The following is a 144179-nucleotide window of genomic DNA, read 5'->3' on the forward strand; positions in this document are numbered from 1 at the left end:
CATGTTCTTGGATTGGAAGAATCAACATTGTGAAAATGACTATACTACCCAAAGCAATTTACAGACTCAATGCAATCCCTATCAAATTACCAATGGCATTTTTCACAGAACTAGAACAAGAAATTTTACGATTTGTATGGAAATGCAAAAGACCCCGAATAGCCAAAGCAATCTTGAGAAGGAAAGATGGAGTTGGTGGAATCAGGCTTCCTGACTTCAGGCTATACTACAAGGCTACAGTGATCAAGACAGTATGGTACTGGCACAAAAACAGAAATATAGATCAATGGAACAGTATAGAAAGCCCAGAGATAAACTATGGTCAACTAATCTATGACAAAGGAGGCAAGGATGTATAATGGAGAAAAGGCAGCCTAGGATATACAATGGAGAAAAGGCAGCCTCTTCACTAAGTGGTTCTGGGAAAACTGGACAGCTACATGTAAAAGAATGAAATTAGAATACTTCCTAACACCATACACAAAAATAAACTCAAAATGGATTAAGGACCTAAATGTAAGGCCAGACACTATAAGACTCCTAGAGGAAAACATAGGAAGACCACTCTTCGACATAAATCACTGCAAGATCTTTTTTGATCTACCCCCTAGAGAAATGGAAATAGAAACAATAATAAATAAGTGGGACCTAATGAAATTTAAAAGCTTCTGCACAGCAAAGGAAGCTATAAGCAAGATGAAAAGACAACCCTCAGAATGGGAGAAGATATGTGCAAATGAATCAACAGACAAAGGATTAATCTCCAAAATATATAAACAGTTCATCCAGTTCAATATCAAGAAAACAAGCAACCCAATCCAAAAAATGGGCAGAAGACCTAAATAGGCCTTTCTCCAAAGAAGACATACGGATGGCCAAGAGACACATGAAAAGCTGCTCAACATCACTAATTATCAGAAAAATGCAAATCAAAACTACAATGGGTTATCACCTCACACCAGTTAGAAAGGGCATCATCAGAAAATCTACAAACAGTACATGCTGGAGAGGGTGTGGAGAAAAGGGAACCCTCTTGCACTGTTGGTGGGAATGTAAATTGATACAGCCACTAGGGAGAACAGCATGGAGGTTCCTTGCAAAACTAAATACAGAGTTACCATATGACTCAGCAATCCCGTTGCTGGACATATACCCAGAGAACACCATAATTCAAAAAGACACACTCACTCCAGTGTTCATTGCAGCACTATTTACAATAGCCACGACATGGAAGCAACCTAAATGTCCATCAACAGATGAATGGATAAAACAGTTGTGGTACATATATACAATGGGATATTACTCAGCTGTAAAAAGCAATGAAACTGGGACATTTGTAGAGACCTGGATGGACCTAGAGACTGTCATACCGAGTGAACTGAGTCAGAAAGAGAAAAACAAATATCGTATATTAACACCTATATGCGGAATATAGAAAAATAGAACAAATCAACCAGTTTGCAAGGCAGAAAAAGAGACACAGACGTCGAGAGCAAACATATGGATACCAAGTGGGGAAAGTGGGGAGGACTGGGGGGGAATGAGCTGGGAGATTGGGTTACCAGATTGTACACTCTAAATATAGGAGTTTAATGTATGCTAACTGTATCTCAATAAAAGTTCTTAAAAAAAATAAAAATAAAAAAGAGCTAGGAGAGACACCCCTTCTGAGGACCAGGCATGTGGAGCCTGATGAAGTCTGGGGCAAGGCGAGGGTACAGAAAGAAACCCTATAGTAACTCTAGACTTCATCCTAAGTTCAGGGTAGTGGCCTACAGTTTCTAGGCAGGTCTGGAAAGCTGATACAGAACCCTCCCTGGAGGCAGTTTTATGGGATCTTTTAAAGGCCAAGAGCAGGGCACAAAAGAACTGAGATAAACCCTCCAGGCACTCAGATCCCAATCTCTGCTAATAGGAGGGCTCTGATCCAACCCTCAAATAATTTGAATCCTGTGGTGAATAGAGTCTAATGAAAACAACAGCGAAACTTAGGCTCAGTCCAAATCCACCTTAGCAGCCTGAGAAAGAAGAGGTCTCCTTTTCTAGGAATAAATCTTGTTTACTCAGTCTCTACTGTTAATTTACTCACAGTGTCCAGTATTCGATTAAAAAAAAAATTGAGACATGAAAAGAAGCAGGAATTAATGACCAATTATCAAGAAGTAATAGTCACTAGAACTAGGACCAGAGATGACCCAAATGTCAGAGTTATCAGATGGGGGCATTAAAACATAAGTGCAAAATATTTTAAGAAATTTAGTGGAAAGGGATGGCTAACCTGTGGTGGACTGATGGTGTATTGGTTTCCTATTGTTGCTGTAACAAATTACTACCAATTTAATGGTTTAAGAAACATAAATTTATTATCTTCAAGTTCTGGAGGTCAGAACATTGAATTGGGGTTTGTGGGCTAAAATCAGGTACAGCAGGGCTCCCTTCTATCTAGGGGAGAATAAGTTTTCTTGCTTTTTCCAGCTTCCAAAGGCTACTTGCATTCCTTGTCTCATGGCCCCTTCCTGCATCTTCAAAGCCAGCATCATAGCATCCTCAAATGTTCTCTCTAACTCTGACACTAACTCCCAGCCTCCCTCTTTCACATTTTATAAACTTGTGATTACATTGGGACCACCTGGATAACCCAGGATAATCTCATCATCTCAAAATCAGATGTTTAGCAATCATAATCCTATATGAAATCTTAATTCCCCTTTGTCATGTGGCATACCATTCACAGGTACTAGGAATTAGGACATGGGCATCTTTTTTTTTTTTTTTTTTTTTGAGGTACACCAAGTTCAATCATCTGTATTTATACACATATTCCTGTATTCCCTCCCTCCCTCGACTCCCCTCCACCCTCCCTGTCCCATTCCTCTAAGGCATCATCCATCCTCGAGTTAAACTCCCTTTGTTATACAGCAACTTCCCACTGGCTATCTATTTTACAGTTGGTGGTATATATATGTCTATGCTACAAGGGGGCTGTTTGGTCTGCCACTTAAAAAGCTGCAGGTGGAAGATTAAAAACAGACCTCTTCAGAGACACCAACTACAGAAATAAAATTATGGTTAATGATGACACTGTCTGAGTCACACATGTAGATGCCCATGGTAAGGGCCTGTTTTCTGATGAGACTGCATGAAATGAAGCTACTAATGGGTACTTCCACCAGATGCTACCATTGCTGCTGGGTTCACCAGATGCCACCATTGCTGCTGGATTCACCATTGTACCAGACATAGCAACATATTTGCCATCAGAGACATGGCACAAAGCAAAGGACTCTTGGTTTTTGATTCAGAGGTTACTACTACCAGACTTGTGTCTCCTACCAAAAATTGACCCATTTGTCTTGCAGTGGAGAAGACCACATCACACAGGGCATTTCCCCTGCTTTTCCCAGAAGATTAACTATATTAAATTTTTGAACCCTTTCAGGGCTATTGATAGTGGCTCACTGCTGTTGACACTTTTTTAGACTACAGTGTTATTCTTCCAGTTTAATCAGTCAATTCTAGCCACATCATTATGTCCCTTGAAACTAACTTATGTCATGTTATTTTTATTTCTGGATCATTTGCCTTTGGTAGATGACATACCTTTTATCACAAAGGCCACTCAACAATGGGTGATGGTCAAGATATTTAATGGACTTTCCACACTTCCACCATCCAGAGATATCTAGTATTTTTGAGTGTTGGAATGGCCTCAAAAATATTTCTGACTCTACCTCTCGCATTTCTTCCTTGTCCACAAACCTTAGTGGGTAGTTTGGTCCCCAGAAAGAGATAGTCCTCTCTCAGTCACCTCTTGAGTAATGATCAGGGTAAAAGAGGTGGGAGTTTATGGAGACTTATTTTGAATATTTGGAATTCTGCTCTGAACATTCCTGGATATGATGCTTCTTTTTTTTCCTTATACTAAATCACACACACATATACATACATATAGTATATCATCTTGGCAGTAAACCAACCAAAAGAGAATCTAAGGGATTCAAACCTGATTCTGCTTCAGGTACCTGGATTCACTTGTTGAACTGAGAGTGTTTTAGATCCTAAAGATGATAACCACTTGGCTGAGTGTACTACTCGCTGAGTCTTCCTACAGTGGCCCTTGCAGTTCACATGGGACACATGATGGGTTTCTATAAGTTTTATTAAGATGCCCTTGTTCCTCTAGCACTTGTCCTTTCTCTATGGAAAATATGGGCAATAGTAAGAGATGATTAAGGAGAAAAATGTGAAATTATAGCTACCAAAATGGGACATACAAATTTTATAATGATTGAGGGAGAGTAACAATCCCAGCATCTGGGGAAAGAACACCCTAGATGCAGGGTGGTTTGAAGGAGGGCAGGATATTAATGATATTCCTCTTTCAGAACTACTCTGGGAACTTTCTTTGTGAAGGTAAATGCCCTGCTCCAGCTCTACAAACCTGTTGCAAATGCTTTGAATTTACCTTGCAGCAGAATCTTCCAACTCTTATCAGATGGTTCTGACCATAATTTGATTGTCATTTCCCTTAATTTTATTATAAAGTCTATCAGAAATAGCAGGAAATGATCCCAGGTCCTCCAGCTGCAATGCAGAACACTTGTCATCACATCTGGTTATCTTTCCCAGTAAGTTTCTCATTCTGTGGAGAAGACAAATGTTGCCCAGCTGGTGGTGTGGACAAACAGCACAGATTGATCTATCTGTCCTCAGAGAGTCCCTCCATTAGGAAAAAAAAAAAAAAAAAAAAGGAAGACAGTTAACTATTTGAGCTGAACTGAGAACCCTAAGACCTACCAGTCAACTGGAAGACCGCACTGGAGGCACTGTCAACCTCCTTGACTCATGTAGGTCCCACTTGGAGGGCCCTCAAATTTGAAAGCAACATTTTTTTTCTAGGTAGCATGCGTCCCTGAAATGATACTTTGTGTGTGGAAGCCAGGCATTAACTAGCCTCCCTCTTGAAAACTTGTACCTTCAGGATGCTTATATTCATGTATTTAAGGAAACACAACAGGTAGACCATGTATCTCTCAGATGGCTGCACGGACCTCTCCAAAATGAGCCTATCCTTGGTTATCTGGGAGAGTTTCACCAAGGGAAATCTGTCTTGTTATTTATCCCTATGATGAGAATCATATGATTCCAACTTATATGATATTTGTCCTTGATTTTAGCTGAAGTAATCAATGGTACTACTTCAGATCTGGAAGGGATTCAAGTGTGCCTCAGCTCACTGGCCAGGGTTATTTTGGATGATAGAATTGCCCTACACCTCCTCCTTGCAGGAGAAGACAGAGTCTGTGTAACCACTAGTACTTCAAGCCATACCTGGGCCAAGTAGAAGGGTCAATACAGAAATGTAAAAAGCCCCTGGATTTTCAAGGAATAGCCTGATGGTTTATGGCATTTGTTCACCTGGCTTGGCTGAAATCATGGGAGGGATTGCATAGTGGAGGTCAGTGCTATAGGGTGACCTTATCATGGTGTTTGGAACCCTGTTAACAGTAACCGTATTAAATGTTGTACAAGACAAGTATATATATTATGTTCTAACCTCTGTTGGATTAATCAGAGTAACAAAGTGTGTCATGCTCATAGGAAAATTTACCAGAAGTCAATACGGCGTAAAAAGCAGGAGGCCATGTTATTGGTGATAATTCCCTATAGGTTGGGTATTTCTATGTGCTATGTGACCAAAGACACTGACAGCCTTAGTTCCAGACTATCTTTTTAAGTCATTTATTTATTTGTTCTGCTTTATTTTTAAAATTTATTTTATTGAAGTATAGTTGATTTGCAGTGTTGCTAATTTCTGCTGTACAGCAAAGTGATTGTTATGTATACAGTATATGTATACACACATTCTTTTCCATTTAGTTTTAGTTTTTTAAGGAATTTCCATACTGTTCTCCATAGTGGTTACACCAATTTACATTCCCACCAACAGTGTAGGGGGATTCTCTTTTCTCCACACACTCTCCAGCATTTATTTGCACACTTTTTAATGATGGTCATTCTGATTGGTGTGAGGTGGTACCTCATTGTAGTTTGATTTGCGTTTCTCTAATAATTAGTGATGATGAGCATCTTTTCATGTGCCTATTGGCCATCTGTATATCTTTTTGGAGAAATGTCTATTTAGGTCTTCTGCCCATTTTTCAGTTGGGTTGTTTGTTTTTTTGTTATTGAGTTGTATGAGCTGTTTGTATATTTTGGAAATTAAGCCCTTGTCGGTCACATCATTTGCAGATATTTTCTCCCAGTCCATAGGTTGTCTTTTTGTTTTGTTTTTGGTTTCCTTTGCTGTGCAAAAGCTTATAAGTTTGATTAGGTCCCATTTTTAAACTTTTGTTTTTATTTCTATTGCCTTGGGAGACTGACCTAAGAAAACACTGGTACAATTTATGTTAGAGATTTTTTTGCCTATGTTCTCTTCTAAGAGTTTTATGGTGTCATGTCTTATATATGTCTTTAAGCTATTTTGAGTTTATTTCTGTGTATGGTGTGAGAGTGTGTTCTAACTTCATTGATTTACATGTGGCTGTCCAGCTTTCCCAGCACCACTTGCTGAAGAGACTGTCTTTTCTGCATTTTATATTCTTGCCTCATTTGTTGAAGATTCATTGACTGTAGGTGTGTGTGTTTTGTTTTGTTTTGCTTTGCTTTGTTTTAAATAGACTTTATTTTTTTAAAGTTTTAGAGTTATGGAAAAATTGCACAGCAAATATAGAGAGTTCCATATACTGCCTACCACCCCCACCCTCTACTGCTGTCCCACCGCATACAATTTCCCCTTTTATTAACATTTTGTATTAGTGTAGTGTATTTGTTACAATTGATAAACCAATATTGATACTTTCCTATTAACTAATTAAAGTCCTTAGTTTACATTATGGTTCATTTTTTATACTGTACAACTCTATGAGTTTAGACAAGTGTCTGATGTCACATACCCACCATTTCAGTATCATAGAGAATGATTTTGCTGCCTTAAAAATGCCCTGTGCTCCACCTATTCATCCCTCTCCCCTTCCCACTGAACCTCTGGCAACCCCTTTTCCTTTCGTTTTCTCTAGAGTTTTGCCTTTTCCAGAATGCCATATATTTGGAATCATACAACACGTACTCTTTTCAGAGTGATTTCTTTAGCAATACACATTTGATGTTCCACCATGTCTTATCAAATCTTGAGAGCACATTTCTTTTTGTCATTGAATGATATTCCACTGTATGAATGTACTATGATTTGTTTAATCATTCACCTATTGAAGGACATCTTGATTGCTTTGCAAATGGCAATTATGAATACGATTGTTATAAACATTCATGTGTAGGTTTTGTGTGGACATATGTTTTCAATTCATTTGGATAAATACCTAGGAGGTGACTGCTGGATCATATGGTAAGAGGATGTTTAATTTTGTAAGAAAGAGTTAAGCTGTCTTCCAAAGTGGCTGGACCATTCAGCTTCCCCAACAGCAATGGGTGAGAACACATCTTGCTCCACATCCTTGTCAGCCTTTGGTGTTGTCAGCATTTGGTATTGTCACAAACCCGCTGCATGTGTAACACCTACCCCACCATATCATCTCATGAGACTCGGAGGCAAGGGGAACTGATGCAAATATATTGATACTCAAGCTGCTTACTGTGCCTTAAGGGACAAAGTCTTTTGTCTTTGACTCAGTAATCTCTTGTCTTATGCCAGAATCCATGAAACTGTGCCAAGCAAATTTTTAGCTTACAAAAGGGTAAAATCCCAGACTCTTTATAGTTCCTGGCATGTACATCCACCAAGAAAGACTTATACAAGAATGTTTATTGTAGTTTAATTCATAATAGCACACATTTGGAAACGAACAAAATATCCAACAACAGGTGAGTGGATAAACGAATTCTGGTATTTTGTACAATAGAATACTACTTAGCGAAATAAAAGAATGAATTGCTGATATACACAATAATTTGGATAAAAATTTCCCACATATGCTGACTAAAATAAAGCAGACATGAAATAGCACATGCTGTATACTTCCATTTATATGAAATTCTGGAATTAGCATAACTAGGTTATGGTTATAAAAATGAGAACAGTGTTTGTTTCTGAGTGGCAGAGATTGACTGGGATAATATAAGAGGAAAATGTCTTAGGTGAGGGACACCTTAATAGGACTGCATCTTCAACAGTCAAGGTTTGTATCATCCATACGTTTCCTTGTCCTGAATTTGCCTTTTTTAATGTCATTTTTAAGGAAGGGACAAATTGGCATTCAAAAAAAAGTGTATTTTCAAAGATGATCAAATTGTAAATGCAAGGTCTTTGTATTTCACTTATATGTAAAAGATATCTTAATAAACAACAAATAATTAAATATAGCCACTAGACTATATGAATGAAGATGCTATATAGGTGATCATTATAATATTGGAAAGCTGGAAACAATATAAAAGAATCACAATTAGGAGAGTGGCTAAATTATGGTAAGTCTATACCATGAAAAACTCTGAATGCATTGAAGGGGTGTGTGTGTGTGTGTGTGTGTGTATAAATTCATCACCTGACATAGTTACAAATGTTTGTGACTATGTGAGGTGATGAATAACAATGTATTGTGGTGATTATTTCATGATGTATACCTATACCAAATACTTATGTTGTACATCTTAAGTTAATACAATGTTTATGTCAATTACATCTCAATAGCACTTGGCGAAATAAGTTATACATGTATTGATATATATACATTAAATGCCTCAGAATTTATAAATGAGCAGAAATAAGCAAGTGACGGTAGAATTATATATATTATAATATGATCCCACCACTCTGTGTGTATTTAAATGCCTAGAAAAATGGAAAGATACACCCCGCAATGTAGACAAAGGTAACTGAGGAAGAAAATGGGATTTAGATGTTAAAAGGTGAGGAAGTTTACTAAATGGGACTTATACATTTTACTCAATATTTATCTACAGTTTGAGTATTTTTATAACCTAATATTCACTTATTAAATATTCAACAAAATATAATTCTAATTTAACCTGTAAACTACCAGTTATCTAATTGTTAAAGACATCTTAACCCATGAGTTAAGTAAAGGAAAATAAAATTTTATTTCTTAATTCACTTAAAATGTGTTTTTATTTTAAAGAACAACATTCAATATGATTATCATCCATGCTTAACAAAAAGTCCATCATTATGGAACACAACAATCCCTTAATATAATGCTCCTCTGGTATGCGCTCAAGAAAAATTTCTGAATGAATTAAGAAGCTCTTAGTATTTAGAGACTACATGCACAATGACAACAACAATATATACTGTTAACTTGCACACAAAAGGAAATTTACAATATATTTTTTCTTATTTTAAAAAATATTTATTTATTTATTTATTTATTTATTTATTTATTTATTTATATTTTTGGCTGCATTGGGTCTTAGCTGTGGCATGCCGGATCTGCGTTTGTGGCATGTGGGATCCTCCACTGGGGCATGCAGGCTCCTCATTGCAGTGCACAGGCTCCAGAGCACTGTAGGCTCTGTAGTTGCGGCACATGGGTTCTTTAGTTGTGGCCCATGTGCTCAGTAGTTGCAGTACATAGGCTTACTTGTCCAATGGCATGTGGAATCTTAGTTCCCCTACCAGGGACTGAACCCGTGTCCCCTGAATTGGAAAGCAGATTCTTAACCACTGGACCACCAAGGAAATCCCTACAATATTTTTTATATGTATTTCCCATCTCCATGGATTTCCCAAAACTTTTTGTTACAGACTTTGAAACCAAATAGGAGATCAAAACAAATAGGAGATTTTTCTTGATGTGAACAGAAGAGTAAAATGGCATGGTCCTGAGTTGAGCAAATACAGGCAGGGTAAATTTAAGTAGCCATGAAGTCTTTGATATGTTCCATGCTTGATAATTTTTAATCAAAATCATGATTTGGGAGTAGTATAGTCACTACATCATTTTCATTTTTATATGTTTTAGTCTATTTCTGTCTTTGTTATAGATCTATCTCATCTATAATCTCTGAATATGTTGAGAGAGTCTGTCTCAGGCACTGTATGGAATATTGGACTAGGTCAGAGGTTCCCCAATTTTTCCAGTCATGGTATTCATAGTGTCTCAGTAGTTTTTCCATGTCACCCCTGGACCAAAAGAAGTAATTTATAGATCATTTTGTAAGTCACTAGGTCCAAAAAATTTAATAAATATTTATACCCTCACAACTTAATATCCATTTTTAAAAAACCATAAAAATCATTAGGAAAATGTTAAAATTTTTAATCTTAAATAAGTATGATTAGTTATTACTAGGATATGTTGAGCACTGTACTTCTCAAACCTTGAAAGCAGGCTGGACACTGCCACCCTTTTCTTCTGTTTCACATAGGTTATACTGCAGTACTTTTTATTTCAACCGAGGAAATTCAACGGTTTCAAAAGGTATCATGTTGCTCAAAGGAATGTAACATTATCTAACGTTAAAACCAAAATGCCTTGAGCTAGTATTTCAAACTGCATCTGATAGATACTTGGAAGACAATGTCTTTACAAGGAAAATTGTGAAGGTCCTCCCTACTAAGCTTGTGAGTTTGAGAGTTTGCTACAATAGACCAGGGCACATTGACTCCCAATATAGGAACCACAGGACCTCATCGTTTGCAGGGCTCTTCCAATGCTAAAATGCTGTAATTCTATGTGGAGAGAAGATTCTTACATAAGACATTCTATCTATAGAGCAAGCAGATTTAAAGACACCATAATGAAAAATATTGCAACGCAGCACATAGAAGAGTGAGTGATTTGAAGCCCGGCACCTATAGATCTGTATCCTGCATCCACTACTTACTATGTGTGGACCAGCCAGTCACTTGAATTCTCTAAGCCTCAGTTTCTTCAAGTGTAAAATTAGGATAATAATCTACATACCTCATTGCAGCATTGTGATGATTAAATGAGATAATGCATGTAAAGCTCTCAACCAAGTGCCTTGTGCCTTGTAAATGCTCGATAAATGTCAGTAAGTGTTAAAATGAGACTTTTTACCACTATTTGAGTCTGAAGCAATTTTTTTAAGATGATGAGTTTTTCATAAACAAATCAAGTAGCCTATAATGTCAAGTATATCACTAAAGGAAACTAGGAGATTAAGAGTGAAAAATAAAGCTTTATGAACTAGCTTAATAAATATTAATCATTTTTCTGAGTACATTCTATCTTGTCTAAGAGCTTACCAACTTCTAAAAATTAAGTATGTTAATCTCTACTTATTTTATGAAAGTATAACCCCAAAACTATATTTATTCTGTTTTTCAGATTGTCCAAAGAATTGAAAGATGGCAAAGTCCTAAGAAATTATAAACAGCATTAGTGACTCATTTTTGATAATTTTTAAAACCCACATTATCAAATTAATTGCATGATTTAATAATAAAATTTATTTAATTATAAAAATTCATATGTAATACAGCATTTAGTTCATCAATATAAAGAATAAGAGAATCTCCAGAATCTTTCTTTTTATCTCCAGTTAAACTTATTGCCAGTTTCTGAAGCTTTCCACCTTGTGTCTGTCAAACAACTTTTTTCTCAGTATGAGCAAAATATCAATAGATCTTGAAAACTAAGGCAGAGTATTTCTATTCTTGCTTGCAGAAACAAGCAAGACTGGGGCTGGGAGAAGAAGGCAGACAGAACTAAAATGAAGGACCTGGTCAAACAGTAAGAGGTAGAAAGGACAGTATCATCAGATAGAGACTCAACACTGAGCAGTCAATCAGTGCAGACCCTCCCTGTAATCTATTGTCTGTGTTCCACTCACTTTGCAGCAGTCCTAGACTTTTGTTGACCCACTTGGGTACAGAAATGTCTTATTTGGGGATGAGGGCATGAAAAACTCTGCTCCTGACCAAGGTGGAACTAAACAGAGCCAGCTGGGCATTTCTTTCAGCCTGAGCAATGGTGAACACACTGCAAATGTTAAGATCTTCCTATGAGGTCATTGGTTTCAAGCAACGCTACAAGTTCTAGGAAATTCTGAAAAATTATTGAAAACTAAAGCACTTTTTATTTTCCTTTCCGAAAGCAGAATAGAACTTGGAGAGGCAAGGAATGAAGGAAGGAGAGTATGAGAGAGAGAAACAGAGAGAGAGAGAGAGAGAGAGAGAGAGAGAGAGAGAGAATCAACCTACACTAATATTACAGATACATATTTAGGAGTAAAAAAGAAAACTTGTTATACTGGATTTTCTCATTTTTATCAGTTTGCAAATCATTTGTGATAGTTGTGCTCTGGTTGAAGAGTGGAGAGTTTAAGTCTTTATAGTAACTTAAAAAAATCTTTCAGTCAAATTATAACTACTAGGTAAGTTTCAGATCTGATTGAAGGAGTAGAATTGTTAATCATGTTTGACTATCTTTGCAGCTGTGAGAAATACATTTACCACATGACTCAAGCACATGCTATTCATTGAGCAGAACTGTTCCTATAAACTCTGACTTCATAGAATCTAAAGGCAGACAACGAAGTGCTGGACCAGAGCCAGTCAGCAGCCCAGTAGCAGCTTCTGTTGATCCTGCAGGGCAGGGACTGTGCAATTGTAGTGAAGGGATCACCTCAAAGAAAGGAGACAGAAGACGCTTGTAGGATTGAATGAAAGCAATCGGCACACTTAAGCACAGGAAACTGGAAAATAACAGTAATGGACCAGAATAAACGAATACTCTTGGCACGAGATCATTGAAATGAGAGCCCAGAAAAAGAAAACTACACACCCAAAGGAAAAACAACAGTATCCCAAGAGGAATCGAAGACTCTTTCTAAAATCTTGAAGAATTTATCTACGTATTTTGCACACATTTTCCTTTCCCACTGCTTTCTCAAGGGTCCCCTAAAGGGAGATTTTTGCCTCCCTTTCTCTCCACTTCTACCATGGGACAACACAGAAGCAAAAATAATGGCACGACTCTGCATCTATCAAAGACGAGCAGGCATACCTGAAGAAAAAGCAAAATTGAACTTCTAGAAATGAAAAATGTAGTCAGTGAAATTAAAGCTAAATTTACAGAATAACACTTTGAGAGGATTAATGAAACGATGAGATATAAATTAAGAAATCATATAATTGGTACTTATAGAGACAAAGTGATGGAAAAGTACAAAAGAGAGATTAAGAAACATGGAAGACAGAATGAAGTAATCCAACATATATCTAATCAAAGTACTGGAAAAAATAATAGATTAAACAGAAGCAATATTTAAATGGATAATGCTGAGAGTTTCATGAGTACTAATGAACTCATTCTGAGGAATACCAACAAATCCCAAATACAATAAATTATCACATGTAGGTACTACATTAGAAAAACTACAGAGCACCAAATAAAATAGCAGATCTTTAGAAAAGCAGAGAGAAGAGATGAATTATGAACAAAGGAATGGCGACTAGATTAACATTTGACTTCTCATCAGGAATCAGAAGGCACTAGAATAACATCTTCAAAATGCTGGAAGTTTCTTTCAACCTAGAATCATACCCAGCAAAGATATCTTTCAAAGAAAGCCAAATTAAAGATATTTTCATGTAAGAAGTGCTCTACCAAAACAGATTCTCCGTGAAATAACCTCTGAAGGATAGACTTCAAGAAGAAGGGAAAAGACGCTAGAAAAAAGTTCTGAGATATATTAAAAAATGAGGCACGGAATAGAATAGAGAACTCAGAAGTAAGCCCAAACACATATGGGCACCTTATCTTTGACAAAGGAGGCATGAGTATACAATGGAAAAAAGACAGCCTCTTCAATAAGTGGTGCTGGGAAAATTGGACAGCAACATGGAAAAGAATGAAATTAGAACACTTCCTAACACCATACACAAAAATAAACTCCAAATGGATTAAAGACCTCCATGTAAGGACAGACACTATAAAACTCCTAGAGGAAAACATAGGCAGAACACTCTTTGACATACATCAAAGCAACATCCTTTTGGACCCACCTCCTAGAATCATGGAAATAAAATCAAGAATAAACGAATGGGACCTCATGAAACTTAAAAGCTTTTGCACAGCAAAAGAAACCATAAACAAGACTAAAAGGCAACCCTCAAAGTGGGAAAAAATAATTGCCTATGAAACAACGGACAAAGGATTAACCTCCAAAATATACAAGCAGCTCATGAAGCTTCATACCAAAAAAGCAAATAACCCAATCCACAAATGGGCAGAAGACCTAAATAGACATTTCTCCAAAGAAGACATACAGATGGCCAACAAACACATGAAAAGATGCTCAACATCACTACTCATCAGAGAAATGCAAGTCAAAGCCACAATGAGGTATCACCTCACACCAATCAGAATGGCCATCATCACAAAGTCTGGAAACAACAAATGTTGGAGAGGGTGTGGAGAAAAGGGAACTCCCCTGCACTGTTGGTGGGACTGTAAGTTGGTACAGCCACTATGGAAAACAATTTGGAGGTTCCTTAAAAAACTACAACTAGAACTACCATATGATCCAGTCATCCCACTCCTGGGCATATACCCAAAGAAAACCATAATCCCAAAAGAAACTTGTACCATCATGCTTATTGCAGCACTCTTTACAATAGCCAGGACATGGAAGCAACCTAAATGCCCATCAACAAATGAATGGATACAGAAGATGTGGCATATATATACAATGGAATATTACTCAGCTATAAAAAGGGATGAGATGGAGCTATATGTAATGAGGTGGATAGAACTACAATCTCTCATACATAGTGAAGTAAGTCAGAAAGAGAAAGACAAATATTGTATGCTAACTCACATATACGGAATCTAAAAATGGTACTGATGAACTCAGTGACAAGAACAAGGAAGCAGATACAGAGAAAGGACTGGAGAACTCGAGGTATGGGAGGGGGCAGGGGGTGAAGGGGAAACTGAGAAGAAGCGAGAGAGTAGTACAGACATATATATATACTACCAACTGTAAAATAGTCAGTGGGAAGTTGTTGTATAACAAAGGGAGTCCAACTCGAGGATGGAAGATGCCTTAGAGGACTGGGGCAGGGAGGGTGGGGGGGACTCGAGGGGGGGGTGTCAAGGAAGGGAGGGAATACGGGGATATGTGTATAAAAACAGTTGATTGAACCTGGTGTACCCCCAAAAAAATAAAAAAATAAAAAAATAAAAAAAAAAAAAAATTGAGGCACAAAGGGAGGTAATTGGAGAGGGTTTCCAGGAAGCTTCAACAGTCCGGGTAACATCCTATTTCATCATGTTGTTACTTACTCTAGGTTACATACGTTCTTTTATGTACCAAGTGTCTCACAGTGTTAAAAATTGATAAAAAAAAAAATCAGGTGGTCCCTCTAGGAAAAAAAATACAGTAGACTAAGAGAAAGAGAAACATATTATCTTGAAAATCCAGGGAAATCAAATCTCTGGAAAAACAATTTACGAGAGGAAGCAAAAGAAACTTTTAGACAACTGTTTGGCTTCTGCAAAAGGATTCAAGTAGTTGTCATTCCTAAGAAATATGAGTGTCAGGCGTATGTAAGGAACAAGCTGAGGAGATAACTGAATGCTCTGAGAAAATATGAAGCTGGGAATAAAAGGGAAGTGGACAGAAGGAGGGCAAGTACAGTAGCAATAACAGAACGGGCCTTGCTAAAACACTGCTGCAGAAAATTGCATCTGTGTTCTGAAGGAAAATCTCAAAGTTCTCTTAGGAGAAGGAATAAAATAAGGTGAAGGAGGCGATGAAAGGCCAATAAACATGAAAAACAGAACAAGGACACAACTGAAAAAGTATAGATGGTGCTGAGGAGGAAAGCAGACAGTAGGAACATTCACACCAGGCTTGTTGGGCACCTCCTGTCCTAGGCTCTGGGCTAACAGGCACATGTCAGATTCCTTCCTGGATGCTAACTTCTGCGCTTATCCTAATCTCCCCGATCACAGCAGAGGAGACTGGGCTTCACAGAAGCTGCATGCTAAAAATCACAGACTTGGAATTTGAACTCACATTTTTCTCATTCAAATATTTGAACCATTTATTTTTTCCAATAATACCAAGAAACTTAAAATTCAAGTTAACTTACTCTGAGAAAAGTCATTTTGTATTCATAACATAAAATATCAGTGAGACTAAAACAGTATTAAAACTTTATATTTGAAATAATATAGCACAGAAAAATTAAATATACATATATACAAATATATCCTATAGATCAAAGGAAAAAATGACTAAGGACACCAATATAATCTATGACTGTGGATGTATATCTCTAAAATCAAATCAACAACCATTGACTTCATCAGAATTGCAAAAGAATGAAAGCCACATGCATAGTTTAATCTTAGAATATATATAACGTTGTTTAAATGCCAGAGGAGAAAATGTATTGTAATGTATCATTGACATAAACCAAAGAAGTTCAATTACAAGGTAATCTCAGTTGTACCCTAAAGGCATTTAACAACCTTAAAATGTCTCTATAAAAAAATGACTCCTTAAATGAGATTGTACTTACGTCTTTTATAAAATAAAGAATATTTTTTCTAACCAACCAACAGCCTAATTACATTTAAGGTTTAAATACTAAAATCATTCCAATAAAACCAAGAAGCAAGGCACCCAGATCTATTTTAAGTCATTCTGGAATTGTAGCCAATTCAATAAGTATTAAGGGTTAAGAAATAATTTTGGAAAGCACACAGATTTATGATTCTATGAAGATGATAGGATTACCAATTGTAAAAAAAAAAACAAAGCACCTCTAATTCAACTAATTAGAATGTTTCATATTTCTTAATATTTGCATAGTGCAGGAAAATGGGTGCTGTCATAGGCCATGTGTGCTCATGGGGTTGAAAATTTCTGAAAAGAAAATTAGTAATTTAAATTAAGAGACTTGTGATTATTAACTACTAGAATTCTATCCTAAAAATAGCCAGATATGTAAAAATATGTATGTTTAAAGATGATTACTATGATGTTAACTATATAATATTGCAAAATTATAATATTTCTAATTGTTCAACTAAATAGTGTTTAATTAAAGTATGGCACTACATAATCATTAAAGTTGGATTTTGAAAGATGTCAAATGATATGGAATGTTAACATGTTAGGTGCAAAGGTATATATTATTTCTATACTCTGAAAAATATAATTTGAAAATAAAAGTTTAAAAGACCCTCTACATACAGTATGATCACTGCAAAGGAAAAGACTAATGCTACACTTAACATTTCTTAGCTTATTAAAAGCTAAGATTACTGGTGATTTTTATATCTTTCTCTATGTATTTCTGTATTCAGCTCAAATAGAAGATAGGATAGGGGTAGAGAGAGAAAAAGAGAGAGAGAGAGAGACATAGACAGAGATAGGGAAGGGAAGTGAGGGGAGGAGAAGGGAGGAGAGGAGAGAAAAATGAATCACTTCCCAGACTAGAGCTATATTTGATTACAATCATACCATCAAAAATGAATAAAGTGTGAATGAGGGAAAGTTGCTGGGTGGTGGCAGCAGAGAGAAGGGAGGACCTATTGGTGCTGTCGGTTCATGCACTCTCCAGGGAAAAGTGTCTTGATATAATAGCATGGTTATTCGATTGGGCTATTGAGAAGCAGGGCATGTGTATTATATGATCCAAAGATCCAAAGGCTATTAAACATTAAATTATATACCAAAAGCCAGGGCCATATTAAATTTGCTGAATTTAGTATGGTGAGGCTCCTGACAACCAAATAGCTGGCCTTTCCTAGGGACAGCCTGACCTCAACTTGTTGATGCCAGTGAAAACTTTATCATGTAAATTATCTGAAGTTAATTCTCACAGCACTTGGAAAGTATGATATGCTTGTCATCATTTCGTAAATGTGGAAACTGCAGATAAAAATGGACCTGTCCAGGATCATACAGAAATGGAATGGTGAATCTGATATTTGTACCCAGGTCTGTCTGTCTGTCTGTCTGTCTCTCTCTCTCATGCTCTCTCTCTCTGACGCGTGCTCTCTCTCCAAAATCCCATGTTCGCTAGTGTATACTTACAGCCTGGCACATGGTAGACACTTATCTGTGATCCTAAAACTAGCACCACAAGGTAGCGATTATTAAACAAACAAACAACACCCTGTGTCCTCTTCAGTCTGTCCCAGCTCTAAGACATTTATTTATCTGATTTTTTAGAGACTAATCATTGCAAAGCTGACACCGCCATTTAAGTGAGAAAACAATTTGAAAACAAACACATGCAATCCACAAACAAGTGTGCTCAAGTGCAAAGGAATTCTTTAATGTGAATTGACGTGAATATGGAAAGCTCCTTGAAGGGGAATTCTCTTGAGACAGCCTTTGAGAGAGGGTTTGGCTTAGTGTCAAATATTAACCAGGAAAGGAGCTAGAGAAGCACACCTGAAGTGACAGGAGTAGGAGGCAGCAAAACAATGTGTTCTTTAGGGTAAATGTAATTATACAAGATTATAAAGGGAGATGAAACTCAGTAGATCAGCTAATGGCAGGCTTTTTAAAATAATGGCCTAAGGAATTAGTATCTGATTTTATAGGCAATTACCTTAAGGTTCAGCTCTGATTGCTGTCCTGTATGTAAAATTGGTGTTCGATCTTTTCTTTTTCTTTGCATGTCAAAATACCACTTTTCATCTACTTCTCTCTATGTTAATTCAACAAGCTACCCCACAAAAATCCATGTTTTATTGCTCATTTTGAGACTTTTTCATTGAAACTTTAGGTGCAGGTGACTTTTTTCCTCCACATATTAAAGACAATTGAATTCAGACTACAGAAAATTCAGACGGCTCAGTGACAAAGCTGAAAACTCCATAGGTTTCCACAAAAAATGTTCATTTCACAATTACTTTGAAGTAGTTCACAAGGTCATTTTAATTGGCTAGGTTCCCCCCACCCCCTTCCCCGTGGTTGCTTTAGATTCAGTTTCCAAGTAAGTATATGTAAACTGTATGTATTTTATTGAAACATAAGTGCAATTAAGGAAATGGCACTTTATGTATTTCTCCAGCTATATGTCCTTTGGCATATTACTTAATCTCTTTGAACCCCAGTTTTACTATATGTAAATTGGAGATAATAATCCCTATCTTGTTGAGTTTAGTTTTAGGATTAAGAATGATGCATATTAAGCTGCTATATTACCTACAATAGGGTAGGTGGTAAGTAATACAGCAACTGTTAAACATTTATGGGCCAATACTCAACTAGCTTGCAATGTGTTAGAGAAGGTGAGGCTTTGCTGATAGAGATGGGTTCAACTATTGGATTCACCACTTAATTTCTGTGTGATCCCAGATAACCTTATCTCGGATTTTCAGTTTCTAAATGAATAAAGTGCCCATTTTGACCAGACAGACTTAAAACCAGGCTCACATTAGAGGACTTAACAATTTAATATTTTCCACATTATATCATGCTGACATCACAACAATATCTAATTTCAGTGAATGTAAATATGTGAGATAAATTTGTATGACTAATGGTACTTGCTTAACTTTAAGCTTTTAATTCCAGGCTTCCTTTTCTCTCATTTTTTGAGTGCATAAGAATTAGCACACGTCTGGCATGAAAACTGCCACTAAACAATCATAGGTAAAAGAAGCTAGTCAATTAAAATGACATTGTGATGTTACTTCAAAGTAATTGTAATAGAAAACTTGAACAGATAGGGTTATCTGCAAGCCACTATTTGCAGTTATATTAATCTGCAAAAATCAGCCACAACACATTGTAAACTTCTCAATGGTAGCAATTATGTCATATATTTTCCCTTTGGAAAGGAGGAACTATACCTTATACTACTTCTGTATAATCTGTGGCATGTAGTAGATTTTGAGTGTAGAGTTGGCAGTAAACAAATGCTAGTGAAAGAATGATTTGATAACATTATTTTTAGGTCTGTCAAAGCCGAATTTGAATCCTCAGATCTTAGATTTCCCAAACTAAGCCTTGGTATACATGGAAACAAATGTAGATTTTAAAGGGAAAATTTGTATAAGTGGGGTGAGACAAGCAAATGAAGTAGCAAAACTTCTAACACAATTTAATACCATAATTATTTATTCATGTAGAGATGAAAGTACCTTCAAATACCATGTGTAACTATTTCCAATACTTCTATTTGCACTGTGTTTGAGCATAAAAGTCGATTTTGCAAACATAAGATTTTCCTTTTCCTGCACCTCATTTCTTATTCATGTTCCAAAAAGAACAAAAGCACTAACCCTCCCTTTTTGAAAGCCATTTTTCAAGGAAATGCCCATTCAGTGTTTTTGTGAGTTTCTGCAATCAATAGTAAACTTTGACATACTTACTTGGAATACAGCACATTTTCTGTGTACTATATTGGACAGGAATCCAAATACGTACTATGTTACACCTACCTAAATTTTACTTTGCTGTTTCAACTCCATGAGAGGGTTTACTTCTGTGATATGTTTGATTAATACAGTGTTTATTGACAGTTCTTACGCTGGATGATGGCCAGTTTTTAATGAGTGCTTACTGGGGATATTTTGGAATGTAATCATTATTGTCTCTTTTAATTTAAGATCTATAGGTGAGGAATTTTAGTGATAGCCTTATCACTTCTTAAGGCATGTAGGGGAGGAAAAATAATTTTCCCTCTACCCTTCTAGGTTCTTGGCTGAGACCCACCTGTAATAAAAGACAGATAAACAGGAAAAAACAAACAGAAATTTAAAAATATGTATACCTCCTGTATACATGGGAGATGCCCAAGAAAACTGAGTAACTCTCTGAAATTGCCGAGCCATCACCTTAAATATCATTTTCAGCTACAGACAAAAGAATGATGTGCTGGGTGCTGTGCTGGGAGGCCATTTATGGGTGGTTACCCATACCCAGGAAAAGCACAATAAACAAGGGTATGATGGTTATACAAATTTAAGTCCCTGCTTTCTCCAATGATAATAGTTTCTGGAGAATTGGTCCTCCTCCACTTTTTGGTAGAGAGAGGGAGACAGCCTTAAAACTGAGTTTCCCTTATAAACATATATTTCTCTTATAAAAGGATAACTACTTGGTTTTCAGAGCTTTCTCTGTGCCTGTTGTTTTTACATATAACTAGTCCCAGATAATCCTTATGCCAAAGAGCCATTTGTGGGGGTGGCAAATTTCAATTCCCTTCAGATATCTGTTTTGAGCTCTGCCATTACTTGCATATATCACAAGGTATAAATCACCTAGTTTCTCTCTGCCCAAGTTTGTTTTTGTTGTTGTTGGTTTTTTTTTTTTTAAGAACTTTTATTGAGATACAGTTGACATACAATAAACTGCATAATTTAAATTTGATTTTTTTTTCCTTACTAGTAATGTGTATATGGCAATCCCAATCTCCCAATTCATCCCACCCCAACCCTCCCTGAATTACCCACTTGGTGTCCATATGTTTGTTCTCTACATCTGTGTCTGTATTTCCACCTTGCAAACTGGTTGATTTGTACCATTTTTCCATAGTCCGCATATAGGTGTTAATATACGATATTTATTTTTCTCTTTCTGACTCACTTCACACTGTAAGACAGTCTCTAGGTCCATCCAGGTCTCTACAAATGTCCCAGTTTCATTGCTTTTTATAGCTGAGTAATAGTCCATTGTATGTATGTACCACAACTGTTTTATCCATTCATCTGTTGATGGACATTTAGGTTGCTTCCATGTCGTGGCTATTGTAAATAGTGCTGCAATGAACACTGGAGTGCGTGTGTCTTTTTGAATTATGGTGTTCTCTGGGAATATGCCCAGGAGTGGGATTGCTGGGTCATATAGTAACTCTATTTTTAGTTTTGCAAGGAACCTCCATGCTGTTCTCCATAGTGGCTGTATCAATTTACATTCCCACCAACAGTGCAAGAGGGTTCCCTTTTCTCCACACCCTCTCCAGCATGTACCGTTTGTAGATTTTCTGATGATGCCCTTTCTAACTGGTGTGAAGTGATACCTCATTGTAGTTTTGATTTGCATTTCTCTAATAATTAGTGATATTGAGCAGCTTTTCATGTGCCTATTGGCCATCTGTATGTCTTCTTTGGAGAAAGGCCTATTTAGGTCTTCTGCCCATTTTTGGATTAGGTTGTTTGTTTTTTTGATACTGAGCTGGATGAACTGTTTATATATTTTGGAGATTAATCCTTTGTTGATTTGTTTGCAAATATTTTCTCCCATTCTGAGGGTTGTCTTTTTGTCTTGCTTATAGTTTCCTTTGCTGTGCAGAAACTTTGAAGTTTCATTAGGTCCCACTTATTTATTTTTGTTTTTATTTCCATTACTCTAGGGGGTGGATCAAAAAATACCTTGCTGTGACCAAGTTTGTTTTGTTGTGTTTTGGGTTTTGGTTTTTTAGTTGCACCACACAGTTCATAGGATCTTAGTTCCCTGGCCAGGGATCAAACCCAGGCCCCCAGCAGTGAAAGCATGGCATTCTAACCACTGGACCACCAGGGAATTCCCTTTGTAAGATTTTGTATGACTAAAGGCTCTCCTGGCAATAATGTTTTTTAGCCTCCTTTAACCAGAGTGATTAAGACTTAAGTTTACATTTCAGATTCTCCAGTCATATTTTATATGAGGACTTTTAAATTTTAATAAAAAGCAAATCAAGTTGTAAAGGACTATTAGTAGGTGAATAGTTAATTAAGTTGTACCATTATTACAAAACATCATTTTAAAAGAATAGTTATTGCCATAGAGGAATGTTTATAACTCCCATACATTAAAATCATCATACTAAAATGTAAGTGAGGGACTTCCCTGGTGACTCAGGGGTTAAGAATCCACCTGCCAATGCAAGGGACACAGGCTCAAGCCCTGGGCCAGGAAGATCCCACATACGTAGGAGCAACTAAGCCTGTAAGCCACAACTACTGAGCCCATGTGCCACAACTACTGAAGCCTGCACACCTAGAGCCAGTGCTGTGCAACAAGAGAAGCCACTGTAATAAGGAGCCTGTGCACTACAAAGAAGAGTAGCCCTTGCTTGCTGCAACCAGAGAAAGCCCTTGTGCAGCAACAAAGACCCAATGTAGCCAATAAATAAATAAATAAAATTTAAAAAATAAAATAAATTTTAAAAAATTAAAAAAGTAAAATGTAAGTGAATAAAACACAGAGCATATTCTGTGGCAAAAAATAATTATTTGGCTGTTACAGCTCCTCTCCTTCAGTTAGCATTGATAATGGGATTTATTCCAGAAGAAAGTAATGTGTCTTCAATAGCACTTTGTCAGTGCTTTCTCTGGAATACAGTTCTGTTAAAGATTAACTGGTATTCTACTGCAAAACGGTTCTTTAACCAAAAAAATTGAGAAATAAGCCAAACAATATTAAACAGGATATTTTATTGTAGGATTCTCTAGAACTTTTAGTATGTTGGTAGTCATTTTGGACCTTAAAGACAGGAAAACAGTTTATAACTTGATGAAATCCAATTATTTCACTTTTTTTTCTTTCATAGTTAGTACTTTTTCTGTGCGAAGAAATCTACCTACCTCAAGATTACAAAGCATTTTCTCCTATGTTTCCTTATGGAAGGTTTGTACTTTTAACTTTCACACTTTGGTCTATGAACCATTTGTGTTAATTTTTATGAATGATGTTTGTTAGGGAAGTAAAAATATTCTTTCTCTACTAAAAAGCCCAGTTTTTTGTATATCATTGGTCCAAAAGATTATCCTTTCACTCTCTTACCTTGACATAATGGTCAAAACCAATTGGCCATATATATGTAAACTTTTTCTGGGCTCTTTATTCTGTTCCTTTGATTTGTCTGTCTTTATGCCATTACCACATTGCTTTGGTCTTTATAACTTGATAGTAAGTCTTGCTATCTGGTAGTATAGATCCTCCAACACTGTTCTTTTTCAAAAGTGTTCTGCCTCTTCTAGGTCCTCTGTATTTGCATATCAATGTTAGAATCTGTTCATCAAGTTGTATAAGAAAGCCTGCTGGGATTGCATTGAATCTAGAGAATTGACACCTTAACAACTTTGTGTCTTCCAATTAATGAATATGGTATTTATCCCAATATTTAGGTGAAGGGTTGCCTTTCCTGTAAAGGGCAAGGCAGTATTTTTTTTTTTTTTGGTAGTAAGTATTTTAAAGTTTACTAGATTAGAAGTTCTGTGTTGCAACTTCTCAACTGCAAAAGCAGCCTCAGCCACATGTGAACAAATGGGTGTGGTTGTATTTTAAAAACAAAAATAGGCCAAAAGCTGCAGGCCTGTTTGCCAACCCCTGGTTTAGTTCATCTTCAGTTTCTCTCAGCAGTATTTTGTAGTTTTCAGAGTACATGTTATCAACTTTATGCTTAAGTATTATTATATGTTGGCTACTTCTGTAAATCATATTTTGTGAAAAAAATTAATTTCCACATATTCATTGCTATATACAAAAATATAATTTTATATATTTACCTTGTATCTTGTGACCCTGCTATAAATTCACTTATAGGTACAGGAATTTTTTTGATAGTTTCCACAAGAAACCACTGATGGCAAATAAGACAGTTTACATATTTCTTTCCAGTTTTTATGAGTTTTTTCTTTTTCTTATCTTATTGCACTGCCTAGCATCTCCAGTACCAGTTGAGCAGAGCAGACATCTTTGCTTACAGCTGATTTTAGGGGAAAGGCATTCATCTTTCACTGTAAAGTAAGATATTAGCTGTGGAATTTTTAGATGCCCTTTATCAGTTTGAGGGAGTCTCCTCCTATTTCTAGTTTTCTGAGAGGCTTTATCATGACACAATGTTGAATTTTGGCAAATATTTTTTCTTCTTAATTCAATTAGTATGGAGAATTATATTGATTGGCTTTCAAATGCTAAATCAGTTTTGCATTACATAGACAATATTGTTTGTTCCTGATGTATTATCCTTTTCACACATGGGATTAGATTTGCTAATATTTTGTTAAGAATGTTTGTGCTATGTTCAAAAGAGATATTACTCTGTAGATTTCTTTTCATGTAATATCTTTGTTTGGTTTTGGCAGGATACTCCTGGCTTTATAAAATAAGTAGAGAAGTGTTTCTTCTTCCTATATTTTCTTAAAGAGTTTGTGTAAGATTGGCATTAAAAAAAAATTGTTTAATAGAATTTTCCAATGAAGCCACATTCTTACCCTCTGCCCTTTTCTTTTGTCCTTCTCATTTCATCAAGGTAATTTCCCATACAATTACCATAATAACAAAACCAATGATATTTTAATCAATGATTATGAGCCTTCTATTGGTATAGTTGATATATGTCAGAGTGCTTCTGAAAATTGATTTTGATAAAGATTTTGAAGAAAGTTTAGTTAAAAACTCAATGAAAAGTGACTGTAGGATTAAATATAAATAAACCACAGAATTAAGATACATAAGTTATCAAATTATTTCATGGTACTTTCAAAGAGCTATTATATGCATACATACACGTGTGCAATACGTATACATATGTATATATGTGTTTATATACATATATACATATATCTGTAATCAAGATTTTTATTCTAGCAAGAATTTAAAACTATGAAATGACAGGTGAAATTATTTTTGACTAAAAATAAACTCAAATAAACTCAAATATTTATGAAGGGCTTACTTGTCAGCCATAGGGCCAAAATCAAAATCAATGTCAATTTAACTTGCCAATGTAGATATATTATTGGTGTCAACTTCGGTTCACACCCTTTTGTTAAAGTTATTACATGTTGTAAAAAGTGCATGAATTTAAATTAGAGGACTAACTCAAGAAATGTGTATCTTCCATATGTCAACAAGCATATGTGATAAAAATAAAAAGTGTCTTTTTACAATGTCATTGAAATAAATGCCAACAAGATCCATTCATACTGTATACATTTATAATACACTCTCATTATAAATCTAAGTAAGGTAATTAGTGTTTTTTTGAATTAGACTATGATTAATAAGATCAGCCATAAAAGACTGTTCAAAATAGTATTATTAGCACATTAAATTTTCTCTTGGTAATAAACCAAGAGATAATTTAAACCCCTTTTCCCCCTTACTAAGTACCAAAACATTTAAGACACCATATACTTTTAAACATATTAAGAATTATATTACTATTTATTTTAAATTCACCTACAGCTTGAAACTAGGTGTCCCTTCTCCTCCTTTGCCATGGGTACACTTTGACTCCGTAGTCAAACAAAATCACCATCTTTAATAGGCATCAGCCAGAAGGTGTCAGCTACTAGTTCTGCTGTTTCTGACCTGCAGCAACGCTCTGTCAGCCTGTTGTCAGTGATTTTATTCAAGTAACCTATGTTCATAACAGGGATGCAATGCTCATGGAAGTTTCATTACAGAAATACAATGAGAGCAGGAAGCAGAAACTCAAGGGAATTCGTGAGTTTCCTTCCTGGTCATGGCTAAAATTACTCCAGAGGAAACAAAATATGACTGAAAGATACTGCCTGAGAGTCAAAGCCTTCTTTTCTCTGGAATTCTTTGTTTTAGAAGCTGTAGAGGGCGGTTGTCAATTTAGAGGTGGCAGAGGGTAGGGGTGTGGACTCAGGCTAGACCACCTGAGGTCAGATTCTTGTGGGGCTCCACTAAATTGCATGTCAATTGCAGGCACGTTGTGAAATTTCTTTGGGCGATGGTTTTTCCCTCAGTAAAGTGGACATAATAGTTGTTCATATTTCATAGCATTGCTGTGAGGATTTAATGAGTTAATATTTGTCTTAGTAGGCATTTGGGCACACACCGTAGGAACTACGGAAGTAGTAGCTAGTATTGCTGCACCTTTGAGAAAGCAGTAACTTAAGAAGCTTTTGAAAACTTAAGTAATCTCGAAGAGGAAGAGTATTCCTCTATTGTCAGGACCACCAATAAGTCAGAGGTGGGGAGCAACCTTTATGTAAGCCTTCAAGCAAAATGACAGCTTGGGTCCTGGGCTATGTTTTTCAGACCAGAAGATCAACTTGCTCCTAACCTGTGATTTGTTCTTTAGAAGAACCATAAATAAGGTCACAGTCATAGACTTTGAACACTAAGTCAGATGAGTTAACTTTCAATTACTTCCACGTAGTCTCCAAAGCTACAGAAAACATATATTAGTCATTTATTTTAAAGACAGCTAGCCAATTGGCTAACATTGCCTTTGGAAGGAAAAATCAGATATTAAAAATGTATTCAACTATGATTTTATTGTTAATTTTTTTTAGTTCAAAGAAAGATTATTATGGCCACTTCTGTGAAGTTTAGTTAATTTTTACTTCTTTCCACATGGTAATTTTATTACCTTTAGGCAGTTTCAAATTATTTCATCAATTTATACAGTGGAATTTACTTGTTTATTGGCGTGAGCAATTTTCAATATCTTGCCAAACAACCTGTGGCAACTGAAAATACAAGCTGCATACATTAGATTTCTCTGTTTGAAGCAGTGCAACAAAAACATTATGCTGAAAACCCAACCTCACTGAATTGCTAGCATTTATATAACTAACTCAAAAATACTTTTTTTCTGTAATTAAGAAAACAAATTTGACCTACATACTCAGGAGGCAAGTAGTTGAGCCAAGTCTCTCTTATGGCCATCATCAATTTCAGTTTCACTTTCTTGTCATTCATGTTATTTTATCTATTCACTCTAAGTGCTTTATATATCACTCAGTCCATCTTGTTCCAGAACTTACATATAATAGAAGCTTGATCAATATCTGTAGACCAATTTTATTATTCTTGTCTTCAGATTGTACTTCAAAGCTCGATTCTCTGAAGAAAATTCCCTTCAGTTTTGTAGAGTTGTGAAAATTTCTCCAGTAGCTCACAAAATTCATGGTGGTCATGTGTTAAAAGTGTGCTGTCAGACACTGATGTCTCTCAGCCGCAGGCTAGTGAGCCTCAGCTAAGAGTAGCTTTATTTCAGCGCTCTTAGGCAGCCCAAGTGCAGTAGAATCTGGGATGTGATGATGTAACCATGTGACCTCTGGCAGCAGTGATACTGCCTCTGCTAGTTGGTGCTGAGTGAGGCAAATGAGGGGACTTACTATCTGAACAACTACTTCAGCCACCAGCTGCAGAGCCCACAGCACCTGTAAGGGGGCTGAAGGAGGTATGGGAGTTCATCTTGCAGGAGCCAAGAAGGACTGGAGCAGTTCAAGCTGAGGTGCAGACGCCGATCCACTTCTCCATCATTAATTTCGATAGTCACATATACACATACTTTACCACTGGGGCTGCTATATCTATTGCAACAGAATCCTATCCAGCTGCAATCCCGAATCTCACGATGCATCCTCTCTGGCAAATCAGAGCTTCAGCGTATTGCTGTGACAATAAGTCCGATTGGATTTGAAATCATTGGCATTAGCACACAAAAAATTCAACATTACATTGTCTTGGACAGAAAAGAATGCTTCATTTCTTTAAATATAATTTCCAACCATGGTAAAATTTTGAACAGCTGTAAAAAAGTTTTTACATTTTCATCTCACTTATTTTGTTGACAGTGACTATCCAGAGCTAAACTTTTTCATAAAAAGTTGAAATGATTTTATATGGAAGTTTATGTACATTTAATATTTATATCACTTCTAATATTTTTAATTTTTATTTTTAACATGTATGTAATGCAAAGAGAAGTTAGTTAAATGTTTTACCAAGCTCCAGGGAGTCTAATCATTTTTTCTGTGACATGACTCCGAAAAATGTGGGGAAGCACCCTTCAGCTTGGGATTTTCAGTGATTAACAAGCGCGCGAGGTCCTCCAAAGTGCTTCCAAGAACTGAAACCTTTTCTGCAGGCTCTGAAGCACGAGGATCACTTAGCCTCCAAGAACTCAGTTCCTTCTTTCAACTATAAAATCCTACAATAACATTTCGCGTGGTCTCCTTGTAATGTTTTACACCGGACTATGCACTAGACTGAGAAAATGATCCACAGGCAGGCTCATTCCTTCAAGTTCATTCACCCTCCGTGCCCACTACCTTGGACAAAACAGTCGCCCAGGTGTGTTCCTCCCACGTTTTCTCCAGTAGGAATTCAGAGCCGTCCTTCTTCTAGCCTGCAGGGCGGGTCAAAGTCTGGAGTTGCCGCCGGTCCCGATGCAACACATTTTCCCCTTTCCACTGCACGGCTTGGACACGCGCCGCGCCCGGTCTCAGCTCGGGCAGCCTCGCGTGCCACGCGGGGCGCTGTGGATGCCGCAGGTGGACGACTCCTCGCGCCTTCCCTGCAGGTGCCCCGGGAGGGCTAGGCCAAGTCCGGGGCCAGCGTCCCTGCGAGGCACGGCCGGCTCTCGTAGACCTCCTCCCTCTGGCCCTCCAGGTTCTGAGCCGCCGGGCTTGGCAGCAGCGGCCACCTCCCGGGGTGGGGGAGCCAAGACACCTGGGGCAGTCGGCCCAGAGCTGCTGCCACCCGCCCCTCCCCCGGCCTCCGCTAGGGATGTTTATCTTCGCCTCTCCTCCTTGCTCTTTTCTCTTTCACTTTTCTTTTCGTTGGGGGTTGGGACGCCCTGGGTTCCAGGCGTTCAGGGCAACCCCAGCTAATTCGTTCTCGGCTGCAGAAGCCCGACGCCCGGGAAGGGAGCCGGGTGACGGCGCCGGCCCCGCTGCGCTGCCCGCCGCCCCCGACCCTGCAGCCCGGACTCGATGGAGGTACAGAGCTTGGCTTCTCCGCTTTAGGAAGGGAGGTCCTGGTGGCTGAAAGGGCGAGGGAATTTTCCCCGAAAGCCTTCGGCTCGGACCCCTCCCAGCTCTGGCCCGACCCACCCGTCTCCCCCGCGGCTGGCTGCCGGCTGGGCCGCCCCGCCCTCTTCTGGGGAACCCTTGACCGCGACTTCGGTTTTCGGTGGTGCTACGCGCAGAGGTTTTTCTCCTTCTGAGCCTTTATTCCTGTCGCGGGCTCTCCTCGGCATCCTCCGCTTCCAGCCGAGCACAGATTGCTCGTCCACTTGCGGGTCTCCCGGCGGCGCCGCCGTGCGCTCCGCTCTTGCCGCGTCGCCGGGCTCCGTGCGCTCCAGCTACTCCGCGCCTGCAGGCGGAGAGCGGGGGACGCGCGCCTGGCTGCCCCCGCCGAGCTGTGGGGTTCGGGGAAAGCGAGGTCCCTCCCGCAGCACAGAGCGTTGCGTTCTGCACCTCATCGAGCTCAGAAAGTTCAAGAAAGGTACTGCAGCTCCCGCTTCTTCCCTGCCCTCTCCCAAACTCCCCGCCGGCTGGTGCCAACTCGTGTGTGAGTGGCATGTCTCTCTTTGTCAAATGACCCTCCTCATCTTTGATCAGGACACCTATCTTCCTTGGGAGAGCAGTGTACAGGAATGGTTACCGTTTGGCAATGAGGCCTGGGTTTATATTATTTCTAGAAATAATTTATATTATAATATATATTAAATGTATATTATTTCCAAAATCAGTGCTGGAAACTTGGAAGAAATGCAGGAGACTTGCATTGCAGTGAAATCCTTATTCAAAGTGGCTTTAATTGAAAATCCACTTAATTTTGTGAAGTGTTATTGTGACTGTATGTTGCACGCATATACGATATATTTGAATTTAGCTTCTAATATGTTGAATTTAACTTAAACTTCTATGCATTTAAAATTTTGTTAACTTCGAAGTATGTAAGGCAAGGTTAATTCATAAATGATGCTAATAGATTCTTAAATAGGGTGAGTCAGAAGCTTAGAAACTGGAAGTAAAGTGGTTATCACTAGCTACTTCCATTATGTTTTTAAAAGCTACTGTCTAATGTTATGACACTAGTAATAGCATCTCCTTGTAATTGATAGGCATTCTCATCTTGTCAGTATGCTTAGAGGCTTCCTTGACTTGACTGAATAAAAAGATCAGATCTAGGTGGTTGCAGCATGCTGCTGTGCAGAGGGGAACTGTTCTATGGAAAGCATCAAAGTACAATGTTCAGTACACTTCCTCTCATTTTTATCAAAACACTGTGTGGTGGGCATGATAGGCAGAGGGAGGAGATACAAAGGGAAGAACATAAGGATATAGAAAGGAGAGGACTGAAGACAAAGCAATAGCCGTTTTAGATTTATAAAGTGGTGAAAAATGTAAAGCTGTGCTTAAAGTTAAGAAGTTTAGAAAATTCTGAAGGTTTGTTCTGGTTGTGTTTTAATGGCACATCCTTGTATTTCTTCCTCTGTTTTCTCCTGTCAGAGCTCTGATCATTCTCAGAATGGCCTTTCCAGCAGAATCATCTGCTCTATGATGGAGTGACAGAGGGGTTAGGTTGGTCACTGGACTTCTCATAGGCAGAGCGCTCCCGTACTTTTGGATTCACTATTCTCTGCTGATTTGGAGTGGGAGCTCCGGAACCTGATTTGAAGCTACTGTTTCTGGAATTAGGAATTTTCCTACTGGTTACTGGTGGGTTTAAGAAAAACAATTTGATGCTTTTTGTTTTAATCCATGAAATTAATATGTAAATATCAGCAGCTGTATCACAGGACATAGTTTGTCAATGAATTACATGTTTATAAATTTCTTTGGAGGATGGGGGAAAGTGGTCTAAAATTTATTGAAATAGAGTTTGCTAATTGAAGAATTTTAAATCCTAGAAGGTTCTGCATCTCAGGTTTGCTGGCTCTGGGTGGACTTCAGGAAGGGTATGAATGAAGCTCTGAAATGTTGTGTAAAGGGGGTTTTTCTGAGGAAAATAGTCATAACTCTAATGAGCTTTTTAAATGGATCTTGAACCCAAAACAGCTTTTAAAAGATTTTTAAAACTTAGAAAACTGCCCTCTCTTCCTATCTTGTTTAGAGTTTACTGTTTTATTCATTATGTAACTATTCTTTTGAAGGTTAGTTAATGATTTATAGAGAGTTCTCTTTTAGGTCCACAGCTGGAACTATGGGAAATAGTATGAATCACAGCTAACCCTTGTTGAATTCTTATTATGTACCAGACATTGTTCCAAGTGTGTGTGTATTTTTAAAAAGCTGTCATAATAAACTTATGTGGTGGTAGGGACTGTATTTTATAACTGAAGAAATTGAAGCACAGAGTAATTAAGTCACTTTCCCAAGGTCACAGAGTGAGAACATGGTAGGGCTGGGATTTGAACCCAGACAGATTTAAGAGCACCGTTACTTACGAAGGATGATATTGTTTCCATAGAAATATTTCCCACAATTTGACAGTGATGATCAACCACTATTTCATTTTGATGCAGAGTGATATAGTGATGGAACATTGGTTTTAAATTAATGCTTACATGGTACTTGCATAATTGACATTATTAGTTATATATTTAAAGATAATCTTTATGAGCAAATATGGTCAGATGAGTGTCTGTATGTGTTTTGTTCCTTGGAGAAAAAATTTTTTATGGTTCCCGAATGAAAACATTTGTCCAGTTTGCATAGTTTTTGCTGATAGACCTTGATAAATAGTAGGTAGATGTGGACTGATCTATATATGTGTATCTGTCTGTCTACCTATGTATCCATCCTTCCGTCCAAGTAAAAGGCTGGGATTCAGGATGTGATCAGGAGACTCTCACATATCACGACAGTGGTGTTGTAGTCGACTATTCGGGAAGTCTCCTTTTCAGAAGATTTTTATGATCTAAGGGTTGGCAAGAACCCAACTTCTTTCTTTAGCTCAACATTAGCTCTTGAAGTTATTTACCGGGTGATTACAGATTGCTGAGTCAGACTATTGAGGTTGAGCATTGCTTATGTGCTGACTGCTATCATATTTTATGGGCCAGAAGGGAAACATCCCATAGGAAAGTTGAGAGAACATTTGTGGGTTTGCTAGTAGTGTTTACTCCTAACTATTTAATGGTAAATTTTACTAAATAACTATATCAGTTTCATATGTTTATTATCACTTATTAACTTGCTGTATGTCAGAGAATGTTACCCCCTCCCTCTTTTTTTTTTAAGTTATTCAGTGCTAGAATCAGAAATAGGAAATGAGGCTCTTTGACCTCAGCTCAATTCAATGATAGTATTTGTACACATTTTATATCTGGAGGCAGAGTATGTATACACATATATTTTCATTACACATATATGTATACACATATATTCACAGTGTTTTATCCCGCTGTGAATCTAGTGGTGCCCGGCAGGTCATTTCTAGAAGAGCACATGAAAATGAGTAAAAAAAGTCTGAATGCTTATTAGGTGATCATGTTCTAAGTTGTTTCTTTTCCACATGCTGAAGGAGAGTTACAGAAAGAGTATTTTGTCGAGTAAGGGAACTGAAACTGAAAATGATCCCAGACTAGGAAAATACGATGGCTGTAAGGTTGGGGGTGGAGGGACTCTAATTACCATCGTGACACACGAGCCCAGTGACATAGTCAGTGATTCCAGTATCACTGAAGTCTCCTTACTGGGCCTTTTGCTCAAATACCTTCTGATAAAAATTTGGGAGCGGAAATACATTGACCCTTGAATAACAGGAGTTTGAACTGTGAGGTCCACTTAGATGAGGCTTTTTTTCAACAGTAAATACCTTGGTGCTATAGGATCCGTGGTTCGTTGAATCTGTGATGCAGAACCATGGATATGGAGCAACCACGGTACCCAGGGCCTGCTGTAAATTACAGCAGATTTTCCATTGAGCAGAGTGTTGGTGCCCCAATCGCTTGTTGTTCAAGGGTCCGCTGTACCCTTTGCACACTGTTAGCACTGACTACTAACATTTTCAAATAGTTGTTCTTTCACTGAATGTTTTAGTTAGAGATTTTACAATATATTTTCCCAACTTTTTTGCTCTCCTTACTCCTCAACACCAAAAATAAGCATATACATTGAGATTTCATTTTTTTAAATAAATAATTTTATTGTTAAAATTATTTTTTATGTTATTTTAAATATTATTAGTACACAATTAACTAAAGTAACCCAATCACTTTTGATAAGTGATTATTATCGTAAAACAAAACTATATTGGAAATGTCTATCAGAGTGGAGGTGGGTAGTGTGGATATCCCTGCTTTGACTAAAGAAGATATCTCTAATATCAGTTTTCCCACTTGGCCCTGTATTTGGCGCCTTGGACAAACAAGATGCACATGGTAGGATTCTGGATCGGGGAGAGGTCCACCTTTCTTTTGTAATAGAAGAAGCGTTATTAAGAAAGAAGAAGTGGGAGAAGAGAACTTGCTAGAAATCTGCCTGCCTCAGGCACATGTCAGGCATATCACTTATAAAAAGGGATTCTCAAGGAAGTAGTGGACCTGGAAATTCATTTCTTTAGAACTCTCTGTGGTCATACAGACCTTGAAAAGTCATGGGGGTTCCCCAGGGGCACCCATCCCTCCCTTCAAAGAGCTGTGATCTAGTTCAGCCGTATCCCCATCCCCTGCCTGTGGTTTCTGGACTGCCATGGCTCACTGTGCTTGAAAGAAAGTATGTGTGTGCACACCTTGGGGGACAGTAGAGAAAGGAGTCTGGCTGCGATAGAGGCTTCCCACTGACAGGAGTGGGAGTAGTTTCCAGTGGGGCTTGGACAGCCTTCGCAGCCTCGTCTCCAGTCACACCTCCTCTGTGCTCTAGACACACTTGCCATATCCCTTGTTACTCCCTGTCAGCCTTCGAATGTCTTGCTCACAAAGCCCACCGTCTCTAACTTTTGATGGCCCCTTCTACTGCCCAGGCAGAATTATTCTCTCCCTGATATGAATTTATTTGGTGCTGCCTGTATTCCCCTATAATAGCTTTTCTGTCTGTACATTCATCTTATTATCTGTCTCTACACTTACGCTTTGAATAAAGACAGGACAGTGTGTCCCGTGTCCCCAGCTAGGGGTTGGACACATGGTTGACTTGTACTGACCTTAATGATCATTGAAGAGTTTAACAGCTAAGCAGAGGCATGCAAACACAGGTAGGAAACATAAGTAACACAGCAAAACACATTGCTGGAACATTATAATAAAAACAATATTTTAGGAAAGTTAGTTTGGGGTAGGATTTATTGAAGAAAAGAACAGATTGGAGCTCAGGAAACCAGTCAGAAATCCATTGCACTCATTCCGGGATGGAGTCTCATTCCTATTATCTTCTCAAGGACATAGCTCTAGTAATTCTTTTTTTAAAGTTCATCATCAAATTTTCTTCTCTCTGTAACGAGCCTTTCCCATCACCATGCAGCCATGCTACAATTTCTCCCATCAAAAACAAAATCCCAAAAGACTCTCTGGACCTCATGTTTCTCTCCAGCTACCACCTGGTTTTTCTGTCCTCATTTTATAGGACAGTTTTCAAAGTCAACTCTGTTCTTCTTGATCCAGCCAGGCTGTCATCCCCATTACCCCATGAAAAATGCACTTGTCAAAGGTAGCAAGAACCCATGTTAAATCCAGTGATTAGTGTTCGGTTCTCTTCCTAGGTACACCATCAGCAGAACTGGAAAGTTCTTCATTTGGCTTCCAGGCCGTCCCCCCTCCTTATTGTCCTTTTTCCTCACCAGCACCTATTTCAGTCTCTTTTGCCAGTTCCTTAGTTTCTTAACCTCTAAATGTAGGCATCAGAGGGCTCAGTTCATGGCCTTTTCTCTGTCTATGCTCACTCCCTTGGTGATCTCATTCAGTCTCGTGGCTTTCAACACTTTTCTAAATGATGATTCGTAAATGTACCTTTGGTCGTGACCTCTCTCTGAACTCCAGACTCATGCGTACAAGTCTCTTTGCTATCTCTGATTGGATATCTAGTACTCCTCAGATTCCTGACTTTACCCCTCAAACTGCTTCCCTCACTGTCTTCTTCATCTCACTCGATGGCAAATCCATTCTTGTAGTTGCATAGATAACCAGGCAATCAGTTAGCCGTGCAGTTGTCCTTACTTCTCTTTCTCACACCCCACATTTAATCTGCTAAATCATTTATCTGTGCCTTCAGAATAGATCCCACGTCTGACCTGCTTCCACCTTCACTGGTGCCACCTGGGTCCAGGCCACTATTATCCTGTCTCATGGTGTAGTGGCAAGAGTTGGTCTCTCTGTTGCTATATTTGTCCCCGCCCCCCAAACCCCCAAAAGGTTTCAGTTATCTATTTTTTTACTTATCTGCATTAAACAAACAAAACCACAAAACAAACAAAAACCACTCCCAAATATAGTGGCTTAAAAAACAGTAATTTGTTATTTGTCATGATTTTGCAATCTGGGCTACATGCAGCTGGTCGGTTCCTCTAAGGCTGCTGGGGTTGAAACACCCAAGAAGTTTTCTTCATTTGTGCATCAGCCTCCTCAGCTGGGCTGGCTGTGAAGTTAAAGGCTCCTCCTCTGATTCTTCCTTTTCCGTAAGAAATAGCTCTTGTGAGCAGTTGAGCTGGCTGTTTCTTGCTCATAGAGAGTTGGGGATCTAGGGCTTTTTGTGTCCTTCTTTTTGTTTAGCTGGTGGTGCTTTTTGCTTTTTTTTCTTTTCTTTCCTTTTGGTACAATTTTCTTATAAACCTTGGGGGCTTCCTGTAAACTTTATTGAAATTCACTCCATTGGAAAAAGACATACCCAGAAAACTCTTGAGACAGGCTCCGGTTTACTTCAGAATGCTGTAGGAAAAGCCCTCAATGTCTTTAGAAACACCTTTGTCTCAATGACAGGGTCTATGAGGTGCCACCTTAAGTCTTTTCTAGATTGTAATGAGGCATCTTCCAGCTGCATACTTGATTTGATCTTTAACCTGAGAGTACATTGTACAAATGGACCCTGGATTTGATCTTTGCCCTAAGACTACTTCTTTCTTTGAAAATCTTGTGTTACCTAGAGAGGCAAGAATAACAGTTTTACTTTCCAACCTAGCAAGTCCTGGATTGAATGACTTCCTCTAAATTCAACTTGAACGTTTTAGTTCCTCTTTCTCTTCCCGTAATTAATCCTAGGCTGCAAAATGAAGCCAGTTATCACATTCGGAAATTTTCTTAGCCAGGTGCACCAGTTTATTAGATATCTTTTCTTTCTTCCATATTATTGCAGGGCAACTATGCAACATGAGTTGCCCTCTCTCCAGCCTCCAATAATAATTTCATTACTGCCTTTCTAGCCTCACTAACAGTGAATGTCCTTGCTCAGGTGTCTACCCATCACCTGATCTCATATCAGTTTCAGTGTTAATTACTAAATGCTACACAAATGGCTACCCCCAAATTCAGTAGTGTAAAATAAGAATTATTTTATTTGTTTCAAGTTCCAAGGTTAGAAATTTGGACAGTACCCAGTGGCAATGACTTGTCTCTATGCCAGAATGTCTGTGGTCTCAGCTGGTATGGCTCCAAAGGACTCTCTGAGATGGTTTAAGAAATTGGGTCATATATATGGGGCCTCAGTCCTGGCTGTGGGCTGGGTTCCTTCATTCTTCTCTGCTTGGGTTTTACACAGGACTAGATTGGGCTTACTTACAACATGGTGGCCTCAGGGTTGTCAGACTCCTTACATAATATTCCAGCTTTTGGAAAGGTAGTTGTTATAGACCGAGTGTGTCTCTCCCTCTCCCCCATAAATCCTCATATTGAAGCTCAACTCCCAGTGTGACTGTATTTGGAGACAGGACTTTCAGGAGGTATTTCAGGTTAAGTGAGGTCGTGAGAGTGGGGCCCTAATCCAGTAGGACTGCTGTCTTTATAAGAAGAGGAAGAGACTCCAGGAGTCGACATGTACAGAGGAAGGGCCACATGCAGACATAGTGAGAAGGTGCTGTCTGCAGGCCAGGAAGAAAATCCTTACCACCCCTTCCAGCATCTTGATCTTGTACTTCCAGCCTCAGTGGGAGGAGCAAAGTGCAGGGAGGATCCTGACTTTGGAAGTAAACATTGCAGGAACTGATAAAGGTTGTAGCTGAAACACGGTGGGTGAGTCAGGGAAATGGATGAGCTTCATTTTGGAAAGCTCAAGATTGAGATAAAAATGGAACCTAAAGCCAAAAATGTCTTGTAAGTCATCAGCAGTACTGCACTGAAGACTGGGTGAGCTATTAGTACAAGAGATTTTAGTTTATGGGTTAATAGTCAAGAATTATTGACTGAAGCCAACTGTCAGAATATTTCCCCAGCAGGCAAATGTATGTAAGAAGGTTTGGGATTATATGTGAAGACCAGAGAGTCTGTTGCTGAGCTGGGCACTCCAGAAGAGGAAATGTCCAGGTAGTGTCTTCAGGAAAGGGTTGGCCAGTTTCCAGGTCTTCAAAAGAGAATGTTAGGCTTTTCACACCTTCTGGCCCTTGCTTGCCTGTCATATCCACTCTGTCCCCTGCTCTCGTGATGGATTTTATATCCACCATATGCCTATTCTTACATCTACACTTTTTCTTTTTTTTAATTGAGGTATAATTGACATATAACTTTGTGTGAGTTTCAGGTATACAACATAACAATTCGACATTTGTATATATGGCAAAACCACCATAGGTTTAGTTAACATTTGTGCCAATAGACAGTTATAATTTTTTTCTTATGCTGAGAACTTTTAAGATTTATTCTCTTAGCAACTTTCAGATATGCACTATAGTATTCTTAACCATGGACACCATGCTGTACATTACATCCCCGTGACTTATTTGTGTTATAACTACAAGTTTGTACCTTTAAACCCCCTACACGCATTTTGCATCTCCCCACCCCACCCCCCACCTCTGGCAACCACCCAAGTGTCTTCTCTATGAGTTACTTTCTTTATGAAGTTTTCTTGCCGAACCCCAAGTTTACCTCCTCTCTAGCCACCTGGAAATCTTGATCACATCCCTCCTCTGTGCTGTCCCCACTGATGTCTGCTTCTCTTAAGTATCTGCAGTATTTTTTATATTGACTTGTGTTCATATCGACCCTCTCCTCGTGTAAATGATACAGGTGGTACAAAGGATGACAAGAATTGGGATGGAGCTGGAAGGGCTGAAGTTTGGGAAACACTGTGTTCTTGTGTGCCAAGCACTTGCCTGGTACACAGTAGAACTCTAATAGTGCTATTTTTGTTGTTAGTAATCTGTTACCTGTTGCTGAGGGGTCAAGTAATATCAGGTTCTGAGAAAAGGAGTTGGACTGGAAATAAATCATTAGTGATCACATAGCTGTTGGAAGGTCCCAGCATGTGCTTTATTGTCAGGATTAGGAAGGGAAATAGAATTTCCCAAGAGCCTAATTTAGGCCAGACTACAGATAGAATCCTTACACTCATTTTTAGATGATACAGATGAGCTTCTTAGATTAGTAGGGGGTTTTGGGAACTGAGGGGAAAAAAAAAAGGCTGTTTAATATTTTTTCCAATTTTATTATTTGAGAGGATAATTTTATAAATTGCAAAGTAAATGCTTCAATAAATGAAAAAAAGTAGAAGCAAGCCAAACCCTATTTTCTAAATTCCTTCAAATAGAAATCCTTTCGGTTCACTAATTGAACAGCATTTGCTAAGTATTTAGAAAATAAAATTCGAAAGAAATTTTGTAAAAAGAGTAATATTGTTAATATTTAATTTATTTGGTGGCTCTTTTCCTGAGAATCCAAGAGAACAAATATGCAGTCATAACAGTATTATTTGTCACTTTAAAATCTGCAGTAATTCCAAACAGATTTTTAAAAAAATCTATGTTTCATATCTTTCGACTCTACCCCTAGAAAGCAAGATCCTGATTCTGATTGTTTCTGAAGGAGCTCTAAAATGGCAGACACACGGTTTTCTGGTGGCTTATTAGATTTCGTATTGAGGTATTTCTCTTCTACACTTTGACCTCTAGGGCACATGCCTTAGCCTCTGAAGTTCATAAAGCAATGGCTTTTAGGGATGGTTTTGAATCAGGTAGGCTGCCAGCAGACCAGAACCCCTCCCAAACAATAGCAGATGTTTGTAATTTATTGAGCACTTTCTCTGGCTCAATGCATGGCTCTCTGCCAAGTGCTGTGAGGGATAAAAACATGAACCAAACATGATTCCTTTTAGGAACTTATTCTCTAGTGGAGCAGTGAATATTTGTATATGAAGAGCTGAGTTACCCAGGACTACTGTCCATTCTCTAAACAGACCATACTTTCTCTCATTGCTAAACATGTGGATGTGCACGTCCCTCACTGGGACTATTTCAGCCAATGTCTCTTGCTCGCCTCTTTCTCCTGACTCACTTACCTGATCTAGAGGTGTCATTTTGATACTGTTTTCTCTGGGAATATTTTCCCTAAGCCTCTAAGACTGGGTTAGGTAGCTCCCATTCTTAATTTCATTTGTAATACAGTTGGCCCTTTGTATCTACAGGTTCTGCACCCTCAGGATCAACTGACTGCAGGTTGAAAATATTCGTAAAAAAATTCGAGAAGACTCCATAAAGCAAAGCTTGAATTTGCCACGGTGGCAGCTATTTACATAACATTTACATTGTGTTAGGTATTATAAGTAATCTATAGATGGTTCAGAGTATAGAGGAAGGTGTGTATAGGTTATATGCAAATGCTACATCATTTTGTGCCAGGGACTTGAGCATCTGTGAATTCTGGTATCCAGGGGCGGGGCGGGGGAGGGTCCTTGAACCAGTCCCTGGTGGATACAGAAAAAGGATTGTGGTTAGCATTTATTGTCGGCCATGTGCCAAGCACTTTCACTTGTGTAACCCTCCCAAACTCCATGAGATGTTTTTCTCACCACTTTTCAGGTGATGAAACTGAAGCAGCAAGAGTTTAGGTGGCTTGGCCAGGCTCCACAATGAGGTGGTATTAGAGTTTGAACCCAGGTCCCTCTCCAGAGCCTGTACTCCTCACCTAGCGGGTGCTGCCTCACTGGAAAAACTAATAAGAGGCATAAAGATTACAAGGGAGGAGATAAAATTATCATCGTTTATAAATGAAAGCTGTGAAATTAACAAACTACTAAAACTAGTAAGCAAGTCAGCAAGATTGCCAGGCAGAAGAGTAACAAAAAGTCAACAGCATTTTTCAACACTAAATAAAATATTAGTTAACATAACACAACAGTAAAGTACTCAGCACAGCAGGAAGACACTCTTACCACAATCAAATAGAGTTTACTTGAAGATTGTATGGATGGCCCAATATTAGAAAATCCATCAATATGATCTTAAGGGATGCAGAAAAGTTATTATTAAGCTCTTAAATAAGAGCTTGATAAGTTTAGATGGGATCACCCAAATAAATACATGAATGAATGAATGAATGATACCTACTAAAAAATCTCCAGTAAACATTCATACTTAATATAGAATTTTATACATGTAAAAGAATGAAAGTAGGACACTCCCTATCACCATACACAAAAATAAACTCAAAATGGATTAAGACCTAAATGTAAGGCCAGACGCTATAAAACTCTTAGAGGAAAACATAGGAAGAACACCCTTTGACATAAATCACTGCAAGATCTTTTTTGGCCCACCTCCTAGAGTAACAGAAATAAAAGCAAAAATAACAAGTAGGACCTAATGAAACTTAAAAGCTTTTGCACAGCAAGGAAACTATAAACAAGACGAAAAGACAGTCCTCAGGAGGAAATATTTGCAAACGAATCAACAGACAAAGGATTAATCTCCAAAATATATAAACAGTTCATCCAGCTCAGTATCAAAAAAACAAACAACCCAATCCAAAGATGGGCAGAAGACCTAAATAGACATTTCTCCAAAGAAGACATACAGATGGCTAAGAGGCACATGAAAAGCTGCTCAACATCACTAGTTATTAGAGAAATGCAAATCAGAACTACAATGAGGTATCACCTCACACCAGTTAGAATGGGCATCATCAGAAATCTACAAACAGTACATGCTGGAGAGGATGTGGAGAAAAGGGAACCCTCTTGCACTGTTGGTGGGAATGTAAATTGATACAGCCACTATGCAGAACAGTATGGAGGTTCCTTGAAAAACTAAAAGTAGAGTTACCATATGACCCAGCATTTCCACTCCTGGACATATATCCAGGGAAAACCATAATTCAAAAAGTCACATGCACCCCAGTGTTCATAGTAGCACTATTTACAGTAGCCAGGACATGTAAGCAACCTAAATGTCCATTGACAGACGAATGGATAAAGAAGAGGTGGTACATGTATACAATGGAATATTACTTAGCCATAAAAAGAAACGAAATTGGGACATTTGTAGAGACATGGATGGACCTAGAGACTGTCATACAGAGCGAAGTAAGTCAGAAAAAGAAAAACAAATATTCTATATTAACGCATATATGCGGAATCTAGAAAAATGGTACAGATCAACTGGTTTGCAAGGCACAGATGTAGAGAACACCAAGCGGAGAAAGCAGGGGTGGGGGTTGGGGTGGGGTGAATTGGGAAATATGGATTGCCAATGTATACATTAATATGTATAAAATAGATGATAAGAAAAAATATCAAATTGTAGACTTTATATGCAGTTTATTGTATGCCAATTATATCTCAATAAAATTCTTTTTAAAAGAAAAAAATACAGAACTTTAAAAAGCATTGTCTTGAGAAACAATGAGGATGTCGGTTTCAATGCAGCTATTTAACAGAGTACTGAAGACAAAGATAATAGTAACAGCTCATTTTCACTGAGTACTTACTACATGCCAAGCAGTATTCTAAGTGCTTTATATGTTTTGCTTATTTAAACGGTAGTAGATGCTAAGTTCCGTACTTATCTTTGCTTCCTATATCTTTTTGCTTCCTCCCAAAATTATTTCAAACAGGGTCAATGAAGAGGGAATTTTTCGGAGATCTCATGTGCTTGTGGATATATTCATTTTGTCTGCACGTTTAAATAATGGTTTCCCTGGATATTTAATTCTAGGTACAAGGTTATTTTTCTTCAACATTACGGGGATTCTACTCCATTATCATCTTCCATCTGCTGTTTCTTTCAATGTCTGTCTGACCTTTGTCTGCTTTCACTCTAATGGATATTTCCAGAGTTTCTCCTTGGTTTGAATGTTCTTGAATGCCACTGAAGTATTCCTGACTCTGAGTTTGGGTTTGTTTTTAATTTATCCTCTTTCCCACTCTATTATCTTCTTTATTTTGAGGTCTTATATTTGCAATTTTGGAAAAATCTTGATGATTATTTCCTCATTTATGTCCCTTTTTTTGTTTCCAGACCACCAGCGGACAGAGTTGAAATGTCTGCTTTCATCCTCCGTGTCCTTTGACTCCCCCTTCATTTTCCTCTTCTAATTGTTAGGCCCTCATGCCTTTGAGGACAGTGCCTGCTCTAACCATGTCATTCATCCTTTCATTCTCCAGCAGGATTCATTCTGGCATTCAAGCTGTTTACTTAATTCCTTACTTTATCACTTATTTTTAAAATTTTTATTATACTCAATTATTTCTTCATAATCTCTTCCTCGTGATTCATGTTTCCAGAATCCTTCTTACTATTCTACAAGATATTTATTATGTTTTAAAATTCTCGTTTAAATTCTGATGTGTTCTACTATCTGTTCATCTGACATACATTTTTCCAGTTTTTGTCACTCTTTTATGGCATTCCCACTATATGTTCTTCCCTGTAAGATTATCTTTCTTAAATTGAGATCATTGTTAACCTAGTATTATCAGCCAAAAGACAAAGCCCTTGGCTCTAGCTGTGGTTCTCCAAATGTGTTCATTGGCACATCCTTCAGGTTGAAGACCCTTTACTGTTGCCTTCTGGATTTAACAGCTCCATGACTCTCCACTCTTCCGATACCTTGTTTCCCAAGGATCCTCCCCAGTCTCTTGCTTTTGGCCCCGCTGTCTGGTAGTAGTGATGGAAAGAACAATCACTTGGACTCAGGGTATGGGCTCATGCAATTATGTTGGCAGTTTTCTGAATGCCCCACAACCTAGGCCCAGCCAACCAGCATCAGTCAAGGGAAGCAGGCATCTCCCAATCCTATCTTTCAGGAAAAATGAGGGAGGGAACAGGATACAGCAACTAGAACCTCCCTCCTTATCTCATCCTCCACTTCTGGTCCTCGACTCTCTAGCTCTGGGCTGCCAAACTGAGATCCAGTTTCCTTCTCTCTCTCAAAGGATTTTCACAGATTTGGCATTAGTTCCTGAGCATGGCTTGGCATTCTGCAAACCACCTGATTTCTCCAGAACCCATGAGACAGATTTCCAAAGAGGGAGCCAGCTGCCCTTGCTGGCTCTTCATCTAACTAGGAACTGCCTGAGATTAATCATTCTCCTTCCTCCCAACTGATTCATTCAAGAAACAGTAAATGTGTAAATATATAATACTATTTGCCTTATTATCATGAGGCCACATTGGACCAAGATCCCAAAGATCCCAGTATGAAAGCCAGAGTGTGGCAGCTTGGCCACAGAGTAAAGGAGATTCCCATTCCTCCAAGGCAGAAAGCTGTTAATTGGGCTACAGTGAGTTAGAATGAAGCAGAGTTGATTCAGACCAGTTATGGGTGGCGTGTTTACTTGAGTTGTTCTGACCCAGAAGGTAGTTATTTGGAAATAAGTGAAGTTAAGCAGCATTGTAGCAACATTTTGCCAGTGCCGCTGGTGCAGGATCATTATATCTAAGGTGTGACATTAAAACAATTCAAAGTCGACCAGTATTTCCCTTCATTTATCTTCATTACACGTGGGGTTGAAAGCCCTACGCATATGGTAACCCTAGACATTAGGGGAAAGAAGACCTGTTTTGAAATTGAAGCTAATATGGCGAAGCAGCACGATGTAGAGTACCTGCCTTATGCCCCCTCTTAGCTGAATGAACTGCTAGTGAAGGATTAAACTGGGTGTTCGGGACACATGGTAGACCCCAATTTTACCTATTTGCGTAACACTCGATGAGACATTTAGTTTCTCTGTATTTTTTTTTCTCTTCTGGAAAATTAAGATGATTAGACCAGAGGAATTCCTTCAGGTTCAAACCAGACTGTATCAAGGATTAACATAACATGAATGAATCTGATAACATGCTGGTAACTGAGCTATGAATTTCATAGATGTACTTAGGCGCTGGAAGGGACTCTAGTCAGCTTCCAGTCACACCTCCCCATTTTAAAAAGAAAGAAACTGATGTTGAGAGACATGAAGTACCTTGCTCTGGTCACATAGCTGTCTAAAGGCAGAAGCAAGACCTGGGCCATAGTCTGTAGGCTTCCAGTCCATTCCATGGTTTTGATAAGATTAGAGAGGCTCCAGATTTCATCAAGAAGGCTTCAGTCTCAGTATGATATGAACTACAGTTTTGGACATCGTAACATTCTAATGATGAATAGAATGGGAAGGTGATAATCTGCATGGAGTCTAGTAAAAGAGAAGATGGCGACCACTGCCATTGTTTACACAAGTCCAAAGAGAGAGATTCTATTTCTATAAAAATGAATGTTTGTGGTCCCAGCGCTTGGTAGTGACACCTTTAATGCTAATTGCTTGGAAGGCTACGACCTACAGCTGAATGGAGATAATTTTCCATATTGTCGATATATTCTGCAAGACTTTCCAATTTCCTTTGTTCTTATTCCATGTTTGTCAAAGTATCTTCTTGTTAGTAATTTGGTCATTTAAGTTAATAGTGCAACCTCTGTTATTTAGGTATGGCTCTGGTGCAAGAAGCAGCCCCATATTTACCTCTTCATAACCCCCTCTGCAAACAAACAAAAAAAGCCCTCAAAAGAAATCTGACATTTTAAACTACAAAAATGCAGCCATCTTGGGCATCCTGTATAAGTACACCCAACAGAAAGGGTCAAAATCTTAAAGACTGTAACAAGTATGTAATCCCATAGAAGGAATGGAATTTTTCAGTCCTATAGAGACACATTGAATATTTGATGATGTCTATGCAGCCTGTTTTCGTGGCACAAAAGCTGAGCGGTGTGGAAGAAGTAGAAAGCAGAGAAAAATGGAAGGCAGAGATTAGAAAGAATCAAGGAATGGCAATCTATTCATAGTAGTAGTTTTAGTAACTAGTCTATAAATACAAATGTTTAATGAGACCAGTGAAAGAAGAGGTAAAGGACTAAAACTGATTCAGTCCCCCCATCTGGGGGCAGCATTCTATTAGCTGTGTCCCAGTTAAGGACACAGCCCTGGTGGAGAAGAAAGAACCAGCAGTACTGAAAAGGTAGACAGGTTCCACCATCCAGTCCAGGGAAGAGAAGGTCAGCAGTCACATGGACCACACTAGAACTTGGGAGTGTAAGCACTCTGCTAGGTTTTGTTTTGTTTTTTGTTTTTAATAAAGGAAACAGTTACATGATTTTAATTTAATTGAATTTAATTTTATGTTTTTGGCCACACCGCACACAGCATGAGGGATCTTAGTTGCCTAGCCAGGGATCGAATCCACGCCCCCTGCAGTGGAAGTGCAGAGTCTTAACCACTGGACTGCCAGGGAAGTCCCTCTGCAAATTTTTAAATAAACTTTATTAATAGAGACAGCCAGCCTCCTAGGAATTTTGTAAGCACTACTGCTTTGCTCTGTAAACTTGAGAAGTTTAGTCTACATGTCAGGAAGGAGCCACACGCAATGCCTTAGAAACAAGACTTTTGGGATTCTTACAGCAAACCTGTGTCCACGGTGTTGATTCAGGGATACAATGTTCAGGGTAAATCATTTGATCCATTTCATAAAAAACCAACTATTTGGAATGGGAAATACCAAAAGCCTAATCAGGAAGAAAAATAAAACCACAATACAATGGTAACCAGCTCTAGTGAACTGGAAACAGGGTACTGAGGAATTACTGGTCTAAAGTACATCTGTATTTAATAAAAGATCATCTTTGCCTTAGTTTTTTTGGTTTTTTTTGTGTGTGTTTTTTTTACTTAATTGTAAGTGTTGTTTCTGAGGATTGTGGTAATCATACCTTTTTGCTTCTGTTAGGGATTGGTGAGAAGCAAGAGAAATGTTTGAATCCAGTTATTTGCCAGCGGGAGATCTGCTATATAATTAAGCTGTCGTTTTCGCTGATAGGTTATTATCAGTAGGTTATAAAAAATGTGCATCATTATAAATTGTCATACAGCATTTCATGCTACAACAGATGAGGTATGTCTTCCACGGCAGCACAGAGCAATCATGTAGAGATTGGCACCATTATGGCGGTTATAAATCACAACATACACTTTAATAGTTAAACAATTATCTATAGTGGCAGTGCCGGAAAATTGTTTAGTAATGATTGGCTGATTTTTATAATGAAGAATACTTTTTATATGGATGTTTTTATATAAATACCTGAAGAAGGCAAAAGAACATTCATTTTAGACACATACATAGGAACTTTTTGGTTTGGGGCTCATTTATCTTTAACTGCAAATATTTGAAGGGTCAGAAAGTCACCAAAATAGCTTTCCACATATATTTTTAGAGCTTAAAATTATATATATTTCATATTCCAATTATATGAAGATACTGCACAGTAGGACTAAAGAGGCCCAAACTGGCCACTTCTAAATTCAAGTCTATCTGGTTTCCTCTTGGAGAAGCTACAAGTTAACAAGGGGATGTCTTGGCTTATGGGATACAAGGAAAATATTGCTTTGTTCTTGAAGAGTTAAAGCTAGAAGTCTTCTCTCCCACCTTTCTCTTCCCTTTCTCTTGGTATTATTCCTTTGTTATTCTCCTCCACTTCTCTTTCTTCCCTCATCATGATTTTTCTGTTCTTCAAAATTGAGCTCAAGTACACCCACTATAAAAACCTCATCTGGACCAACGCAGCTGTCTCTTCCCCTTCAATTCTCTTGTCCTAGACTTTGCCCTACTCATAGAAAAGTTCAACAGACTTCTTGTGAGAGTTTTAAAATCATATCAAGGGGTTTATGTGTTCCCAGCTGGACCATAGCAATCCAAAGTATGAAAATGTTTGTTCCCAGAATTTGACCTAATAACGAGCTTGCCCCAGAATGGAAATTCACCACCTCACTAACACATATTTAATTCATCTGATATTTTTTTTTCTTAACAATACTTTTCTGAAGAAGGGATTAGTGTGAGTTTTTTTTTTTTTTTTTTTTTTTTGGCCTCACTGCAAGGCTTGCAGGATGGAACCCGGGGCCCTGGCAGTGAGAGCACCAAGGAATTCCCAGTGCAAGCTTTCTTCATTGTAAACTGGCATTTGAATAACACTGAACTAGACTGTGAGGATGTTAAAGGCCACAGTGTCTCTTTCCAGTCCTGTTGGAGGGGTGGAAGAGCCTGATTGTGAGGGACGAGATGACTGGTTCATAGTGAGGTGTAATATTCACAGTGGTGCTGATCGCTGAGAGGTAACATTTTACGTGTTCACCGTGTCCTGTATAGTCTGCATGAAGGAGCTCACTTGAACCTTACAGTGATGCAGTAAGGTAGGTGTTCTCATTTTGCCTGTTCTACAGATGAGGAAACTGAGTCTCGAAAGGCTGACTTTCCCTAAACCTTACTGTTAGTAAGTGCCTAAGTTGGAATTCAACCCAGATGTGTTTGAGACCTAAGTCTGTACTATATCTAGGTCACTGCTATCCAGAAGTTTCTGCAGTGATGGAAATGTTCCCTGTCTGCTGTGTCCAGTATGGTAGCCATGTATGACTTTTGAGCACTTGAAATGTGCCTGGTTCAACTGAGGATGTGAATTTCTAGTTTCATTTTATTTTAATTAATTTACGTTTATATTTAAATAGCCACATATGGCTAGTGGCTATTGTATTGGGCAGCACAGCTCCAGATACTTTTCAGTGTTACTGACTATAGGCTGATAAAAGGAAAACCAAACCAGGAAAATACATTAAGAGAACGTGGTGTTCTTTCTCCATTTCTAGAGTTTTCCTGGATCCCACATTTTAAAAAATATATTGTTTTTAGAAAGAAAGGAAGGAGGGAGGAAGGGAGGGAGGGAGGAAGGAAGGAAGGAAGGAAGGAAGGAAGGAAGGGTGGGTGGGCTGCTTTAAATCTATTGCTGTTTAAAAGCACTAGGATTCAATTAAAAAGTAAACAAATTGTCTGCTCTGGTTCAGGCACTCTGCTAGGCTTCGGGCATTATGAATAAATGAATAAGATATGGTTCGCATCTTCAGGGAGCTGACAATCTAAATAATTTTGCACAGGGTATTATACATATACAGTTTCTTCATATATGATTAGACAAAATATTTAAATATCTGCTATTACTTTACAGTATTTTGCTTTTAATTTTTAATATTTTAATTTTTTGAAGAGGTCATCTATTTCCATGGTTTAGAATTCAAAGAGTCAAAGTGTTCATAATTTCCTTCTATAGAAACAACTAGTGCTATCGTTTTCTAGTGTGTGTCTTTACAAATGTTTTGTGTACACATGAGAAAATGTACACATACATTTAGTGCTTCCACTTTTTTAAAACGTACACACTGCTGCCAAACCTTGCTGTTTGGACTTGAAAAATATACCTTGGATACTTTTTTCATTCTAGTACTTAAAGAATTTCTCATTTCTTTCTATGGATGCATAATATTTCATTAAGTGAACATATCATAATTTATCTAAACATTCCTCTATTTTTTTAAATTGTTCCTCCACTGTTATTTCCATTTTTTTGCCACTTCAGAAAATATTGACATGAGTAACTTTAGCAATTATAATCTCATGTGAACTAGAGTGAACTGCATTCATGTTTGCCAGAGCATATTCCATAGGACACAAGTCTCAGAGGATGTTCAATATAAAAAGAGGGTTCTGTGGCTCTGGGTGTTCATTGGAGGTTCATGGTGCACATTGTCAAATTAAAGGAGGTCCCACCATAGTCGGGTTGATCCAAGTGTTTCTCAACCATACATTTCCTCAATTAAGAGAATATACTCTTTTCGTAGGTCAGGTACCCTGGGAAGCAGACTCTGAGATAGAAATGTACATGCAGGAGATTCACCAGGGCGTATCCTCAGGAACAACACCTGATGGAAGTGAGGGGGGATAAAAGTAAGTGGGTAGAAGGAGAAGTTGAACTGGGATACAGTTGCAGCAGAGGCCTCAGCCAGTAGTCCCATGGGGAGTGTTCTGAAGCTGTGATGACCCTTTGGGGATGTTCCAGCTCCAGGGAAGGAGGCCAGGCCCCCAGGGAGGGGTTGTGACCTTGTGCCGAACCGTCTTCCACTGAGGGCATTTCTGCAAAGAGACTCAGCTCTGAGCTCTCGCTGGGGTAACGAGTGTCTCTTTGTTCACTACAACTCTGCATAGCAGCTTTGCATCTTTTATGGAAATGAATATCAATTCTTAGATAGCCTTGCTGGTCAGAGAAAGGAATCTGGTATCTTTGGAACCCATGAAATATGGATGCTTGGCTGGATGTTCTTGGCAGTATCTAACATTCTTTGCTTCTAATTCCATTTAATGTGTACTAATTAAAGTCCAAGATAAGAGACAAATTTTCCCAAACATGTATTTGGCCACATAGAGGCCAATGATCTGGACAGGTCAGCCTTAATCTTCTGCTATCACAGCAGTGCGGTGATCGCATTGTTACAGGGCTTTCAAGAGTATGTTGCTTAACTTGAGGCAGATTATTGGGGCAAAATGGCAGCAGAGCTGAACTGAAGTTTTTTGTTTTGTAAATATTTTGGTTACCCCTCATTAGGTGTTTCCTGAAGAAGCTAGCCTGCTATCTTCCTAGAAACAGTAGCCCTTATTGCTAATAATTGAAAGATTAGACTATATAGGGTATGAAAGGCAGGAGTCAATCTAGCTTTAAACCACAGACTTAGGTGCTCTTATTCATCCTCCCTTTTAAAGCTCAAGGGGTAAACAGGTGTATCCAAAAAGCCATAGCAGTTCTCAGGGTCCTTTCATTTGAGAATCAGATGGGTCTAAGTGCTGGTCCTGTGCCTTTCAGCATACTTGCTAATTTCATACTCATGCCTCTTACAGAATTCATCGGTTGTGGTGGCTATCCAGGAAGCTTATTTCTTTTTTCTTTTTTTGGCGGGAGGAGGGGAGTGAAGTAGAAAGGGAGAGCTTTATTGCTTTGCGCACAAAGGGAGACACACCAGGGTCCTGCCTCAGAAAAACTATGTGTCTCCACCCCAGAGGATTTGATGAAGAGTTTTATAACAGTGATTCAAAGGTGGGGTCTCTGACAAGATTAGGGTGTGAGCAGGATTTCACTCCCTTAATCTCAGCTCAGGTGGTCATCTCTGTGATGAGCTTCTCTGGTCCCTTTAATTTTGCCTCAGGTGGTTTCTCTGCTGCTCCTCCCTTGATGAGCAAATGTTCAGATCCTCCCTTTAGAACTCAGGGAAGGTCATGGAGGCTGGAATCTTGCCTATAAGAAATGGCAGAAAAAAGGAGGACTCCACATCCAGGCACACTCAGTTTCAGCACCTGGGAGCCCCACAGGACCCCACTCTGTTTCACTCCCCCCTTTTTCTTTTATACTCCTCAATCAAGAACAGATGGTGGGCAAGAAAGAGGACAATCATTTTGGATAGATGTTAACCACAAACTCGGCAGAGGAACTTGGGTTTTATCTTTCCCCAGATCTTTCAGGGAACTGGGTGATGATCATTCTGACTACTTCCTGCTGAGATGGGGCATAATCTTGCCTAATTGGGGGGGGGGGGGGGAATAGATACTGAATGAAAAATATTTGAGTTCCAAGTCCTGGATTTGAGTCTTATATGATTAGGATCTCAATCCCTTGATCTGCAATTTTGGTGCAACAGACCCAGTTAGAGGTAAGAAGAGTGACAACTGGAACTTTAGTAGACAGAATAGATCTCATTTCCTTAGGAATTCAGAAGAATAAGTCTGAAGTCCAGTCTGGAACTGGTACTTTGGAGAGATTTGTTGTAACTAGTTGTTTCCAAACCATTCACTGTGTGGGGAAAACCCATCAAGGCAATCCTGAAGATCCAGAAATGGGAAGTGGACCACATTTCTAGCAGTTAGAATTATCAAAAGAATCAGCATATAAATGTATAGGTAGAAGATATGAGAAAAGACAAGAAAACAGAACTTTCATTGGGCTTGTCAGAACAAATACTTAAAGTTTCTCAAGCGAGATGTCCACTTCTCAGGAGTCTGCTCACTGGCTGTAGGCAGATTTGGCTGATCAGTCTCTAGTAATCTGCTTACTCTGGCGTGATGTACCCACGGTTTTACTGCATCCAGTTTTAGAGAGGCATGAGTAATAAGAAGAACATCATAGGATCCCTTCCATTTCTCTTCAAGCTGCTGCTCATGTCCTTACTCTTTCCATACTTTCAGCAGCACCTGGTCTGCTTTGAAGGGATGCAGGAGAGCTTCCAGGTGAGGGGGAGACCTGTGGAACATAAACTCATGTATAGCAGTTAACAATTGACCAATCTGTTTTACATACTGTCAGGAAGCTTATTTCTTGGTTGGAGAGGAAAAATGCCCAAGGAAGAGGTCTCTCTTAGGCATTCCTGATAGAGTTGATGAAAGTTTGTAGAGAGGATGGAAAAATATCCAAGAAAAATCTCCAGGGAAAAGTTCCTATGAGGCAATAGAAGTGGGAAGTCAACCAGGATGAAGGAATTGGCTGTTATATGAACGTGGTGCAGAGGAGAAAGCAAAAAAGGAAGAGAAAAAGCTAAGATTGATGGCTGTGTCTAAGATCAACTTTTAAACTGAATAAACATTTTTCTCAAAGACCTTACTCTTTTTTTCTTTCAACAAAAAGCTTCATAAGAATTCTTATTATTATATAATAGTAATGGATCAGGTGAGAGGTTGTTAAAAAGGGAATTTGAAAGGGAATAAACTAAAAAAGTCATTGCTAGAGATTGGAGAAATGATGGAATAGGAATTTGCCTCAGATTGATCCAATATGAGTTACTCTTTTCTGAACAATCATTGCCTCTTCCCTTTTCCTCCTCAACGGGGTGGTTTCAAAGACCTGTTTATGGTAACTCTTCAGTTTTTCTGGAACGACTTCCCTCATAATCCATTTATAATTTATCCATTTGCCAAAGTGTCAGATCCTATAGCATTTTGGTCACTTCCAATTATTGAATTGTCTAGTCCATTTAAAATTCCAGTCTCATCTCCATATATTCCTTCAGCTCAAGTTAGGCCTGTGGGACCAGTTGGGGGAAGAGGGTGTGGTCCACATCTTCATGCTTTCTAATCTCTTTCTGGTTTTAACTGCTGAAGTTGGGGGCTGAGAGGGTGGCATAGGGCAGACGGGCCAAATGGCTCCTGACTGAACTATGCTATCCTCTGTTGGTTGTTGCTTCTCTTCCTGGATAACAAGATTGAATCACTGAAAGCTTCTGTGTAGGAGGTTCCAAAGTTGGACCTTCCTATGGACCATATGTGTGAGTTCTTCCATACACCTGTAGTGGCCTCCACACCAGCCCTCTGAGGGTGATTAGGCTTAACCTTTTCCTACCCTCTCAGCTCCTTCCACTGTTGGTGTGGCCCACCAGGTCTATACCTTTTGAGTCCCCTCACAAGGAGACAAGCATTGATCCATGGGAAACTCACACAGCTTTGCTGGATCAAAAACTAGAAACAAAATCTGATAGTTTAGTTCATTATTTTTTTCTTTAGTTAAGTAGGTTTAAGAACAAATCAGCAATCTCATAAGCTGATATGATGTCTAGCCCAGGGATGAGATGCCAGTCTATATTAGTCAGCTCAGGCTGCCATAACAAAATACCATACCTGGACTTCTGGAGACTGGAAGGTACAAGATCAAGATGCCAGCTGATTGAGTTCTCTGGTGAGGACTCCCTTCCTGGCTTGCAGATGGCTGCCTTCATGCTGTGTCCTCACTTTCCTGGTGAAGAGAAAGAGGGAGGAAGCAAGCTCTCTGATGTCACTTCTCATAAAGGCACTAATCCCATCATGAGGGCCCCACCCTTATGACCTCATTTAACCCTAATTACCTCTCAAAGCCCCATCTCCAAATACCATCTCAGTGGGGGTTAGGGCTTCAACAGAAGAATTTTGGGGAGACACAATTCAGTTTGTAGCACAGTATCTCTTGTGTATAGTCCCATAGCACTTTCCATCATGCTCCTGGCTGGTGATGCCAATCATTGCCTTTTCCTTCCCATATTGGTAGTTTAGTCTTCTGTATATGGACTGGGAATGGGGTCTTTGGGTGGAGTTGATGGTTTGGAGGTAGTAGAAGTAGTAAGGATTTGCCTACCTCTGAGTTCTCCCTGGAGCATGTGTCTGGACCTAGCTACAAAATTTTTTTATAATGTGGGGCAACTTAATTCTTCTTTATCCCCAACATTTGGTACTGGTCACAAGTTCCAGGGCAAGAGTAAAAGAAAAAACATCTTTATTTTAAATGACATCTGATTATTTCTTTTCCCAAATGAAGCAGCTATAGTCAAAATGGATGTGAGTTAAATCATGAGAAAGATTGAAGATTTTAGGAACAATTAATTTTAAAAAGTTCCTATTGACTTCTGAAGCTTTCTCCATATGAGTCTTCCTGTCTTTTTTAGCATCATCAGATGCGGAAGTAATCGTAAATTCAAGGAAGGGATGATTATTTAATACGTAATTTTTAATCATTTTATCCTACCTTTGACTCCTACAGAATCCATTCCTATATATGGTCATGTGGTCCTTTAAAACAATGTCCCATTATGTGCCATGTTGGTGATGTCACAGGAAGCAAAGAAGTCAATATTAGCAGATAGCAAGCGTACAGGAGGTCGTGTAAGTAATGTTTTAAGAATTACATCATACAGTATAGACCCGTTTATGTGATAAGGTAATTAATGATAATGAAGATGTGGCAAACCAGGGGATGTTTTATATATATACATAAATCCAGAATTTAAAAAAATGAACATCTTAGTTAAAGAAAGTGCCATTTGTTATAGAATGTTGAAAGCATTTCCTAAGGACAGAGAACATTGCACATAACAGAGGCGGGCAATTTTTTTTCTGAAAAAAAGACAGACAGTAAATATTTCAGGCTTTGCTAGACAAATGATCTCTGTTGAAACTACTCAACTCTGCCCTTATTGCTGGAAATCAGCTGTAGACGTGGATGGGCATGGCTTTGTCCCAACAAAACTTTATTTACAAAAACAAATGGCAGGTGAAGTTTGGCCTGTGGTTCATAGTGTGCTCACCCTTGGCATATTAGATGAAGACAGTCTGCATCTCACTTTTTTCTGTTACTAAGTTAATTTTAAAGGAACTGGGGTGCTTAAAGTTAAATAATAAATGAAATGTAACTATCCAATTTCCGAATGATTTTACAAAAGTAAGGAAATTAGAGAATAATGTAGATTAGAGTTCTTGAAGGACTATTTGAAACTTGAAAAATGTTTGGGAATGATGCAAAATCAAGCATAGTCTCAAGAAGTAAACAACAACAAAAGCCACAGAAATGGAAATCCAAGGAACTGGTTTCTTCTTGATAAAGTGAACACCTGTGTTTAATTTTTGCTCTCATTTATAGTATTTAACTCCTTTAGAAAAATTTCTGTACCATTTGTATAGATCATGCTAAGCAGTAAATACAGGGGTTTATGAAAAGTGAAACTCTTTACAAGAATCCTAAGAGGAAAAAGTAACTCCTCTCTTGTGCAATCATTTCTGGCATCAGAAAATAATGAAGTAAATATAAATTGAAAGAAAAAATGTGAAGAAAATGTCCTTTGCTTATAATTACCTATAAAGAAAAGCATGTCCTCTAACTTCATGTGCTTCTTTGAAACTGCTCTGTTTCCTAGAATTTTTATAGAGAATTTCCTAAACTAGGAAAAGCAACTTACTGACAGTCTTAGGGATAAACACACTTTATGTGTTGCTACCACTGAAGGCTCAAAGAAGAAGCAGGAGGGCATTTTGGATGTTGAGGACATTTTTGTAATAGCAACATAGCTTTAAAGTGTCTTGTCACTGTTTATGAAGATGAATAAACATATTTTTTAAAATTCCATTATGATCAATTCTGGGGCAAAAACCTGGGGAATTTTCTTTAAGTGAAATCATACTTGAGATGTGCAAGAAATTAAGCAGGAATCTCCCCTCAATTGTCTTGAAGTCATAAGAAAAGTGCTTTCTGTTTTTCAGAATTCGCCTTGATTCCTAGTTTTTGAGTAGGTTTTTTCTTGAGTTTAGGGATTCTTAATAAAAATTCGGAGCAGCTTCCTTTGGGGTCCTTAAATAATCACTTTGATGTGGTTATATGGTGGAGACCTGTGATAGCTGTTCTTATGTGGTGTGAGGGAGGGTCTCAAGATTTTGGTTTTATTTCTTATTATCTTTCTGATGATCAAAGTAACATGTGCTCACTATAGTAAGAGTGAAAACTACAGAAAAGTGTAAAGCAGGAAAAACATCACCAGTAATGCAGTAACTAACAGGTAGGTTATTACATGATTCTTTCCAGGGCTATTTTTTTTACATGGTTGATATAAAAATATATTGAAAATTTGCCATGTACTTTTGTCTATTTAGCAGCAAATAGTGATGTTTCCCTGTGATATTACATGTTAATATTATTTTTAATGCATGTATAATACTCCAACTTAAAAGATGTCACAACCTATTATAATCTCATTAATTTGTTGTATTAAAATAATACTTCAGTAAATATATTTTTGAATAAATCTCTGACCAGATTTCTGAAAATTTTATTAGGAAAATTTTCTAGGAGGAGAATTAAAATGTTTAAAATTATAAGTATTTTAATGGTGCTCAAGACATATTCCAGAAAATATGTACAAATTTATGTCTTTTTCATCCCTTTGTGTGTCTTGGTGACATTGCATCCTCATCGATGCTGATAATAACAATTTTAAAATAAGCTTTCCTGCTTCCATGATGAGCAGTGGATTGGACCAAATATAATTCTCCTCTTGGAAATCACGTAGAATGGGATTGTGGAAAGACCCACAGACTAAGTCTAAAGCAAAACTCAGAGATAGTGAAAAGCTCTAAAATCCAAACCATGTGGAGTGTACGCAAAAGCAACCGAGGCTAGAGAATTTGCTCAGGAAGTTCCTCTAGAGGGACAGAGAGGAATAGGAGTATGGAGGGCACCCAGTGATGACAGCTGTCGACAGTCACCAACAAGAAGGAAAGCCCAGTTCTGAGTGAGGACTAAGGTTGAACAGGGAGTCATTGCTGGGAGAAACGGAGAAAGATTCTTTGTCCCTATGGGTGTAAGATCTCAGAGAGCACAGCTTTCAAAAAGGAGGGAAATGCATTGGTAGGAAGGGGCTATGTCCCTCAGTGGTAGCTTCCAGGGACAAAGCTCGAGGAAGTCAGAACTGGTGCGAAGCCGCCTCTCACAGGCTCTGATAGACTCCACAAGGTGCATCCTGACAGACGGGTGGATGCACTTGCTCACACCTCAGCTTTCCTACCTGGGGTTTCCTCCTGACATGGAAATGTGGACACGTTAACAGGATGTCTGGCTAACCTTTGACCAATGGGATGTAGGAATCAGTAACCCATTCTTGCCCCTTCCTCTGCCTGGGGGTCACTACAAAGGTGCAGGTTCTCTAGCTCTGTACACTTAGGAGTGGCGAGTCCCACTGCACTTCCTTGTATGGGCTTCACCCTTTTCCTGCTGCTTTCCCATTTTTACCTTCTCTTGCTTTCCTGGAATTGCACGACTTAATAGAATCCTTTTTCTGTGCTTAATGATGATGTCACATCTTCATCGTTTGCCCAAATTGCTTTGGAATTTCTTCTCTTATTCATGACTTCTTTAAAAAAGTGTATTGTTTATTTTTCACACAATTGAGAATTTCACACAATTGAGAATTGAGAAAAAAAACTAAGAATTTCATTTTTGTTATTGATTTCACAGCCAGAATTCTGTCAGATAATAAATACTGAATAATTTTAGTCCTCTAAATGTAATGACTTGCTTTGTGGTCCAGCACATGGTCACCTTTGGCGTGCATTCCAAAAGTAAAAAAGTGTGAATTTTTCCATTTTGGGGGAAAATGCATTGTACATGTCAGGTAGATCAAGTATGTTAATTGTTTGTTTGTTTTTTTCAGACCTCTTCTAGCCTTGCTGAATTTTTCTTTCAGTGTTGTTCTATTAGCTTTTGAGAGAGGTATTTTAAAATCACCCACATGATGGTGAATTGCCTTTTTCTCCTTTCTCTAGATCTGTTAATTTTGCTTTATAAACTTTAAAGCAATGATTTTAGGAGGCTGCATTTTTTTATTGTGATATCCCCCTGGTGGACTGACCTTTTATTGGGTATGAAATGCCCCCCTATCTTTCTAGTCAGTGATTTGCCTTCAAGGCTGCTTTTGCCAATATTAGTATCGCTGTCCCAGCTTATTGTATTCAGTGTTCGCCCGTTAATGTATTTTCCCTTCCATTTACTTTCAGCCTGTCTTTGTCCTTACATTACTAGTGTGCCTCCTATTACAACAGGTAGCTGTGTTTTACATTTTTGTTTTTAATTTAATCTGATAATCTTCATCTTTTACATAGAGCGTTTAGTCCCTTTTCACTTCATATAATTACTGATATAGTTGTGTTTATATCTGCCAGTCTTTGTTTCCATTTGACCCATTTCTTTATGTAGTTTTTTCTTCCTTCCTTGCTTTTATTTGGATTAATCAATTTTTTTTTTACTATCCCTGTTTCCTCTGGTAATTTATTAATTAATATTATTTTACTCTTTTTGTTACCTTAAATATTACATGTATCTTTTAAAGTTGTAACTCAAGATATTAGTTGTTACCTAAGTATTAAAATGTGCATCATTTGCAAATTACATCCTATCCAATGATTTTTTTTGTTTGTTTTGTTTTGTTTTTGTTTTTTTTTCCAATGATTTTTTTAAGAAGAGATTATTTCAGTGTGATTTAAACCCTTCCAGAGGAATACAAACTCAAATTATTTTAATGAAGGGAGACTATCATTGACACCTACACTTGGTCAAAATTTCACAAGAAGAAAACCATTCCCAGTTTTATTTAAGAATATCAATTAAAAACTCTTCAGGAAATTATTAGCAGCAGCTCATTAAAGGGGTTATATATCATGATGAAGTAGGATTCATTCCAGGGATGAAAGATTATGAACTCTATTATAATAATTCATCATAATAGTTGATCTAAGGGGAAAAAATTCACATGTTAATTTCTATTCACTTGACAAAATTCAACAGCCATTCTGGATGTTTTAAGAAAGAGAGACAGCTCAATACAGAAAGAGTCAAACATTTTATAACCACGACAGACTGACAGACTGTGTGTTCACACACACATACACACAAAATCAGCCCAATGACAGCACTGTAAATAATGGCCAAACGGCTAGAGGCACTTCTGCTATTTCTGCTCAAAGTTCAAACAGGGTAAGTGTGTCCACCTCTCACTCCTGCTGGTGATGGTGTACCAGAGTTATTAGTTAACAAAGCCAGAGAAGAGAAAGAAGTTTGAGGTATGAAATTTAGAAACGTGGAAGTAAAACTGTTATTTGCAAATGATTTAATACTTAAAAAATCCAAAAGAATCTAGCTGAAAAATTTCTATTACTCGATTCTAGCATCTAAAAGAGAAAGAGAGAGAAAGATAAATCTGACTCATTGAAGAAAAAAATCCTTTTTGTTGGCAAAAAACAAATCAAAAAACCCAAAAACTCTGGGGAAATTCTAAAGGAGAATGATAAGCTGGGAAAAAATATTTGCCTCTCAAATCACCAGGCGTTTTCTATCTAAATATATTTGAGGAATTGTGGGGGTGTGGAGAAATACAAAGCAATAGAACAGTGAGCAAAGGTGAATGAACAGTTTGCATAACAAAATACAAATAGTATTTTGATTCATAAAAAATATTTCACCACATGTAAAATGCTAGTTGTTATTTAATTTTAGTTAAGGAATGTGGGGATATAAGTATATATTTCTAAATTTGCTTGAATTTCATAAGGAAACTTTCAAGCCTTCACAAGAACTAAAAATTGTTGCCTAAATTAAGAGAGGCGGGTGGAGGGAAAATAGGTGAACAGGGACAAGAATCAGGGTACAATTTCTAAATGATTACCTTTTCCTATTTTGTTTTTCAACCATGTAAATACATTACCTTTACAAAAAATATAATAAACTAATTCTTTAATTATATGTTTCAGCTGTACACTGTCATAATTTGACATCTGTATACATAGGGATCACCCCCAAAAGTCGATAAAATGTATTTTTTTCCCAAATTTGAAAAGTGAGAAATGCATTTCATTTTAATTTGCTTTCCTGATTGCTGTAGATATTGGATTCCTTAAAGTGTTCATTTGTTGTTTGCATTTTCACTGAAATTATTTGTTTGTTATTTATATTTAGATGTATTTTTGTTTTTCTTAACTAAATTTTATAATCCTTTCATATATAAGGAACAAGTACATTTTAACATTTATTTCCCATATTTATTTCACTTTTTTCACTCTGTTCACCCTATCATTTTATTATACATTAAGTTATGGAACTTATTAACTTTTATTTTGTCAAATTTATCAATTTATTTTGTTGATTTTTTTTAAAATTGCTTTAAAGCCTATCCAGAAATCAGATTTTTACTTATATTTTTTTCATGTCTCTTTTTTTTTTAACAGCTGGAATTTGTCATATGGTGAGATAAGAATATAATTTTTCTCCTAAATTGCTAACCAGTGGCTTCATAAAACCTTTGTTTAAGAATAACTCTTCCCTTACCTACTGCTGTAAGGTTCAGTGTTATGATATTTCATTGAATCATCTAGCAATACTTCAGTGAGAAACATTTTCATTTTGTGATAAATTTTAATATCCCCTAGGTCTAATTTCTCTTTATTACTTTTCTATTTCAAAATTATTCTGTTTTCACCAGTGGATTTTCCCAGATGAACTTAAAGATCGTAATGTCAATTTCACTTCCAATTTCATTTCTTAAGAAATAATTTAGAAAAATGGTATCTCTGTAATACATAGTGTTTCTATCCAGGAATAAAGTATACGTCTCAAATTATTTGTCTTTTTTGCTTTTTAATTTGGTTTTGTTGATTTTTATATAGTTCTACTATATTCCTGATCATATTTATTCCTTTGTATTGTGTAATTTTATCACTAATGTGAGTTAGATAATTTCCTTTACATATTGCTAAGATATAGAATGATAAATATGAAAATGGTGGGTTATTTAACTTTTATTTATCATTTATTTTGTTCCAAACCATCTCAGAGAACTTATGTCTCAGGTACTATGCTTAGATTTGTTAAACAGTTGTACAGTTTATAAGTAATGGTCTTATCCTTTTGAATAGTTATAACTAGAGTTTCTTATTTCTCTGCTTTATTTTATTAATCAGAAATTCCAGGAGAGTTCCAAATAATAGCCACCAGGGTGTCTTATTCTTACTCCTGAATACAATGGGGATACAATAGTGATTTATTAGTAGGTTTGAAGTTGGTATTAGTTTAAATAAAATTTGACTATGCTAAGAAGTAATTATTTGATTCCTTTTATTAAGATTTTTTTTATGTTTTTATTTTTTTAGAGAATGGATGCTGAATTTTGTGAAATGCATTGTGGGGCACTATTGATGCAGTGTTTAGGAGATTGGGCTGACTGGAATTTGAAGCCCAGCTCCATCACTTAGGAGTATTGTATCGAACTCAGGCTAGCTACTGATGCTCTCAGTTTCCTCATTTGTAAAATTGAGACAGCAGGTGTTGGAGCACCTGTGGTTTAATTCACACCCTGTTTTTTCAGTGTGCCACTCTTAGTATATCACTCACCTTCAAAAAAAAAATGTATTTGCGTCATCTAGTCAGCAAGATTAAGAAACAAGTTTGTCTTCTGCTTTTCAGGGCTCTGTTCATTCAGGAAGGAAGGGTGGAGTTGAGTTAAATACTAATTTTTGAAATGTTCTTTTTTAGTTCTCAGAGTAAGTGATAATGTGGAGTGTGTTTATTTTTCTCTTGGTGTCCTACTGCACATACTATTCAAAAATTTGTCAAAATACTTTGCGTGGTTAGTCATATGCACATATACACCGAGGGCTAGTCCAGGTGCATATAAGCATAGACCTCACTCCCATCACCTGCCATCAGTAAGCTTACTTATTTAATCCTCTATGTTATCTTCATTTTAATTTGCTGATACAGTAGGTTATTTTAATTTTCTGTGGAATTCTAACCTGACATTGTTAACATTTTTTATGGGACAATTGAACTTTTCTACTGTCACTGTTATATAAAGCTCATACTACAGAACTATAATTTGTGCATTGAAAAAGTATACAGAAAGGATGTGTACCTTTTAATAATTATTGTATAATTGTGGTTAAACCACTTTGTGCTTTTATTAAAACGTGTTAAATGATTGATTTTGTAATAGAGATAATGCTTAGTGCTTCATATGCCAGAAAAATATATGCACATCCTTGTTAAGAGGTATTTTCTTTAGAATGGAGGACATTTTGAAAGATAGATACCGCAGATCCTCTGAGCCTCGGTCTACCTGTCCAGACCATGCTTTTAAACCATCTCTGCTGTACGTGGGTCATTGTCCTTTATGCCACCTCACCACTGCCTCTCCCATCTAGGTCTGGCTCACTCCTTAGCCATCCTCCACGTTTTCTTGTGGATTTTGGCAGAAACTTCTGGATTCCCTCCAGTGAGGAGGCTTGGGTGTGTTAATTCCGTCTCTCTCTCTGCCTCATTAATCGTCACCTTTATTCTTCTATCACATTTGGCTGCCTGTTGAGTGGGGCTATCCTTCTTGTCAGTATCCATCAGGAATTCCAATGTGGGGGGCTGGACTAAGTCTTGCTGCCAAACTCACTCTCAACCCACCCCACCAAGGGCACAGACCCCTCAGTGGAGAATGTATTGCACACCTGTCATCTCCTACCCATTTCTCTCAGCTTTCCCACCCTCCTGGCTGAAACGTTTACTTGCATCACATCTTTCTGATCCCAAGGGCAACCTATTGCCCACCCTTCACAAACAGGTAGTGTTTTCACTCTCTGCTGTAGAAGAAACTCTGTTTAGACCAAGTTTGATTTTCAGGGAGCCTCAGGAAACCCAGGCAGTAGCAATTTTCCAAACAGGAGTTCACATTGGTTTAATTCTGAGAGGAGCGTAATACAGTGGTAAAAACACGGAAGTAAGCCAGGCTGCCTGGTTTCCTGCCCTGGTGCTGCCAATTACTAGCTGTGTAACTTTGGGTCAAGAATCTGTGTTCCTCAGATTTCTCATCTTTAGAATGATGATAATAACAGTCCCTTCCTTATAAAGTTGTTGTAACAAAAAATTGGTCAATACTATGTAAATAGCTTAGAACAGTAACTAAGTAGTCAGTACTTGATATTTGTTAGCAATTATTCTTTTACTATGATTATTAATGATAGTAAAAAGTCCTTCTTTTATATATTTGAAGATGTAGAACATAAGTAGACTATGATAAAATGATGGGTCTAACTGAAGGGAGATAAGTAACTTCTTACTGGCAACCGTTTAAATGGAAGATAAAGTTGGAAATGCAGGTGCCTGATTAAGTAGGACTTTGAAAATGCCATATAATTTAGACATACCATAGTAAACAATAGGAAAACTTTACAAAATTTAAGTAATTTATGATGAAAATAAAGTTGATTTAAATTAACCCAAGAGGAGCACAGACAGTAGAATCAGAGTGAAATAGAGATTGTCGTTACAGGAATTCAGCCTTAAGGTGATGCAAACCTAGATTAAGTTGTTGCAAATGGCATTGGTGACACAGAAAAGCATAGAGATGGTTATCAGGGCTCGGAGAGAGACTCTGGCAATGGGTATTTCTGAGCCAAGAGTCAAGGTTTAAGCAAGTTGAATTTAAGAGAAATGGAGAATTAGAAGAGGGTGTTGTCTGCACAGAAAAACTTTGATTTTAGATTAAGTTTGAGATAGTGACACACTATTCAGGTGGAAATACCCATTGATCAGAGATTGGCAAACTTTTTTGTGTAAAAGGTTAGATAGTAAATATTTTAGTCTTTGTGGGATAAATATGGTGTCTCACATATTCTTTTACTAATTTTAATTTTTTTTAAGTAAAAATGTGGAACAAAAGCTGCAACCGGATTTGCCCATCAAGCCACAGTTTACCAACCCCTGCTATAATTTATTGTCAAAGAACAGAACCGTGGAAGAGATGTCTGGGCTAGAGATCTAGAATTCTTAATCTTTAACATATATATGTTTTGAAAAGGCATTACCGAATATAGATATTATATGCAGTATAATGTGAAAATAGAATGATATAAATATTTAAAATAGAAGTTTTTCTCCCAGAAATAGATTTTATAAAATCATGTCCTACTTCTTGTGAGCCCTGTAAAGTCACTTTCTAGAGACTAAATACAGAAGTAAGTTCAATAAAATTGATATAGATATGCTTTTTTAAAATATTGGTTAGGATTTAACATAATAGCTTCTGAAAATTCCTAATTTCATAATTCTAAGGAAATTAATGCAAAATAAAGTTTGACTTACTGAGTGTCACAGAGACAAAAAGTGCTACCTTTGGTTTATGAGAGCATCGTGATAAACGGTAGAACAAAACAGCACGTAATTGTAGCATATGACATCAAGGAATAGGGATTATTTATGTTTTAACTATGGGATTAGAGGGTGTTATATTCTTTTAAAACTGACCCAAATAAATGCATTATAGAAAGAATTTAATAAAACAACTTGAGTTCTTTAATTCTATCTAAATTAACCAAAATCAATGGCACAATTTAAAGAAGTCTCTTAAACTAGCTGAAATTAATGAATCCATTTACTCCCTCATTTCAAGTAGATCACTAGAGAGTAATTATATTTTCCTGACTGAATTTTATTGATCTTAAGTTTAGCCAGGGCATTTTGCTTCTTACAACAGATTTCTAGAGAGATTCAATCTTTTCCAATTAAAGCCAAGACATTATTTCATTTGTTTTACTTAAGATGATACCTTATTTCAGATAAATGTTTGAAATCTACAAAGAGTATTACTTTCTTGTAGATGCAGAGTTCAGATTACAGGAAGTAGTTTTAAATTCAATATTGTGTTTAGTTTTAGATACTAAGTTTTGAGAAAAACATTGATAGATTACATTTTACTTAGAAGAAGACAACCGGGAATATAAACTATCCATGTACTAACTCAAGTGAAAAATAGCCAAAACAACTAGCATCAAAAAGAAAGACTTTGGATGGGCCGGGCATGGGGGTGGGCTACATGTATATCGGTTTTCTTAAATATTTAAAATAACAGAGGAAGCAACAGGTTGATTCGTCCATATATTTATCCATCCATCCACCCATCCATCCATCCATCCATCCATCCTCTTCAAAACTGTCTTCTTTATGTTTGTTACCTTGCACGTGCTTGAGAAGCAAAGACGAGTGAGACATCCCCCACTTAAAGAAGCTCAGGCTAATGAGGGTACTCACAGTTTTGTGGGCCCAGTTATTAGCTAGGTAAACTAATCAGCCTTCATTCTCTTCTCTGTAAGTCTGGATAATAGTAATAACTAGCTCATAAAGTTATGGTTAGGGAAAAGATGAGGTTGTGAAAACTAGTGCAAAGTGCTATAGAAAGTTAGATGATTTCATATTATAGACTGAGAGATTTATTGAAAAGAGATTACTAACTCATGTTTTCTAAATCTTATGATTTAGAAATTTATATATGGTGAATCAATTATCTATTGCTGAGTAACAAACCATCCAAAATTGATTGACTTAAAGCCACGATGCATTATTATTTCTAATGATTCTGTCTGTTGACTGGTCAGTTTCTCTGCTGGTCTTGTCTGGGCTTATTCAGGGTTCCTTACTCACCTGTCTGGGGCCTTGGGGCTGGCTGTGGTCTGAGTTTTTCTCTCTATGTAATTTTTCCACTTAGGGATCTATCTGCATTTTCTTTCATGACAGCAGAGCATTCAAAGATGGAGAAAACAGAGGCAATACTTCTTACGACCTAGCCTTGGAAGTTGCATTTTATTTTTGCTACATTCTCTCAGTCACAGCATATTGTAGGGACAGGGCCAGCCCAGGTTAATGGGAGGGAAAATAGATTTCACCCTTCTGTGGAAGCAGTGATGACATCATATTGCACAAGGGCACAGGGATGGAGGGATTGTTGTGGCCATCTTTGCAACATGGTAAGTTTTCATTCACTTTTGGGAAAATGTAAGTCTTTCTATATACAGTGGCTGGCAGTTGCAATTTGTTTTTTTGTTTGTTTTGTATTTCAGTAATCATTACTAGCAAATAATAATATGAAGTAAGATAAAGGAAATATTGCAGCATCTTTTAACTGATGCATTATGAGTAAAGGTTCTGTCTGTATCTATGAGGAAAAATCTACTAATCTGAGAGCTTTGAAGTCTCCTTAGTTGATCTTCAGTGGTTTAGCAATAGAAATAAATCCTGCCTGTTACCAGCTGTCACTTTTTTTCCTTCATGACAAAAGATAAATATATTTTAATTCAATCTTCCTTTTATTTCAGTGCATAACCAAGGCTTAGAGAGCATAGAGTGGAAATGGGGAGCAATTTTGTTTTATTTTTTTGTTTTAAGCTAGTAGTTTCAATGTCATTTCTAACTGGTTAGTCTCCTTAGCTTTTAAGTGACCTCATAACAAAATATTATTTTGTTGCATTCATCTGTCTTCTTTGTTTCATAGTCTCAGTGACTTTATAATTTATATACCTTATCTTGAGGGTATATATGACAAAACAGAAATAAATTTCTCCATTTTGCTAAAAACAAGGGTTTTGAACATTTGAAAGTGGCAATAATTTTTCATTGAAAAATATTCACAGGTTAAAGATTGAACAGTAGACTCAGTATATAAAAGCAGGAGAACTCCTAACCACTTCTGGTTTGGTACTGCCCAATGAAAAAAAAAATAAGAAAAACACACATAAAAGCAGTGATAACAAAGTAAAAATATTCCAGTTTATGGGCAATTACATTTATTGATTATAGTCTCTCTTTATAGGGAATGTCTTTCATTTTCTTGAAGATGCAACACAATTTCTTATCTTTGGGCCTTTAAATATTCTGCTACTTTTTGATAGAATGTTTTGTATATGTCAGTTAGGTCAGATGGCTGACCTAACATGTAGTTCAAGCCAAGTGTTTCCTTATTGATTTTCTGTCTGGATGATCTATCCATTGATATAATTGGAATGTTAAAATCCTCTACTATTACTGTATTTCTTTCCTTTTCTCCCCATAGGTATATTAGTATTTGCTTTATATATTTAGGTGCTCCTGTGTTGGGTACATAAATAGTTACAAATGTTGTATCCTCTCGTTGGGTTGACCCCTTTATCATTATGTAATGACTTTTCCTTAACTCATATCCGTTTAGCTCATGTATATAACATATTTTGCTGTCATTCTAACAGCAGTCTCATAGATTCACTCTCTTTTTAATTTTATTATGTGGTAATATCCTCTTTCAAAGAACTGGTTTCTTATCCCATTCCTAGTATTCCAACATAATTAATTTTCTGCTCTTTTCTCTCAAGCCACACTTCCACTTTCATAACTATGCATTATTTTGACCAAACAGTGTAAGCACATTGAACATTCACAAAGAGCTGAATCTTTCCTGCCTGGATCCTAAAATTTAGAGAATTTTGTTGTAGTTGATATTAGATTTGTACAGGTTTCAGGTAATTCTTCAGCTGTTCTTTATTGTAACAGAGAACCACAGCCTAGAGTACTTCTGATTTTGATTTATTTATGAGCATTCTAATCCTGTTTAAGGATATCTGGTTCGTTTTTTTTTTTTTTTAACTACCATTATTTTTTATGCTCAACTGAAATGGAGCATGTATAAGATGAAAATACAAATTAACCAAAATGATTTTCACTTGTACTTTGTGAATTATCTATTCTATTGTGCTGTCTCACATGAAACTTTATTTTAATTTCACTAACCTTTTAAGTCTGTTCAATGAATAGGGGACCTAGGCAGAAGTAATACCCAGACAATTTTGCAGAGGATTTCAGAATGGTTGACTTACAAAATGTGTCAGATATCTTTGAAGTTTCATAAAATGAAGTATTTAGAAGTACAGTAATTACATCTTAAATTCTTACTGAATGCTAAATACTGTGCTAGGCACATTGCATGCAAGGTCTCTGTACTCCTCATTACAACTTCTTATGATTTATATTATCATCTTTGTTTTTTATAAGCTTTGGAAGTTAAATAAATTGCCTTATGTATTAGTTTTCTATGCTGTGTAACAAATCATTACAAACTTAGTGGCTTAAAATAACACCCATTAATTATATCGCAGTTATGGAGATCAGAAGTTCAGACAAGCTTGACTGGTATTTTACTCAGAGTCTCAGAAGTTAGAGATGAAGGTACGTGCCAGGCTAGGCTTTTATGTGGCGGCTCTGAAAAAAAATTCATTGACAAGCATAATTCAGCATAATTCATTATGAGCATAATTCAGTTCCTTGTGGTTGTACAAGTGAGGTCCTTGTTTCCTTGCTGGCTGTCAGCAGGGGCTACGCACCACTCCTAGAAGCCACCAGTATTCCCTCTTACATGGCTCCCTTAATCGTGAGACCAGCAAAGGCATGTGTAGTCCTTCTCGTGACTGGAGTCTCTCTGGCTTCCCTGTGTGCCACCAGCCAGAAAAAATTCTCTTATTTTAAGGGCTCACGTGATTAGATTAGTCATCCGCCCCTGCCTCCCCAGACCCCCCAATGTAATCTCCCTGTTAAGGTCAGCTGTGCCATACAGCTAGCATCACATATGCACAGGGGTGATGTCATCTGCACATTTAAGGTGGGATTTTTGAGGGGTGAGGTGTATAATTTTGCTTGCCACGCCCTATTACTCAAAGTAGTAACTGACTGAGTTGGAGCTCAAGCCTGGGTTTGGTTGAACTACAGAACTTTGTCCCTATACCACATTCAGGGCATTATGGAAACCAGACTTACTTCCACATAGCCAGACTGTGTTGGTACTACATACTGCTGTGAAGAGTACTGCTTTAGAAGGTGCCAGCACAAGCTTTACATGCACACTGGCCCTGTAAAATAGGAGATCCAGATGGCCAAGAATCACATAAATTAGTTTTTGGTATGCTCTGCATATTTCTGTGATTTGCACTTAACATCAGTTTAGTCCACTCTATTTTATTTCAAGCTTTGGTTTCTGCTTGTACCTTGTCTCCCCTCTGCTGATTTTATGAATATACTTTAAAGACTTGGTTAACTAAGAGTCTAGTTCATTTCAGTTTCTTTCGGAAATTTAAGTTGCAATTGTAGTTTTTCTCCTGCATTCATATTCTTTTCAGAGGTAATTGAGCTGAGTGACTATAATTCCTATAGCAATGTGCTAAGGGAAGTGCAAAAAATATAAAGTCAATCAAGAAAAATCCCATTCTTGAACATACCAAGCTACCATTAACTAGAAATCGCATGGATATTTATGAAGTAGAATATTTGATTTGGTACACATACACACACACACATTAGACAGTGTTATTTTGGTGATTTTAAATAACAAGCGAATATATGGTATATACTCCTTAGGGTGTTGAATGTAACTTTTTCTGAAAACTATTGTTTTCTTTGTTCACGGCTTTTGAATCTTCTTTTTTTTTTTTTCCCATTAAGACAATGAGAGAATCTGTTTCTTCCCCCATGGCTTATAGGTCAGAAAGAGCCTCACAGACTAAAACCAGCTCAGTTGTATTAAGAACAATATAGTTTATGTGTGAAACAGAGTCCAATCCTGGACTCAAGTAATTAGGGATAAGTCACTAGACATCTTTGAGCCTCCTTGTCCCCAGCTATAAAATGAGCAGTTTCAGAATTATTTTATTTGAAACACATTTGTGACCTACTTAGGCCAGTTTCCAAGTTGCTAGATATTTTTAATTTATTTTGGTTTGACTACCTAGAAATTTCTTTGTTGGATCTCAAACAAACATATGAAAAAAAATTACAGATGAATGTGTGTGACTATTATAATAAAATTGATTGGAATGTGTGTGGGGCTTGCCATACTTAACCATGTTACAGGATTGTTTTTCTTTCTTCACACACTGAATCTCTTTCTTGGCTTCCAATTTTGCACTCTCTGGTCTTCTTAAGTGTTTCATTTTCTCTTTCTTTTTCTTTTCTTTTCTTTTTTTTTTTTTTTTTGTTTGTTTGTTTGTTTGTTTGTTTGTTTGCTTTTTCTCCCATTTCACCAGAAATATCTTTTATTTTGATTATTTGGCCACAGTCTAGGCATGATTGTTCTTACTTTGAGGAGACATTCATATTTCTGCTATCTAGGATAGATTACCAAAATATTAAAACACAGGCATCATGATAGCAGACCACTGCCAGAGTGGTTCTTACACATTGTCTTAGCAAAGTTGTTTTTGCCTTTCTTTGTGAGATATGTTGTAGGAAACACCAGTGTTGCCATTCTGACAGGTTCTCCCTCAAACTGATGGCCCAGTTGTGACAAGTCAAAGCATCCACAGCATGTTTTAAACTGTTAAAGAAAATTAAGTGAACAGTTAACCTAGAAATAGGGTCTAAGCTATAACTTCTCTCCCTGGAAGGGAGGGTATTATGACCAACACACACCTAGGGAATGATTTTTCTGGTAATAAAGTTTGGAAAATAGCTACCCAAACAGAACAAAACTATTCATGCTGCTGTTCAGTATGTAGGGAACAGAAAGAGTTTTCACTATGCAAGAACCTTTACTACTATATGTTTGCAATGATGCCTTATGCAAGGGGAAACAGCTGTTTATCTGTTTTTCTTTTGGTTTTATTTTCTTTTCACACTGCCATTCTGTCAGCGCGTGGCTTCATAAAGCTGTAGGATTCTGATAGGAAAACTACCGAGTCCATGTGCTTTGGAAGCCAATGTGTTGATTTTCTGGCTGGATAACAATACTTTATTATAGCTGGAGGGAGCGTATGACTACGGGTGTTAGAGTCAGGAAGCCTAATGCCACTAATATCATGTCCAGAAGTGAGCTATCTCCTGTGTTTTATGTGCTTCACTCTACTGAATGAATATTGTATCACTGCTTTTATTTTTTTGTTGTTTGACTATCAAAGACTTGTCAGATGGTTCTGTTTCTGTCGAACACTTGATGGAAAGTAAAGCTTCCTGCATGGAGATGTCTTTATATCTTGGCTGTAAAGGAAAGTCCCATAAAAGTTGGTTGGAAATTCTCTGTATGAGTTGCTGCCCTGTGTGCTATTAAAAAGCTCAGAACCTGAGAGTTGGTTTAAGTCAGCGCTATGTTTGCCTAGTGTATTTGGACGCATCCTTCATCTTACCACTTTTTTCCTACAGAACATCTGTCCCACCAGCCTTTCTTCAGGGCTCAGTAGTCTTGTTCAGCCCATCCTTGCTGTACATTAGAACCAAGCTTTTGGGGTGTTTTCCTTGGTTGTTTGCGTTGGTCAAGGACCAAACATCATTTATGTTCAGTAAGTCACCTCTTTTATTACTCTAGGCACAGCTCCTAAGAAGTGCTTCAGACTAGGGCATCCTCACTGAGCATTACTTGGACATCATGGGGAGTTTTTTTCATTGAAATAAGCATACTTTAATGCCAATTTTTCCTTATTAAAATTTCTCATTCTCCACTTACATTTGTGGTTTTATCACCTGGCTTTGTATCCTTAACTGGCTGACATCTCTGATACTCAGTTCAGCCAGTGCACACCTATATTCTCGCTGTAATTCTGTGACTATAAGTGGTCCATTTTACCTTAATTAAGCAGAGCCGGAGAGAGTGCCTGTTACCATCATTGTACATTTTCCTTCTTTCCCCAGAACACCTTTTGATTCTTGCTCTGAACTCTTACATGAGATGCACTGTGAAACACGATGCCTTTCCTTCATTTTCTTAGGAGTTGGCATGTCTAATTAACCCGAGTAAAAAGAATACATTTTTTTAAAGGATAATAGAAGTCACAGTAATCTTTAGCTTTTCCTGGAAACAGGTTGTCCAGCATCCAAAGGGTATCTAAACAACAACAGATATTTCTTCACATTTTCCTTTAAAAAAATAAGACAGTCCAGATAGTCTGTTTCCTTGTGCCTTAATGACCTGTGGTAGCCCAGATGTTGAAATGCTCTAAGTGGGAAAAGAATTTTCTTTCATCTTCTTTTCTGCTAATGCTGTTTATTTGATGTAAATATTCAGTTCTAGCCCGATAATGGGTGCCCGAAGGAATCAAAGTGAAATAACAAGATTCTTAACATATTTTTCATTTCCATATAATTTATGTTTTATGTATTTCATTGGAAACTGAGAAAACTTTTTTTTTCCCAAAGGCAATTACTCTGCATGGCCTTTTACCCTATTATGGGGCTGTCTTCCTTTTCAGTTAATAACCCACAGACTCTTCAGGCGCTCAAGTTAAGTCATTAATTGCTTGATATGAGATGTTAGTGCAGGGAGCTTATTCTCTCCATTGGTTGTATATAACTCCCCAGCATTACATGATCCATTTTGTTGTTTCTGAGGCCAAGAATCATTATTTTCTTTTGGCATCATACAGATTGTGTATTTCAATTGAATTCACCAATTTATAGCTCATGTTGAAGTAATTTCTGCTGAAGAGTGATTTTTCTAGACAGTTGTTCAAATTTTTAAATTAAGAGTCAACATTAGATACAGTAGTTATATTTCAATGGGCATACGCTACTCTAGGGATTATTAATGTTAGACTTTGTTCTTTTAGTGTACTTTTCTCCCTTCAGAAATAGGTTTTGCCATACTGTGACTTTTTCCTGAACACTGGTTGATGTTGACAACAAAGACAAGTCCCACGCTTATCTTTCTATATAAGTGACTAACACAATGATATCTACCTTTGTTCTCTTTATGCATACCTTCTTCTTCAATTCAAATCTGTACGAAAATGTGAACAACTAGGAAAACTGTACTTAATAATGACTGAATTTTCTCTGTCAAGTCTAACCTTGGAAAATATTGATGATTGAATTCCACAAAAATTTTAATTTTATCTAGTTACAAATTTTTCCCCATCAAACTTTTGATCAAAACTATTTAAAGGATAAGATACTAACTAGAATTTTCTATCAGAAAGTCAGTGGTGGGACTTCCCTGGTGGTCTGGTGCTTAAGACTCCACACTTCCACTGCAGGGGGCACAGCTTTGATCTCTGGTCAGGGAACTAAGATCCTGCATGCCCTGGGGTGGTGCTACACCCCTCGCCCCCCAAAAATGTCAGTGCTATTTATCTCTGCATGTCTACAGCACACCTCCACAATGTATAGTCACACTAAAAAATATATAAGCTCTATAAGAGCAGAGATTTTATCACATTCCGTGCAATGGCAAAGATGCGTGTGTGTGTGTGTGTGCATGCATATGTCATTGACATAATAGTTGTTTGCAGGTGGAGAAGGTGATGCTGAAGGGGAAGAACAAGGCTTTAGGCTGGAGAGGGGATGGTACAAATTTTCTGGAAAAAAAAGCATTGCTCACTTTTCACTTTTATCAATAGAGTTCTAAAGGGGCTATAACCCAAACATACTGTGAATGGATTTGTAAAGCGATTGAATAAAGACCAGCTTTCGTAGGTCAGTCAAAACACAGAAACACCATGAATACTAGATAAAGCAAATTATATATACATGTATGTATATATAAGGAAGCAACAGTAACAAAGTGGCCACATCCCAGATGTAAGCTCCTGTTGGGCATATGTGCTGGGGAGGCTGGGAAATTTTATGCTGGGATCTCAACTAATTATGACTCAGTCGTCTGCTTATCCATCTAATAATTACTATGTTGGCTCAGCATGCAATCAACTACAGATTCTCACTCTTGAAGAATCAACAGTCTCTCCTTTCCTGTAAAAAGGATGACTGTTGATGACCAGGAAACAAGAACTAATTTATTAAAGTAGAAGGGTTGTCTCTCAGATTAGGGTAGTAGTTTGTCCAATAGGTAAACAACTGGCCAAGTGTCGTACTAGATGATGTTAAAAAATGATGCGTAATTTGTTTCTCTTCAGTTATGGATTTAATTACTAATTCCTGTCAAGGACAATTGTTAGGTAACGTAACTGTTTAAGAATCTAAAGTTGTATTCCATTGCCCAGAAAAAAATCTGATTGTTTACCTTGACTTTGACGGTCACATGCAATCCAGCTCCAGCCCATCTATTTAAATGTATTTCCTTTGACGTTCTTCAATACTTTCCAGTTGGTGGCTCCGGTTAAGTTTTGTCATCCTTGGATGGTATAATTTACGCTGGGTCTGTATTAGCTACAATAGCCTCCTTCTTCCTATTCCAATTATATTCACTCTTCAGTACTAACCTCGATTGCCGCCCCATCTAAAAGCCTTCTCCATTTGCAACAGCCTTTATCCCTTCTTATTTAGTATTCATTTATTCATGTATTCACAATCACTCTTCAAATATTTATTGAGTGCTGTCTATGTTACAGGTGCTCTTCTCTCCTAAACGTGAATTTTTATTGCGCGTATAGTCATATCCGAGTAGTTATACTGAGTTTGTAGTTTAATGCTTATTTTACCTCCACTATGAAACTGAACCCACAGTGGCAATAATTATGTCTTTTTTTAAAAAGGAAAGCATGAAATAGTGCAAGACGTGACCAGGCAAAAAATTATGAGGATGGTTCTGTTGGTTACTTCTTAGTTCTGGGGTAATTCAAATCAGTGGACATTTATTAAACTTCTATCGTGTTTATTGCCATGTTAAGCAGTATAGGAGATAAGCAAATGTATTTGATGTATGTGTTATGGCTATGCATTTAAAAAATCATTTTATGGAGCCAACAATCTAGAAGAAAGGAATCCTGAGATCTCTAGAGGATTTAATGTTTTAGCTTCAGATGATTTCATCTAACTTTTTGGATATGTGTTTCTGTGCGTTTTTCTGAGGAGAGAGTGCATAGCTTTTAGATGTTAAAGGTGGCACTGATCATAAAAAAAAAAGGTTAAAGATCTCATGTTTTCAATTTGTATAAAACAAGCACCCAACTAAAGAACAAGAGCCATAGAAGAACAGCAATACTCTAAGCTGGGTTTTTGTCTGCATACACTCAGATTTCCTCTTTCATATGATAATCATTTTTAACATTTTCTATAGAGACAATAGAAGGAAAAGTTATTCATTTCTCCAGCTAAGCAAACTGAAATTTGTTTTTTATTATTGGTGGCTTAGGAAGTATTCACTTACTTTCAGAACACATTACCGGAACTACCACATTTCTAACTTCCTCTAGGGCTCATGCTCAGGCAGTCCTTCTTGTTTGGAGGGAAGCCTCAGAGAAGTCCAGCATTTGGGTTTCCCTTGGCCTGATCTCAGATGGGCCAGTGCCTCTGCAGTGGGTCCAGCCTGGCCATGTCCTCACTGCTCCTCATGACGCCCCATCTGCACCTTTGTGGGCAGGTCCAACAGTGAGAGGAGGGAAGAAGCTCATCAGCACATATCTAAATAAAGTATCAATATAAAGTAGCCTAGAGCCCTGAGGCATCAAGGCATCCAGCTTGGTATTCACTTCCTTAAAGTCACAGATAAGGTCCAGGCTCTTCCTGAGATCTGCTGGGGTTAGATTGTCATTGGAGTCCAGATAGATTTAGGGGAGTACTGGTGGCCTGCCTACTGATAGGACCTGCTGCAAACCCAGGATGACAACGAGGAGGTAGAATGTGACCACCAGGCTGGGGCCACCCTCCATGCCCTGACTGCAGGGCTGGGGGTGTTGCTTCCTCACTACAGGCAATGTAAGACAGAAGCATTGGCGCTTAAGCACCAGTAATTTCATGGTAAATCTGCCTCATTCTAAGTGCTCAGTAAGTTAGCAGTTAACCATTATTATTTAGTCTTTCATTGCCAGATACTTTTTCAGTAAATCCCTAGGAATTTTGCAGTGAACATCTTTTATGATCTTACATCATTTTTTAAATTTTCTGGAGTAATTCTTTCTCTACTTTATGACAAACAGGGTGGGATTCCAGACAACCTAAACTTTTACTAAGACAGACTTTGAAATGGCTTGTTCCAGGGAATATTTATGTTTAAATACTTCATGATCATATTAAGATCAAATCATACTGAGATAAAGGTGCTGCATTTCCTTCATTCTTGAATACCATTTGCAGTGGATGCCGGCTGTGGTGTTCTGCATCAGCAGTGAAGAGTTTGCCATCCTGATGGCTGGGAGTGCTGCTTGCCGGAGTCTTCACCCGACAGTCCTCTCTGGGAGAAGCTCTCCTTGCCCAAGGTCACACCCACTCCCAGGGCAGTGTGCATGCCGTGTTCTTTGCAGGGAGGGGAGTGTTACAAAAGCCCTCTTTTCTCCAACGTGGACAACACGAGGGCCATCCCAGCTTCAGAGCTCCGCAGAGCCCAGGGAGTGGCTGCGTAACGAATGGCCTTACTTCTCCTTCCTCCCCCCACAGGGAGTGGTCCTGAAGACACTTCCCAATATGCATCCTGCACATAAATCTGTCTCAGAGTCTCCTTCCCAGAGAACTTGCCTTGAAATGCCATCATTTTCTTTAAGAAGCACAATCTTTTTACTAACAACTTTTCTGCGGATGAGGATAGAGATCATTTATAATATGTGACCCTATTTCAGAAATGTTTGAATTGAAAAAAAAGTGCTTGGTACATTCGAGGAAATTGTGCTGAGTCCATGAGGGGGCTGTAATTGCTTGCTGTATGATCACATTAGTTGTAACCAATAACCCTAAGCAATTAGAAGCCTTTCACTGAAGCCATTATCTGAAGAAAGGTTAAAGATTGTTGTTCTTCCCTTTGCTCACTGCAGTCTTCTCTTTAAGTGCTCTTCTGGCTTGATTTCCTCTGAACTTATGGTTTTAAGCCCATGCGTAATAGCTTCAGCCCTGTCATGCCTTGAGCTTCTAATTTGCATTTTCATCTGTCTGCCAGACTCTTTTCTTTGATACCCCACCCACCTCCCAAACTTAACATGTCCAACTCTGGGTGAGTCACCTTCCCCACAAACCAGCCGGGTCTTGTGTCCAGTCTCAATTAGTGGCCCTACTATCCTGACATTCTCAACGCCAAACAACCTATGAGTCACTCTGGACTCTTCCCCCTCTTCCCTCTCCTCGCCTCCCCCACCCCCCCGCCCCACTCTGCATACTCAGACAGCCAACAAGACCTGCCAATTTTGCTGGGAAATATTACTCCAATAAGTCATATTATTACTACTTTTCAATTCCTATTACTACTTCTTCAGTATAGACCCTTACATGAACTACATACTATAATAATCTTTGATTTGTTTTCCTACCTTCAGTCTTTCTTCCTTAAATATATTCTCTGCAGGGTGGTCCAGACGATCTAAATCAGATGCAAATTTGATTGTGCGTTGCACTCACGAATACAGCGCAAATCCTCCTGTCAAGCAAGGCTTTCCATGACAACCCATTCCTCACCGACTCCCTTTCCCCAGCTGGATGCGCTGATAAAATTGAAGTGCTTGGAGTTTACCTGAATGCTTCATAGTGTTTCATGCCTCCGTGCCTTCACCCATTATTGTCCCCCTGCCTGGAAAGCCCCTTTCTCCTTTCTTAGATGGGCTAACTTTAATCATCCTCTAAGATAATCCATTTTTATCATCTCCTCTAGGATGTTCTTTCTACATACAAATCTCTGGTACCCAAACTGGTTTAGCGTCTACAGTAGTATAATGAAAGTATATGTACGTTTCTATAATTTCTTCAAAGACAGGGATTATGCTTATTCACCTTTGTAACTCTAGTGCCAGGCACACAGAGGATGCTCAGTGTCTGGTGAACAGAACTGGATACTGTACATGATAGGTCTCTGCTTCCCTTTGCATTTACTTACTTATTGCTCATTGGGTGTATTATCAACATTCCCATAATTATTTCTGGGATCTCTGTCTTGAAATCCAGCTCATTTCAACATCTTGATAAAACTGGATATCTAATAATCATGAAACTTAATCTTTTGAAAACGGGACGCCTGGCTTTTTCCTCAGATCCTTTCCTCTCCCAGTCTCAATCATTTGAATAAACAGTAACCTGGCTCTTCCCATTTTGGGCCAAAACCTTCAACGTCATCCTTCACACTTGTCTTTCTTTCATAACTAATGTCTAGCAATATCCAGTTCATCAGAAAATCCTGTATCTTCAAAACATACACTTTCCATTTCCATTGCTATTTTCCTGGCTTGTTGTAGCAACTTCCCACTCGACTCCCTGCGCCCACACTTGCTCCAGCAAGGTCTTTCACGACGTGGTAGCCAAAGGGTGGCTTTAAAAATCGAAGTCATGGGACTTTCCTGGCGGTCCAGTGGTTAGGACTTGGCACTTCCACTGCAAGGGGCACAGGTTGGATACCTGGTCAGAGAACTAAGATCCCACAAGACCTAAGATCCCACATGCTGCGTGGCAGCATGGCCAAAGAAAGAAAAAACAAACAGCAACAACTTTACATCTTCGCTGGGCTCAGCATGCTTCAGATGGGTTTTCCAGTGAAAGCCCAAGTCCTTACCTGATGGCATACCTCCTGCCACTGTCCCCTAGTCTCCCCTCCCCTCGCCTCCTGAATTTCCAGCCTTCCTTCCGTTCCCAGCATTCTTTTCCCACAGGGTCTTTGTATTCCTTGTGGCCTCTGCCTGGAACACTGTTTCCTCAGACACTGTTTTCTTACGCTCTTCCTTTGAGGTCTCTGCTTCAATTTAGCATCACCTTCATGGTGAGCTCTTTCTTGCGCATCCTTTGTAAAATAGAAGTTAACCTCACAAGTCCTGTATTTATTGTTCCCCACCGTGATTGAGTTCACTATCAGTCAAACTTTATAATTGCTCCTTTACTTGTTTCCTGACTTCCTGTGTTTTCTGTTTTTTAGTTTTTTCTTTCAGTGCTGTGTCCTTAGGAGAAGAATGACTGACACATAGTAGGAGCTTAGTAAATATTTGATGAATGTTTGAGTGAGTAAAGGAACCAGGACTAAACTCCAATTATCTTCCTGCTTCTCATGTGTAATGTTGGGCAAATTATTTAACTTCTCTGACTTTTACTCTCTTTACTCGTGAAGTGAGGCTGGTAGTAATGACGCCGGCCATATTTTTCTCAAAGGCTGTTGATGAGATGCCAGTGTAATATTAATAGATGATCTTGTGAGTCCTTACTCGTGCACTATCTAAAATTTAATCTTCATAATAATCACAAGAGGTATGTTCTGTGATTATCTTCATTTTGCTGATTTTTGGTGAAAAAAAAAGAACTAAGGTATGTGCATGTCCTGAAGTCACCTAGAGAGGAAATGAGATCAGGATTAGAACCCACATAGTTGTGACCACCTCAGTGTTGACTGGCAGCCCTAGGTGTGCATCGCCTCTTTCTGTGCCTGCCCTTAGTGAAAATGATCCCAGATAGGAATCTTGCACATTTGTATTAGACACTGTTTATCAGTTGGATGATATTTTGATTTCTTAAAGAATTGATGCTGAATTTTGTCAAATAATTTTCCATCTACAAAGACAACCTAATGACTTTCGTCTTTTAATCTGTTAATGTAGTGAATACACTGATAAGCTTCCTGATGCTGACCATCTTTTCAAGAATAAACTTACTATTTAATTTTATTCTGTTAACACTCTGCTAGGCGGAATTTGTTAATGCTTGGGGAATTGGTATCTATGTTGCTATGAGAGATTGCTATGTAACTTTCTTTCACGGGATGTCATTACATAATTTTGATATCAGATTTTGGTGCCCCTGGGTTAGGATGATCCTGTATTGCCGTAAGGATTTGGAAATTCCCTGAATGCTTGGTAAAAGCCTTCATAGAGAAATCAGTGTCTTTTTATTACGTACGTATATTTTGACTAATCTTTAGGTTTTCCTTATCTTCGTGAGTCCACTTTGATAATTTTTTAGAAAGTCGATATTCAAATTGATTTGCATGAATATACAATTTATAAAAATTATGCTAATAATGGCCTCTTTTGCATTTTAGTATGTTTATGTATAACTTGACACTTTCCTTTTTAGTTTTGGTAGGTTTGTTTTTCAAAGATCCTCTCTTAGTTTTACTAATTACCTTTTTCTACTTTATTACTGTTTTTATCTCTAGTAACATTTAATTCCCTTTTTAAAGTGATTTTTATAGATTCTTGAGATTAATGCACAATAAAATATTTCAATCTAATTATTTTCTATGAAAGTCCATGAAATTCCCTATGTTATGTTTTTGCCATAATATTTTTTAATGAAGTGTTATTTTCAAATTGATTTTCTCTTTTATACCAGTGTTATTTAAAAGGATCATTTATACTCACAAATGGATAGGTTTTTTTAATTTTTATTTTTTATTACTGAGTTTTAATTCAATATTATTGATACTATTTTAATTCAGTATTATTCAATTCAATTAACCAATATTATTGATATTATTGATTTGTGATTACAAAATGTGACAGGTGTGAGTTCAGATTTTTGTAATTTTTTTGAGATGTTGCTTTAGACTTAGCACATAACATTTTAGGTCTATGTCATAAAAAACCTTTGATGAATGTTCTGTGTGTTTATTTTCTATGTGCTATTTCTGTAAGGTAGAATGTTTTCATCTATCTATAGTTAATCTAATATACATATATAGTGCATAAAACATTGTTCATTGTGTTTTGAAATTTGCCACAGGCAGTGGTGTGCTGGAGCCAGCTCTAATTGGCTTGCAAGAGCCAATGGTTAAATATTCAGGAATTTTGTGAACCAGTTGTTAAAACATTGTGGCTTGAAATCTGTATGGTGAGGTATTTACACAGCAGAAACTCGCAAATGCTACAAGGCAGTGGTTGTGGTTCTGGTTGTTGTTGATGTTTTGAGAGCCAGGCTAGCTTGCATACCCAGATCACAGCCCTACTCATTCGTGTTTATGTTTAAATTTCTGAACAGTGTTCAAGATTTTTTAATAACTCCTTGTTTTTCTATTAGATTTTCCTCTATATAATTTGAAGCTATATTGTCAGAAGCATAAAGGTTCATGGTTGTTATATCCTTTTGTAGGTTGTAACTTTTATCCATGTGCATTATTGCTTAGAATTTTAATCGAACTTCTCTCTTGAATTCTGATTTTCTGACTATATCATTACTACTATATTATTGTTAATTTTATTATTATTACTATACTCATATTTGCTTAGCATATCTTTTTTTGTACTTTTGTTTTCAAGCTTTTGGTAGCATTTTATTTTTGTTCCATTTCTTATAAATAGCATAGCTTAAAATTTATCTATCTTTCTGCCTCTCTATTTTTTAAACTCAATCTAAGTGTCTTTTAGTAAGCAAATGTAGTTTTTATCACCTCTTTTCACGTGTGGGTGTATGTACTTGTATGTTTAGATTTACTACTGCTACATTACTTTTTATATGTGAATTTTTACTGTAATTTCTTTAATTTTTTTCTTTTTATGCCTACCACTACCTTCTGTTAGATAGCTTAAATTTTCTTTGCTTTACTTTATTTATTTTATTTTATTTTTGGGCTTGAAAATTATGATATCTCTAAGTTTGTTTTTTCTGTATTGAACTTTTGATATGTGCAATTAATCATCTTGAATGTGCTGCATATTCACATAATATAATCCTAAATCTTAAATAATAATCTTAGCATGAGTTTACTTCCTCTTCTTCTTTTCTCACAATATTTACCACATGGAGTTTATCTGTGATTTTCCTTCCACATTGCTATTTGGAAAAGTACATGTTAGGTCAGGAGTTGCCTGGTGTTGAGGTGGGGAATGGAGTGACTGTATAAGTGTGTAAGAAATTTTTGTGATTGTAGATTTGTTTTCTATCATTGTTGTTTTCTATCATGGTGATTTCATGGCTGTATACAGTTGTCAAAATTATGCATATCATATACCTAAAATGGGTGTATTTTGTCACCTTGAAATTGTACCTCAAAAAAATTGATTTAAAAGTGTAGTGGAGAATGTCAGAAAGAACCAGAAATCATTAGCAAGATGTAGAGAAGGCCCATTAAAGGTTGAATCTCAAAAAGTTATAATGGCACATTTTTTCCAGCAGTACTTGGTAGCTTGGAATTGGAAACTGGCAAAATAAAAGTAGCAGAAAGATGAAATGTGGAGGAAATTCAGTGGAGGAAACTTAGGTGCTCTTTACAATGGTGTTACAGTGGCCAACTGGGACACCTGCTGGATAGGGAGGCAAGTGCAGATAAGAGGCTAATAGTTGTGAAAATGGGGGCAAAGTAGTTGTAACGATGTGAAAAAATAAAATCCAACAAACATGTAATATATGCTTGAGATGCACCCAGTATGCTTTTACATTTTGGAGTTACAGTAATGAACAAGATAAACAAGGTTTCTAACTACAAGAATCTCACATTTTTGCAGAATAAATGAATGAGATAAAAAAAGGACTTTTAAAAAATGTCATTAGTTATTTGTACACAAGTATAAATATTACCTGTTTTATGCTCCATAATTTCTTATATCCTTCATTTTTCTTTTTCTTGTATAACTTTTTTTTTATTTTCCTGGAATGCATTTTCACATCATTATTTCACAAACATTCTATCTTAATTTTAAATTTTATCTTAAATTTTCTAAGGTCTGGTATGAAAGAATTTCTTTGTCCTCTTTCTCAAATGTTAATAGCTGCCTAGGTTCAAACTCATATTTCCTTAGACTTTGAAAATTAGTTCTATTGTCTTCTAAGTACCATGATCAGATTCATTCTGATTCTTGTCCATAAGCAACTTGTTTTTACTCCATGGGTGTTAGCTAATAGCCTGTTTTTCTTTGTCTTGGAATTAGGAAATTAATTTTAAAATTTTAATAAAAGTAATAAAAAATACCATGTTTTTCATTTATCCTTTTTATGCCTTTTCAATATGAAAGCTAGTGTTTTTTTCCAACACTGTGAAATTTTCTTTTATCATTTTTATGATTGTTTGTTCCTGTCTGTTCTTTTTGCTCTTTCTGGACTTCCTTTTTGATACTATATTGGAATTTCTATACCTATCTCATAATTTCCAACTCTTTGTCCTTTTGTACTATGATTTGGGAGAATTTCTTCATCTTCACCAGTGTTTTTGAACAAAGTGCTTTTGGAAACTGAGCTAGAGGAACAGACCTCATTGACTGTCTCTAGATAATAGATTAAGTATCATAGTTGTTCTGCTCTTGGGGAAGCTACCCATTACACCTGCCCTAGAGAATGTACCAGTTAGCCTTTCTCAAAAACGCTTAACACAAAACATTTTTCAACAACATTTGCACCAAATGGTGAAAAAAGCACAGATAAACACATTGCTACATAGAACTATGATCAAGGAGTGGGAAGAACTGCAACTATATATGCCCTCTAGCTACACACGTGTCATTGTTGTCTATCTTAGATGATAAACTACCTCAGGTGTTCCTATATTCATTTTTTGTAATACCACCTGTCTAGTTAATGCCTTTTGAGTTGTCATGGTAACTAAGGTGTCCAAACTTCATAACTGCCTTTGTCTTTGGCAGTATAGATATTTAAATGGTTATGATTTGCTTTGGAAGCATTTCAATATAATTAAGCAATTTGTCTTGTTTTAAGTATTCCCAAGAACTTCATGTGTATAATTTATAGGCCTTGTATGACATAGTATTTTTTAAATACTAAGAAACATCTTAATCATTTATTTTTGCTGTTTTGATAAACTATTGAGATTTATAGGTCCTAATAACATGTTGTGTGGTCTTATGAGAGAATTAAATACCAACTTCAGATCTTGTTTTTATATGAAGTAATTTTTAAAGTCACAGTAGTAATCCATGGTAGCATAGTTCATACTGGATTTTTTTAGCCTTAGTATTAAACACAGATTGTGTTTAGTGAAATTTCTTATTTGGAAATTTCATAATATTGGTGTCAATTGAAAACAACTTGAAAGCAATTACTAAAAAAAATGCCAGTACACTTAATGACGGGACAGTTTAAGACACTAAAGATATCACTTTCTCAAGTATACTCAAATTGGGGCTAATTACGAGATCCATAGGTGTCAGAGGCTGGCCTATGGGTCAAATCCACTCTATTTTGAAAAATAAAGTTGTGTTGGAATTTAGCCATACCCATTCATTCATGCATTGTCTATGGCTATTTTCACATTATAATGGCAGAGTTAAGTAGCTGTAACAAAGATTACAAGATTTACAAAGCCAGACATTTTCTATCTGACCCCTTACGGAGAATGTTTACCATTTCTGCTTTATACAATGGTGACAGTTTTGTTCACTGTTATACCACTACTTTCACACTGTTATTGAATGGCTCACTTTTCTCTAAATACACACAGCACTTGTTTGTGTATATCCTTGCTCAGGCTCTTTCCTCCACCTAGAACGTTGTTTCTTTCCTTTTACTCATATCTAAAATCTGCCTATTCTTCAAGGTATGATTTCAGTAACACTTCTTTTATGAAGCCCCATGATTAAAAAAAGAAAAGTACATTATCTAGACATATCCCCCTTATACTCCCTTATATATACTCTAAAATCCCTTGCCTTTCTCTTGGTTGTACTTGCTTGGCATACACAACCGTGATTAAATCCAGTTCTCTACCTATTCCAGGCCTAGCTTTTCTTTGTATGTAGTAGTGTGGTGGCAGGAAACACACACAAGAATGCTGACTAACCTTACTTTCTGACCATTTATGACCATGAACTTACAATAGGCTAGTCTCCTATAAAAACATCTATTCACTGTCCTCCGAGCCTTGATGGCTATTTCATGTATTCTCCTGTCCTCAACCCATAACACCTCCTCCCCAGTCTCATTCTCTGCTGATGACTTTTTGTCCTAATTGAGAAAGTCAAAGTAATGTCGAGAACTTTCACCACCACTTCTACCCCCCTCTCAGCCCATACATCTCAGCCTTCCTTACAGTCAGCCTTCCTCGCCGAGATAATAGGTGATGAATTTTCACCCCCCTTCTGTATGAAATACTCTTTTGGCATTCTGAGCACTCAGTTTCAATGTGAGGAGGGTGGATTTGCCCTACTACCAACAAGTAGTTCTCGGATACCAGCAGGGTGTCCAAGAATTCAGCTCAATTCAGACACTTTTTACCCAGATCGAGTCAGATTCCATAGGTTGAGGGCTCAGTGCTTCAGACTGCCCTCCCACCCGCAGTGTCCCACCGTCTGCCTTCAGTTGCCTGTTGAAAGCCCAGGTTGTTATCCATGCTTCTGACCAACTGGCTGTAAATCAGAGGTTCCCAGGACCCCCCATTTACTGGTTTATTATAAAAAGATATAACTCAGGAATAGGCAGGTGGAAGAGCTGCTTCGGGCAAGGGCGCAGTCCAGGCATCCCTCTCTCCCAGCACTGGGTCCCCAAACCTGGAAACTCTTCGAACCCTGAGCTCTTGGGTTTTTATGGAGGTTTCAGTATATAGGCATGATTGATTAAATCATTGATTATTGGTGACTGAACTTAATCTCCAGTTTCTCTCTCCTTTCCCAAGGTGGGGGACAGAAATAGGCCTGAAAGTTCCAGCCCTCTAATCCCATAGTTGGTTCTGCTGACAACCAGCCCACCTCCTTGGGTGGAGTCCAGAAGTCACCTCATTATCATAATAAAAGACTCTTCTCCCACTCAAAGACTCTTCATTGCGCTCATCACTAGGAAATTCGTAGGGTTTTAGGAGCTATGGGCCAGAAATGAGGAAGAAGACCAAATACATATTTTATTATAAATCACAGTATCACAGATATCATCCTCATCCTCACTTGCCTATTCAAGAACATCTCTCTAACAATTGTTCTGTCTCTTACATCCTCAGTTTTTCCCTTGGCATACAAATGTACTGTTGTTTCCCTCACTTTCTACCACCTGTTATCACCTTTTGGAGCGGTATTGTTCAAAACATTGTCTGCAATAGCAATTTCCAATCCTTTCCTCTCACTTTCTCTGCTGCCCATTTCAGGTAGGCTTCTGCCTCCATTACTCCCCTCTAAGTGCTCCTTTCAGAGTCACCGATGACCTCCACGTTGCTTAGCCCACTGGTCAGCACTCAATCTGTGTCTTCCTTGACCTGTCAGCACATCTGACATGATCATCATTTCCTTTTCCCGTATGTATGTAATGGGTGGTTTAGAGCATATGCAATAGGTGGATTAGACTTAATGTTTTGTTGAGGAAGAAAGGGCATTTTTTTTTAATAAATTTATTTTTTTATTGGTTGAGTTGGGTCTTCATTGGGATGCGTGGGCTTCTCACTGCGGTGGCTTCTCTGGTTGTGCAGTGTGGGCTGTAGGCACGTGGGCTTCAGTAGTTGTGGCACTCAGGCTCAGTAGTTGTGGCCCGAGGGCTCTAGGGTGCAGGCTCAGTAGTTGTGGCTCATGGGCTTAGTTGCTCTGAGACATGTGGGATCTTCCCGGACCAGGGATCAAACCCATGTCCCCTGCATTGGCAGGCGAATTCTTAACCACTGGGCCACCAGGGAAGTTCAGAAAGGGCATTTTTATTGGATATACTCTTATAGTATCTTGTTTAAAACCTAGTCAAATCCTGGTTTTGCGTTTAAAGAGTTATACATCATATATGATAAAGCAATGATTTTTATATTTCAGAAACATCTGAAAAATAAAATAATTTAATTATTTCAGTCTACAAGAACTTAATTGCAGTGAATACTTATGTCAAGGGATGTGGCAGATTTTGATTTTTGAAGGGGAGGTCAACAGATACCTACTATGTTGGAAGGACAGCAAAAATACTTGTTTATATTCTATATATTTTGGTTTTAAATTTTTCTTCAGTAAAATGGAGTTGAATATGGGAATGTGTAATCTTCATATTCTTTGCCACTTTGAATTAAAGAGAAAACGGAATTTTTTTACTTACATCATCTCAAATGATGTTTCAATTAACAGTGATTTATTTAAGACTGAAGACATCTATGCAATGTCTGTAGAAGTAGCTACATCTGTTGTAAATTACATTAATAGTGAGTGGTTTATGTACATCAAGGTATTTGGCTGCTTCTGGTTTTCACTTCATATGGTTTTGGAATTTAATCAATTCAGGAATGTAATATAGTGGGAAGGGCTTGGGGTTTGTAATCAGACAGACCTGGTCTCAAATCCTGGCTGTCTTGTCTCAGATCCTTGCTGTGGGGCCTGGGCAGCACACTCAAATGCCACTAACCGTATACCTTAGGATTTTTCTGAGGATTAAACGTGATACACATATTAAGTGACTAATAGAGTGCCTGTAGAAAAGTAGGTGCTCAATAAATATTAATTCTTGTCCCTTACTTCCCCCCAACTCGTCCACTTGTGTTTTTAATGGAGCATCTTTACTCTGGGTTGTGTTGTAGGAAGTATTCTGGATGGATGGCTGTTTGGAAACCCATTGCCGTAGCCAGCTCTTCTTCAGTACTTAAGGATTTACTCTGGCATTGAGTAATGAGAATTTCGGTAAGAAAAATTAGATGAAGATAGTATATGGACTTCTCTTAAAAGGTCACTTGTGTCTCAGAGACTTCATAATGTTACACAGCTCTTCTCTGGAGATTTTGGGATTTCACAGATGTCTGTTCACATATGGGTTGTTCTTATTTTGAAAATAAGTAAAATAGGTTTTTAAAGTCTATTAAATAACGCCTTGATGTGCCCTTCATGTTGTTGTAAATGTATTATTTCACTTATCTCACCCTACTTTGTGTAGTCTTTGAAAACAAGGTCTGGGTGCTATTCATCCCTTCAGTGTAGACTACATGAAGTACAGATTCTTAGAGATTAAGTAATTAGTTCAACACTGCTCTCTGAAACTGTAAAGCCTTTGACAACATGAAAGAGGTAGGCAGAGGTATTGAAACTCCAGGAAATTCTAAGATAAGTGATTTTCCTAAGTCACCCAGAAAAATGATTATATATTGGCTCTTAAGATGCCATAGAGTATCTTTGGTTGGTTCCATTTCTATCCAGTTTTTCCCCAAACGATATTAATTTGTAGTTAATTTCCATACCATCACATGAAATTAATGTATAACTAGTACACCTGTATCAGTGATTCATGTTATGAACCTGTGCTGTATGAAATATGTTGGACAGTTAAAAGGGAAAGAAGGATGAGAAGGAGGTTAAGGATAATAGAAACAAGTGGTGATATTAGCATATATGTAAATTAGTAAATATATATCTTTTCTTTAAATTATTGTCATTGAAATGCATCTGGAGAAATGTTTATTAAAGAATGTTGCACATAGGAGACAGAGCTGAAGGTAGGGAAGAAAGTAAAAAAGATAAATTCTAATTTCATTAATTCTGATAAGGAATTCTGAAATTTTGATATATTTACATTTTGGAACCTAAAAATATAATTTTTAATTATTTTAAATCTCATTTTTTAACTAAAAAATTTCACCACTCTCTCTATGCTTATATTTTTCAGAAACCATATTTGAGAAGTACTTCCATCCAATGCTACTTGTGTTTACTTCTGAACAGTCATTTTTTAACTGAGGCTGGCATTCATGTCTTCATTTTGGGGTAATTTTATCATTCAGCTTAAATATCATCATGTTAATGACCATGATCATTATTCTTCAATATCTTCTCTATTAAATTGGTTTATGTTCAGTTTGCTTAAAGCCTAAGGTACTCAGTATTTGAAGTATGGTAGAGGGCAGACTATGGGAGAGTCAGAGGAGGTTTGGTAAACATCCTACAGAGCACTCTGTGTTCTTGTAATATCTCAAATGAGTATTATATCCTGCAAATAAATTGGACTTCTTGGTATCTCACTAAACTTGGAGGTACACTCTTTATTAACATATTGTGTGATTTTCGCACCAATAAGAAAATAGATACTGAGGGCTCACCCACGTTACTTTTTTATCTATCCCTGGTACTGACTTCTTTTATCCTTTGAGTCCTATTCTAGTTCAGTTTAAAACATTTCTTTCTTTCTTTAGGCCTTACTGTTTTCCTCCTAAAAAATATTTATATTTTTCCCACTCCTATTAGCTTGTTTCTTCTCTGTTAGGAGCAACTAATACACTGCACTCAGTTGGCTCAAAACACCCAACCTATAATTAGTAATCAGACTCTCAGTTCAGTTTTACTCTACTAATGCCTTCATGTTATGGGGAAATCACAGATTTGTGCAGGTAAATCCTCTTGGCAAAGAAGAATGGCGTTGGCTTTCGTGCTTCAGAATCCATCAGGGAGCAACTATTTTTACTGAAGCTCTAAGACTTATTCCACAATCACTTGGTCAGTGTATGTGTCTTTTGTCCTGATTTTAAATGACTGTTTTACCAAAATAAGTAAGTTATATAATCTAGTTTTATGACTAGATTAGGCTCAAGTCCATGCTATTTATGAGGAAAGCTGCTGCAAGGAGCGTGCAAGGGGCACATTTAACCTAATGTAAAGAATATTTACTGTCAAAATCACTACATGAAAAAGATTCTTGCTTATTTTAAGGATTGTACCCATTTATTGGACTTACAGATCTGATGGGATCTCTACTTAAAGAAAAGTAATAATTTATTCAAAAACATTTACTGAGCACTGCCACACATCAAGTACTGTTTTTATTTCATTGTGATAAACTGCACCAGGTTATTTACAAATTTTACCTCCAAATCAGGCTTTTCTCTAATCCAGGTTGGTCATCAAACTAAGCTAAAGCATCGGAGTTGTACTATATGTTTGGTGTTTATATTCATCTACAAGGCTGCTGAATGCACAAAGGCAAGGATTGCACTCATCTTTTCACTTGTTGGAATAAGAAAAAGTCTTGATTGCTTTTTTGCCTGCAGTATTCATCAAGTCAATATTATGTTCATTCAAAATGCTTTGCTCTTTGGTTTTGCTTTCAGCTGTATCAGTGCAGGTCTTCCTAAAACAGAAGCAAACTGGCAGCATGTAATAAGTGATTTGAAAAGAATTGAAGATCTTATTCAAGTGAGTACTCATTTTTCCATAAAATATCTGGTATAATTGCTATGAAGTGTGTTACTCCCTGAGTTTTACTGTCCGTCTTAATGAAATCTCACTTGAAACAATAATATTTCTGTAGAATTGGGGAGCCTCATAGAGCCTCAAATGACATCTTTTATTTGGAATTTTCAGATCTTAATTATCTTCAAAACTCAATTTATGAGTGGCCTGGCATGAAGAGCTCTCTGTCACCACAAGCCAGAGAGACTCCCTTTTCTGGTCAGAGAAAGCAGGTGGCTTGGTGACCTTTGTAGGGGGAATGGCCTGATCTAGGGAAAGGCTGTCTGTTCCATGGGCTAGAGAACCCTTCTCCTCCTGGAGACACCAGCTGGCCTGGCAGAACCTGTGGAAGAGAGAAATATGGGCCACACTATTGTGTGGGAGACACAACAGGGACCAATGGGAGTCTGGGGGCAGCAGGTGCACCAAGCCTTCCAAATTAGCACCACGAAGATTCTGAAAACTAAATCGTCATTGGAATCACAGCATGCAAACATAGGTCAGAACCTCTGTGCTAAGCCTACACAGGGTGGCCACATGCTAACATAGAAGATTTAAATAGGACCAGGGTCTTCTTATATAATAGTCAAAATTCCAGAATACAATTGAAAAATCACTTTTCGTACCAAGAAGCAGGAAAATCACAACTTGAATGAGAAGAGACTCTGAAACAGACTCTGAAACTGAGAAGGATTAGATGTTGGAATTATTGCAGAAGGATTTTAAAGCAGCCATCATGAAGATGTGCCAGCAAACAATTACGAGTATCCTTGAAACAACTGAAAAAAAAAAAAGAAAGAAAACCCAGAAAGTCTTAGCAAAGTGATACAATATGTAAAATGCACCAAATGGAAATTACAGAACTGAAAACTACAATAACTGAAATATAAAACAAACTGGAGAGGCTCATTAACAAAATGAATATGACAGAAGAAACACAGTCAACTTGAGGATAGAATAATAGAGACGAAACAGACTGCAAAAAGCAAATAAAGCATCAGGGATCTTTGGGACAATAAAAGATCCAGCATTCCTAGCATTATCATCCCAGAAGGAGAGGAAAAAAATAATACAAATAAAAGAATACAAATAAAATGTTGGCCAAACTGATAACAAAATACAAACGAACTTTATACTGTCTACAAGGAATTCACTTCAAATATATATATATACACACACATACATATATAGGTAGGTTGAAATTAAAAGAAGAGAATAGAATATGTCATGCTGTAATGAGTTGAATAGTATCCTCCCAAAATCTACATCCACCCAGAACTTCAGAATGTAACCTTATTTGGAAATGGGGTCTTTGCAAATATAACCAATTAAGATGAGGTTATAGTGGACTGCAGTGGGCCCAAATCCAATGACGAGTGTCCTTATAAGAAGAGGACAGGACACATAGACACAGGGAAGAAGGCCGTGCAAAAACAGAGGCAGCTACAAGTCAGAGGAGATTGGATGTTGCAGTACAAGCTAAGCAAGGTCAAGGATCACCAGGAGCCGCAAGGGCTTTGGGAGCCATAAGGAAGGGCAGTTCTCTAGCACCTTCAGAGGGAACAGGCCCTATTGACTCCTTGGCTTTGAACTGTAAGGGAATGAAATGTTGTTTGAAGACACTCACGTTGTGATACTTTGCTGCAGCAGCTCTAGGAAACCAGGCACCTGCACATAATAATTCACACAATAATTTTAAAAATCAGAAGTGGCTATATTCATATCAGATAATGTAGACTTCACAGCAAATACAGTTACTAGAGTCACGAGAGACAATAGACCATGGTAAAAGATGAGTCTGCCAGGAAAACATAATGATCTTAAATGTGTACCCATCAAACAGCAGAGCCTCAAAAGGTAGGAAGCAAAAACTAATAACAGAACTGAAAGGAGAAACAGACAAATCCATAAATTTATTGACAGTTGACTCTAGCACCTCCTCAGTGACTAATAGAACTACTAGACAGAAAATCAGAAAGGATATAGAAGAACAGGATGACACAGTCCACCAACAGCATCTAATTTCCATAGATAGAACACTTCACCCAACAACAGCGAATAAACATTTTTTTCAGGCACACCACCCACCCAAACTGAACATATCCTGGGCCATAAAACAAACGTTAACACACTTATCAGAACTGAAATCATGCAGAATATGTTATCCTACCAGAGTGAAATCGAGCAGAAATCAGTTACATAAATACAACAGGAAAATCTCCAAATACTTGGAAACTCGATACACTTATAAACATTACATGGGTCAAAGGGCAAGTCTCAAGGGATATTAAAAAATATAGAACTGAATGAAGACAAAAATTCAATCTAGGAAGATTTGTGGGATTTAGCTAAAGCTTTACAGAGTGGGAAATTGATAAAGCTAAATGATTGCATTTGAAAAGAGGAAAGATCTTAGATCACCAGTCTAAGTTATTGCCTCAAGAAAGTGGGAAAAGAAGAGCACAATAAGCCCAAAATATGCAGAAGGAAGGAAGTAATAAAGATAAGAACAAAAATTGGTGAAATTGAAATCAGGAAAACAATAGAGGGAAACCAATGAAACATAAAGCTCATTACTTGGGGAAAGAAAAATCACTAAAGTTGATAAACCTTTAGAAAACCTGACAAAGATAAAAGAAATGACAAACACCATTAGTATCAGGACTGAAATTGGGGTCTTACTATAGAATCTACAAGCATTAAAAGGATACTAAAGTAAAACTATGAACAACTTTATTCTCGTGAATTTGATAATTTAGAGGAAATGGAAAATATCCTGAAAACCCACAAACTACCAAAATGCAGCAAAGATGAAATACATAATCTGAAAACTCCTATAACCACCAAAGACATTGAATTTACCATATACGAGTTCCCAAAAAAGAATCTCCAGGTCAGCTGGTTTCAATGGAGCATTCTACCAAACATTTTAAGAAGAATTAACACCAATTTTACACATGCCTTCTTAAAAGTAGAAGAGGAAGCACTTTCCAACTCATTTTAGGAGGTAGGTATTACCTTGATGGTAAAACCAGACAAAGGCAGTACCAAAACAGAAAGCTGCAAATACCACTAATGAACATGGATGCAAAAATTCTCAATAAAATCTTAGCAAATCAAATCCACCAGTGCATTGAAAGAATTATAAAATCCATGACCAAGTGGATTTTACTCCAAGTATGCAAGACTTGTTCAGTATTTGAAAATCAATCAGTGTAAATCCACCATATCAGTAGGCTAACGTAGTAAATCATAAGATTATATCAAGTGATGAAGAAAAGGTATTTTACAAATGCAGCATCTCTTCATGATAAACATGATAAACATTTCTCAGCAAACAAGAAATAAATAAGAAACTTCTTCAGTTTGCTACAGAGCACGTACCAAAAACCTAGAGCTGACATTATACTTCATGGGGACTGACTGCTTTTCCCCTAAAGTTGGAAATGAGGCAAGGATATCTTTTCTCACCACTTTTATTCAACACAGTATTGGAATTTTAGCTCAATTGGCAAGGCAGGAAAAAAAGAAATAAAAGGCTTAAGGCAAGAAAAATAAATAATAGGTATGCAGATTAGAAAGGAAGAAAGTATAAATCACCCTAAGTCTTTTTTTTTTTTTTTTTTAATTTATTGGCTGCATTGGGCCTTCCTTGCTGCACATGGGCTTTCTCTAGTTGATGTGAGCGGGGGCTACTCTTCATTGTGGTGTGCTGGCTCCTCATTGTAGTGGCTTCTCTTGTTGCAGAGCACGGGCTCTAGGCGTGTGGGCTTCAATAGTTGAGGCACACGAGCTCAATAGTTGTGGCTCACAGGCTCTAGAGCACAGGGTCAATAGTTGTGGCGCACGGGCATAGTGGCTCCATGGCATGTGGGATCTTCCCAGAGCCGGGCTCGAACCCATGTCCCCTGCATTGGCAGGCGGATTCTTAACCACTGCACAACCTAGGAAGTCCACCCTAAGTCTTTTTTTAAGTACCAATAAATGGCTGCATTTTATTTAGGGAATGCAAATTAAAACCACAACAACATGTCACCTATAAGAATATTTAAAATAAAAAATATCGATAATGCCAAATGCTGGCAAAGATGTGGAGGAACAGGATCACATATATTGCTGGTGAGATGTGAAATTGTACAACCACTCTAAAATAGTTCGGCTGTTTCTTATAAAACAAAACATACGTTTGCCATATGATCCAACAGTTACACTCAAACATTTATATCGGATAAATGAAAACGTGCATTCACACAAAACATGCACATGAATGTTTATGGAACTTTGTTTATGAAAGCTAAAAACTGGAAAGACCCCCAATGTCCTTCAGCAGGTGAACAGTTAAGCTGTGGTATGTTATATCATATAATATTAGTGCACAATAATAAGAAACAAATTACTGATACAGCAAGTTGTGTGGATCTCCAGAGTACTATGCTGCGTGAAAAAAAAAGCCAATGGGGTAAACAAACTGTAGTTCATCCATACAATGGAATATTACTCAGTGATAGAAAGAAATAGGCTATTTAGCCATGAAAAGGTATGGAGGAACCTTGAAAGCATATTGCTAAATGAAAGAAGCCAATCAAAAAAGGCTACATACTATGTGATTCCAACTATATGACTTTCTAGGAAAGGGTGGATACAATAAAAACATCAGTGGTTGCCAGGGGATAGGGGAAAGGGAAGGTTGAAAAGGTGGAGCACAGGTGGTTTTTAGGGCAGTGGGACTATTTTGTACAATACTGTAATGATCAATGCATGTCATTATACATTTGTCAAAAACTATAGGTGTACAACACCAAGAGTGAACCCTAATGTAATCTGTGGGCTTTAGCTGAAAATGTATCCATATTAACTCATCAGTTTTAATAGACATACTACGCTAATGCAAGATATTAATAATACAGGAAATGGGAAGGAGCCGGGGGCCATATGGGAACTTTCTGTACTTTCTGCTGATGTTCTGTAAACCTCCAACTGCTTAAAAAATAAAGTCTATTAATTTTTTTCAATAAGCCAATTTCAAAAGGTTATATACTTTATGATTCCATCTATATAACACCCTTGAAATGATATCATAGGAATGGGGAGCGGAGAAGGGGTTACCAGGGATTAGAAGGATGGAGGGGGTGGGGGGAGCATTTCGGGAGAAGGTGATTTTGGCTGTAAAGGAATAGCAGAAGGATTCTTATGGTGATGGGACTGTTCTGTATCTTAACTGTGGTAGTGGTTACGTGAATTGACACATCTGATACAATGGCATAGAACTACACACACACACACACACACACACAAGTGCACATAAAACTGAAATGTGGACAAAGTGAGTGGATTGCATCCATGTCAATTTCCTGGTTGTGCTATTGTACTATGTTATACAGGACAGCATCACTGGAGGGAACAGTGAAGGGGTACACAGAATTTCGCTGTATTTTCTCTTACAATTTCAAATGAATCTAAAATCATCTCAAAATAAAGAATTTAATTTAGAAATAATTTTTAGTGTTTTCAGTAGGCTGTTCTCATTATATCTAAAGCAGGGAATAGGTTTTCATATTATCTAATTCTGTTTCCTTTCAGTCTATACACATGGATGCCACTTTATATACTGAAAGCAATGCTCATGTGAGTATAGTTTGTTTTCAATGTTGCTATATTTTCCAATTTTCAAAGGTCTACGAAGTATAGTTGCATAAATTTACTGGACTATGTATTGATTTAAAATCTAACTTTTGGCATGTTCTTACAACATATGGTCAATGAATTTTATATGTAATTGTTGAGGTTATAGGAGTTGGGGATAAAGAGCTACATAGATGCTGTTTTCCTTGTAGCATCGTTGCCAGATCAAGACATAAAAAAGCTTTTTTCATCAATGTCAAACAAAATATAGTATATATTTCTTTTATGCAATTAAATCATGATACAATTAAATGCAAGAATCAAGTTAACTCAGGCAATTTAAGAGTATCCAAACTATCAGTTGTTTCCAGTGCTCTAGTGTATTATCACTTTTAATCACATTTCACAAATTGTTTAAATATGTTCATGCTCCACATTTTGCCTGAATCTCTACAGTTGTCAGAAAAGGATTCTGACTGGTTACTCTCTATGAGAAAAGAAATAAACACAACTGATAAAAACTATCAGAATTCAAAAATAATCTTGAACTTGTTTCATTAATATGCTGATGTTGCCTTAGGCTTATAGGTTTTCAGTTGAGCTGCTAGTCCTTTCCCACTGGGCTGGTTACAAAAAGCCAAGAAACAAGTCCCCGACATCTTCACTTCAAGGAAAACAAACTCTGTGTTGTGTGCATTCAGAACAGTGAATCCTCTCTCTATTATTCCTTAATTAGAACTTCTCTGAAATAGAAGGTTTTGCCCTATCAAAACGTTCTAAGCATTGGAAAGAAGCCACAGCTAGAAACTAGAATAAACAGCTATCCATCATTCACTTGGATAGTGCTGCTACACTAGAAATTGTCTCCCTCTTTTGGCTTCAGCATGTTTTCCATTTTTCTTTGCATTTTCTTCAAAGTAGAAAACAGTCAATTAACTACCAGCACTAAGAATCCTGAGATTGCTTTTTTGCAAGAAGATAACCTTGCAACTCGTGGGTTGTAGAAAGTAGTTGAGATTGAAATTTAGATTTAATTTAGCCACTTTTGAGCTTTGTTACCTCGGAAGACACTACATATATCTGAACCTCGGTTTATTATTTACTTTACTTATTACTTATTTTATTATCAACATGGTGACAGCATTTACCCTTTCAATCCAGAGCAGCTGCTGTGGGGGGATAAGGAATATTGCCAGGACTAGGCACATGGCTGTCTTCCTTCCTTCGTTCTTTCCTTCCTTCCCTCCTTCCTTCCTTCTTCCCTCCCACCTAGCTTCCTTCCTTCCTTCCTTCCTTCCTTCCTTCCTAATGTAAGCACTTGTTAAGTGCTTGCAGAGTCCCAGGCACCATGCATGGCACTAAGAACAGGAAATCAGACACATCATGGTCAAGTCCCCACATGCTCATTAAATGCTTCTTTTGTTTGAAGTTTAGGTTTTTGTTAAAGTAACCATCTTGGGAAATGTATTTTTGTGGGACCTGAAAAGTACCTTTATGATTTGGCCAGCCTGTGAATAGGCCATACTCCTGCTTTGATATTTCTAAGATCTTTCTTGGAATCACATCTGCCTCTGGAACTTTGGAACTTGCAGGAATAGTATGATTAGCAGCCACCACTGTTTAAAATGTTAACGATATGATCTGATTCTAAAAAATTCTTCTGTATATACCATCTCTATTAATGTTCTGAGAGTCAGTATTATCTCCCCTTTACACAAAAGAAATGTGCTTAGTGAGGAAAAAGTAGCCTATTATTTCCATGTTTTCTATTTTGGTTTTCATTTCAAAGCCAAAAGAGAAGAAAAAATTCAAGCTGCTTCCTATGTAAAACTTCTTAGGGGTATTGTGTTTCTTTATAAAATAGCTGGATTGACTTTTTAAAAAATCAAAATTATATCTGTGTGAAACTGAATAATGGGAAAATAAGTGTTTTTTTTTTTTCTTTTTTTTCATGGTTCTTTGTTGCTCTTTTAGCCCAATTGCAAAGTAACAGCAATGAAGTGCTTTCTTCTGGAGTTACGCGTTATTTTGCACGAGTCCAGAAATTCGGACATTAATGATACAGTAGAAAACCTTATCATCCTAGCAAACAGCAGTTTATCTTCTATTGAGGTGAGTTATCCAATAGTAATACAGAGCTCCATCGGATGCTCTTGGCTTGATTGGGAGAAATCATTAGCTGGATGAGATGTAATGGACAAGGAGACCCTCTGAAGGGGCACTTGGAAAAGTAAGTGAATTCCAGTGGAGTGACATCCAGAAGCAGCACCATTACTACTGTCCACACACTCCTAAACTGTTCATTGATTTATTCATTCAACAAACATTGACTGCATGCTCCAGGCCATGTGCGTCACCGTTGGAATGACGGGGGTAAACCATCACTGACCTCAAGGTGTTGATCCCTAGGTGTAGTGGACAGACATTAATCTAATTACATAATTGCTGAGCATCCATAGTAGTAATCCACATTTACCTGGGTTATTACTCTGTGCCAGACACTGTTCTTCGAGGGTTAGATGGTAATTCGTTGAATTCTCGCAATCTGTGAGATAGCTATCGCTGTTTCTGTTTTAAGGTTGAAGAAACGGGGGCTCTGGAGGCTTGAATCTCTTCCTCCAATTCACACAGCTAGTAAAATGGGGGGCCAGGCGTGCCCAAGCAGTTTCACTCCAGAGTCTGCCTTCTTATCTACTCAAAGGATAATGATCATATTTATAACTGGGGAATAGTGTGCGCCATCCCAGGCGATAGGAGCAGTATAGGGCTCCAGGAGAGCAAACACCAGGGACCCCCGTAGTAGGCGGGGGCATCAGCTATGCAAAGGCCCTACAAAGGATTATGGCTTTCAGGGCAAAACGTTAGTGGCCAAAGCAAAGTGAATAGAAAAAGTTTTATAAACAAAAAAGGCATAATCATAATTCGTTCATTTCACAAATCCTTTTTGGGCCCCGTTGTAGGCCCTCGAGATAACAGAAGTGAAAAAATACACATGGTTTCTGCTCTTACAGAAGGAAGAAGCATACAGAAGTCAATCAATAAGCAAATGAATAATGTCAGGTGATTATTAAGTACAATAGCCAAAAAAAAAAAAAAAATAGAGGCAGGTAAGGGGACTGGGGCTCTACTTTAGAGAAGGTTTACCTACTAAGTTGACATTTGGCAAAGATGTGAGAGGGAATGTGCTTTAAGGATGCCGGGGAAAGTATGTCCAAGCAGAGGCAACTGAAAGAGCAGAGGCCCTGAGCTAGTGTGGCTGGACACCTTGGATTTTCCCTAAAAGTGCCAGGCTGCTTTAGGTCTTTGCTTCAATGTCACCTTCTCAGTGATGTTACCTCTTTACAACCACAGTCCTTCCCCCACCTCAGCCAGCCCCACCCCCTTCTCTGTATGTGCCTCTATCTTAAATGCTATGTCTTACTTGATGGGTATTCTATTTTTCCTACTAGAATGTCAGCTTCAGAGGGGCAGGGTTTTGGGGTTTTTTTTTTCTGTTTGTTTGTTTGTTTGTTTTAGGGCTGTATCCCAACTCCTAGAACAGTGCTTGGCATGTACTAGCTACTCGATCTATTTCTGAAATGAATGTATTAATGTTTAAAATACCCTTGTGATATCTTCTCTCTCTGTTATTGGTAGAAAGACTGAACCATGCAACATATAACTGATAATAATGTCAGTGGGGGACTCTTTAATGTGTGTTTTTATAGTCACCCTCATCATGGCATAGTGCAGCCAGACTGCACAGTCAGAAGACCTGGACGTGGAGAATTTCATTGATTATGCCAACTGAGACGAGTCATTTAATATCTCTGCCTTCCTATCTGACATGATTATTTTCAGGATCAAATAGGACAGCATTATATGGAATGTGACAGTTCCTAGTGTAGAGTATGTGCTTGATAAACATTGGTGAATCTGAATTTTAAATGCTTAATGGATGGAAAATCTAATTTTGGTTTTTGCTGGTACAGCTTTCATGGATCAGATGATCCCTAGAAAATTTATTTTTGATCGCTACATTTGCAATATTCTAGTTATTCATGAAACTGTGTTTCAATTACAATAATTTGTGATATTCATCGAAATAGTTCAATTTAACCAATAATGGTTGGGTGAATATTATGTGCCAGGCTCTATGCTAAATGCTAGGGAAGCAAAAATACATAGCCTTGCCTTCCTGGAGAAGCCTAGAGAATAGTGGTATGTAAAGCATAAAACTCCATAATACATGATGTGATGTGAGAGTCTAAACAAGGGGTTCTGAGAATGGAGAAATGGGACATTCGGTCCAGCTCCAGGAGCTCCCAGGTTCAGAAAAGCCTTCCTAATGGAGACAGCACCTGAATGATCTTAAGTGTGAGTGGCAGTGCCTAAAATAGAAGTGTGGAACAGGCAGAGAGAAAAGCAAAGACAGCGAGGCACCTGATAGCCTGATATGTATATGGGAGGGAAGGCATGAGCCCAGTGTTCCTAGGGCATAATCTTTGAGCTGTGGAAACCATGAATGAAATAGGTAAGCAACAGCTCAAGGTGGGCCTGTGTGCCATGCAGGGAGGCATGGACTTCTTGCTGGGGTAGATGACCAGAAACCACTGAAGGGCTCTAAGCAGGAACTTTACGGTTCGCTAGATTTTTTTTCTAATGTGTTTTTCATTATCCTTAATTGGCTCTAGGAAAAAATCAGCCCTTATCAAATCTCCCAGTTTTCTTTTCCCATAGTTCTTCCTAATATGATAATTAATCTGCCAGAGCTTTTATGTCTCAAGACCTCACCATATGGTTCAAATGATATGATATTCGCAGGAAAGGCATATTTTAGACTTTCCAATCTAATCCTTTCTTTTTATTTGCAGTATAAAACTGAATCGGGATGCAGAGAATGTGAGGAGCTGGAGGAAAAAAATATTAAAGAATTTTTGAAGAGTTTTGTACATATTGTGCAAATGTTCATCAACCCTTCTTGATTGCAGCTGATCCTTCTCAGCATTTCTATTATTAACAAACATCTTCCCACTGCTTAGAGGCAATGAAACACTCAGCCTTTCAAATGTGCTGTCAAAACAAATTCTTCTGGCAAGAGGATGATCAGGATCTTGGATCAGATGAACTCCTAGAAATGAAGGCTGAAAAATGGCATTGAGTACCATGGTGTCTATGAACAATGCACTTATTTTGTTCATTTATTTTTAATTTATTATTGAAATTGTACATATTTGTAGCATAATGTAAAATGTTGAATAAAATTGTGTACATATTTTATCTTTTGAAATTGCACTGATATTTTACATCTTATAAGAAAATAGAGGGTGTTTGGTTAAAGGGTGATAGTCAAATTATTTAATAACCACGGGGACTGGGCACTACTGTTGTAGGTAATGAGGATGCCCCAACCAATGTGGAAATTGACTACCAACCTTCCTTTACTTCTCCTTTAGGTGTAGCACTTGGAAGGAGAATCGACTACCAATGAGAAAGGAAGAACTAGATGTGAGATCAGTAATTTCATTATTGATATATAAAGCACTTGTTATGAGAGAAAGAATTTGCAAGTACCTGGCATGGAATGTGCATCAGTCCCTCTCAGGTGGGGTGGCAATAAGAAACCTTCACGGATAGGTGGAATTATGTACCGAAACTAGTGTTTGCAATAATGTTTATGTTTCATGCTTCCCCAAGTATGGGTATTTTATTTTTCCACATTGTTTTTGCCATGTTTGTATAATAAAAAACTGCTGATGAGTTAAAGTCAGCATGATCTGGCATAAAATAATTGTTTCTATTATTTTTTAGTATACTGTCTAAAATTTTTAAGCTCTTTTCAAGTGGAACTGACTAAAGTGAAATAATCTCATCTTATCACAGATTTCTTTCCCCTAGTTCACTTCTGGCAGTCTTTACTGGGGGACTTAAGGATAGGAATTGATCTCCTAAGAATTCGATTTCTTTCCATTTCACGATACAAACCATTTCTCTATTGAAACATTCTTTTGTAGTCCAGTGTCCCATCCATGCTCATACATCTCATTGTTTTAGTCAATGTATGCTTAAAATTTTATTTCAAGATAGTTTTGGGGAAATCTGTATTCCATTTCGCTTCCAGAGTCCTGTGTTAGCTCTGTTTGTTCCCTGATCTCAGTCTACACAAACAGTATTTGGCAGTCATTGGCATTGTACCAGTTTTTTTATTTTTAATTTCATCTGAGATGGATTTTTTGGACAATGAAGTTGTTTTGTTTATTGTATCAGAAGGTACTAAGCATAAGTTTTTAAAGTTAAAATACAGATTTTTTGATAAATATTCATTAGCGGTCAAATTATTGTAATATGTTAAGAAAATTTTACTATGTGCATTAAACCCAAATACATTACAGGAATTCTGTTTTTAGTTTAATCTTTCTAGACGTGAATAATAATGTCTAAAACCTGACAATATATTTTTCTGAGATAAAAATAGTCGAGGTAGAATGATGGCATTTGTAAAACAGTCATGATTGTGACATGGTACAATATTTCGGTCTGCAACTTGGATAAAGATAGAAGGTGTGCTTATCAAATTTATGGAATATGCAAAGTATATAACTGAATGAAGATTTACAATTCCCTCAGACTAGAAGGAAGTGCCAGTGTAACAAGATGAAAATTAATAAGGATACACAAAGTGTTCTGTACTTGGGCCACAGTAATGAACTGCAGAAGTAAAGAATAAGGAAGATGCAGCCGGATTTAGCAAAAAAGGATTTTAGGGTTTTATGCATCAGTAACTCAGTGTAAGTTGACAGTTTGATATGACTATTAAAAAGGCAATTGCAATTGTTGGATACTTTAATATAAATATATTGCCTAGATCAGTATTTTTTTTTTTTTTTTGTTCTACAGTATATTTTTATTATTAGTTTTGCTTTGTTTTTTTTGTTTTTGTTTTTGTTTTTTTTTTTATTATTTTATTTTATTTTTTTGGGGGTACACCAGGTTCAATCAACTGTTTTTATACACATATCCCCATATTCCCTCCCTTCCTTGACGCCCCCCCCTCGATTCCCCCCCACCCTCCCTGCCCCAGTCCTCTAAGGCATCTTCCATCCTCGAGTTGGACTCCCTTTGTTATACAACAACTTCCCACTGACTATTTTACAGTTGGTAGTATATATATGTCTGTACTACTCTCCCGCTTCTTCTCAGTTTCCCCTTCACCCCCCGCCCCCTCCCATACCTCGAGTTCTCCAGTCCATTCTCTGTATCTGCTTCCCTGTTCTTGACACTGAGTTCATCAGTACCATTTTTAGATTCCATATATGTGAGTTAGCATACAATATTTGTCCTTCTCTTTCTGACTTACTTCACTCTGTATGACAGACTGTAGTTCTATCCACCTCATTACATATAGCTCCATCTCATCCCTTTTTATAGCTGAGTAATATTCCATTGTATATATATGCCACATCTTCTGTATCCATTCATTTGTTGATGGGCATTTAGGTTGCTTCCATGTCCTGGCTATTGTAAAGAGTGCTGCAATAAACATTATGGTACAAGTTTCTTTTGGGATTATGGTTTTCTTTGGGTATATGCCCAGGAGTGGGATGACTGGATCATATGGTAGTTCTATTTGTAGTTTTTTAAGGAACCTCCAAATTGTTTTCCATAGTGGCTGTACCAACTTACAGTCCCACCAACAGTGCAGGAGAGTTCCCTTTTCTCCACACCCTCTCCAACATTTGTTGTTTCCAGACTTTGTGATGATGGCCATTCTGATTGGTGTGAGGTGATACCTCATTGTGGCTTTGACTTGCATTTCTCTGATGATGAGTGATGTTGAGCATCTTTTCATGTGTTTGTTGGCCATCTGTATGTCTTCTTTGGAGAAATGTCTATTTAGGTCTTCTGCCCATTTGTGGATTGGGTTATTTGCTTTTTTGGTATGAAGCTGCATGAGCTGCTTGTATATTTTGGAGGTTAATCCTTTGTCCGTTGTTTCATAGGCAATTATTTTTTCCCATTCTGAGGGTTGCCTTTTAGACTTGTTTATGGTTTCTTTTGCTGTGCAAAAGCTTTTAAGTTTCATGAGGTCCCATTCATTTATTCTTGATTTTATTTCCATGATTCTAGGAGGTGGGTCAAAAAGGATGTTGCTTTGATGTATGTCAAAGAGTGTTCTGCCTATGTTTTCCTCTAGGAGTTTGATAGTGTCTGGCCTTACATGTAGGTCTTTAATCCATTTGGAGTTTATTTTTGTGTATGGTGTTAGGAAGTGTTCTCATTTCATTCTTTGACATGTTGCTGTCCAATTTTCCCAGCACCACTTATTGAAGAGGCTGTCTTTTTTCCATTGTATACTCGTGCCTCCTTTGTCAAAGATAAGGTGCCCATATGTGTTTGGGCTTACTTCTGAGTTCTCTATTCTGTTCCATTGATCTTCCTTTCTATTTTTGTGCCAGTACCATACTGTCTTGATCACTATGGCCTTGTAGTATAGTTTGAAGTCAGGAAGCCTGATTCCACCAACTCCATTTTTCCTTCTCAAGATTGCTTTGGCTATTCGGGGTCTTTTGCGTTTCCATACAAATCGTAAGATTCCTTGCTCTAGTTCTGTGAAAAATGCCATTGGTAATCTGATCGGGATTGCATTAAATCTGTAAATTGCTTTGGGTAGTACAGTCATTTTCACAATGTTGATTCTTCCAATCCAGGAACATGGTATATCCCTCCATCTGTTTATGTCATCTTTGATTTCTTTCATCAATGTCTTAAAGTTTTCTGCATACAGATCTTTTGCCTCCTTAGGCAGGTTTATTCCTAGGTATTTTATTCTTTTGGTTGCAATGGTGAATGGGAGAGTTTCCTTAATTTCTCTTTCTGCTCTTCCGTTGTTAGTGTATAGGAATGCAAGAGATTTCTGTGCATTAATTTTGTATCCTGCTACTTTACTAAACTCATCAATGAGTGCTAGCAGTTTTCTGGTAGAGTCTTTAGGGTTTTCTATATATAGTATCATGTCATCTGCAAAGAGTGATAATTTTACTTCTTCTTTTCCAATTTGGATTCCTTTAATTTCTTTTTCTTCTCTGATTGCTGTGGCTAACACTTCCAAAACTATGTTGAATAACAGTGGTGAGAGTGGACACCCTTGTCTTGTTCCTGTTCTTAGAGGGAATTCTTCCAGTTTTTCTCCATTGAGAACAATGTTGGCTTTTGGTTTGTCATATATGGCTTTTATGATGTTGAGGTAATTTCCTTCTATGCCCATTTTCTGGAGAGCTTTTATCATAAATGGATGTTGAACTTTGTCAAAAGCTTTTTCTGCATCTATTGAAATGATCATATGGTTTTTATCCTTCAATTTGTTGATATGATGTATCACGTTGATTGATTTGCGTATATTGAAGAATCCTTGCATCCCAGGGATAAACCCCACTTGATCGTGGTGTATGATTTTTTTAATGTGCTGTTGCAGTCTGTTTGCTAGTATTTTGTTGAGGATTTTTGCATCTATATTCATCAGTGATATTGGTCTGTAGTTTTCTTTTTTTGTGACATCTTTGCCTGGTTTTGGTATCAGGGTGATGGTAGCCTCATAGAATGAGTTTGGGAGTGCTCCGCCTTCTGCAATATTTTGGAAGAGTTTGAGAAGGATAGGTGTTAACTCTTCTCGAAATGTTTGATAGAATTCACCTGTGAATCCATCTGGTCCTGGGCTTTTGTGTGTTGGGAGATTTTTAATCACTGCCTCAATTTCTGTACTTGTGATTGGTCTGTTCATGGTTTCTATTTCTTCCTGGTTCAGTCTTGGAAGATTGTATTTTTCTAAGAATGTATCCATTTCTTCTAGGTTATCCAATTGATTGGCATATAGTTGCTTGTAGTAGTCTCTCATGATGTTTTGTATTTCTGAGGTGTCCGTTGTGACTTCTCCTTTTTCATTTCTAATTCTGTTGATTTGCATCTTCTCCCTTTTTTTCTTGATGAGGCTGGCTAATGGTTTATCAATTTTGTTAATCTTCTCAGAGAACCAGCTTTTAGTTTTATTTATTTTTCTTATGGTTTCTTTCCTTTCTTTTTCATTTATTTCTGCTCTGATCTTTACGATTTCTTTCCTTCTGCTCATTTTGGGGTTTCTTTGTTCTTCTTTCTCTAGTTGTTTGAGGTGTAAGGTTAGGTTGTTTATTCGATCATTTTCTTGTTTCTTCAGGTAGGACTGTATTGCTATAAACTTCCCTCTTAGAACTGCTTTTGCTGCGTCCCATAGGTTTTGGGTTGTTGTGTTTTCGTTGTCATTTGTTTCTAGATACTTTTTGATTTCCTCTTTGATTTCTGTAGTGATTCCTTGGTTGTTTAATAGTGAATTGTTTAGCCTCCATGTGTTTGTCTTTTTTGCAGTTTTTTTCCTGTAATTGATATCTAGTCTCATGGCGTTGTGGTCTGAGAAGATGCTTGATATGATTTCAATTTTCTTGAATTTGCTGAGGTTTGATTTGTGACCCAAGATGTGATCTATCCTGGAAAATGTTCCATGTGCACTTGAGAAGAAAGTGTAGTCTGTCGTTTTTGGATGGAATGTCCTATAAATATCAATTAAGTCGAGATGGTCTAATGTGTCATTTAAAGCTTGTGTGTCTTTATTTATTTTCTGTTTGGATGATCTGTCCATTGATGTAAGTGGGGTGTTCAAGTCTCCCACTATAATTGTGTTACTGTCGATGTCCCCTTTTATAGCTGTTAGCATTTGCCTTATGTATTGAGGTGCTCCTATATTGGGGGCATAGATATTTACCATTGTGATATGTTCTTCTTGAATGGATCCCTTGATCATTATGTAGTGCCCTTCCTTGTCTCTTTTAATAGTCTTTACTTTCAAGTCTAATTTGTCTGATATGAGTATTGCTACTCCAGCTTTCTTTTGACTTCCATTTGCATGGAATATCTTTTTCCATCCCTTTCCTTTCAGTCTATATGTATCCCTTGGTCTGAAGTGGGTTTCTTGTAGGCAGCATATAGAAGGGTCTTGTTTTTGTATCCATTCAGCCAGTCTGTGTCTTTTGGTTGGAGCATTTAATCCATTTACATTTAAAGTGATTATTGACATGTGTGTTCCAATTACCATTTTCTGAATTGTTTTGGGTTTGTATTTGTAGGTGTTTTCCTTTTCTTGTGTTTCCTACTTAGAGAAGTTCCTTTAGCACTTGTTGTAAGGCTGGTTTGGTGGTGCTGAATTCTCTTAACTTTTGCTTGTCTGGAAAGCTTTTGATTTCTCCCTCAAATCTGAATGAGATTCTTGCTGGGTAAAGTATTCTTGGCTGTAGGTTTCTCTCTTTCAGGACTTTCAGTATATCCTGCCATTCCCTTCTGGCCTGCAGAGTTTCTGTAGAAAGGTCAGCTGTTATCCTGATGGGTTTTCCCTTATATGTTGTTTGTTGCTTTTCTCTTGCTGCTTTTAATATTTTTTCTTTGTGTTGAATTGTCGTTAGTTTGATTAATATGTGTCTTGGTGTATTTCTCCTTGGGTTTATTCTGTATGGGACTCTCTGTGCTTCTTGGACTTGGTGAATTATTTCCTTTCCCATGTTGGGGAAGTTTTCCACTAGAACCTCTTCAAATATTTTCACAGACCCTTTCTTGTTTTCTTCTTCTTCTGGGATGCCTATAATTCGAATGTTGGTACGTTTAAGGTTATCACTGAGGTCTCTGAGGCTGTCTTCTAGTCTTTTTATTTTTTTATCTTTTTCCTGCTCTGTGGCGTTTATTTCTTCCATTCTATCTTCCAACTCACTTATTCGTTCTTCTGCCTCAGTCATTCTGCTGGTTAGAGCATCTAGAGTATTTTTAATTTCAGTTATTTTGTTATCCATTGCTGTTTGTTTTTCTGAGTTCTTATGAACTGTTTCTTGTACTTTCTCTAATTTGTTATCGAGATTTTGTATCATTTTTACTATCATTACTCTAAATTCTTTTTCAGGCATTTTTCCTATTTCCTCCTCATTTATTTGGTCTTGTGGGTTTTTTTCCTGCTCCTTTGCCTGCATGGTGTTTCTTTGTTTCCTCATGGTTGTCCAAGCTTTTGGGGTTGCTTGTCCTGGTGATAGAGGTGTTTATAGAAGACTGTCCAAGCCTCAGACTAATGTCCAAGTATTGGATTAAACGAATATTCAGTCTAGGAAACACATACATGTATAAGACACACAATTATTGAATCCGTTAGGACATAAGGCTCTAGAAAGACCTGACAGAACCCCAGTGTGCTATCAGATATTCAGAGAGAAACCCAGCAGAAATTGACAACTGAAACAGAACAAATCAGAGACAAAAGCAAAAGCAAACAAACAACAAATAACACCCTACACATACAAACATCAATCCAGGGAGATTTTGTAAGCTAGGATCAAATATAGAAATGAGCTGGAGTACCACCAGAGAGAATGGAGATTCTCAGAATGTAATTAGACAACTGTACTAAGAACTAAGATAAAGACAAAAGCCTAATATTAATACCAAGGCAGTGCATCATCTGGAGAATAGAGCAAGGAGTCTGAGCAGACCGACAGTGTTGCTTATAAGTATGTTAAGATAAAATACACTTAAAATGGCTGGAAGAAAGGGGAACAGAAGAGTGTAATGTGGTTGGAAATATGCAAAGAAAAAGAAAGGAATAGAAGTGTATAAAAGAAAGGGATGAAAGGAAAGTATGAAAGATATTTTGTCCATACTACCAAAAACTTAGCTAGATATAGAAGTATTTTAAAAGGCAAAAAAAAAAAAAAAAAAAAAAAAAAGAGTAAAAAATATCCTTATAAAATTATGTTGTAAAACTTGTAGATCCCTTAGGGCTAAGATCGTATTTAATAAATCAAAAAAAAAAAAAAAAAAAAAAAAGAGAAAGGAAAAAAAAAAAAAAAAATCCAGAACTGATCCCCGAATGGACCAGTTCAATAGGTATTGATACTACTATTTCTGTTTCCTTAGCGTCTCAGCTGTAAGTGTCCTTTTCCTTGCCTTGGGTTTTTTTTTTTGTGTGTTATTCTGTGACCAGCAGAGGTTCCTTTATTGTTCGTCTGTAAGCCTCGGTGTGTGGGGAGGGAGAGGGTGCAATAGTGGCTCCTTCTCCTGGGAGGGAGTGAGCAGTGGCGCACTGTTGCTTCAGTCAGGCTTGGAGGTGCCTGTTGCAGAGAGCGCTGGTGGCTCAGGCGTACACAGAAAGTCTTAGAGTTGGGCCTCTCTCGGGGTTTTTTCTTTTTGATGCTGGTTTTTTTTTTTTTTTTTTCTCTTGGCAGCCTCCCTGCTGCTGGCGTTGCAAGGAGTTTTAATCTAGCCCCGCCCGAGTGCCTGAGGGTGCTTGTTATCCCTGAGCGCCTTATGTGGCCCCGCAGGGCGTCTCTCCGCTGCCTGTTGCAGAGGTGCAGAAAGAGAGAGAGAGGCTATGCGCGCGGCTCCTCCCCCCCGCCCGGGAGCCTGCAGCCTCCAGCCGCCATCATGGCCGGGCAGCTCTCAGGGACGGGCACTCCTCTCCGCGGACCTCCTCCCTCCTGTCCTCTCGGTCCGTCACCCTACCGGCAACAGTGTTTCTCCCCCTGAACCAGCTCTCCGGTTCCCACGCTCCTGCTCCTGGATCCTCCGTTCAGCCGCGGATCGATGTCTGGGTCCGGGAACGCTGAGCTGCGCTGCGGACCCCCCGTATGTTTCTCACTCCCTCCCGTCTGCCACAGCTCCGCCGCTTCACCCTCTTTGAGCCCTCGTAGATGCCTCCCTACCGGCTATGTCAGGTTCTCCGCAGCCCTTTCCGGTGTCCGAGGCCGTCTGCTGGTGTTCAGCTGGTTCTCTGTGGGAATGACTGCGTCCTTCCGTGCATTCCCAATGCATCTGTGGAGAGGGATGCACTCCACGTCTCTCTACTTCGCCACCATCTTTTTCTCCTCTAGATCAGTATTTTTAAAGTGTGGCTGATGGCATCAAAATCACCTGGAAGCTTTTTTTGTTTGTTTTTTGTTTTTTGTCTTTTACGGTTTTATTGAGAAATAATTGGCATACATCACTGTATGTTTAAGATGTAGAGCATGAGGTTTGATTTATATGCATTGTGAAATGATTAACAAAATAGGCTTGGCTAACATCATTTTCTCATATAGATACAATGAAAAGAAAAGAAAGAAAAAAAAGAAAGTAGGAAAAAAAATTCTCCTTGAGATGAGAACTTAAAGAATTTACTGTTTTAACAACTTTCCTATAAATCATAGAGCAATGTTAGCTAGAGTCATCATGTGGTACATTACATCCCTAGCGTTTATTTATCTTTTGACCACCTTCCTCCAATTTCCCCTCTCCTCACTCTGCCTTTGATAACCATAAAGCTGATCTCTTTTTTTTTAATGAGTTTTTTTTTTTAAGATTTCACATAAAAATGAGATCATACAGTATTTGTCTTTCTCTGTCTGACATTTCACATAGCATAATGCCTTTAGATTCCATTCGTGTTGTCACAAATGGTGGAATTTCCTTATTTTTAATGGCTAAATGATACTCCATAGAATATATGCCTCAACTTGTTTATTCATTCATCCATAGATGAACACTTAGGTTGTTTTCATATCTTGACTATTGTAAATAATGCTTCTGTGAACATAGGGGTACAGATATATTTTTAAGTTAGTGTTTTTGTTTCCTTTAGATATATTCCCAGAAGCAGAATTGCTGAATCATATATATGGTAGTTCCATTTTTAATTTTTTGAGGACCCTCCATACTATTCTTCACAGTAGCTGCACGATCTTACAATCCTACCAACTGTGAGCAGGGTTGCCTTATCTCCACGTTGTCACCAACACTTGATATTTGTTGTCTTTTTGATAGTAGTCGTTCTAATGGGTGTGGGATAATTTCTCATGGCTTTGATTTGCATATCCCTGATGATTAGTGATGTTGAGCATCTTTCCATGTATCTCTTGGTTTTGTACATCTTCTTTGGAGAAATGTTTATCAGGTCCTTTGCCCATTTATTATTTTTTTTTATTGAGTTGTATGAATTCTTAATTTTGGATATCAACCCTGTTTCAGATATATAGTTTGCAAATATTTTTCCCCATTCCATAGGTTGCCTTTTCAGTTTGTTGATGGTTTCCTTTGCTGTGCAGATGTTTTTTAGTTTGATGTAGTCCCACATGTTTATTTTTGAGTTTTGTGGCTTGTGCATTAGGTGTCATATACAAAAAATCATTATTAAGACCCATGTAAAGGATTTTTACTCCTATGTTTCCTTCTAGAATTTTTATGATTTCAGATCTTACATTTAAGTCCTTAGTTCATTTTATTTTATTTTTGTGAGTGGTGTAAGATATGGGTTCAGTTTCATTCTTTTACATATGACTATCAGCTCTCCCAGCATAATTTATTGAAAAAGACCCTCTTTTTTCCAGTAAGTATTGCAGCTCACTTGTCAAATATTAGTTGACTGTATATGCTTGGTTTTATTTCTGGGCTGGCAATTCTGTTTCTTTTGTCTATTTGTCTGTTTTTATGCCAGTACTATACTGTTTTGATTACTATAGTTTTATAGTATAGCTTGAAATCAGAAAGTGCGATGCCTCCTGATTTGTTCTTTTTTCTTTGGTTTTCTTTGGCAATTTGGGGTATTTTGTGGTCCCATATAAATTTTAGGAGTGCCTTTTCTAAAAAAGGCCATTGAAATCTTGATAGGGATTTTATTGAGTCTATAGATGGCCTTTATTAGTATTGACATTTTAACAATATTTATTCTTCCAATCCATGAATATGGGGTACCTTTCCATTATTTGTTTCTTCTTCAATTTCTTTCATCAATGTCTGATACTTTATAGAGTACTTTCACCTCTTTAGTTGAATTTATTCCTAAGAGTTTTATTGTTTTTGCTGCTATTGTAAATGAGATTGATTTCCTTATTTCTTTTTCAAAAAATTTGTTATTAGTGTATAGAAATGCTACTGATTTTTAATAGTCTAGTCTCTATTGATATATTAAAAGTTCAAAGTATGTTGTTCAGCTTAATAAACTGGAGTGGTTATATTTTCCAAACAGTTTAAGAAGAATTTTCTACATACAGAAGAAGAAAAATTTTCAATTCAGATATAAACTACTATCCTGAAATTAAAATTAAGTAGAATTTAGATGTGAACAGCATGAGAAATGGTACCAAAAATATATGAAAACACATTTTTATGATATTAAACTAATGTTTTCTTTTCAGGAAATCTGCATTGAAAATAAGGAAGAATGAGTTGTGTCTTTTGTAGAAATGTATTATATGATTTATTAAGTTATATTAAGCTCCTGCAAGAAATGACACATACGGGATGGCTTTTTATTTGAATTTTTTCTCATACTAGGATTCATGAAACTGTTTCATATTTATTTTTATGGTTAATGATATGTCAAAATTCTAATTCTGGTACCAATTTATTCTGCGTTGTCAACTGGAGAAAGAAACAGAGATGTAGACCACAGGCAAATCCAGTTAATGTTTGCCAAGTGTGCTTTTCTGTTTCAACCAAATGAAATATTATAGTCTTCTTTCTCTCAACTATTAATCATTTTACTTCTAAGAGTCAAGAATTTCTTCAAGCACAACAGTGCTTTTCATCTGTTAATTTTGTATCTGCAACTTTACTGAATTCATTGATTAGATCTAACAGTTTTTTGGTTGAATCTTTGGGGTTTTCTATATATAAAATCATGTCATCTGCAAACAGAGACAGTTTTACTTCTTCCTTTCCTAATCAGATACCTTTTTTTATTCTTAGCCTGATTGCTCTAGTTAGGGCTTCTAGTACTATGTTGAATAAGAGTGGGCACCCTGGTCTTATTCCTGATTTTAGAGGAAAAGCTTTCAACCTTCCACCATTGAGTATGATGTTAACTGTGGACTTGTCATATATGGCCTTTAATATGTTGAGATATGTCCCTTCTATGCATACTTTGTTAAGAGTTTTTATCATACATGCATATTAAATTTAGAAAATTAGCACTACCTTTTTATGTTTTTATTATGTTAATTAACATTCTTTTTCTTCCACTCAAAGAACTCCCTTTAGTATTTCTTATAAAACAAGTCTGGTGGTAATGAATTCCCTCAGCTTTTGTTTGGGAAAGTCTTTATTCCTCTTTTGTTTCTGAAGGACAGCTTTGCCATGTATAGAATTCTTGGCTGACAGTTATTTTCTTTAAATATTTTGAATATGTCATCTTATTCTCTCCTGGCCTGAGAAGTTTTGGTTGAGAAATCCACCAGTCTTACGGCGGTTCTCTTGTATGTAACCTCACTTTTCTCTTGCTACTCTTAAAATTCTTTCTTTGTCTTTGACTTTTGACAATTTAATTTAATTTTAATTTTAATTTAATGTGTCTTGGTGTAGCCCTATTCAGGTTCAACCTGTTTGGGGTCCTTTGGGCCTCATAGATTTGGGTGCCCATTTCTTTCCCCAGGTTCAGGAAATTTTCAGCCATTATTGCTTTAAATATACTTTCTGTCTCTTTCACTTTCTCTACTCCTTCTGGAATTCCCATAATGCAAATATTGTTTCTTTTCATGGTGCCCCATAATTTCTGTAAGATTTCTTCACCCTTTCTTATTCTTTTTTCTTTTTGCTCCTCTGACTGAGGTAATATCTTATGTCCTATCCTCCAGGTTGTGATTCTTTTTTCTGCTTGGTCAAGTCTACTTTTGAAACTCAATTGAATTCTTCAATTTAGTTTTTTTTAAACTTTCTATTTGATACTGGAGTATAGTTGATTAAAAATGTTGCATTAGTTTCAGGTGTACAGCAAACTGATGCAGTTATACATACACATGTATCTATTCTTCTTCAAATTCTTTTCCCCTTTAGGTTGTTACATAATATTGGACCCACAGTTTAGTTTTTGTATTTTTCAACTTGGGATTTCAGTCTGTTATTGTTTTTACTGGAGTGAAATTGCTTAACAATGTTTTATTAGTTCCTGCAGTACAACAAAGTGAATCAGCTATATGTATACATATATCCCCTCCATCTTTGACCTCCCTCCTATTCCGCGCCCCCCCCCCACTATTATTTCCTTGTCTAAATGAGAAATGTTTTGTTTTTGTACTGTTTTCCTACTTTTATTTGTTTGCCTGTCTCTAAACTTCCTTAAAAGGATTATTCTGAATTCTTTGATAGTTCATAGATCTTCATTTCTCTAGGGTTTATTGAAGCTTCAATACTCATAGTTTCCTTTGGAGGTGTCATATTTACCTGATTTTTCATAGTTTTTGATTCCTTAATTTTGTATCTGTGCATTTGAGTAATCAGGCTCCTTTTCCAGATTGTACAGGTTGCTTTGGCAGAGACAGTGGGTATGTCTCGGTGTGTCTGCTGGTGATGTCCTTAAGCAGGTAGAGCCTGTTATTATGGCCTATTTTGGGGCAAGGCAACTGAGCTTTGAAGATGGGGCTTGATGGGAGGTGCCAGTGGCTGAAAAACAGTTGGGTAGAACTACTCACTTGGTTTCCTACCTAGGTGAGGCTGTAGGTTGGGTTCTGCAGTTGCCTGAATTCTCTGGTCAGGCTTACTAGATGGTCAGGAATGGGCACTATTTTCCATAGTAGATGGGGCTATGAATTAGTCCCACCCTGGTAGGGCAGCGGGATGGGACCCAGGGCTTGTACATTGCTTTAGGACCCAAATCAGGCCAAAGTGTGCACTGAATTCCCTGGTCAGGTGAGGCCACTAGTTTTTCTCTGCAGATGAGGGGAGCCACCAGCTGTGCTGTCTGTTCAAGTGCTGTTATACATAGCCTGTAGAATGGGCTCTGCACCTTCTCGTATGCTCTGGTTAGGTTCCCTGGTAGGACAGGCTGAAGGGCCATGAATTAGATTCCCTGCCAAGACATGGTTGGAGAAGCAGCTTTAAAGTTAGTTAAGCTCTTTATTTGTTGTCTTAACTCAAGCCAGCCCATACCCTAAGTTTGCTGACAGAGCAGGGCCACTGGCTTTCTTCTGCGAAGTCAGCTCTGCCTACCTGCCTCTCGGCTTAAGTGCCATTGGCTGCAGAACTTCCAGGAATTGTCTCCAGCCCTTCTGGTGGGATCAGAAGACACTCTCTACAGTGGGTGGAGCTATATCTTGGCTTCCTTGCTTGGGTGGGAGGGGGAGGGGCCACTCCAGGCTACTCTCAATAAAATGAAAATTTTAAAAGCTTTAATTTTATTTTTTTCCCCTAGCTTTTCTATTGATGGAGAATAGGAAAATGCACCATTTTTAACTGTAAGTTTCCAATCCAGTCCTTAGATAGAGGTTAACCTCCCTGCAGTGCTTGTTGGAATGGAGGAAGGAAAATCATAATGGCTGTCACATTACCAATAACAATTTATAGTGACCAGTAATCTATTCTGGTTATATAAGCACAGAATGGATTTAAAATTTGGCATTTTCCAGTGCTCAAAATTAGAATTCCTCCCATATTAGTTACTTAATATGGATCACTTCAGTTGGTCTTAAGAAACTCAAGACATAGATGTGCAACTTCTTAAAACATTCCTAGCTAACTTAAGAAACACAGTAATCGCATAAAACAATCTAAATTTTACTGCTTATGCTTGCATTCTTAACAAATTAGTCTTTCATTTGTGTTTCGAAGTTTTCCCATCTTGAACTATTCTCCTTAATCAACCAGCTCAATGTTATTCGCCTAGACTGGGATGCTATATTTATGTCTCACCTGCCCTAAATGCTGAAGGTATTTGTCTTATATCACCTATAATAAAGAAAGTACTAATTCATAGACCTAGGACCTCAAATAGTAAAGGCAAGCCTAATAAAAATCAGGTTTACAGCCCAAAGTCCTATTGATGAATTATATTCTTACCTTTTCTTAATTTCAGATAAAGAAAAAGATATATGAGAGAATATTGTTTGTACACTCTCCCTGGCAATAAACAAAAAGGACTAGAAGGCAGAGGACATGGAAATACAAACAGAACCAATATATAATTTGTGAGCTCAGAGATTTTAAAACCCAATCACAAGCCTAGTTTTATAGACTCTCATTCTTTATCTTAGAACAGAGAATCAATGCTATTATTTTATTTTGCTGCTGTTGCTGTTGTTGTGAGAGGGGCTTATATGTTTTCATGTGTTACTCTTTCTATCCATCAAAGTCAATGGCTCCTAAGTTCAAAATGATACAATATAAAAATCAAGGAATGTGGTTGATCCCTCTGCTCCTCCCACTCACACAAACACTGAGAGTGCATTTTTCCCCTTTATCTGTGTTATATCAGGCTTAGTGTAAGCTCTCTGCATTCATATGTGAGTCACGATTAACATATGCATGTCATGTATAAATATTTTGCCCAGAAGAAATCCCATTTCCATAGAGATTTGGTTCAATGCTTCTGAGTGTGTCTGATGACTGAATTTCATCTTCACTGAGGAATTTATTATGCAAGGTAAACTTTAGCTTTATTGAAAAGTCTCCTAATTGTATAATCTATCTGATGCAACATAGAAGAAAAATTAATGAATCATTAATAAGGAATCATGATTTTGTCCTATATTTTACTTCTTTAATCCTGGATTTCAAAATAAGTTAACTATTAGAGAAATTAAAGGGGAAATTTTTACACAGAAGCAGAATTGAAAATTGTACCTTTAGTTTTTACAAATTGTGTCAACATTCCCAGAATGTTATCATCAGAGAATCCAGTGTCACCCCCCCGGTGGTCTGTCTTCATCACCATTATCATTAGAGAATTCACTCTGTCGATTGTATTATAACCCCATTTATTGAAAACCTACTGTGTGTGAACATTATGCTAGGTGCTGCAGTTACAGCTATGAATAAGAAAGCCATAATCTCAGCCTGCATGGAGTTTACATTCCAGCAGGAAAGTCATATTATCAAATTAATCATTCGAGTGCTTATTCAGGTATTTTCAATTCTATGAAGGGCACCAGGTGAGCATATGAAGAGAAGAGCAGATGCATTTAAGATGTCAGAGAGCTTCTTTGAGACAGTGATATCTGAGCTCTGCTCTGAATTTTAAAAAATCAATTAAACAGCCTGACAAACCTTCAGTCAGGAAGGATGATGGCAAGTTCAATATCAGAAGGAAAGGCAGAGTGGCTACAGTCAGAGAAAGCACTGAAAAAAACTAATAAGTATCAACTGGCCCCATAGGCTCTGATAAAGATTTTTCTTTATACTCCAAAAACAAGGGACTCTTATTCTGACATGTGTGAAAAATATAGGAGGCATTGTTGCTGCAGTTGAGATGAGTTGGAGTCAAAATCTCCTTACCATTAAATTCCAGCCTAATAAAAAGTATTTCTAATAACATTGTATTACATGGGCCTCATGATTGAAGTCATTTAATGAATTCATTGCAACATCTAATAGAAGTCAACTTTAGCAAACATTTGTTCACTGTCAAAAACAACACACCTTGAGGAGGAAAGACAGAGTTGGTAGAATCAGGATTCCTGACTTCAAACTATACTACAAGGCTACAGTGATCAAGACAGTATGGCACTGGCACAAAAACAGAAATATAGATCAATGGAACAGGATAGAAAGCCCAGAGATAAACTATGGTCAACTAATCTATGACAAAGGAGACAAGGATATACAATGGAGAAAAGGCAGCCTCTTCAATAAGTGGTGCTGGGAAAACTGGACAGCTACATGTAAAAGAATGAAATTAGAATACTCCCTAACACCATACACAAAAATAAACTCAAAATGGATTAAAGACCTAAATGTAAGGCCAGGCACTATAAAACTCCTAGAGGAAAACATAGGAAGAACACTCTTCGACATAAATCACAGCAAGATCTTTTTTGATCCACCCCCTAGAGTAATGGAAATACAAACAAAAATAAATAAGTGGGACCTATGAAACTTAAAAGCTTCTGCACAGCAAAGGAAACTATAAGCAAGACGAAAAGACAACCCTCAAAATAGGAGAAAATACTTGCGAATGAATCAACAGACAAAGGATTAATCTCCAAAATATATAAACAGTTCATCCAGCTCAATATCAAGAAAACAAACAACCCAATCAAAAAATGGGCAGAAGACCTAAATAGGCCTTTCTCCAAAGAAGACATACAGATGGCCAAGAGGCACATGAAAAGCTGCTCAACATCACTAATTATTAGACAAATGCAAATCAAAACTACAATGAGGTATCACCTCACACCAGTTAGAAAGGGCATCATCAGAAAATCTACAAACAGTACATGCTGGAGAGGGTGTGGAGAAAAGGGAACCCTCTTGCACTGTTGGTGGGAATGTAAATTGATACAGCCACTTTGGAGAACAGTATGGAGGTTCCTTGCAAAACTGAAAATAGAGTTACCATATGACCCAGCAATGCCACTGCTGAGCATATCCCCAGAGAACACCATACTTCAAAAAGGCACATGCACTCCAATGTTCACTGCAGCGCTATTTACAATAGCCAGGACGTGGAAGCAACCTAAATGTCCATCAGCAGATGAATGGATAAAACAGTTGTGGTACATATATACAAGGGAATATTACTCAGCTGTAAAAAGCAATGAAACTGGGACATTTGTAGAGACCTGGATGGACCTAGAGACTGTCTTACAGAGTGAAGTGAGTCAGAAAGAAAAAAACAAATTTCGTGTATTAACACCTATATGTGGAATATAGAAAAATAGTACAAATCAACCAGTTTGCAAGGCAGAAATAGAGACCCAGATGTAGAGAGCAAACATATGGACACCAAGTGGGGAAAGCGGGGAGGGTTGGAGGGGAATGACTTGGGAGATTGGGATTGCCATATATACATTACTAATAAGAAAAAAAATACAAAATTGTACATTCTAAATATACGCAGTTTATTGTATGTTAACTGTATCTCAATAAAAGTTCTTAAAAATAAAAAGGGAAAAACAAATATCGTATATGAACACCTATATGCGGAATATAGAAAAATGATACAAACCAACCAGTTTGCAAGGCAGAAATAGAGACCCAGATGTAGAGAACAAACATACGGACACCAAGTGGGGAAAGTGGGGAGGGTTGGGGGGGAATGAATTGCGAGATTGGGATACCAAATAGTACATTCTAAATATATGCAGTTTATTGTCTGTTAACTGTATCTCAATAAAAGTTCTTAAAAAAAAAAAAAAAGAATAAAATAGTGCTCTCTGAGTTTAAAAAAAAACAAAAAAAAAACCAGCAACACACCTGTTTGTAGTACATGTGACTTGAGAGGCCAGCATCATGAAGATCAAGAGATAACGTCCAGCATTGGGCTCTGAGGACATTCAGAACTGATCTGTGGTCTAAATCTGAACCCTAGGAAGGCTTCTTGAAAGAAAGACTTTCTAAATCACTTTTTAATGAGAACTATTTGATAAAAGGGAGGCCATTCATTCTCATTAAGAAAAATGGGGTAGAGGAAGGCATCAGGGTATAATGATAGTGCAACAGGGCACAGTTAAAGAAGTGGAAAGAGGCAAGGTAGGCCTGATAACGTGGAGAGAGAGAAAGCTTTGAAAGCACAATTTCACTAACAAATAAGGGACTCATGGGATCAGGCTGTATGATGGCTTAGAATAGACAAAAGCTGACTTTTTTTAAGGAGATGTAACAAAGAAGCAAAGTTTCTGAATCTTAGTGACAGCTAAGAGCCTAAAGGTGAGACAATAATGTCAGCACAGTGATGGTTCTACATGACAAGTACCATCTTTCCAAGGGTTTTAAAGATCATGGTCATCATCCAGGTTCAGTTTCCTGAGTTGATTTAGTAAAGTCAAAGCCCCTCAGTGTGTCTATGGAATCTGCTCTCTTCAGGACACACGGGAGGCTGATGGAAGTAACAGTGGTCCTTTTACACTTTCATGGTTCTTAAACATTCACAAAGCACTTTTATCTGCATTATTTTATTTGATAAGAGTTTCTGTCCCTCATGGATATAGATGAAGAGAGGCAGAACCTATGAAACATTTTGCTTATGTTTCTGATATGTAAAAAACCAAAAAGAAAGAAATCAGCTGAAACTTTTGTCCACCTTCAGCTGTGTGTTTTTCTACGCCCTATTTTCTTTAGATTTCCTTTCAAAGAAGCATGAGCATAATACTTGGGGTGGAAAATTATTTGTTGTTAAGGAAATCAAAACAGAGTTTAAGCATGTATTTTTATTCCATATTTTCATTATTTCTTCTTCACACAATTCTATTCTGGTGTTTTGTTTGCTTTGCCCAGATGGCAAATGTGCCATTAAGTTTATTCAGCCTGAATTAATTATCTTTATTTAGTAAAAGAAAATCCTCTCCTTTTGACAAGTAAGATGTTTGTGCTGTATTTATGAATAAATAGAGGCAGCTGTTATACACAGCATTATTAATAGCATTGCTTTAAACATCTTACCGGAAGAGAAATCCACTCTTCAATATAATGTAAGCTCTTGGTATCTCAGAGTTTATTAAAGAGTGAAAACCACAGACCTGTTATCCACACTGCAGCATGATAAGAAAAATATCATGCTTTCTATAAAAGAGGCACTCAATTCCAATTGCAGACAGAAAGGCAGTACTCTTTTAAAGGGTTATTGTCTTTGCTGGTCACTTGGCCCTGATTTTTCAGTGCTTCACAGGTTAAGAGCATGGAGATCACCAAAGCAGCTCTCCTTGGAAACAGAAAGCTAACAAGCAGCCACAGACTTCATCTAAATTGTCACAATGATGCTCTTTCCTGCTTTTCAGTTGAATGGCTTTTTGATGGGTGATATGGCCATTGTAGAAGGATTTTTCCTTTGGTAGGAGTGAGTAGGTTTGCAAAATAGAGGAACCCTTTCTCCTCCAGAGAGATCTTCTGAACTCTGAGCCAGAAAAGTGAAGATAAAGTATAACTCTTTGTCACCACAATGAGATCAGAACTCTTCAAGGCATCTGAGTGGGCTTTAGAATTTCCCTGTTTGAAGCAACTTGCTTTCCTAGGAGGCCATACTTTTTTCTCAGCAGAGCCAACGTGTCCCTAAAGACTCAGTTCGTTTCTTCATCATCTTTGTTTTATCTTCAACAACAAACATAAACTGTGCTCAAGAGAGTGAATGTTTGCAAGCAGTAGTATACCAAGGACCAGGTATGGAAGTCCCAGGTGTTGGCTTCAAGTGGGTGCATTATCTTTAGAGAACTGAAAAACAGTAATAAAACTGACTGAAAGTCTGTCTGCCTTTATGGTCACTATGTGCCAGTGATTCTAAACAATACCAGTTGTAGAATACTCTTCCCTGAGAACAAAAATTTTTGGAAGTCTAAGTCTTAAACAATTGCTCAGGTTACATTTTTTAATAACATACATGTAATCTACAAATTGGCTCATTTTTATTACTTATCCTTTAATAAGCATTGTATTTTACATGGATGTTAGTTTGGAGACCTCAGTTACATGGTTGGCTATCAACCCTAGTGGATTCAGTTGACCATGACTTCTGAGGAGTTCAGCCTTAGTTCACACAGCTGGTGTTTTTACTGCTTTGGTCTTGCACATTCCTTAAGTAGATTGAAATAAACAATGATAACACAGTGATTGTAGAGATTAAGAAACATAATCTTACCGCAATTTTTATTTGTGTTGAACATTTAAAACTGAGAAAGAGAGCAAAAACCATGAGGTATAATAGTTTAGCAAATTCAGATTTTAGTTCATTCGTGAAACTTTCCTGAATGTGACTAACATAGTTAACTTTGAAATTTCCTCTTTCTGAGTTGTTAATTATTTGGTTTAAAAATAAAGAAAAAAATGAAAATAAAATGTTCCATCTGTGGTTTGATTTATTTGTTGTCTAAATTGTATCTTTTGCAGATTTTCTGTTTTATTAAAATTTAATTATTAATTACTAATCAGTTATTTATGTGAAAATAAATAAAGGAAACATCATTTAAAATGAAGTTGGGGAGCCCTGAAGAGGGCGCTCTCATGCACTACCATTCATACCCCAGACAGGAGGAAGCTTACTCTACGAGCCTCTGCAGGAGAAAGGAAGAATTTCTCCTTGCTCAGCAACAGCCCCGCCAATGAGAAACTGCCACACTCAGCCAATGAGAAACAGTAATCACCCTGAACTCTTTGAAACAGCCTCTCCCAACTTCCTCCTTCTCCCCTATAAAAAGCAACCCCCTTTCCTCTGTTCCTCAGACTTACCTATGGTTCACCTTAGGTTGCTTGTCCCAAATTGCAATTCCTCTGCTATTCCCAAATAAACCCATTTTGCTGGAAAAATAACTAGCTCTTTTGTTTTTTAAAATCAGTATTTACATAAAATGTTATCTTATGAGATTGTTACTAAAGAATCAAATTCTAAACTGTTATGCAGATTTAAATCAATTAAATAGTTGTAGTTTTTTTTCACCAGAGAGAGGTACTTATAATTATTTATAGTATTTTTGTGAAAATAGCAACTGGCTCATAATTATTCTGAATTTTGTAAAGAAATTTATGTGAAGGATCCATACCAACATGAAATGACCATGACAGTGAACCCTCTTCTAGGGGTACTGGTAGTGAGGAAGAGAGAGTAAATATTAGCAAAATTCAAAACCAACAAGAATTTTTTTTAATGGTGAAGAGAAAGGCATCCGTAAAAGCCAAGTAAGAAGAGACCAAGGCAATAGTAAAGACTTGAGCAAGACCAAAACTTTATTAAAGAAGAGAGGATGGATGATAATCTATTTTTATATTATCACTTGTCCAAAACTCGTTCTGGATGATGAGAGTTATTCTCATTAGGAAGGAGGTGGATCTCTTCAGAATAAAAACAAACTTTTCTTTGAAGTCCAAGGAAAAGGCCGAAAGGGCAAAGGAGGGGAGTCAACACTTGATGACTTTATGGCTTTAGAAATATTTACAAAATGGTGGAAATGTATTGAGAACTTGGACCGCTTATTCAAAATTTAAAAAATTTGTTTTCTTTTTGCTGCAGACTTGTAGTTAATAAGACAAAAGCTGAAATATCCAGCTTTATAATCAGTTAGAGGATTATAAAGCTATTAAAATTAAGTTTTTGAAAACACAACTGAAATTATATCCAAAAGCCTAAGAATGAGGTATCTGAACATCATTGTAGGAAAACATGTTTATCAATATCGAAGATCTTGACTTTGGGACTGAAACTCCAAATAACTGTGGATAAAGTTCATTGAGAAGAAATGAGTAATGAGAGAAATAAGCGGAGACAAAATATCAAGAAAAACCCATTGTGCCCATGTTAAATGAGTTAGGGAAAATGTTCTGCCAATTTCTAGGAATGTGTAAATCGCTCAATTTGTATAATTATACTGTCGCTATAGAGTAGACTTTTTCTTTCACCATGGTTTTTCACTTTCAAACTCTTTATATGGCTTTGATTTCTCTGCACCTTTATTGCCTCTCAAAGGCATTTTTAACTTGGAGTCTACAGACAAACCTGTTGTCCTTGAGTGAGTTTTCCAGTGATCTCTAACCCTCAGGAAGTAAATCTAAGCATGTATCAGTGTGCAAATACTGTTTTTCAGGAGCGGACTCATAGTTTTTATCGGAACTGGTAGAGCATTCCATGAATCAAGAGGTTTTAAGATTGCTTCTCTAGGAATCCCTTTTACTCCCTATCTAGTCAAAGGGTCTGGCAGTTTTGTATCTTGTAAAACTTGCATTCGTACTTTAATGTACATCTCAGGATCTTGCTAAAATGCAAATTCTGACTTATTAGCTCCCAGGAGATTGGATGCTGTTGTTTCACGGATCCTACTTTGAGAAACAGGGTTTGACATCAGAGAGTTTTCGCCTCTGAGCTGTTCCAGGAAGCCACCACCATTACTGAATGGACACCACCCAGAGAGACATGGAACCAGGCGTGGCCTCAGTCATTTGAGCCCAGGCAAGCTGCCTAACCAGGCTGAGTCTATTTTCTTGTCTCTAAAAAGGCCATAATGATATCAGTCAACTACCAGGATGGTTGAGAGTTAAATTAGATGCTGACTGCAGTTCTTGGTACAGAGTAGATACAAAATAACTTTCTTCTCTTCCTCTTCCCCTGAGCACTTTGTAGTTTCCTTTTACTCTAGTGAGGTGATTACTTAGGAGTTATAATCAACAAATCTGGAGATACCCTCAGGGTGAAAATAAGTGCAGTATTCCATATGCGCAGAATTTCCTTGAAAGAGTTCCATTTCAATACCCTCTGGTCTCAAGCAGAATTAGAATTCTAGTTTTTCCTACCTAACATATTTCACCAGTAAACTGCCAAAACAAATTGTCTATTTGTTGTGGTTTTGGCTTAGCAACTGGTTGCCCTGTGGAATGCTGCTTTTAAGGTAGTTTGACCACTGTCTCTTCTCACCCCTATTTCAACTTCGACACTACTTGCACCAGTTATATTGGTTAACTGTCACCTTTTAGAGCGAATACTGCAATATTCTCAAACTCTTATCCTTTCTCCCAACTCATTTTCAAGCTATTCTATCTGCTAGATTTCACCTATCTCACTGCTACTGAATGTAATCGCTTACATTGTTTATATTAATTATTGATTTAATGTATGACCTTGGTTACTCATCTTATTTTTTGTTCTTTTCAGATTATCAAGAATCAATGTCTAGGTTGCATTGTGTCATAACTCCCAAGAGTCAGGTGAAGCTGGGGCCTTCAATGCTTTGGAATAGGTCAAGGTTATTCTTTTTTGTAGTTTAGTTCACCACCCTTGTTAATGAATGATTTCATGCTCTCATCATTAAGCTGCAAAGGCAGGACAATTTGGTCACTACTTTTTTTTATTAGCAAAGTAACAAGGTTGTGATTAACATGAAACCTCCATTAATTTGACTTACTATCAAATTCTTATCCTTGATAAAGTCTCTGAGATGGTAGTAAACAAATACAGTAGAAAACAAAGACCCTAATCTGTAATTTTTCAATTCTTTAAGTTGCTACTTGTAAAAAGAAATCACAGTATAAAAAATGGAGAAAAAGAAAGACTGTTGTGTTATTCTAGGCTCAAGGTTACCAGCCAAGTATAATTCTTGTTTAATTCTTCCATTGCTACCTAATCCTGTTTATGTCAAGAACACCTTTAATAGAATGTCACTTCAAATCACTGAAATACAAAGACAAGCATTGTAATTTACATTAGCTACAAAATGAATACCCTTTTCACAGGGACCCCTGAGCTAGCAAGTACATAAGTGACAAGGTGTTTTGCCTCTGAGATCTCCCTAAAAGCCACAACCATTAACTTGAGGAACACCATCCCCCCAAAAAATTCACTTCCTTTTTTTCTGGGACATAGGTCCTTTCTGAAAGAGGTTCTGGATACTTATCCAGGAAAAAAATAGTTCTAATGGTTTCCAGCACTATTGTTTAATTTTAGAGTCTCCATCTAAAAAAGGAGGATTTGACTTATCTATGCAATTCCTGGGTGTTAGTTCTGCGATGCAGGTATTTTGATGTTCCCAAGGGACTTTGACTATCTTCAGTGAGTAGTGTGACCACATGAAAGGAACTTTCCAAATACTTGACTACCTGGATATAATTGAAGAGATCTGTACTAGCTTCTCTAATACTGCACTGGTATATATATATATATATATATATATATATATATATATATATCCATGTAGATTGGCCATTGGCAGTTAGAAACAAAAAAAATACAACAGAGTAAAATTCATTGATAGGACCGCAAAGAAAGAATTTGAAGAAGAAATCTCCAAAACTGAAAACCCTTATGGGAATATCATATGATTTTTCAGCAACTCAGTTATCACACTGATAAAGCAAGTATATAAATTGTTGACTATGCCCTTTGACGACAGGAACAAACCCAATGATTGCTCTTAGCCATAAACGGGGACAGCGGAATAGTCTTGGATTCTAGAAATAATTGAAGTTTATGGAAACCATTGTTGGGATGGCTAATAGAGTTTGTTTCATGGCCAAAAAATTCCAACAGCACATTTACCATCTGAAAGTTACCTTACCATTAGACGTACTTTGCAAATGCAAAACCACAACAGCATTTTCCCCTTAGTCTCTATCACGGATACTACAGAACTTTGGGTGTCAAAACTCTGAGTTTTCCGCCTTTCAGAACTGCCCAGACATCAAAGAGGATGAGATGGGGAAAAAGGATGCAGAGTCACATTTCCTCCTATCTCTAATTCAATAGACTACCAAATGGAAGCGTACTGTAAGATATATTCTTGGGAGTGTTATAGGAACTCAAGAGTCTTGAAAGGAGCCTGATGGAGATTAAAGCATCTCCTGAAGTAGGTAACATCAAAAATTTAAAGGATGAGTAGACATTTACCAAAAAAGGTGGGTAAAGAAGAACATTCTAATACCTTTACCCTGACCTCAGGATTTTTTTCTGCTGTCACTTTGCCCTCATCACTTTCTCTCGGGTACTTTCTTCCTACTCCTATTACTGTTTCAATCTTCCTCACTCTTACAGAAGAGTGGAAGAAGGCAAGCGCCCTTTTCAGTTCATACATCTGTCATTCCAGTCTCGTACTGAAGTTTTTCTGATATTTTGACCTTAAAAGTGCTGCACAGATTGTTCTCGGTTAGAACAAGTACAAATTTTTTTTTTCATTTTCTTCCCCATCATCATTTTCCCCCAAGGACTAATAATTTGCCTTTTTCTGCACAGCTGTTCCCCAAATAACTTAAGAAGAAAATTATTAATCTAGATGATTTTGCTTTAATGTCCTAGAAATCACACATAGGAAAAATAATCAAACTGAAATGATAATTGTTGTTTGAAGAGGAAGACAGGGTCTACAGAGAGACTGATCCTAAACAGTCTGCCAGGGAATTCTGGTGGCTTCCCCAGCACAGAAGCTGCTATATTCTGGGAAGAATGATCTAGAGTGCAAGACCTCTGACTTTTCCAGTAGTCTTTGAGAGCGGCTTAAATTCTTTCGTGTCCTTGACATTTCAGACATTTCCGAAAGATGTTGGTGACATTTTGAGACCCCTGTGTGGTTCTATAAAATACTCAGCTCAGTCCAACGTCAACAGGCCTGCAGTCACAGGCCCCACCATACCTGCCTGGTTTTCACATCTGTGTAACTCCTGGCTCTCTGCAGCCATTTGATTGCACAACCACTGAAAGACCATGACTCTTTTATTTTATTTTACTTATTTTTTTTTTATTGAATGGAAAACTATTTAAATCCTATAGTAGTTTACAATAGTCAAAAGTTTCACACATGTGATCTCATATAATCCCATCATAGTCCCCTTATCCCTATAATGCCCCTCCCTTCTCAAACTGGTAACCACTAGTTTGTTCTCTATATTGGCAAGTCCACTTTTTTTTGTTGTTATAGTCACTAGTTTACTGTATTTTTTAGATTCCACATATAAGTGATATCATATAGTATTTGTCTTTGTCTGACTTATTTCACTTAGCCTATATCCCTCCAAGTCTATCCATGTTGCTGCAACAGCAACATTTCGTTCTTTTTTATGGCTGAGTAGTATTCCATTGTATATATGTACCACATCATCTTTATCCATTCATCTGTTGATGGGCACTTAGATTGCTTCCATGTCTTGGCTATTATAAATAATGCTGCTATGAACATTGGGATACATGTATCTTTTCAATGTAGTGTTTTTGTTTTTTTAGGCCATATACCCAGGAGTGGAATTGCTGGGTCATGTGGTAATTCTCTTTTTAGTTTATTGAGAAATCTCCATACTGTTTTCCATGGTGGCTGCAACAATTTACATTCCCACCAAGAGGGTTTGAAGGTTCCTTTTTCTCCACATGCTTGCCAACATTTGTTATTTGTGTTCTTTTTGATGATAGCCATGCTGACAGGTAGAGGTGATACCTCATTGCAGTTTTGATTTGCATTTCCCTGATGAGTAGCCATGCTGAGCATGTTTTCATGCGCCTGTTGGCACATCTGCATTTCCTCTTCAGAAAAATATCTATTCAGTTTTTCTACCCATTTTTTAATTGGGTTGTTTGGTTTTATTGATGTGGAGTTGTGAGAGCTGTTTATGTATTGATATGTTGGACACATATTTTACACGGAAGGGTCATCATAGAAACCCTAGACTCAGATCACAAATCCTGGCGGCCAGTGCCAGCTCTCCCAGAGAAGTTTCTGAGAAAGTATGTACCAAAGAAAAAGGGTAGGCAGACAGGTACTTATATTAGCAGCTATCACTAGCTTGGGGTTTGCCACCTCCAAGCCCCAGTGTGGACGTTTTGCAAGCTATGCTGGATGTTGGAACTATGGTCCCACTCACCTTTGACACTGTAAGCCCGTCCCCTGAATCTCAATGCTCAGCACCAAGGCAGAGAGAGAGAGTGAAAGTGAACTATCAGAAAAATCAAATAATGAATGGAACATTTTCTTAATCCTTAGTTAGAGGAGAGTTACCTTGGCTACTCAGTCCAAGAATTGTTAAGGTAGCTTATATTACCAGCTTCATGAGAGGAGGAGATTCCCTAGAGAAAAAGAGAGTCAAAAAGACATCCTCCCACACACCTGACACATACAGGATGACTCAGACCTTTAATTCCTTTTTAACACAATGGTCTAGAACATCTTTGAGTCTAACCCTGTCATGTCTTGGGGTTCACAGTGTGTTTCTGTGTGCTTGGAGAGTGTTTAGCGTTCAAATTGCATAGTGGTCCTGGAGAGAATCTCATTGATTGGCATTGATTGGAGTGATATTACATGGAAGTGGTAAAACAGAAAAGCAGCAGCCTTGAGCCCCCTGAGAGTACCCAAAAATAGGATCCATAGAAAAATTGTAGGAGAACTATGGAAACTTGAATTATGAAACTGATTTAAATTTTTTTTCTTAATTTTTGAAATAAAATAGAAACTCCTCAATTTGAATTCTGAATCTTTCCATCAAATGAGCCCACTTTAATTTTCCAGCTTCATCTCTCTATTTCCCTAAAACTTTCTCCTCCCCTAACTTCATCACTTATGCCATCATGGAATAACTAAGTCTTTCCTTTCTGCAAATCCAAATGCTATGTACTCTGCAAGGCTCAGGGTAAGCAACTCTTCCAAGAAAATTTTACCCTGACACTGTAGGGTATCCAAATTTATTTCACTCTTCATAGTCCTCAGTAAAAACCTATGCATTGTACCACATTATCATATTATCCGGGGAATGTAATCAAGTTATTTCAAGCAGGTATGATTTGTTTCCCAAAATAAGCATCAAGTTTGCAGCAGGTTTCTCTCAGAAGTCTTTTTCTTTTTTGCATCCCCAGGGCACTAGTAAATTATGCATTCATTCCACTTGCAAATGTGTGTGACTAGTTGAATAAATGAATGAATGAATGAATCTGTAGATCTCCAAAAGAGTTCACTTGGAGGTGAGAGTGAATAGTATATGGTCAAAAAGGAAAAGGTAAAAGCAGATAATATTTACTTTAGAAAAGACATATATAAGTGAGACTCGCAGCGATTCCTAATAGATGGTCCAAACTAAGCTTTCTGAATCAATTATTGAGTTGTTTGGAAGTGGTTCCTGCATGAGTCAAATATTTATGTTGTTCCTCAATTCCTGACACAGCTGTCTTTCATCGTAAATGACCCAATTACCTATTCTTCTTTCATTAATTTTTTCTGATATTGTGTAAGATCTATACATTTGTTACAGGAAGATTATTTAGATTTTAATAAGGAATAATTAAAATCATACATGGTGCTATCACTTAGGTGATCACCATGAACAACTATTTTTATAAGCTTCCACTCGTGTATGTACACTTCTTAAATGTAAAGATAAAATTATATTATCTATAATATTTTATGAATTATTTTCACCTAATTAGTTGTGAGCCTCATTTTAATGGCCATAAAGCAATCTATTGTATTAATGTCACATACTCGCTTACTTAAAGCCCCCTTTTTAAGGACATTGGTAACTTTGCATTCTTTCATCATTATAAACTCTCTTCAATGAGTATCTTTGAGACAAATCTTTTGCATACATTTAATTATTCTTTTCAGATTTTTTTTTAAGAGGAATAACTTTAAACAGGCAGTACTTTTGAATGGTACTCTACTCCTTTTTTCCCATTTCTGCCCATGCCCATAAGAAAGACTGAACATGCCCTGCTTCCTCATTTAGGGAAGTGTTGGAGGAAATACATTTGACTTTTCTGCACCCTATTCTCCACCCTGTCCTAGGAGGAAGGGTGGCTAATCTAATTGATCAGAGAGCTCTTTCCACTAGTAGTCAGGATCTTTAAGTTAAAAGTCCTACTTTGTCTTATTCTTCCAGCATCTTGTATTTCAGTTTAGGACTGACCATCTAGATCGTCTTTGAACCAGCCATACTTTCAGCTCTCCTTGTTCTGATTGTGACTGAGTAGGTGGGTGTGTTGAAACCACTAGTCTCTCTCTTGGTTCTAGGTTCTTGTGATTGGTGGGTAAGCAGAGACAGGTTCAAAGGTTAGAGATTAAGAAATAAGAAGTCATACCTAAGACTGGTCTAAGCCATGATCTCAGCTTGTTCCAGTGTGTCAGTGTTTATGTGAAGGCGTGGGTGGTATTAATCACTGGACGATATTAACTAGACCAACACTTTTCTTTCTTTTCTTCATCATTTCTTTTGTGCATCTTTTCTCACTAATGAAACCTAGAGTAGAGAGTGGGTGAGTACTGAAATAAAAAATCTATGCCTATTTCCTTCAAAAGGGCTGTGAGCAAAAAAAGAACCCAAGCATATTATAAAGTACATTTGTCATGTTTTTGATAGGAAGTTTTTAATGTCTATGTAGTTGCGGTCAAAAAGATTAAATACTTTATTCATGGGTCTGGTCATTGTATCTTGCCTGGAAAGGATTTCTTCAGCCCAAACTCAAGTCCCTGTGTCTTTCCTACAGGTAGGTTTTTAGTTATATTTGAGTTTTGAATAATCTGACCCTTTACTTTGGTTCAAGGTATGATGCAGGGGATCTCCACTAATTATCCCCTCCCTCCCGAAATTAACTAATCACATTTTATCACCTGATTATTCTTCCACGTATATACTTACATCCCTTTCTTGACTCCCTCTATTCTTTATTCTTCACCTGCCAGTTATTCTTGTTATTTGCGCAGAAGATGCTGCTGGTATTAGTGATATGAACAAACAAATATGTGGAAAATAACTTTAAAGATTAGATTTGGAAGAAAATGTCAGGGAAAAGTTTTACCTTGCACAGAATGGTGAATTCAGAGTTTTTCAAAGGCTTTTTAAAAAAGCAATGCGTGGAATAAAATAGAATGGATACAGTTAACATAACTAAAAAAGGAGTATGTTTGTGATAAGAAGAATTGGTCATAAATGGAGAAAAGATATAGAAGAGGCACAGAAGCAAGCAAATGTTGGGGAAGCTCCTGTGTTTGCTCCCTGGATAAAGGCTTCCTTGACTAAGATTTGAATTATTCATTGCTAGAGATGGCTCTGTTCCTCTTAAAGTGACACATGTACCAGTTTCCCAGATCCTGAACTTCACTAAACATTTGAATTTTGCTCTCTTTGCTCTGACTTGCTGCTCAAGGAGCCAATTTTGAATAAAAGCTGGCTTCCTACTGTCTTGCTTAATGAAAGAGACGGTGCTGATCTGAGGATGCGTGTGCCGGGTCCCTTGGCAGATACAAATCTCCTTGTAAATTTCTAAACCACTATTCTCTTGTGAACTTGCTGATGTTGGTGTCACTGAGATTTGGGTCTGCACATATAGAAGCAGCACAATAACTCTAAAATAGCATTCCTTTAAGCAGAACCCAAAGGACTTGTGTAATAATCAGTTATTCAACCTTCATCTCAACTGAACTAAACCATCTAGATACTTAAAAGCAAACTTTCTGTATTTCCATAAATTAGAGTTCATTTTAATTTTTTTTTTTTTTTTTTTTTGGTATTTTAAATGAGAAGAGAACAAGGTCTCTGCAACCCGCCACTTAATAATGCCAAATTATTTTAAGGGAAATGTAAGATAAGAACATATAGGTATTAATTATTTGCTCCAATAGAGAATACTCAGGTTAAAAATGTATTTATTCTTCTTAGAAAGAAATTCCAAGGAAATGATACGTGGTCAAGGCCACTTGTATTGCATCAATTCCAAGTGGTCCTCAAGTTTCAAAAAAATTGTGACTACTCAAAGAAAGAAAAATTGGAATCAATACGTGGGAGAATCCTATTTAATCTGCTTTTCAAATTCTGAAAAGCAAACAAATGGCTCTAATTGCTTGGCGATTCTTGATGCATCAAGTAGTAGGAGGTGAGAGAAAAAAAGGAAATTTCACTGCACATCTGTTTCTTTTCTTCTTGCGACAATCTAGTTCAAAGAGATGGCTCAAAAAGTACTTGCTGTCTCTCAAATACTTTTCTCTTTGATCCAATGAAAGTGGAAATTGTTATTTAAAAATTTGTTAAGAGGGTAAAGAAATGTGTGTTTCCTTTGGTCTTAAACTTTGAGGTGGGGGATGGTGTTTTGTAACAAGTTGGTAGTATCAGAAGACACTGAAAAGTCTCTAACTATATAATAAACAATCCCACCTTCTCCTTTTTTTCTCATTCTTTCCAACCCATTTAATTTCCTTCCTCATGAAGTCGTTTAAAGAGGATTGAACTTCCCCTACTTTGTATGCCTTTTCAGCTAACATCGTGACTTATTTTCCCCTCTAGTGGTTGCCCTTAAGGTGTTTTCACCTGTACAGAATATCAGAAAGACAAGGCCATTTATTTGGAATGATGGTGTGATTATCTAAACTTAAGAGTTGGTATTAAAAAATAAGGCACATTTCAGCCTGTTCTTGAGATCCTTTTTTCTACAAATGGTTTCCCTCTCCTTACTTAAAGATAAAAGGACTAAAAATTTACTAATATTCAAAATTGAGAAATTATGTTTCAGCATAAAATATATCAAGAAGAAAAGGTAACTTACAGACCTTTCTATAGGACCCACACAAAAGAGGGTTTTGCTCTAAGTTTGTCTCTTTTTTTAATCAAAATAATCCATGTACATAGTTTTTCACATGCCAAATAACACACCAAGACTCACAATTGAAACAAAAACAGTCCTGAGTCCTGCTCTAAGGTGACATTCACTATCAATAAGTTTAATACTTTTGTGTCTCTCTTCGTATTTTTAAATACTAAGTTTCTGTTTTATTTCTAAATAGAATAGAATTTTAATGCTAGATATTATTTTTTGACTCTCTTCTCTGGTAGCTGAGAATTTTGTACTTTCACTTACCCCTGTTCCACTACGCACTTCCTCTCATGCCAATTGAGCAGTACCAAAATTTTTGGTTAATACTCAGAAAGCATTAACCTTCAAAGAAAAATATTGACAAACTGCACGTCATCAAAATCAATCTTCTGCTCATGAAAACTCCCCATTAAGAAAATAAACTGGCAAGACTCCAGCTAGAGAAAATATTCTTAACAAAAATATCTGACAAAGCATAACCCAGCAAGTGGGCTCCAGGAAGAACAAATAGAGAGGCAACAGTCTTTTGCAGAAAGAGAAAAAGCTATATTGCAAGGTGGCCAAGCAAGGAGACAGGAAGCAATGCTCAGATCTGTCTCCCCATCATCTTTTGGAGTGGGATATTTATTGTGGAAGTAGAGAGTAGGAAAGGAAGGAGGCTCAGAAGTGATTGGTGGAAAGTAATTGTAAGTTTCAAGAGTTCTTTGTGCAGGTGTGACTGTCCATTATGCATCTACATAGATCACGTGTATAAATTTGGAAGGGTTCTGTGTGTTGCATGCATGTTTTCAGCCTGTGACATCTAAAGGTCACCATCATCATTCTAGTCCTTCAATGCTCCTGCACAAGGCTCAGTCCAAGGGGCTGTCAGCAAGTTGTTTGCATTTTTGTGGTGTCCCTATTGTTCTGCAAAACAAGCTTGTGGGTTTCAGTTAATAATTTTATTTCATTTTTGATTCTAATTCAGGGGCCTTGAGTGTGCAAGCAGGATATGCTTACAAAAGGATTTTTTTTTCTGCCAGAGTATATAAAGAACTGTCAATGAAAAATTAATCAGTCGAAGTAAGAAAGAAATGGAAAATTTTATTTGAGCCAAATTGAGGATCATAACCAGGCAACAGCCTCTCAGAAACCTCGAGAACCGTTCTCTCCATTAGAGCTCAAAGCACAGTTATATAAGCTTTTTGAGACAGGGGGCTGCACAGTAAAAGACGTGTTATTGACAATTTAAACAATCTAGATCTGCAAGTACAAAGTGGTGAATCGTTGTGACCCCTTACAAAATCAAGAAGGAATGTTATCTTTCAAGTTGTCTTATTGATGCTAGGAGAATGTTGCTCTTTATGATTGAGCAGGTATTTCTGTTGATGGGGAGGTTTGGTCAGTGTATAATGCTGATACACAATGCACAGTAGAGGGGAGAGAGGAGGCCAAAGGGCAGAGAAAATTTTTAATGTTTAAATTTTTCTTGATTTGCCATTAAATATGAATTTCATTATATAGAACTCTTACAAATTTACAATAAAAAGACAAAGAAGGCAATGTGTAAAAGACTTGACAGATACCTTACCAGAGAAGATACACAAATGGCTAGTAAGCATGTGAAAATGTGCTCGGCATCATTAGTCATCAAAGAAATGCAATTCAAAGCCACAGTGACAATCTACTACGTATGAACTAGAATGGTTACAATGAAAAAGATAACACCAGATGTTGGAGAGAATGTGGAGTAACTGGAACTCTGATTCATTGCTTTTGGGTGTGTTAAATAGTATATCAACTTTGGGAGACAGTTTGGCAATTTCTTCTGAAGTTAAGCATGTACTTGTCATACTTAGCAGCTCAGCAACTACACTCCTAGGTACAATACCTTTTATCTGTAACACCCCCAAACTGGAGACAGACAAGGGGACTACCAACAAAGAACAGATTAACAAAATGTGGTATAGTCATACAATTAAATACTATTCAGTAATAAAAAGGAATGAATTGCTGAAACATGCAACAATATGGGTGAATCTTGAGATTCGCTATTATAAAATTCACCAAAACCATGCTCAATGAAAGTAGAGAGACCCAACAAAGTAGTTATTGTAAAATTCCACTTATATAATGCTCTAGAGCAGGCAAAACAGATTATGGTATTTCTTCAGGCAGGGTTTTAACTGGGAAGGGACAGGAGGGAAATTTCTGTGATGATGAAAATATTCCATGCCTTGGTAGAAGTGTAGATTATATAATATATGCATTTGTCAAAACTTTGACATTCACACTAAGATTTTTATCTTTCCCTGTATGTAAATTATATTCAACCAAAATATATTTTTTGAAATTTCCAGTCTTACTTTTTATCAAATGGTCATGACCCAATACATTTCCCCCTCTATGGAGTTAACATAGCCAGGTTTGAGTTATCATTTAAAGAAGTCTGAAAACGCCTCTCCCCCACCCCCCAAAGACTTCAGGGATTTAAATAATTCATGTTCACAGATATGAATCCAACTTTAAATTGAACTGAGCATGCTTAGTGAGCGACGATCATTCACTAGCAGGTGTAAAGCAGCTGTACAGTGGGGAAGTGTGAGCATTACAGGAAGCCTAACTAATGGATCCATTATCACATAGGCCATGATTTTATAGTGTTGCAAATGTGTTAAACTTTTTAAGTCAGGGGATTTAATTTCTATTTTGCTGTGATGCCTTAGACAACGGATTATTCTAAAATATTTCGTCAGCATACATTTACTAAGAACGAAGAACTCACAGAGGACATAGCCCTACCCAGGGTTGCTTTGCAAATATCAATATAGTGCTGAGACTAATCTGCTAACAAACATATCAATCTCATTTATCTCATTCAGTGTTGTCCTTGTAAGTCCTTGGATCTAGGTCCTCATTTAAATGATATGCTTTTTGATTCAAACCTTAAGGACTAATTTTAAAAATCACATGAAAAATACTTATTACAGATTCTTAAAATTGACTTAATCATATTCTTTACTCAAATATAGTTCCAAATTGTACTTGATTATTATTTTTAAAAATTCTGTCCTTAGAAGGTGGTAATTTTGTAATCACCTATAAGCGAAAAGAATTTGAAAAATAATATATATATACATATATATATATATTTACTGTACACCTGAAAATAATATGATGTTGTAAATCAACTATACTTCAATTAAAAACAATTCTACCCTCAAAAGATGGTAATTTGATACCACTCAGAACATTTAGAAGCTCCATTTGTAAGTCCCGTTATTATTTTTAAGAACTGAATCTTTAGCTGAAAAATATTAAGAAGTAGTTTCAAGGTAATTGGCACTAAAATGAGTGATAAGAATATAATATGAAAAATAACACAACTTCTATCTATTCCTGCTCCAACTCTCAAAAGACTCAGAAAAACCCCATGATAATACAATCTTATAAGTCCATGCTAGAATTATGGAAAAGTTGCTATGTGTTCTGTGAAGGAGTAAATAACTTCATCTGGAATCAGCTTCATAGAGGTGGTAGCAAAGAAGTTTAGTAGGAAAACAAGGCAGGGGAAAGTATCCCCAGGAAAAAGAATAACATATGTGAAAGGCACAGAGCCAAGACAGGTATGTTATATTTAGAGATTTGCAAATACTCTTATATGTCTGAAGCACAGAGGCCCAGAAAAGTAGTTAGGGTATCAAATAATGAAAAGTAGTTCTCATAGGACAAGTTCAGAGTTTCAGTTTTACCCTACAAGAGAACAGAAATCCAAGATTCTTAAGCAGAGAACTAATATGTCTATATTTGTGTTTTAGAAAGATTCCTCTGCTATCAGTGACCAAGAAGGCCTTAAAATTCCTTTTGGCTTGACTACACTTTAGACAGATTTCTTCCAGTCTTTAGGCCCCGACCTCCCTTTCTTAGCGCATTTATTTTAGAAAACTTGTAATTGCAAACTCTTTCTCTGTTTCTTTGAAATGTATGCAAATCTTCTTACAAGTCTCTTGCCAGTTTTACAACCCAGGGAATGTCTTTCTCAAGGACCTGGAAGTCATCCCTTTGGAATGTAGTCATCAAGAAAGAGAGCTCCCCTATCTCCCCGCCTCTGTGGGAGGATAGGAACCTAACTTCCATGGGCTACTTGTTTCAAAACTACCCCTATAATGAAGATAGGAGAAAGTTTACTTTTCCTTTGGATGAGGCCAATTAGCAAGCTCTGAATGGCAGGCAGGGTGTTGTACAATTCCTCCCACCCCAGCTCTTCAAAACTCCCCAGGCTTTTGTTTCAGTGGAGTGGAGTTGATTTCAGTCTCTTTCCCCTATTGCAATAGTCTTGAATGAAGCCATCCTTGCTTGTTAAATTTTCTCCAATGCAATTTTTCACTTTGACACCAATGTGGATAGTGGGTTTATAGGTAATGGGTAAGGGGAAGAGGGCACAGGGTACAGGTGATTAGTTATGAATCCATTACCATAAACAGGCAGAGCTACTGAGACTTCATTAAGAAATTACCCAAAAAAGAGACCGAAGTAAGAAATATTATATTTAGAGGGTAGAGTCTATAGGACTTGGTGACTATGGATTTTTAAAGATATGAATGGAGAATGATTCTCAAGTTTTTGACAAGAATCAAACCTTTTGATCTGGTGAACCATGCTAAAACTCACGAATGAAGCCCATTTTTAAAAATTCATGTATGAAAATGGAGATGGGTAAATGCATTTTTCTCATTTCAACTTCCTGGGTTGATATCAGGAGGCCTGTACAAGCTATGTATCTCAAAGTTCCCCTACAAGTATTGGAGGCACAGACCATAAGGAAAAGAATATGGCAGTAGGTAATGTTGGCAGACCTCATTTTGAAAAAATGGAAGTCATTTTACATAGTTCTTCCTTTCTGTGCCAACCACGAGCTCTTGTAAGTATGTTGCTGTTTGCTGAGGAGTACTGGGGATAAGCGTCTTGCATCTGAGCACTATACTGGTCAAGGCAATCTCATTGCTGCTACTATTTGGTTAGATTTAATGCTGGAACCAAGAGTCCATTTGAGAGATACTGGCAAACAATAGCATTTAACAGATTCAGATTTTCTGCATATTTTCAACCAGAACATAAAACTCTGTCTCCAGAGCCATTCTCTACATTTCATCAACAGACGGTGTCACAGTCGATTGCTGTGCTCTTGTACCAGCATATAAAATCTAAAGCAGCTATCCAAGGGTGCATTAAATATAAAATGCCTGAGTCATTCTGTCTTACATGGAAACATATGGGAATCTTTGCTTCCTAATAAAGAAAGCAATGGGGGTGGAGGCAGTCACCATGGGATTAATCTGAATCACAAAGCTTCCAGACTCAGCAAACAGCTTGAAATGTGCAACAGTTTTAGGTTGTTAACTCTCAAATAAAATGGAATTTTGGAGGGGGAGTATTCATTTCCCCCAAATTTCAAAAAAATTCAATTCCTCATTGGCCTCAATAGCCCAGATGATCTCAGCTTAATATTAAGCTTCTTTAGACAATATTTTATTAATCATATTTAGTACACACTTTATTTCTCTGAAGACTAAGCCCAGTTTACTCCCAAATTTTAGCCATCCTCCCACCAAAAAAGGTCCAGAATGAAGGTGCTTGATCTCATCTTCCCATTTGAACCTTTTCAAGAGTCAGTCTGATGTGAATGAGGCCATTTGGCTCTCTCACTGAACTAAACTGTATTTGGAATGGAGGACAGAAATGCAAGAACATAGAGCAAGGGCTCTGAAACTGGGATGATTCTTAAATTCCAGAGCTTCTTTGCTTGCCTTAGGGATAATTGAACCTGTGGCACATCGTGTTCATGGAACTGGATTTGAGCAGTTGCATGATTAGGTACACTGTTTCTACTTGGAAAAGTGCAGAGAAGGGAAAGAATATTTTTGCCTTCATAAATGTAAACTTATGAAGTTTATCCTCTGTAAATTTATGCAAGCTCAATATTAAACCCATAGGTTAGAGAATGGAGCTAATTTGTACGTGTTGCTCTCTCCCTATTTTTCTCCTTCCCTCCTTCTCTTCCTTCCTTCCTTTTTCCTTCCCTCCCTTCTTTCCTTCCTCCCTTAGTGATTAAAGACCGCTAAGTTGTCCTATTACTGCTTGATACTGTTGGCAAATCATTGAGACCTTTAAAAGAGTTCCAACTTAATGGTCAAAAAAATTCCATTTCTCACTAAACCAAAATAAAACTTTAGGGCTTCTGGTCCAAATCCCCTATCTTTGAAGATCTAGATGTAAATCTCACTGATCGTATTATTTACTATGTTCTAGTTTTAAGTATTGAGAAGTAGTTTATTTTCATGTCAGTAGTCATATAATCAGTGCCTTCTAATGAAGTAGAAAAATTTTATTCCTCCCTCAGTGTTCATAATTCAAAATAACGAACTCCAAACAATTGGACCTCAGGAACACATTTAGTTAGAAAGAATGTGCAATTCTAAGTTGGAGTATGGAGAATGTTGGCTAAAATTGAAATGATCATACAATATTAACTATCACAAATCCTCAGGAACTGACTTATAGCACATAGTTTTATTTTTTCTGAAGGCATATACTCCTCATTCTACCTACTCATCATCTACCTCCATTTTCTAGGTCATCAATGCCAGTCCTTGATGTTAATACCAGCATGGATCAGTTCCGTTTATGAGAACTCCATGGATGGCAGGACAAGAAGTTCAAGCTATAAACAATGAAAGGAAGAGGACAGAACACTGCAGATAATGGACTTTCATGGCATAGGTCTGATGCGTATTTCACCTAACAAACAGTTTTCTTTCATGCATCTGAGGTTTACATTCCAATTACCAAAAGTCTGCTTCTTTCTCCACTTCAGATGGGTAAATGCCAAAGCGTGCCCTTGAAATAGTATATATAAACCATCAGTTTCTTGTGAATGACTTTAAGGGAGTGAAATGAATGTTTTACAGCATTCTTGGGCAGGTTAACCAGCAAGAGAGTAAATTGATTGACTGAATAGTTATTGGACTTTGGCAAAGTGCTAGGTCCATCTGCTTGATGGTCAGACATGTGTGCTCTGGAGTGGAGAGTAAAATGATTTGTATCTAAATTAATGTTATGATAAGGTACTTTCATTGTTTACAGTATAAATTAATCACAAATAAATCCTTAAGGATGATGTGCATCTCTGTTAGTTTAAGAAGCTTAAAAATTGCCAAAGCATCTTCTCTCAGAGACTTTTGTTTCTCAAGGTACATAAAATTCCAATAAATTATGAATCCCAAAGAAAGTAATAATAGTCATAATTCTTGATTTTCATTCACATTTGGTCCCATGTGTGTAAGTCATATTTTTCTGGAAATGAGATTGAAATGAAGAGGGATAATATGCTAATCAGTAGTTCCCAGATACTTTTTGTATATTTGAATTCCTACAAAGCTGTGTTTCGTTTGTATAAAAAAACGCTATGTTAAAATTTTTTTTAACTTCTAAATGTAGATAGCTCAATCATTGTTAAAAGCTTCAAAGGGCTTGTATAATACTCTAATATTACCAATGCAAATTTTGCAAGTATTACTATGTGTAGGAAAGGCAGTGTTTTCTATTTTAAAAGGCTTGTCTCATTTAAATGTGTATTTTTAAGGTCATGCTCTAATATTGCTGAGATTTTTTTTTAATTCCAAAGTCCTTAAGAAAGTAGTCTAGGTCAAAGGGAGATTATGAAAGTTTCACCGTACTAACAATGTTCTTAAGGGAAGAACTAATGTGTAAAGCTAAGAGTGGTATGAAAGCCAGGGCAATAACTCTAAGTAGAAGAAAGAAAAGAAACCTCAGAAACAACCCAAAAGATGGCTAGTCTGTGGGAAGGATAAAATAGGAAATTATGATAACATAACTGGAAAAGTCATCTAGCTTTTTCACACTGTAGACATGTAGACATGTTACATTGTAAGGATCTTTTCCTGTTTCTTGCTGTGGATAAGAAATACAAGAGAGAGTATGAATGAAGAGACATATAGAATGAGGCATGTTCCTTTTCTATATTATATAAAAACAGACATAATGGAAAGTCTGGAAAGTCCCCAAATTTTCCTTTGTTTCTTTTCTTTTCTCTTTCTTTCTTGTTTTTTGCTACCTCCATAAACTCCCCCTTATATTTTGCTTAACCAACAAACTGAAAGGCTTGCAAAAACAATTCTGGGCAAGTACCGCTATGGTAGGTATAGGGATGGAATTCTGCTAACAGTCTTGAGCAGAAGCACAAAACCCAGAAAGCCTCCAACTGCAAGTTTCACAGCAGTTAAAAGACAAAACCGACACCAGAGCCAAATCACAGAGACACATATCCCAATCTTGTTCTCACCTTCTAAAACTCCAACCTACTTCCACTCGAGGAATCACCCATCTTCAGGTGTCCTTGGATCCTTATCATCTGAATAAAGCCTTTAACCTTGGTCTGAGTCACATTTTTTTTCCTAAAGAATAGTCTATGTCGCTGATAAATGGAAGTCAATGAAAAAAATACAATAATGCTACCTGAAAAGAATTCAATACCAGAACTGCTGTGAAGAATCAAATGTGTAAGATACCTATGCCTTAAGAAGGTTTTAATCACAAACTAAGACTTAAGGAGTGTAGTTTTCCTCAAGCCTGGGGACATAAGTTGAATACATCAGCTCCCTAATTACGAATAAGCACACCCTAACAATCATGTTTGGCCTAATGAAAATAGTATCAAACAAAAGGTTATATTTACATAAGGGAAATCGTCAGTGAGTGGAAATCCTGGTGTTCTCCTTTACTCAGGTAAACAGCCCTGGGAGAGCTAACCCAGCTAAGATGCTGCCTTTCAACACGTGCTGGATATATGTAGAGGCAACAAACCTAGCAAGAGGCAGAGACTGTTACCAAACTATATAAATATTTTTCTTCTCTGTTGCTTGGTTAGACCATCCTTTAGAGCTCTTCATTGCAAAATCATTTAAAGTTTATAAAAATACATATGATTCTGTAGATTCATAGCACCATAATATTGGCATATTTTTACCCCGTGACCCTCATTCCAGGGCTTCATGAAGCTTGCAAGAGTTTCTAAAGAGCTTGGAAACCTCTAGCGTAAATATTGTGTTAGAAATAAATTCTCACTTCTCAAAAAAACATGTGTCTGTATACTTTGGGCACTTAGATCTATTTCTAACCAGTGTAACTGATATTATCTAGAGAAATCAGAAGGAAGATTTCAGGATACACTGAGATATACATACTTAGGAATTCATTTGCAAAGTAGTTATGAGAATAAGGTTTGTCCATGCATTCTGTTGTAAGGCAGCATTGATTAAGCAATTCCAAATGGCTACTTATAATTAAGGATTCCAATTTGGCTGTATCCTAAGAGGCCCTGGAGAGTAAGTAGGAAATGAAGACCATTCGAATGAAATATATTTTATTAAGATATGGATTTTTTTCCATTTGTAGGTTTACACTTCATTTGTTTTAGAAAATTAAAGTTTTAACCTAATTTAAGTGAGATAGTGAATTACAGAGATAGATTTCTGATTCACCTCTAATTTTGGGAAAGTAGTGGCGGTACTGATCCTATATCAAACTACACTAGTACAGCATGAATGAAGAAATGTTTCTCTCCTTATTTTATTTTGATATTCTTGGTCTTGGCTGACATTATGGCAGCATCCAAAGCTGTAAGAGGGAAGGAACGCATACATTGAAGGACTATTTTGTGCCACATACAATTTAAGTGTTGTTTTTCTATAATTCTTAAATAGCATTAAGAAGTAGGCAGTATATTCTTGAAAACATGATGCTCAGAAAGGCTAAACAGCATCCCAGGGAACAAAACTTAAAGACATAAAAATCAACACTGTAAACTAAGCCTTTTTTTTTTAATTTTATTTTTATTTTTTTTGGGGGGTACACCAGGTTCAATCATCTGTTTTTATACACATATCCCCGTATTCCCTCCCTTCCTTGACTCCCCCACCTTGAGTCCCCCCCACCCTCCCCGCCCCAGTCCTCTAAGGCATCTTCCATCCTCGAGTTGGACTCCCTTTGTTATACAACAACTTCCCACTGACTATTTTACAGTTGGTAGTATATATATGTCTGTGCTACTCTCTCGCTTCGTCTCAGTTTCCCCTTCACCCCCCGCCCCCTCCCATACCTCGAGTTCTCCAGTCCATTCTCTGTATCTGCATCCTTGTTCTTGTCACTGAGTTCATCAGTACCATTTTTAGATTCCGTATATGTGAGTTAGCATACAATATTTGTCCTTCTCTTTCTGACTTACTTCACTATGTATGACAGATTGTAGTTCTATCCACCTCATTACATATAGCTCCATCTCATCCCTTTTTATAGCTGAGTAATATTCCATTGTATGTATATGCCACATCTTCTGTATCCATTCATTTGTTGATGGGCATTTCGGTTGCTTCCATGTCCTGGCTATTGTAAATAGTGCTGCAATAAACATTATGCTACACGTTTCTTTTGGGATTATGGTTTTCTTTGGGTATATGCCCAGGAGTGGGATTACTGGATCATATGGTAGTTCAATTTGTAGTTTTTTAAGGAACCTCCAAATTGTTTTCCATAGTGGCTGTACCAACTTACAGTCCCACCAACAGTGCAGGAGAGTTCCCTTTTCTCCACACCCACTCCAACATTTGTGGTTTCCAGACTTTGTGATGATGGCCATTCTGACTGGTGTGAGGTGATACCTCATTGTGGCTTTGACTTGCATTTCTCTGATGATGAGTGATGTTGAGCATCTTTTCATGAGTTTGTTGGCCACCTCTATGTCTTCTTTGGAGAAATGTCTATTTAGGTCTTCTGCCCATTTGTGGATTGGGTTATTTGCTTTTTTGGTATTAAGCTTCATGAGCTGCTTGTATATTTTGGAGGTTAATCCTTTGTCCGTTGTTTCATAGGCAATTATTTTTTCCCATTCTGAGGCTTGCCTTTTAGTCTTGTTTATGGTTTCTTTTGCTGTGCAAAAGCTTTTAAGTTTCATGAGGTCCAATTTGTTTATTCTTGATTTTATTTCCATGATTCTAGGAGGTGGGTCAAAAAGGATGTTGCTTTGATGGATGTCATAGAGTGTTCTGCCTATGTTTTCCTCTAGGAGTTTGATAGTGTCTGGCCTTCCATGCAGGTCTTTAATCCATTTGGAGTTTATTTTTGTGTATGGTGTTAGGAAGTGTTCTAATTTCATTCTTTTACATGTTGCTGTCCAGTTTTCCCAGCACCACTTATTGAAGAGGCTGTCTTTTTTCCATTGTATATTCGTGCCTCCTTTGTCAAAGATAAGGTGCCCATATGTCTTTGGGCTTACCTCTGAGTTCTCTATTCTATTCCATTGATCTTCCTTTCTATTTTTGTGCCAGTACCATACTGTCTTGATCACTATGGCCTTGTAGTATAGTTTGAAGTCAGGAAGCCTGATTCCACCAACTCCATTTTTCCTTCTCAAGATTGCTTTGGCTATTCGGCGTCTTTTGCGTTTCCATACAAATCGTAAGATTTCTTGCTCTAGTTCTGTGAAAAATGCCATTGGTCATTTGATTGGGATTGCATTGAATCTGTAAATTGCTTTGGGTAGTACAGACATTTTCACGATATTGATTCTTCCAATCCAGGAACATTGTATGTCCCTCCATCTGTTTGTGTCATCTTTGATTTCTTTCATCAATGTCTTAAAGTTTTCTGCATACAGATCTTTTGCCTCCTTAGGCAG

General features: G+C 37.3%; 1 protein-coding gene across 1 annotated transcript; it reads left to right on the forward strand.

Annotated features, from left to right (window-relative positions):
• Positions 1 to 30104: 30104 nt before the first annotated feature.
• On the forward strand, positions 30105 to 100647 carry IL15 (interleukin 15). Its single transcript, XM_057727452.1, has 7 exons — positions 30105 to 30183; positions 87237 to 87336; positions 88313 to 88410; positions 89748 to 89832; positions 95449 to 95493; positions 97465 to 97602; positions 100344 to 100647. Exons 2-7 carry the CDS (start codon positions 87325 to 87327, stop codon positions 100452 to 100454), a joined length of 489 nt encoding a protein of 162 aa, XP_057583435.1. The 5' UTR covers positions 30105 to 30183; positions 87237 to 87324; the 3' UTR covers positions 100455 to 100647.
• The last annotated feature ends 43532 nt before the right edge of the window (positions 100648 to 144179 follow it).

This window comes from Hippopotamus amphibius, chromosome 3 (assembly GCF_030028045.1).
Source record: "Hippopotamus amphibius kiboko isolate mHipAmp2 chromosome 3, mHipAmp2.hap2, whole genome shotgun sequence".
In the NCBI taxonomy this organism is placed as follows: Eukaryota; Metazoa; Chordata; class Mammalia; order Artiodactyla; family Hippopotamidae; genus Hippopotamus; species Hippopotamus amphibius.

Bases quoted from the DNA above. Each gene is read 5' to 3' on its own strand.
- IL15 (XM_057727452.1), top strand. The intron at 89,833-95,448 runs GTGAGTACTCAT...GTTTCCTTTCAG, and splicing joins GAATTGAAGATCTTATTCAA to TCTATACACATGGATGCCAC. The intron at 97,603-100,343 runs GTGAGTTATCCA...TTTTATTTGCAG, and splicing joins GCAGTTTATCTTCTATTGAG to TATAAAACTGAATCGGGATG.